Below are 143,700 nucleotides of genomic sequence, written 5' to 3'. Positions count from 1 at the left end.
CTCCTCTCTACCCTCCTCTCTTCCTCTCTCTCCCACCCCCAAAACCCGTCTCCTCAACAACCCTCTCTCAATTCCTCTACGACTCTCTCTCCCTCTCCGCCTGGAAAACCACCAGTTTCTCCACCTGGTCTCTTCGCGTAAACCCTAGCAGTGGAAATCTCCACCCCACAGAATCCTACATCATTTCCCCTTCTATCTCTTCCCTATCAGACTCCCCTTTTGTCGCCCATTACGCCCCCAAACAACACGCTCTCGAGCTCCGAACTCAAATCCCGTCCAATTTCTTTCAATTCTTCCCGGAAAACTCTTTCCTCGTCGGATTCTCATCCATCTTCTGGCGTGAATCCTGGAAGTATGGGGAACGCGCATTCCGCTACTGCAACCATGACATTGGCCACGCGATTGGGGCTGTTTCTTTTGCCGCTGCCACACTTGGTTGGGATGTCAGACTGCTCGATGGGTTAGGGTTTTCAGATTTGCAGAATGCAATGGGGTTAGGGTTTTATCCCCCAATGGAAATCCCTTCTCGCCATGTTCAAGGTCGGTTCCCTGAGCTCGAATTCGAACACCCTGATTGTCTTCTGCTCGTGTTCCCAAACAATTCCCCTCAGTTCTCCATCGATTATACCACGTTAAGATCTGCATTTGGTGAATACTCGTCTTTGGATTGGAAAGGAAAGCCTAATTCTCTTAGCAAAGATCATGTGTGTTGGGATATTATTTATAGAACTGCAGAGGCAGTGAAGAAGCCTATGGCCGTTGAGCCTCGATTCTCTGTCAATGCATTCCGGAGCAGTGCGTTGATTTCGGAGGGGTTGTATAAGGATTTGACAGTTAGGGAGGTAGTTAGGAAGCGGAGGAGTGCGGTTGATATGGATGGAGTTCATGTCATGGAGAGGGAGACATTCTATCAGATTCTTCTACATTGTCTTCCTTCGGGTTCCCAAGACGCGGGAGAGAAGCAGGGGAAGCAATTGGCTTTCCCATATAGGGTTCTTCCGTGGGATTCGGAGATACATGCTGTTCTTTTTGTTCATAGGGTCAAGGAATTGCCAAAGGGTTTGTATTTTTTGGTGAGGAATGATGCTCATTTTGATAGTCTTAAGAAGGCAACAAGGTCGGAGTTCGAGTGGGAGAAGCCAGAGGGTTGCCCTGCTGTTCTACCTCTGTATAGACTGGCAAAAGGCAATCTTCAACGGTTATCTAAGCAACTGTCATGCCATCAGGTAATTCAGTTTCTGATATGATATTCTCTTCAAGAAGTAATATCCGTGGTAGATGAAATCTAGTTTTTCCATTATCTGGATAATCCATTTAGAGGAGATCATTTATTGAACTGGTACTAATTTTTTTTTAGCATCTCAATGTCGGAATTAAAAGCTATGAACATGTACAAATTTGAAGTCTCATTTGATAGATTATCGTAGATCTTTATGTTTCTATTTGCGTTGTCTTTGGATTGTTTAGTTAATGGCAGTCCTATAGTCTATGGGATGTGTTCACACCAAGGGTTGAAGGTCCCAATATATCGGCCATATCGGACCCCCTCTGATATCAATGCATTGACCATATATTGGGAATATTCCCGACATATTGGCATATTGGAAGGGTTCTGATTCTGACTTATATCGATGTTTTGGCCGATATATTACTATATTTAATACCATGATGCACACGATATCATAAAATACTTATGCAAGGTTTCCTTTTGGCTTCAAATGCAGGATATTGCCAGTGATGGCTGCTTCAGCCTAGGCATGGTTGCCCGCTTTGAGCCAACTTTGCATGAAAAGAATGTCTGGATGTATCCTCGGTTGTTTTGGGAGTCTGGCATTCTTGGTCAAGTGTTGTACCTTGAAGCACATGCAGTTGGAATATCTGCAACTGGAATTGGCTGCTACTTTGATGATGCTGGTATGTATTCTTTTTTCTTTTCTAACATACAGTTTTAGTTCAGTTTGTTTTACTGTACTACTATTACTTTACTTCAGTTGGAATATCCAGATGTTGAGATCAGCCAATGAAAAAGCGGATAAGCTAGCAAAAGACAGGTTGGAGAAAGGGGAGGTAGGAATCATCAATACATTTTGAGAAGAAGAAAGTAATGACCAGTAAGCTGGATACAGTGAGGCCACTATCGTGCCGATCATACATATGCAGGATTGCGTTACTGCTAGCATTTTATGCAGATTTGCTTAATCGGTGCTTACCTAGTATAGTCTTTTGAGTTAGGTCTTGCTGTGCTTATAAGGTGTAAAAGGTCTACCGTTACTGTTTGTAAAAGGACTTGCTATCCTGCCTAACAGTCGTATGTTACTGTCTGTTAACATACTCTGTTATCATTGGCGATAAGTTACTGTTAACATGCATGCGTTGGTGCTGGTAGTGAGGGAGAAAATATGTCTTGCCAATGGCAACTGATGTATTATGTGGAAAGAAGTAGAGGAAACCACGAATCATCTTTTCATTCGTTGCAGGGTGGCTGGTCAGATTTCGGGGTTGTTTTTCGGTTTTTCCGTTTGTTCGGAGTTTTCTGAGTCCTCCCTAAGTCATTTAGTGATCTCGTGTCATAGACTTGCCTTCATGTAGGAAGTAAGGATTTTGATCCTTTAGAAGATGATCTTTTTTGTGGTTTGTTGGGTCATATCATTGGACAGAAACATGCACACCTTTGAGGGCAAGGAGTCATGATTGCGAAAGCTCCTGGTGTCAAAAGCAAGCTAGTTGCATGGGCACTGAACAGGAAGAAATTTTAGGGTTTATCAACCCTCGAACCTCGATCTAATGAAAAAGTGGAAGAAGGTGCTCTTCATGCTAAGACCCGTCAAAACGAAGAGATCCGTGAAGTGGTCGCCTCACCCTCTTAACATGACAACACTGAATGTGGATGGTTGTTCGTTTGGCAAACTCGGCCTGGCTGGAATTGGAGGTGTTCCGTAGAAGAGGAGGTTATTGTTTTCTTCTGTTACTATCATGATTATGGATTCAACCAAGGCTGAGGTCATGGCTCTTTTAACTGGGCTTTGTTTTTTTATGAACATGTGTGACACCCTTTGGGTTGAAGGGGATTCATGCAATACGATTTTGTGGGCAAAGAGAAGTAGTGAAAGGCCCTGGAAATTGGCCCGCATTATCAATGAAATCGTTGACTAAGTACAGCAATGTCCATTTGCTTCTTTCATGTTGTAAGAGAGGCAAACGAAGTGGCTGATTCATTGGCCAAGGATGGGGCTGGAAGGTTGCATCTAGTTACTGGACAGTTCCTACCTTTAGGGATGTAGAAAGTTGTTGCGCCTGCTTCTGTTTCTGTTCTTGTTTTTTTCTTCATTAATGAAGAGTGATTGTTTAAAAAAGCTGTTGTTAAAAGGTGTGGCATTACATGAAGCACTTGTTAAACTCATAGTTGCCAGAGTGAGGAGTTGTGAAAAGCGATGCGGAAAGCGAGCCCGGGAAGTGAGGAGCTTAGGAAAGAGAATGCGGAAAACAAAGAGTCCTAAATAAAGTAAAGAGGAAGTTTGTAGGAAGTGCCATTGTAAGCCAACATGAAGCATGTCGATGCCTATTTGGAAGCGAACAAGTGTATAGAAAGAGTGGGGTTATAGTAGGCTTGGGAGGAAGGGTTAATATAGTTAAGGATTACAAGTAATAAAGAAGACTTTGGACTTATTGGAATTACAAGTTTTTAGGGATTTACAGTTTTACATGTTTTATTCATGTAGATTTAATATTAAGTTCTTAGAAAAAGATCCACACAAGGTTCAATTGAAACTTAGGATGAGTTTTTAAGTTTTAAATACATTCTTTTTATATAAAAAAAACACGTCGTCGAGGTTATTAAAAAGGAGAAAACACTATTTTAGGAAAAAATAATCACCTAAATAGGAAGTGTAGTATTAACTAAGAGGAAATACGTAGGAAGCATGCTCCCCCTAAATTTGGAAAGGGAGAAGAACTCAGATTCCAAAGCGAGCTTCCCATCCAATTAGGAAGTTTTTGATAACTATAATTAAACTTGTTGATATTCTCTCATTCAGTAATGATGACTATTTGTATTTTACACAGCAATCAGGTTTGCACATTTGACAGATGCCACAGATGAGAGTAAATATCACAGAGGCATGATCAGTGATCATGTTTCTAGTCAAGTAGTTGTGTTTGAACTTTGAGGAAGATTGTAGAAAAAAAAATGTAGACAATTTCTGGTTGACCCCCTCCATTGTAAACTGTCTTGGATTTTTTGTATTTCTCTGAACCATAACAGCATAAGAATACATTATTAGTAGAAGAGTACCTTGTCACGAATGGTCAAATTTTTTTGCAATAGATGGAGTAGCATTGTGAGGGAAGGGCTATTGTGCAGGGTGAAAACTTTGGTTTTATGGAAAACTGTCACCCTTCAATAGATGTAAATTAGTGCTACAAAAATAAAATTAGTGCTACAAAAATAAGCATTACATTATACACCCATATTATACTGTTAATCTTGACTTGCAAGACCCCTCTACAAGCAATGAGCTCCCAAACATGCCATGCAATTTTCTCAACAAGTTTCCCTCGAAAAAATATTAGCTCGTTTGTCTTCTACATTGGATCTGCATATGAAAGTTCAGGTGCAATATTTGAAAGTGGGTTTTCTTCTATTCATTACTCTGCAATCTCATACTTTCTTTATTTTGTGCAGTTCACGACATTCTCGGGTTGAACGGATCAGAGTTCCAGAGCCTCTATCATTTCACCGTGGGAAGTCCTGTTCTAGACAAGCGGATAATGAGTTTACCTGCATATCCTGGCCCTGATATTGATGCATGACCGCCCTTTGGATACGCCGAAAGTACTGCTGCAATTTCTATTGTAACCCATGTACTATTACCACCTGTACAGACTGATGTTATAGAGAACCAATCACCTTGGGGGCCTTTTCTGAATGGCTAATTGGGGATGGGGCTCTCATATAGCTTAAGCTTGCAGAGTCATTGCTCTTTTGGATGCTTACCATATTTCTACGAACATTACACAATTTAACACTGTTGGTTATAATGCCAATAACCGCTGCTTTGTAATGTACTGAAAACACAAGATCATCTGTTACTGCTGCGAGTGGACAAAGGTGGTTGTAAAGTAAGAATTTCATATTTGGCACTGTTTGTGTTGCACGAAGTCACCTTGTCTTATATGCTTGTGTTGCACGAAGTCACCTTGTCTTATATGCTTAAATAGCTGTTACAATTCTCATCCTTCTTTGACAGCTAGTTAAAGCATATGCCGACTATGAAAACATATTGTACTCAATTGTATAATGATGTAACAGTTACAATTAAGCTTTATTTGTACTCATGAATTTCACAAGTAGGCCCCCCTAGTACCTAGGGGGCTGGTAAGATTGTAAGCCTCATTTGTGCTTTTATATAACCCTGTACGTTACTCACTTGGGACTTTGTTGAAGCCCTGTATGTGCTTTACTTATACTCTCACATATATGGCCACAAGGCCCTGCTTCTACTTTGTTGTGGATACATGTATTTCATTACATGTAATTTGCTGACTCGAGTAACAGAGCTCTACACTATGTCACAAAAGAACGGCATCTCTCTTTCAGACTGCCTTACCCCATTGGTATCCCATTGGCTTACCCCAGTGGTAATTCTATCAGCATCACGCTGTGATAGACTTGCGTGCATATCTTAGTCTTTGGTTTGATACAGATACACTTATGGTCCAGTGACAAGATCGATGTCCTTTATTGGCTTCTCCATCCCTGGAACAGTATCTCCTCTTTTCTGTATGTCTTTTCCGGCGCCATTCTTTCAGAGTTATTTCAGCTTCTTCGTTCTTTAGTTCCGCGATAAGACCTATGTCTTTTATTGGCCTCTCCATCCCTGGAACAATATCTCTTCTTTTCTGTATGTCTCTTCTCGCGCCTCTCTTTCAGAGTTATTTCAGCTTCTTCGTTCTTTAGTGCGGTGATGAACGAACAAAACCAAGAAGAGGGCTCTCTTAGCAAAAGGACCTGCAATAGCAAAGACTGCTAACCTTCTTCTTGTTGCTAGCCATCCGTGGCAAGACCGGGAAGCCTAGAATCATCAATACCAGGGATCACTCAAAGTAGAGGAGGGCGAGCTGGGCTTCAGAAAGAGCATACCCTCCTAGCTTCTGAAGTCAACTTACTCGGGCTTGCGAGGACTAAGAGGATCTAGAGCCATTTTACAATTTTGCACGAGGGTTGTGAGCCTCTTATAATTATATTATATTTTCTTATTTGTTTTACTTGTTCTCACATATTTATGAACATAAACATTAATACTTACAATGTTGGGATTTGTTTGTGGAGATTTTATATGGTGTAAGGCCTTACAACAATACGGTAGGGGTTCCGCCCTTGATATTTGATCCAACAGCAGCTCACTTTTTGAGGATCTCAAATGTCAAGGGTCGTACAAAGGCCTTATTGTTGTAACTTGTAAGGCCTTGCACCATATCATTTCCCTTATTTGTGAACATAAGCATATTATAGTTGTTAATTGAATACTGGTCAGTGCAAATATCTTTATAGCTCTTAAATATCTTCAGTAAGAAACAACTTTATTGAAAGAATCCTTTTAGTATTGTAAATTACATAATAATGCGCTTTAAATGTATGCATATATACAAAATCTGTTAGAAATGAGAAAGCTTGCTTCTCTGATGTGGCCAGAAATCCTAGATGTTCTTTGTTGCGCAGCAGCATAAGCAAAAAGATAAAACAAATAATAAAAGGAGCCTTTTGATCACTGTCGTATGAAATAAAATATTTCTATCACCGTCGAAGGAAATGTGATTTACTTCGATCCCGTGAAAGTCAAGCTTCTCAGAGCAAAACTAAAAAATACCCAAAAGTTCTTAAAGACCTCAAAAGCTAAAGGCCAATTTTCATTCAATAATTCTAAGAAGTCCATTATAATTATGTAATAACATCTATTTATAAAAAATAAAAAAAAATCCTAAAAGCTAACTTAAGGCCTAAATAATAAATCACAAATTCACAACCATCCATCTATAAAGTAAACTAAATAAAACTTAAAACTTGACCTACCATAGAAAAACCGTAATAAACTTGCACCATGCCCTAATCGAAATATCTTTCTAATGATACTAAAATCAAGCCAAATGAGCAAGATTTGATGCCTAAAAATTAGATTCCAATTAAAATGACAAAAATAAAAATTAAATAATAGGAAAATTCTTTCATGCCACATGTTCTCGACAGTTTCCTTTTGTACAAAGAAAAATAAGAATGGAATGTCTTGCCCCCTTTTCTAGCATTTCGACCCTCTTGTGGCAATTTTTTTTTTTGTCTTTGCCTGTCAGCCGGCATGTTTTTCCGGATGCCTACCATGTTACCTATTTTATTCTATTTCTTTTCCTTTTCCTTCTCACCTAAGAGGAAGAGGGGAAAAAAAAACTTATTTTCTTTCTCTCATTGCCCATCATCCTACCTTAAGATTTCCCTCTTTAAATAATCTTATTCAATTTTTACTTAGTGGGAGCTTCGATTTAAGACGATATCCCTCTAAATTAACCATCATAATTTCATTTCCCTCTAATATGGGAAGAACAAATTTTCTCAAAAAAAAAAAAAAAAATCCATCATAAGAGTTTTTCTTGCAATCCAAACAGGGGTAGGCTGTTGTTCTTTATTTAAAGGGGTGATGAGAGAGAGTGATGTCGTTAACTAGACTCATGTGGCTAAACTAACCCTGAATTATTTCCCTCATGAGTCATGTCGTTAACTGGACTCATGCCTTTAACTAACCATGAATTATTTCCCTCCTACCTAATCTTTTAAAAATGGCAAGTCAATTTAACTTGCTTTCTATAAAATCATTTATCATGGCCAAACTTTTAACATCACATTAGATTTATGTACAAATCAATTTAGGGAAATGTTATCATATTAGGCTGTGGCCCATCTAATGGACGGTTTGGATCATCCTATTGTGAGGGCCATACCGTACTTTTAATAAAGTGAGGAGTGCCCTCATCAAAATACAGCAGTGCTGATAACAGTTCCTTCAATGGATCCTCGTATACAGCATACAGAGTTAGGTTGTTTTCCCTTATTATTATATGTTTTTTTCCTGGGTGCTTTTAGGTGTCAGGTGGGGCATGTACCTATATACCCCAAGAGTCCACACATTTCCTTTCTCTCTTCACCAACCCTAAGAAAAGGGACCTAAATCCTCGGCTCCTCCTCATTGTTTCCCCCTTTCTACGGTTTTTTTTTGGGTTTCCCACAAGCAAGAGCAGTGGAGTCGGGTTGAAGAAATCGGACGTTCGGCAAATGAAACGAAACCCTAAAATGGGACGTTCGGCAACTGAAACGAAACCCTAAAACCTCGGTAAACTTTCATCACATCCTCTTTTTCCTTTTTTTGAGATTCCTTTCCTTTCCACCATTGCAACGTTTTTTTTTTTTTTTTTTTTACAATGGGGATTAGTTAGCACACACATCCTACAAATGCCTTTTTTTTGGATTGTTCTTTGTTATTTTTCATCTTTGTTCAATTGCAGGGTTTCTACTTTTGCATTTTTTTTATTTTTTTTTTTTTATTTTTTTTTTTATTTTTTTTTTAAGAACTTTCAACGAATCTTGAAAATTTAATTTTGCTGGATCTCATCCCTTTTGTTGTTTTCACCTCTTGGGAGTTTTCGCATCTTTTTTTTCCCTGATTCCAAATAAGATAGTGTGGGTTTTATGTTATTCAATGCTTTTGGGTGCATAAATCCGTCGTCAGATATTTAGTTTTGCATAATATATGCCTTTGTTTTATTTTTTATAGTTCTTTGGCTGTAGGCTCTCTGTTGTAAGTTTTAGTTCTCTTTTTTTGAAATGGAGTTTTAGTTCTCTTTTTTTGAAATGGAGTTTTAGTTCTCTGTTTTTTGAAATGGAGTTTTAGTTCTCTTATTTATAGCTTACCTTGTATTTTATTTTGCTTACTGTGGTTCATTTGTTTTATTTCTACACGAAGTTTGGTTTTGGTTTCTCTGTTTATTTTGATGAATTAGTTTGGATTTGGAACATTGAGTTGTGATAGAAGAAGCCATGCGTTAGAGTGGCCTAAATAAATGTGGGGAACACAGCCTTGGCTATCATGTAACAATTCGACAAGTATAATGGAGCTCTTAATCTGATTATAAAACCAGTAAGGCACTGTTTGTTTGAGATTGTGACAACTGATTGTCAGCTTTAAACCTATTATTGGACTCAAATTTGAATGTAATTTTGAGTCCTATAATAGGTTTTGGACTTACAATCGTTTGTCATAATCTGATTATACCTACGTCCAGTTATTTAATGAGGCCACGATTAACATTTGAATATCCTTCTACCTTTATCTTTGTGTCTCCACCAAAACAGTCCATGATCTTGAGTGCCCCTGACATATCTCATGCTAATCCTCTCAATCTGTAGATATTCTTCTCTAGGATTATGTAAGAATTGACATGCCTGATTTACCACGACATAATATCAGGTATAGTGAGTGTGAGATACGGTAGGACTCCAACCATACTCCAATATGTTTAAGCATCTTTGACTTTATTCCTTCTTTTCTGTTTGCTTTCTTGTTGTAGATTGCATGTGCCAACAACCAAATGGCTATGGAAGGCCATGAGAGCCGCTCCTTTTGATCGGGTCCCATTTGTCTACTTAATATACATAGAGAGGGTTTTCTGAGAGATTAGTAAAAACGTGAATGTTTAAACATTCATCCCATGAAAATAAAAACATACATCCACAAATTAATCATGCCACATGAAACATCCATAAACCATAAACATCGCATAGTGCAACCTACGCCAAGTGATTTGCAGTTTATCATCTAGAACCTGTCGAGGAGTACAATCTGAGAATTTTGACTATCAGTTGCAGTAAATATCATCAAAGGCGAGTGTCATACGAGGTGATGTATGTCGAATGAACTATGAGTTATCTGCTACACTTCACAGGTACCCCTTTGAAGTGAGGATCGGATTCAGCCTATCAAATCATGCTTGTGAAGCTTTTATTAGCCTGTAAATTGCTTAAGTTCGCAGAAAATTCACTCTACTTGCCTCTTCAAAGTTCTCAAGATATTCCATGTACTTTTCTTTCAATTTTTTTTGCTTCAATGACAAAATTTTATTAAAAGAGAGCCAAAAGCCCCATGACCAAGATGGTCAGAGAACAAAGGTAAACTGATGTAAAAAACACAAAAGAAACAAGAAAAGCAAAAACAAAATGCAATCCAATAGCTCCGCAAGGAGGAATGTGATAGAATGATTCAAAAGTCTGTTAGAAAAACAAAAACAAAATACAATCCAAGTGCTCCTCAAGGAGGAATGTGAAAGAACGGCTCAAAAGTCGTTGTATCCACACCTGTCCGAGCAAGATGGTTTGCCTCACTGTTCACTTACCCCAGGATATGCTTGGAAGCCGTTGAATTATCCCCAACTGTCTAAGATCTCCCCATTGGCATCAACCAACCTACACGAATAACTGGCTCTATCTTTCACCCACCAAATAACATTGAGGGAATTGCCCTCAACAATAAGAGTATCCAACCGAGGCTGGTCACCAAGCTGAACCCATTGAGCAGTGCCTGAACTTCGGCCTCGTTAGAGTCCTTCCCAACAGTAGGCCAAGAGAAAGCCCAACTGACCTTGTGGAGAGAGAGAGAGAGAGAGAGAGAGAGAGAGAGAGAGAGAGAGAGAGAGAGAGAGAGAGAGAGAGAACCCAGGACAAGGACACTCCTCATTGAACTCACTAAATTAAATCTGGCTCAATTAAATCAACTCCCATGATTTAAGGGTGTAGCTCACTTAGATACCACTGACGGTGGGGAGAGTCGTCGCCCATTGATCGATCATATAGAGAAAATATGTTGTTGCATATTGCTAAATCCTCTAGTCACCCCCTTAAACAATCTTGTTCCTTTCCTTCCCGACAAGTAAACGTGTAGTAACTAAAATTAGTCTCTAAAGAGTTCTACATCTGACCGGCCACAGAGCGAAGACCCAAGACTAGGCAACAATATGACCATGGAGCTCTTCAAAAAATGCATTTTCCTATCCATCATCCCATTCTGCCGACCGAATGAAGAGCCCATGCTGACCCGATGTTTGGAAGCAACATTATAGAGCATTGGTATGACCCGTTTTAGGGTGTTGAAGTCACACCAGATGTGTGGGTTCAACCCACACTAGATGTCTCATTTCTAAAATAAAAAAAAACCCACATCAGATGCCAAGCAAATACCAGATTCTGTCTTCCTTTTTTTGAATGGAGAGTTTTTGTTTTCCTTACCCGCTCTAAAGTAAATAGCATCCTAAAAGAAGCCTTAGATTTCAAGATGTCTCACCCATAGTTACCGGAGGCTTCCTAGTTGGGTGAGAAGCTCGATTTGGAAGCCAAATTTTGCTTCCCACATTTAGGGGAAGTGCACTTCCCTCACGCTTCTTAATTAAGAGTACGCTTCCTATTTGGGTAATTATTTTTTCCTAAAAGAGTGTTTTCTCCTTTTGATGGCACTAAAGGATTGTATTTAAAACTTAAAACGCATCCCAATTTTCAAATAAATTTTTTTTGGGTTGTTTTCCCGAAGCTTAGCATACTGAATAAAAACATGTGAAACCATGAATCCGTAAAACTTGTAATTCTAATCAGCTGTGAAGTCCTCTTTATTACTTTTACCCCTAGCCCACATTAACCCCTCCTCCCTAACCTAGTATAACCCAATGTCTATACGCTTTCATTTGCTTCTAATGAGGTTTTTTAAATGCTTCATGTTGACTTTCAATGACACATCATATATGATTTCTCTTTACTGGGAGCTTTTCGCTCCCGCATTTTCTCTTCCCTAGCAACTATGGACTCTCACTTCATAGTAGGGATCTATACTCGTCTGAAGACTCCTAGCCCCCAAAGTTGGGACCATACTTAACATTAACGATCCAGAATCCCCTCACCCCCCCAAAAAAAAAAAAAAAAAAAATAAAAATAAATAAATAAAATAAAATAATAATAATAAGAGGAAAGTGTTTCTGCACGTTATAACGCCTCCCATGGGTCACTTTTGTGGGCCCGCAAAGTGGGACCCGCTGAACGAACCAATGGGGGGCGTTATAAACGCGCTACAGCTCAGGGAACTCCCTGCGCTGCAGCGCAGAAACACTTTTCTCTAATAATAATAATAATAATAATAAAACAAAAAAATGAAAATAAAAAATCTCTAGAGCCATTTCCCAAGCAACGCCTTATTCATCATTCTCAACAATCTTATGCCGAGCCTGAGACCATCCTTGGGATGACTAACTTTTACCCAGCTAACTACATGATATTTTTACTGGCCTCATTGTCATGCCAAAGAAATTGTCTTTGGAGCTACTTAATTCTATCGAGTGCTTTCAACCCCCTAACAAAGAAGACTTTTTTTTCCATGGGGGCAGTCATTTCTCAACTTTAATGTGATCCAACATTCCAGAAGTTCTCTGGAATAACCCTGGGTTCGCCCCAAATAGGAATTGGGGATTCAGCCGGTCCTGCAACACAAAATCATGGCCTCATTGTCATTCCAAAGAAAGTGTCTTTGGAGCTACTTAATTCTATCGAGTGCTTTCTACCCCCTAACGAAGAAGACTTTTTTTTCCATGGGGGCAGTCATTTCTCAACTTTAATGTGATCCAACATTCCAAAAGTTCTCTGGAATAACCCTGGGTTCACCCCAAATAGGAATTGGGGATTCAGCCGGTCCTGCAACACAAAATCATGGAGAAGCTCACATTCTCAACCATGCTACCATGGTTAAGCAAGAACACCCCCCACTGCACACACACACACCAAAAAAAAAACCCATGCCCCACATCACTACTGGCTTAGCAATATTAATTCTTTAGCCAGAGACGACTTCATAGCACCAAGACACTGCTTTCAAAATTTTAATCTTCCAAATCTTAGGGCAGCTAAAAGGGAGAGTATCATTAGCATACTAAAGGTGATTGGCTTCCAGCCCCGTGCCATAGACCGTGACACAAATGGGAAAAAGCAACCATCATAAACTTTGTTAAGAACAACCATCATATCTCCTTTGATCCGCTCCCAACTTTCTTAAAAGAAGGCCATGCAGAACCTATTTGGTCCTTGAGCTCTGTCTGCTTTCATAGAAAACAAGGAATCCCTTGCCTCCTCTGAGAATGGTCTTTCAAGCAAATCTCTGGACTCATGATTCAATTGCTTAAAGGAAACGTCATTAGGCTTAGGAAGAGTCCGACCCTCTGAGGTCTTGGTTCCATGGGGATGATCCTGTGGAATTTGATCCCTTTTGTGCTCTTATGGAAATATTGTGGATTTTTTAAGACAGGAGCTGCCACCACAATTGGTTGGCATGGAAAACCCAGTTTAAAGTGGCTAGTTGGGCAATGCAACACAAGGTTTTTTGAGGTTACTCCTTGGACAATGTTCTTAAAAATTGAGAAACGGTTCTGAAATGAAGAAGTTTCCAAGATGAAGGTGGTAGCTAGATAGGAACCCTCTCCTGTAATGCTCTGAAACTCAAAGTCGAAGTAAATGCTTGCTCCATTGCCAACCCTGGCTTAGTAGGTATCAAGAGGTCTTTTCAGGAACCAGTGGTACCATCATTGACGACTCCCCTGGACTGAGTAGTTATACATACTCGCCTTAGGCTGAGCCGATGAGGTTTGATACTCCTCAAACTCTCGTGTCGTGGGTAATGGGTAGTTAGTGACAGTTCGTGGAGGTTAGCCAAATTCATTGACGATATCAGAGATGTGTAAAGATAAGAACGTTTCTTTTACTCATATCCCTAGAAGTGCTAACTATTTAGTCTATTGTCTAAGCCAAATCGAGTGTTTCTAAGGGCTCCTTGTATTATGGGCATTCTCCGCCCTCTGATGTGCATATGTAATTTTTGGATTTCAGACCTATCTATTTGGTGGGATTTATTTATAAGGTGTTGGCTAAAGTTCTGGAAAATGGGATAAAAAAGGTGTTGTACTCTGTTATTTCCCCTAATCAATTGGCATTTATTATAGATTGTCAAATTCTTGACGGAGCTTTGATTGAATCTTGTACAACTCTGGGGTGCTTTTCTGCTTTCAATTATGATGTGCCAATATGGCAATTTCCATCCTCTTCTTCTTGAATGACATGACCAACTTTCCCAACTGTTTTGGAGGCCATGGATTTTTTTATTGTACGCTTGTTCGTCCATTTCTAGGCTTATTCTTCCGCTTTTCACCTCTTGATTTATGCCAATCAACTATCTTTGAAAAAATTTAAGCAATGACATTGCCAACCTTCAAGGTTACCTCAACCGAGCAAAACCAGCAAATTATCTACCTCGAATTTTCCTTTAAGCTTTACTTTGCCACTCAATAATAAAATTCCATTTCTCGTTGCTTCTCTTCTCCCAATCTTATGAAATGTCTCTCATCATTCTTGAAAAGGGACTGGTTGTTTTATATTTGAGTCCAAAAGAAGATGTTTGAGATTGGGTCCAACACTTTCTCGCAAAAATCAAAATTAATTGAAGACATGAGATTACCTTTCTAAATACTTTTTCTTCAAATTTCGCACTTGATTTGGCAACAATTTTCATCTCAAGAAAGCTATTTTCGGTGATCATACTTAAAATCAAGTTGAACTTCACCCGTTCATCCGTATTTTTTCCATCTTCTATATTTTTCTTATCACTATCATAGACTGTATCACTTGCAATTTCACGGAGCTCATCTTCATATTTTCCATCATTTTTCTTTTACTACTACACATTCTTTAAAAAATGATGTTAGAGGCTTAGGAATGAGTGTTAATTGAGCATCATCCTTGCTAAATGTATACTTGATTTTTTTTGGGAATGTTACTATGTATACTTGATTGTTGATTTTAATTGTTTTCTATGATCTCATGCAAATTAAGAAGTTAGAACCCTATTTCATAAGGGTTCAAATCTCCTTTCATAGGCAAACATGTTATTTTTCTCCATCCTTCACAAAAGAATGGCTTATGTGTTGCATCCCGATCATATTGTTGTGGTCTCTCCAGCAATATGTGACATGTATCCATCGCGACTATATGAAACATACTTCTTCACTTCTTTGTAAATAGAAAACAAAGCAAAGGAGCAGTAACAAGTATCTCTCCTCCCTTTATAGGTCATTGCATCTTGTATGGCAGCGACACTTATCTCCTTTCAATTATGGTGTGCTAATATGGCAGTATCTATTTTTTGTTTTCTTGAATGACAACCTGCCAATATCTACCTTGAGACAACGTTTTCATTGGATCCTCCCGAGGTACACCTTATCCCTAAGATACTAGATAGCTTCATGTCTCTTCCCGAGGTACTGCGATTACTGAGATTACGTAGTTTTCCTCCCGAGGTACACCTTATTCCTAAGATGCTAGATAGCTTCCATGCCTCTTCATTAATGTTTTTTTTTGGAGGCGATAAAATTGTCTCTTGAATCAAAGGTCTTTACTTTTGCTAATTTCATCTACTGGAGATCATCAAGCTCTAAGGAATCAATTTTGCTACTTTGATCTTCCAAAAATCATCTTGTCCAAGATATTCGTATAGAGATACTTCAGCACACAATTGCAAAGGAATTCAGGTGTTACTACCTTTATTCTTGAGTCTCTCGATGCCATTATTGCACTAAAAACAAATCGATTCTCGTCGCAATCCGGATACTTCTAGACCATCGTGGGCAGCCCACAAGGTCCTGCTTCCATACCGAATGGACATCCCATTCATAAGATAATGGATGACAAAAACCAACAGTTTAGGCTTCTTGGTGGTAATTAAATGAAGCTCGACGGATCAAGTGGCTGGTATCATCCGATCTCGATGGGGTCTACAACAATGGACTGGCTTGTGATCGTTGGTCATATTGACGGACCTGAACATGCACATGGGGTACACATGGGGCCCAAAATGTGTGGCTGTTAGAAAAGAGCTTACGCCTCAACCAATTTATTATTTTTCTATCAGTTTATCTATATCATATAAGTTACCATATTATTATATTTTATACCTGAAATAATATATCTTAATGCTATATATCATAGTTTGATATAATTTACATAACATAAATATAAGCAACCTACTATTTATCAATCTCTTAGAAGAAACATAAATACAAGTTACTTTAATGTTATATACTTTAACAGTAGATATAAGTTACCTAACATTCCCATGTTCATCATGTGGGAGCTATGGAAAGGAAGGTGTGCAAGGAGATGGGAAGGAAAAGCTAAGACTGCTAATTACATTATTTGGAAAGTCAAAGAATGGATCACAAGCATATGTAAGAAATTTACATTACATCCCAATAACAGGTTTGAATGTGAAGTTCTATGATGGTTGGACATTACTTCCCAATATCACAAAGGCAATAAAATTAGTCTTATTCAGGGGAGGAGGCCAGAAATAGGAAGGTTCAAGCTAAATATTGATGGAGCATCTAAAGGTAATCCAGGAAACTCGGGCTGAGTGTGGATTATTAGAAATGATAAAGTAAAGATGTGTGTTGGATTCTCACATTTTTATGGTGAAGGATCCAATATACAAGCAGAATGTAGGGCCGTTCTAGATGGATTAAGACTTGCTAAGTCTTTGGGTATAAAACTACTTCAGATTGAATCTGATAGCAAAGTGTGAGTAGACATGGTCCTAAATAAAGCTCAAATTCCTTGGGTCATTCAATACTACTGGTCAGAAATTTCCTGCCTTGCAAGAGCTTACCCCCACTATTTCTCATGAATATCGAGAGGGCAATCAAGTTGCAGGTGCTTTGGCCAATGAAGCCTGCCAAAGTCAGACTAATCAACAATTCTTCTTCTGGAGGGATCTCCCTAAAGAGGCAAAAGGAGCAATGAGATGTGATAGCGTGGGGATCTCTAATCTCCGTCTTAAGGGTTGATCATTTTCTTGCTTTTAAGTAAGCTTTAGACGTACATGTCCTCATTGTTTTGTAAGCCTGTCTGGGCCTTGTTCTTTGGATTTTTCAATCTTCAGGTCTGTCCTGGGACCTCAGTGCAAAATTCAGGGCTTAAAAAACACACACATAAATTTGCCTACTATGAAAATTTAAAGAGGTAGGGTTTCAGGCCTTACGGATCTTGCTTTTTAGACTTTTTATAAGAAACAACTCAGTGGAGGAAAGGGGCAGGCTGGCAACCCTAGCAACTGACTATTGTTGCCAAAAAAAAATGATGATTGTTGACGACGTCAGACAATTGCTCACAAGATCCAGTGGAAGATTGAAGAAAGGGGCAAACTGCAACAAAATAACGACGAAAGCAAATGGGGGAAAGGATGAGAAGGAGGTTCTTTGAGTTTGTTACTTTGTTAGGAAAAACAATGATGCGGACTGCAACTGCGGATGCCAAGTTATAGAGGAAACGAAAAGCGTCCGGTTTAGAGATCAGTTTTTTCAAGACCTGAAATGAGATTTTATGATCTTCTGTTTTTTAAACATGAAAGAGGAATCGATATATGGGCTGCAAAGTGGGGAGATTATTTGCGGAGTCATCATGCCAAATATTGTTTAGACTTTAGATTCATGTTTGACTTGGCAAAAATCGACGACTTTTAGACTAAAAGATCGGTCCGTCCCAATCCACATCGACTTGGCTTAGTTTTGAGCTGAGTTGGCAAGTTTCCAAGCATTGCTGATACCAATTTGATGTAAGTGCTAGGCATTCACCATATGTAGAAAACCTAATAGAGAATTGAATGTGTTAACTTACCAACTTCTCCAAAAGCTTAAGCTTTTGGAGAAATGTATTATTTATCTTTTATACTTTAACACTCCCCCGCACATGTGGCACATGTGGTCCCACTTTGGGACGACCATCACATGTGGATTTTTGATATCCAGGAGGTTTGAACTCGAGACCTTTGGCTCTGATACCATGTTAGAAACTTACCAACTTCTCCAAAAGCTTAAGCGGTTGGAGAAGGGTAGTATTTAATCTTTTATACTTTAACACTCTCCCTCACGTGTGGCCCACTTGGCAAACACGTGGCACATGTGGTCCCACCTTGGGCCGACCATTGCATGTGGATTATTTTTTTTGGACATCGAGGAGGTTTGAACTCGAGACCTTTGGCTCTGATACCATGTTAACTTACCAACTTCTCCAAAAGCTTAAACTTTTGGAGAAAGGCATTATTTATCTTTTATGCTTTAACAGAATGATTACACAAATTGTACATAAAATCTTCATATAAAACCTAAAACCCAACGTGGGAACTCATAAGATCAACCTGAATAAAGCCTAATTCTATTTTAGAGCAGCCCAAAATGCTAGTGCATTACATATTACCCAGGAAAATCTAGAAAACCAACTTCTAAAACCATAAAAATTCTAAAATTACTCTTACAAAATCATTTTGAACTCCTTCCCCTATTACAAATTACTTATAGGTCCATGCTACTTTAAAAGCTCGAATAGTCTCCTTGTAAAGGTTTTTGAGATTTTAAAATTATCCTTTTTAACTTTCCAAAATTTCAGCTTGTTTGGAAGTTCGTTCCGGATTGCTAAGCAAACCTAAAATGGCGCAACATTTTCAGCATTTTACCTGAAGTCTGCAGTTGATTTCTTCTGCATTTTGTTGCAAAATAATGCACGCCCTTCTCTAAAAAATGCCATGGATTGATGATGGTAATATATTTTTGAAAATCTGATTCCGATGGTCATGGTCAGTTCTGTATTTGCAATATCATGTGTGACAGCCATTTTAATATTAGGTAGTTCTTAAAAACTTGATGCTATTATTTTGTTTGAAACCCTCTTCTGAAATAACAGGTGGGATTCATGAATTCATGAGGTCTTCCAGGTTTACATCCACTGGTGTTTTCACTGAAGAAAACCCAAACGAGTACACCACCAGTGAAAGTAGCAATGCCACCCTCAGGATTGAGAGAAATCCAAAACCGTGAGAACAATAACCAGAAGGTCCACCCTCAACCCATGGAAGAGTCCATCACTCAGAATCAGGAAGCCATGGAAAGCATGATATCCAAGATTTTCACAAATATCTCCTCTTTAAAAGCAGCCTATATTCAACTCCAAGCTGCCCACACTCCTTATGACCCTGACAAAATCCAAGCCGCTGATAAACTCGTAATTGAAGAGCTCAAGAACCTCTCAGAACTTAAGCATTCATACAGGGACAGCAACCCAAAACCTCCCTCTGCCTCTCCCGAGGATTCTCGTTTAGCTGCCGAAATCCGGGAACAACAGAGCCTGTTGAAAACCTATGAGGTCATGGTGAAGAAATTTCAGTCTCAAATTCAAATAAAAGATTCTGAGATTCTTGAATTACAGCAACAAATCCAAGAATCAAACCAGAAAAGGGTGAAACTTGAGAGGAAGCTAAAGCAGAGGGGCTTACTAGCCAAAGACTCGGAAGACTCCGAAGAGGAAAATGTTCTCTTTTCCATGGATTTAACACCAAGTCTCTTTTCCGCAGTTGTGGAATCTACTTACAAATCCATCCATGATTTCTCCAAGCCGTTGATCAATCTGATGAAAGCTGCAGGCTGGGATCTTGACGCAGCTGCAAACTCGATCCAACCGTCGGTTCTTTACGCAAAGAGGCCTCATAAGAAATATGCATTTGAATCTCACATCTGTCAAAGAATGTTTAGTGGGTTTGATGAAGAAAGCTTCTCCGTTAAGGCAGAAAATCTGACAGTTTCTAGAGAGAGCTTTTTCCATCAGTTCCTTGCCCTAAGGGCCATGGATCCATTAGACATTTTGAGCCAAAACCCAGATTCCATTTTTGGGAAATTCTGCCGGAGCAAATACTTGTTGGTTGTTCATCCAAAAATGGAGGTTTCTTTCTTTGGGAACTTGGATCAGAGGAACTATGTAATGAGCGGTGGGCATCCTAGGACGCCTTTCTACCAGGCTTTTCTGAAACTGGCAAAATCGATTTGGCTATTGCACAGGCTCGCATTTTCTTTCGAGCCCAAAGTTACTGTCTTTCAGGTGAGAAATGGGAGCGAGTTCTCGGAGGTTTTTATGGAAAGTGTGGTGAAAAATGTGATTGTGGGTGATGGAGATGACAAGCCTAAGGTTGGTTTTATGGTCATGCCTGGTTTTAGGATTGGGGGAAGTGTTTTACAGTGTCTGGTTTACCTCTCAGGTGTAAAATGCACGGAATGACACTGATACTATGAGGAATTTTCTTGGGTGTGTTTGTTTGATCTGTGTTCTCTCGTTTTCTTTCTTTTGTAATGTATAATATATGGACTAGATGGTCTAAGAGGTTGGGAATTTGCTTCTGCGTACGTTCCATATTTGAAGGGAAATCTTCTTACCTCTGTAAATTGTAAGGAATGAAAAGGTGTGGGGTATGTTTGTTCCTGACATTTGTTGTTCCTATTATTGCTATTATATAGATATTGGCTTTTGTCAATTTGGTTTCTTATGTATGAATTGGGCTGTGTGATCTTTTAGGGCCTATTTAGATGCCATCAAAATGTCATTATTTACAAATAGAGTAAGTTAATCTTATTTGCTAATGGGATATTAAGGCCATTTTGGAATCCATTATTTGTATCATTTTTTAAACTATTATAACCATTATTTTCAAATCATCATATGTAACTATCCAAAGAGGGCCTAAACTGCGTATTTCTCTTGGTTTCAAGACTCAGATTGTTCTTCCTACATTGAATGGAGTTGATGGTTTTCATGCCGAACTCGGAATTTTTCTCATGGTTATCTCTTTATCTTATTCTTGTGAGGTTCAGTAGACGTGTATTTCGTTTGTGAACTGATATTTCCATTATCTTGTTCCTTTGGCCTTTTCTCTGTTTGTTCTTCTCTCATCTCCCCTAAAGAATCTTCTAAAACGCCAAGGAGGGATGAATTTCCTGATACGGCAGTGAATAGTATTAAAGGAATCGCCTTCAATGCCATTCATAATGCTAAGCTTAGGATAAGTTTTAACGTCCATTCCACACTCCCATTACTTCTCCCTCAGCTATATCCTTATCATCACATTGACCAACTTAGGACAAAAGATTTCTCCTCGGAAATTCCATATTCCTTTGACGGATAATAGAGTTCATTGAATGGGTGGTGGATTTGATCCACCCAACATTCGGGGTCGACTACCCCATCGGTACGCATGGATTTGGCGTCTTTGTGGTGGATTTCGTGTTTACCATTATATTTTTACACCGATTATTTCCTTAGTTCAAAGTTTATTTTCAACCTTTGAACTCGTACCTAGGGGTGGCCAGAACCGAACCGGAACCGAAGAACCGAACTGTAAAAAAATATTTTTGGTCCGGTTCGGTTCCACTGATGAAGAACCGAAATTATTCGGTTCGGTTCCGGGTCTAATGTTCTCGGTTCGGTTCCGGAACCGAAGAACCGAACTTTATATATATATATATATATATATATATATATATATATATAATATTTTTATATTTCTATTATACATATACTTAATAATATAAATTACTTATAATATTAATAAGTAATAGTTAATACTATTCTTATAATAAGAAAGTAACTTATATTATAACTTTAATTAAAAGTTTTTATAAATTATAATTAATAATTAATAATTAGCCATTAGAACCGAAGAACCGGACCGGACCGAACCGATTATGTTCGGTCCGGTTCGGTTCGGTTCTTACGGTTCATGGAACCGAGAACCGAGAACCGAACCGGTTGGCCACCCCCACTCGTACCCTTCAAACATTTTTATAGACACCTCCCCAGTACGAATTAGCCCCCCTTTTAACGTGATTTGACGCAAAAAAGCATTCAAGTTGCCCACTGTTCTCTTGGTCTTAGCATACGAAGTCCCTATTGTGATTATATCAGGTATCTCTCCTGCACTGTCACAGGAGGATCAGTGTACATCAAATCAAATGAGGCTCCTGGCTTTTACTTGTACACTCTAAGAGGAAAAGAAAAACTTCTAATTAATAAATAAAGTAAATAAATTACAATTTCCCTACTTAACATTATTAATTGCAATTTAGCACTCCTCTCTCCAATTAATTGCCTTAAATGGTGGGGATTTTGTGTGTTTAGAACTCTTTAAGTTCTGATTTAATCATTGCTTAGGGGATAAAATTGGGACCTCATCTAACGACCACCACAGAAAAACAAAGGCATGTTCCAATTAATGGGAATATTATGAGAATAAAGAGTAAAGAGTAGTAGCCGCACCTTCTATCATGTCAGGTTAGCCCCACCATTCTCACTTATTGAAGGACCTCTTACTCTCATCAAAGGAAGAGTGTACGATTCATATTCTTTCCCAAATAAACCTAAAAGGCCTCTCTCACTCAGGTTGGGTAGAGACGGAATTGACATTGATTGTTGGCTTGTTGCTTGTTGCTTGTTGCTTGTTGCTTGTCTAATCAATCATCAATTCCTCCAATCTGACGGTCAGGAATAGTGGTCTGATTGGAGTGATCTGCTTGCCATGTCATCTACATGATAAGGGTAGACCAGGATATGGCCTCTTTCAATTCTCCTATTTTCATTTCCTCAGAAATATCCTAAAAACTCCTCACATTACCCCTCTTTCCAAATTTTCTCGCCAGCCCCTTTAATAGGGTGTAGGTAGCAATATCTAGGTGGCAGTTTGGATCCACAGAAAATGATTTTTTCAGTGTTTGGTAAAGTCATTATCTTGGATTTATGTTTTCAAAATTGAAAATTTTCCATTCTTTGAGGAAAATTACGAATAAAACTTGGCTCCAGACCGGTCTTGAGGAACTTTCGTCCAACCCCTTGCTAATAGTCTAATAGCAAAGGGTGTGAAAATATCAATTTCTCCTCAAAATACAAAGTATGCATGGACTTGATATTTCCACGCCCCTTGCTATTAGAGGGGTTGGAGGAAGTACCTCTGGACCCGTTTGGAGCTAAGTTTTGTTTGAAGATTGCAAACCTACGACCTTGGAGATCTTTTACCCGTAGATAAAAACAACCCCTGAGTCTTTTGCCTTCGGGTGGTGGACTCTTGCATGAGAGAGCAGTCAACTCGGCTGCTCTCTCATGCAACAGCCGCCCACAAAATTGCTTCTGCGATGGTCCCCAGCAAATCCCAACAGTTTATGTTAGTTTTCTATTCCGAAATTCTAGATTAGTAAAGCGGGATACCATGCACCTTTACTAATACGAGGAATGCTAAACTGAAGGGTGCCCTTCCGAAAAACCAGCTACAAGGGCACACACCCATTAGACCATCTCAACAAAGTGCATTTATAATGGCCCTGAAAAACAAAAAATTAAAGGAATAAAGAATGAAATTTGCTAAAATGGTCGAATGGGGATGCCCTCGTAGCTGGTTTTTTGCAAGGGCAGAGATAAAGGGGGAAGCACAGGAATCTGTTTCCAGCCCAAGACAAGACATCGTATTCAGATTCCACCCAGGTCAGGATGATTTTTTTATTGGGTTTTGTTAACCAGTGTCCGGTGCAATGAAAATGTAAATCTGAAACCCTTTTTTATTAGAATTTTTGGGAATTAAATTTGCTATTTTAATTTTTTTTCATTGAGAATCAAAATGGGAGTCTGAATAGTATGCTGCATTTCTATTTTTGTGAGTTAATCCAAACCCAGGACAATAGACACTCTGGATTGGGTAAAGACACCCACGACACCATTCAACCACGGGCTGTGATAAATTCATCTTCATCTCCATCTACAATCTACCATCTACCATCTACCGGTTATGAAGCCACAATAATCATTCTCTAGAACCTTGTTTATTTGTGTTACGGCCAATTAGGCACTTTGGCGTGGCTTAACAAGTGACTAGTTTAAATCATTGAACCAAGTAGGCCCCACCTGTGCTTATTCTCACAAATAATTCTCTATCTTATCTCTTTGAGCACAAACCCTTGGTGGGGCCCAACAAATCAATGGACTAGATCTTTGAAGAAGGTGAACATCATAAAAAGAGACTAATTGGAGGGTTTGGATTATCCTATGGAGTTGACCTATTTCCTTTGGACCCATCAGATAAACAGTTAGGGTACAATGTCACGTGTATTTTCTTATGTTGTATGTGGGGTTAGTTAGTGCATAGTAGTGGATATGTGTTTTAGTGCAATGGCTATTAGTTGTGGCTAATGTGTTTAGGGTAGTGGGAGTTAGTTACTTATGATATGTCTTGTTAGTAGGTGAGTGTGCTTGTGATGTGTCACTCCCTCTTACTTGTATTTATGTAGTAGCAATTCAATGAAAAGAAGAGAAGAATTTTACAGTACAAATGTGACTTTTTTCTAGGAGAGTCATGGTTCATCTTGAATTAAGCTGTTAGGAGGTCCGGTTGCCTCGAATCAACCTCTCTCTCCCTCATTTCTATTTTCTATTTTGTTTATTTGTATTACGGCCGATTAGGCACGTGACATATAGTTTGGAAATTGGAATAAGGGTTGCAATGAATTTTCTAATAAAAAATGCATTATATGGTTAATAAAACGTGAGGAAAACAAGGGTACCTCTGTGCACCTCAGTTCTAATAAATATGCAAACCCCTATAGTCAAGTATTTTTCAAAATGGACTGTACAGGCGTACAGCCCGCACCATAGGATAATCGTCCTATTGTGGGGGCCATACAGTACATTTTGAAAAATATTGCACTAATAAAACTTTATAAGGATACATGGGGTTGGGGGTCAATTTACCCCAGAAGGGGGTGAATTTATTACTGCCCTTCAACCACGCAATCAATAGACCTATGTCAATTGACAGGCGTAGAGCCAGGAATCAGCTTTAAGGGTGGGGGCAAAAATGGTTGTCATGGTATGTTTGGGCCCCCCATTTTGCACTTCATGTATTGCTAGAGGCCCATCATCTTCCCCATAACCCATGCATAAGTTGGAGCCTACAATTTATATGTCATATTGTGACGGGTAGGGCCCACAATTTACACCTCATATTTTGCACTGCATAAATCTTCATAGGATGATCCTGACATTCCAATCTAAGTATCTAACAGTCCAACCTAACGGGCAATCCCATTATAGATTGGAGGGTTATGATCATCCTATGGAAATGATTTACTCAGTGCTACATATTTATGTGGTGGCCAAACAAATGAACAGTTCGAATCATCCTAAGAAGTGGCAATTGCACCCCCCTCGATCCGTCCTTGTCAATTGGCATTGCTTGTTTTCCTCTTCGACGGTCGACATTACTGCTAGTCACCCTTTCCTAACTCTTTCTGAAAATTAAGGGGAATAAATGAAAACCCACTCCTGTTGGATTTATTGCATCATTCTAATTGCCTGATCAATGTCCTACAAAACAATAATTAAGTGGAAATGAGTAATGATCAAGTCCCCCAATCCGACGGTTTGGATTGGTCTGATGGGAGTGATCGGCTTGCCATGTCATCGACAGGGTGGTAACTCAAATGAAATATACTAATAACTCGTAACCCAACGTGGCTTCTTCTAATCCAAACCATTCATGTTCTTACTAAGTGGATGGAAAAAAATTCCATCAAAAATGAATTTTCTAGTGTTTGGTAAACTCATTTTCCATGAATTTTTTCAAAAATCGTAAAATTCCCCTTTTTTTCCAGGGAAATTGCAAAACTACTTATCTTCTGATTTTTTTACATGGAACCCTATTTAAAAAATTTCCAAAATCTTTTCCCTTTTTAGTTTCTTACGACAAAAACAGATATACTATTCTAATCAGATATTTCTTGATCTGACCATGGTGTGAACGATAAAAATATCGCATTTATGATAGGTTAGGCACTTAGGCAGCCACCCTGGTCCCACACCCATAAAAAAAATACACTGTAGTCTCGTAAAACAGGAACCACTCCCCCTCTATTTAAACACTACACCCACCAACTCTCTCTCTCTCTCTCTCTCTCTATGTTTCTCCAAACCCTTCCAACCATCTCAACAGCCATGGACACCCTTTCCTTGCTACTAATTTCCATACTCTGTATCGCCGGCACGGCAGAATCGGCCGCTACAAGAGTTACCCGACCCGGCACAACAGACTTCATAAGGGCTTCATGCAGTGCCACACGCTATCCTGCGCTATGCGTACAGAGTCTCTCAGTCTACGCTGCGGCCATCCAACGTAGCCCACGCCAAATGGCTCAAGTCGCGTTGTCCGTGAGCGTGGCACGGGCTCGATCGGCGACAACTTTCGTGTCGACCCTCTCACGTGCTAAGGGGATGAGGTCACGTGAACTTGGGGCGGTTAAGGACTGTATGGAGACCATGAGTGATAGTGTGGATCGGTTGAGCCGGTCGATTCAAGAGCTGGGTCGAATGGGCCGAGCCGGGGGGGCGAGTTTCCAGTGGCACGTGAGCAACGTTCAGACGTGGGTGAGTGCTGCTCTCACGGATGAGAACACGTGCGTTGATGGCTTTGCAGGACCCACTATGAATGGTCATGTGAAGGCTGCCATTAATGGGAGAATTGTCAACGTGGCGCAGGTTACTAGCAACGCTCTTGCGCTTGTGAACCGGTTCGCGCAGAGATACGCGTAGGCCTAGAGAGAGTATACACTGAATCACAGTGTATGTTTTTTTTTTTAAGTGCCTCCGTTTTGCTACTTGCTTAATGAGTGAGGGTATGTTAAATGGTATCATATGTGTTTTCTTCCACTTGTAATGAACGGTGTGGTTAATGAAGGAGTTCCCTTCTCGTTGTTTGTTTGCTTTTCGATTTTGAGGAAGATTTTTGTAATCTCTTGTTTTGTTAATTACACTCCTATTTTCAAGCGTGTTGTAGTTCCAGTTTTCTTTCCACGAACAAGCCCCCGTAATTGAAGGGGTGTGTTGGACAAAGTGGCCGAAATCTGCGACTTTTATTCTTGTTTTTGTATACGTTTTTCTTTTCTATTACTTTTGGATTATTTCCACGGGCAAAATGTCGACCATGGTTTGTCACTTTTTCAATCGATAGTCACACAATAACAAGAAACTATAAAATATTCACCTCTTATGCATTGATTACCCTCTCAATCTTCGCTTTTTATAGTGAGAACGAGGCTTACTTTTTAACCCGCAAATTTAGGGCAGTCATAAATCGACTCCCAAATGTCTTAAATCGACTCCCATGTGACTACTATCATTGTCACATGGGAGTAGGGGTGGCAATGGCTCGGTTCGACCCCCAAACCGAACCGAACCGAAATTTGAATCAGTTTGGTAAAATCAAACCGAAACCAAATTTTCGGTTCAGTTCCGCCAATTTTGCCACCCCTTACTCATAATCATTAGAAATATCCAGTTTCGGTTCAGTTTGATCCCCAAACAGAACCGAACTGAAATTTGAATCAGTTTGGTTTAACCAAACCGAAACCAAATTTTCGGTTCAGTTTCAGCTCGGTTCGGCCAATTTTGCCACCCCTTACTCATAATCATAGGAAATACCTAGTTTCGGTTCGGTTTGATCCCCAAACCGAACCGAACCGAAATTTGAATCAGTTTGGTTTAACCAAACCGAAACCAAATTTTCGGTTCGGTTCGGCCAATTTTGCCACCCCTATATGGGAGTCGATCTATCACTGTCCAAAATTTATTAATACTTAAAAAGGGTGACACTGGTTCTGAGAAATCCACCTAGGGAAACTCAAAACTAAATTCTAAAACAATTTCACAATAAGGCCCGATCATTTAAGATTGTGACAACCGACGGTGAAGGCCCCAACCGAGGCACAATCTTCACAATCGGTTGTCACAATCTTAAACCAACAGGGCCTAAACAATAGACTGAAGGGTGCCTTGCAAAAATAAAACAAGTGCGCCCTCATTGGTCCATCACTGACAACTATTAAATTAAAGCGACGATAAATGTACTTTGTGGACAAGGACCAATATGAATGCCCTTGTAACTGGTTTTTTGCAAGGGGCCCTCAGTCTACCATTCATCAAAATGAAAATATGATTAAGGAAAAGGGCAATGAATTTCTTGACCCTGTAGGGTTATGCACCCCCATTTTCACGTGATTTGACGTTAAAAAGCGTTAAAGTCCGCCCACAATTCACGTGACAATGAGGGCGCATAATCCTACTGTGTGGGCGGGGAAATCTTCTCCCGAAGCTATTGTCCTTAGATTCGGTTAAGGCCAATCTATCACTCCCTCATCTTGCTACTCTAGGAAGATCCCTCCATCTGTAGTACTGCCTAATATCTTGAATAAAGCCTCCATAGTTACTAAAGCCCAATTATTTAGTTGTGGCATACTAGAAGCCCAATAGTTTAGTCGCGAAATAACATAATTAAGTTTTGTCGTTAGTTATTATTTTTATATTTTTTGTATCTCCAGTATCTAGGGGTTGTCAATCGGTTATAACCGAACCGATATAACCGAAATTTGATAACCAAAACCGAACCAAATTTTACGAAAACCGAACCGAATAGTGATAGAAAAGGACAAAAAAAATATCTATTTGGACAGTTTGATCGGAGGGCTATGATCAATCTATCGAAACGGTTTTTTAGGCACAACTTATTGAAGTTGTGATCAATCAAATGAACGGTTTGGATCATCCTACGGAGTGCCCATACTCCATTTTTTGAAAAAAAATAATCTTTATTTTTGGTTAATTTCGGTTATTCGGTTAACCAAATTTTTTTCCTGAGATAACCAAAACCAAAACCAAATAACCGAATTAACCAAAAATAAAAACCGAAACTGAACCGAATTAGCAAAAAACCAAACTGATCCGACCGAATCAATTCCGTTCGGTTCGGTTATTCGGTTAAAACCGAATAATGAACACCCCTTCCAGTATCATACTTTATGTCACACTGCACACACCATATTATGAATACCTATTACCCTTCGGGAGCCAATAGCGCTCGGACTAGGCCTTGGCTTACAGAAAGTTGCTTGAGTTGGAATAGGAGTCATTATTTGACTAGATTTGTCTTTGCTTTCGCAATATATTAAGCAAGCCAATACCCATTGTGTAGAGTAGAAATAGTAAAGTTCTTTTTCTTTTCTTTTTTTAAATAACAAATGAAAGTACGTAGTAGTACTTTCTTCTTCTACTTCATTTCCAAAGTGTTTTTCTTCTTCGTGATGTTTGCTTTTGAGTTCTTGTTTTTAGACTCTGCTTTCAACCTGTTTACTTCTGTTTTTTTAGAATGAGTTGTCTTAGCAGGCCTCCTTATTTGATAAATGTCGTTTATAGCACTGTTTCAAAATGCGGATGTGGGTCAAAATACCACCAAAGAAAATCCTAGCCAACTCAACATGACACGTTTGAGTACTTGGTTGACAAGGTAATAACTTGAGAGTGCCAAAGGAGTTTGACTGACTTTATAGGGAAATTTTGATTGACTTAGGGCAAAATGCAGACTTGGACAAGAACAAGGCTAATGTAAAAGGTAGTGAATTCAGGGAGTCCATGATGACACTGGAGGAGTTTTGAAACTAAGGTTTATAGGGCTTGATCCTATTTTTTTTTTGTAAGCAAGAATTGAACATAGATACAAAGCTTAAACCATTGAGCTACAAACCACAACCCGCTTTATCCGAATTTACGGAACCATAATCTGCCAACTAGTGACCCCCAAAAGTGAGGTCTGCCAACAAGTGACTCCTTAAAGTGAGATAATTGATGAAATGGATTTTTATGAAAGAAGCTTTAAAAAGAAAAAGAGGCATCATGAGGAGGTCCTTGACCATCACAAAAGTGTCTTTATTCATTTTATTCCCTTAATTTTAGTACTTCTTTAATTTGTAATTCAATCTTTGGATCGGATGCAATGGAATCATCTTGGACGGTGAGCCTTCTCTTTTAGTTTCTTTTTCTCCATTATGAATCGGTTGCTGTTCGCATTAACTTTCTGTCTTTTGCGGATTTTCTCCGGGTAATTTTGAAGTTCTTTGGTTCTTTGAAGGCAGTAAGAAGTGAGTTCCCCTCTTCTTCTCAGTCACTGAAATCGAATCCAAGAGGACGTATTATCCGTACCAAATTTTTGGGGAGCAATAGTATTACGAACATATAATCATATACCCGTATGAACTTCACCAAAAACCAACTTATGATGTTCTTCAGAACAGTGAATTATAGGCGAGAAAGAGTTTAAGAGTATCTCTTTCCAAAAATTTCGGTGCAATGGACTAGGCAATTACAACTGGAATTTAATTATTGTTGAAAGTTTCCATAGACAAGGCAAAAGTGCTTTGTTATACCCATGAGGATGCATTTCTGTAGGAGGCAAAGAAATTGATGGAGCCTGCAGGGAGTCACATGCAGATATTTGACTCTTCTGGCAAGCATGGACCCCTTGTGGACCCACCACATTAACCCTTTGTCTTCTTTTGCAGATTTGGATAGAGATTGAGGCATTCTCATCCATCCAATTTTGTTTTCTACTTTGGGGACTGTTAGTTGATTAGATTTATGTCCCCTATCTGGTTGAAATGGCAGAAGGCCCCACTGAGTGATCGGTTCTGGTCATTGGATGCCTTACACATGTGCGGTAGAGAGGTTGAGTGATACAGTTTGGTGTATCATTGTGTGGCTCAATTCCATCAGGCTATCTCTCTGATTGTGGAGTGTATTATTGGAAGAGAACTCTCGCTTATTAAGCTGCAAGCCTACAACATGAGAGGTAAGGTTGGCCCACCTGGTAGTCCAATCAACAATACGTAGGAGTTGGGAGAATAGAGTTCCATGCCACCTACGCCCAACAAAAGCAGGCGGTTCATTCACATAAGTTAGCCTTTTAGTATATAATATTTGGAAAAAAAAATAAAAAAAAATTGGGCCCACATTTTTTGAAGATCAGAACCATTCATTTGCTAGCGGACTCTGGTGGAAATAGTTAATGTCCCAAAAATTCTCTCCATAGGATGATCCTGATCCTCCGTGTTGGGGTTCCATGCAAAAGAAAAGATCCCACATCGAATGATGTGGATCGGCTTATAAGGGAATGGGCACCCTCCCCTTAACGGCTAGCTTTTTGGGGTGAGTTCTACCCGGGTCCCGGCACTCCGATCTCTAGAGGGATGGCACCATATAAAAATCTCAACAGATTGGAGGGTTATGATCATCCCATGGAGGTGATTCTTGGACCACAGCCTATTTACATTGAGGCCTAACAAATGAAGGGTTTGGATCTTCTAACAAGGTGACTCCCTCCCCAATATTTTTTTTAAAAAATATGGAACTACATGTGGACACCGTATAAAAACTCCTTAGCTACCCAGTACCCACTATACTATTATTTTTAATTATAAGAAGTAAAATCTAAAAACTTAACAAATATCATTTCCCGATTTACCATAGAAAAAAAAAATCATGAAATCAATTTCATGTTTTTTTTTTCTTACTTCTTATGTTATTAAGAGCATGTTCAGCACCTATGAAGAATATTCCATGGAATATTTGTGGGACCAAATGTGAGGAGAGGAGAAGGAGTGGGAGACTTAAAGAGGGGGGTGGGAGGGAAGCATGAAAAGTTATTAAAATTTCACAAAAAAGCTATCTCTAGAAGATAATTTTATTCTTATTTTTCAGCCCACTCGCATACCACAAAAATGTGTCCCCCGTTCACAACTCTTGTATTTTGGTCTCCCCCCATTGGCAATTTTTCGTTAAAAACATAGGTGGGGTTGAATACATCCAAAAACAACTACAGGTGTTGCAGATGTTGTGGCTACAGCTCTCATTCAAGCTCATTTGCGTCTAGGCTTAGCTATTTTCATGTACGGTTGTCGAAAAATAATGATAAAATTTCCCCTCCAGATCTAATGTCGTGTTAGGGAGAAAAAAGAAAGGAAGAAAAAGAACGCTAATGATGTTCGTATAGTGTTATTAGTGTCACAAACATATTGTTTGTTTCCCATTCCAAAATTGACTCGTGGGCCCACACTCCTCATTAATCGACATCTTTTGAGATCAAACCGACCTTTTTCTCTTTTGAGATCAGATCGAAGAGGGATCTCAGTGGGCCCACAATCCCCAAGCCCAGTTGCACCAGGCTGGACTCTTCTTCTCTTTGTTTCCTCCCACAATTAAGAACCGTCGACATCAACTCTCCTAAAGTCTACTTGTGCAAATTAAAGACAATTTACAACTTAAGAGTAGATTGTATTGTAATCTAGGCCGCCTTCTTTTTCCTTTGAATTGGTTTGGACTTTGGAGGAATCGACTTTCCTTACATTGATTTTGTTGGGGTTTCACGCAAAAGCAAATAGTCCCACCCTCCCCTTAATAGCTAGCTTTTACGAGTGAGTTCTACATAGTTAAGTTCCCTAGATTTACCCTTGAATTAATTTCTGTTTTTCTAATATGTAGGATAAAGTAAGAGGGGTATTTGACTTTGTTCGAGAGACCACATTTTGTAGGGGTAAATGTCTAACTTCTTTGAGCCGTCCACTTTACATGAGGCTAGGATCATTTTCTTGAGAAGATTTTTGGGCAACAATCTATCTAGAACCAGGTAAATGATGGGAGTAGGTAAGTCGCATACCCCCTCATGTGAGGTAAGTCGTTCGAAGAACCACTTCGAAGAGAATGTTTTACCCTTTATTTACTCCAACTGAAACAACACTGAACAAAAATGACAATTACTAGTGAGCTTGGAGTACTGAGTGCCCCTCAAAGAAAGTGTTACTTGAAGCGCCCAATTTGGCCAGCCGATCTCCCAAATTGTTGGCACTTCTAGGTTGTAATCTAGGCCTTTTAACACTTTGCATTGAAAGCTAATCTAGAGACAAAGAGCTAGTGGAGTATCCTGCCAAGTTCATTATGTTCTATTTATGGGGGTTCTTTTCACCTTTCCTTCATGGTACTACTTGGTCACCCAAGAGTATTTAGCCTTGCAAGGTGGTCCTTGCTAGAATCCCTTCCCTAGTTTGTAGATTTTTCAGAGAGAAATGATCCCACAAGTTCAACTGATCCTTATGTGAGACCCTACAATCTGCCGCACCATTCACCTAAAGAGTTCCGCTTGGGTGGTCCTTTTAATATTTCGCACAAACCAAACCCAACTCTGAGAACAAAAGAGGAGTCGTGTGAAATCAGGAAATGCTAAAAAGAAATGGGCCGTTAGGCTTCTCCCTAAAAGACACTTATCGGTCCCACTTATATATTTCATGTACGCAATCAGATCCGATGACAAAAAATGATCCCACAACCTTCAATGAGGCCATGAAAACTACTTGTCATTTATAAAAGAAAACAATTAAAAATGAAATTCAATCAATCATATCCATGGTTTCAAATTTCGGTTTCCGAATACGTTTCGGTCCCCACCGAAATTTCGGCCTAAATTTTAGGATAATATTAAATAATGAACAAAATTGAGATTTTTGGGTTAAATTCCGATAATTTCGGACGAAATTTAAGCCGAAATTTTGTACCGTTTTGGGTATACCCGATTTCGATTTCGACCTCAACCGAAACTCAAAATTTCGGATCTCGGTCGAAATTTAAAACCCCGATCATATCTACAACAACACATGAGAATTAATTAATTTGCCCTGATTGTAAACCTATTTAGGTAAACAATAGAAAGAAGACTAGACCAGTAAGTCAGCCCTTTGGCCAAAGGAAATTCTCCACACAAATTTGTCAAAAAAGTGGGCATGTCTATTTGAAATTTTTATATTTGTATTCTACTACTCTGTCAACACAAGAAAGATATACATAAAAGAAGCATGTACACACTCGACATGTCTTCTAACCTTTAGCCACAAATGAAAAACTACAACAACCTTGCTAGAACTTAAATTCTTCTATGGCAATTTTTCATGGGTAGAGGCAAGACTGCTAATGAGAGCCAAAGCATTGCTAGTCAGCTGTGCAACATTCACAATACGTTTCCTCACCAAGTTCTTAACCTTTCCAGCAATGGAACCTTCTTCAAAGCCATCCATGCACGTATTCTCATTTGTAAGAGCAGCACTCACCCATGTCTGTATGTTGCTCATTTGAAGCTCAAGATAGGGGCCTTCAAGATTTCCCATCTCCTCTATTGATTCCCTAAGCTCATCCACAGAGTCACTCATATTTTCAACACAATCCCTTATTGCAGCTGCCTCATTAGCCTTCAAATTGTGCCCTATGGAGAAATTGGAGACCATGGCTGAAGTGGACTTGGCGCCTTTGAAGCTAACTGATAAGGCGGCATGAATCATTTGGTTGGGGCTTGTTTGGATATCATTTGCGTAATCAGAGAGAGATTCAAAGCACAGTTTTGGGTAGGTAGTTTTAACACAGGATGATCTGATGAAGTCTATGCTGGTTTTTGTGTGGGGAAGGGATCTTGAAGCTGAGCATGTTTGGGAGGTCAAGACAAGGAGAGTGAGAAGGGTTCCAAGGACAGAGGAAGAAGAGATGGTAGTCCTAGTATAACCTTCCATCTTTCTAGTGTTATCACACACAAAAGGACTGCTATTTAACAAAGAACAAGGAATTTGGGGCTTTGAAAGTAGTCCTGATGAGTACTGGGAAGGGGATTACTACTCTTTTATAGCATAACTAATGGCTGACATGCATTGAGAGAGAGAGAGAGAGAGAGAGAGAGAGAGAGGGATGTATTACATGACCGACATAAAAGTCCTATGGCCTACAATTCAAGATGGGGTGTTCTCACTTGTACCCATTCTCTTCACGTGAGAGACAGAGTGTAAGGCCACCGATAGAATGGGAGCTTGTTTATTTATTTATTTATTGAACAACGAGGATGAAAGTCATTGTCTGGATCATTGGTAACGAGCAAATTTTTCCGTAACATGCGGGCGTGAATATGAAATCAAGACTGTTGTTCTTAAAGATTACCACTGCAAAACCAAGATGATCTTTGTCTCATTCGTCAGATGAGGAATGTGAGGTCGGCATATTTTGGCATTTTGAATATTGATAGAAGGTTGATGGATCAGACAATTGTTGAGGGAGATTCCTTAAATGTGATTCGTTGGCTGAAAGGTGGGATAGCTCCTCCGTGGAGATTTCTTTCCATTTTTTATGAGATTGAGGACTTAACTGCGGGGTCCGTATCGGCTTTCAACATGTTAGAAGATCGGCAAATGATAAGGCGGATGCGCTAGCTAAGTGTAGTGTCTCCGGTGGTTCTATTATGTGGTTCGACCACCTTCCTCCATGAGAAGGGATTTTCTCTGTGTTTTGTTTTTTCTTCGTTCCTGTTTCTTTCTTGCTTCCTATTGTAGATATGGGTGGTCCATCTCGGCCTCCTAAATTTGCTATATATAATTATTGCCATTTCAAAAAAAAATCTTTGTCCCATTCCAAATGAGTATTATATGCTTAAGATAAACGACTATAAAATTCAACGGTGTTGATTTTCTTGGAGGAAATGTATATAGATTATGGGCCTTGGACCCTTGGTTCATCCGATCAAGGTGTTTTTATTAGTGTATGGCAAAAATTATGGTTGATGTTTGGATTAACGGACCAGATCAATTGACAAGGCACAAGCGGCAACCGGTAAGCAAGCGTCTTGTATGAAGGGGCCGTGTCTCTTTACTATTCCTCAACAGAGAAATGGTGATCATCAAGTTCTTTGCCAACAATTGGTTTTTGGCTCTAAATGTACAATGTATATGTTATCGGCTCCGATGATCCTACTAGGAACACAAGATTGGCCCTTTGCTGTAGGCCCGACCTTAAAGCCTTGTTTGGATGGAAAAGTTTGGAAAGGAAAAATGTTTCCAAAATTACCTACTTTATAAAAGGATAACTTGAACCAATCCTATTCAATTAATACTTAGAGGGAACTTCAATTTACGATGATATCCCTCTAAATTAACCATCATCAAATTATTTACCTCTAAATCGTGAAAGGAAAAAAAATTCCTAAGAAAATATTTTCGTCAGTAATGTTTTTCTTGCAATACAAACCAGGGTTTTGCTAGGGAATTTTGAGGAAAAGAATTTCACGGCGGACTTTTGCATGAGAGAACAGCCACGGGCTCACTTTTTTAGCAGATTTTGTCTAATTTAAATTAACCATCATCAAATTATTTACCTCTAAATCTTGAAATGAAAAAAATTTCCTAAGAAAAAATTTCCGTCAGAAATGTTTTTCTTGCAATACAAATGATGATCATAGCCTTTTAAGGTTTTGCTAGGGAATTTTGAGGAAAAGCATTTCACAACAAACTTTTGCGTGAGAGAACAGCCACGCAGCCTCACTTCTTCAGCAAATTTTGCCGTTCTCCCATGCAAAAGTCAGCCGACGAAATACCTTTCCGCGGAATCCCCTAGCAAAACCCAGCCTATTAATCTATTAGCCCTTGTTTAGGGTTTTGCGAAGAGAAGATGAGGGGTTGAGTTCTGTATGCATTAATCTTTCGGCTGTGCGTTCAATATGGGACAAAGACCATGTGCTTGATGGTCCACCATATCAACGGTTCGAATTACCTATATACCCATTTGGGCCTATGTGAATTATTAGAATCAGGGAAATGATATATTCACCACTTTTTGTTACTTGGAACAGCTTCCTCTAGTATAAAAGAGCAGTCATAAATACACTAGAGGAGGCTGTCCCAAGTTAAAAAAAGGGCTAATAAGAAAAAAATAAAGGAAAAGAGAAAGGGCGTCCTCTAACGGTCCCCATCATATGGTTCATTAAAAAAGCTTAAGCTGTTGGAGAAGGTGTTTTTATTCTTTTATACTCTAACAAACTCAAAATTACATTTAAATTTGAGTCTAATAGTAGGTTTAGGGCTGACAATCGGTTGTCATAATCTAAAACGAACAGGTCCTACATGTGCTGATAAATAGCGATATAAAGATAAAAAGTTATGAGATTGATGTGGAATATTTTCCTAGTGAATGTAAACCGCTGTTATTTTTCTATTTTCTTACCTTCCATTTAGAGTCCAAAACTTAGAGCCTTATAATCTTAGTTGGAGAACATGAATGCATGTCTCCAACCAGGGACACCCATTGTATAACTACTCATGAATTCAGTGTTAAAAGGTCATTTTATAGGCTAGTATAACATGAGTATTTTATTTTTTATTTTTTGGCTTGTGAGTCCGAGTGCTTGCAAGTATAGTTTTTTGACTTTTTTCCTCCACGGGGCTAACGAAGAATGGTTTACATCACTCAAATTGGGCTCTACAGACAGTAAAAATTGGGAAGTGATATTTACGCCCCTTTTCATCACCAGGGACACCCAGCGTGAGTGTATCAATGGCAAAAAGGGGGCTCATGTACTTTATGTCAGAAAAATCGAGAGCCTTTGATTGCAAAGTACACTGGCAAATGGGTGTCCCTGGTGATAAAAGGGGCGTAAATATCATTTCCCTAAAAAATCCTACATCTGCATACTCTCACATTCATCATATAAAAATTCTATATCATAGAGGAAAAACTTTTTGAAATATCATTTCTCTAAGGGTGTGTTTGGCGTACCGTTTGAAATAGCGTTTAAAACGCCGTTTTGTAACACGGTGTTTTGATAAACGGCGTTTTCATGTTTGGTTGGTCAGATCAAAACGGCATATTAAACGGTAAAAGGAGGTATTGTGTGTTTGGTTGCAAATGCTCCAAAACAGAGTTTTAGTGGTAAAATGACCAAAAAGGGCATTGTTTGGTTGGCCTCAATGTAACTCAACTACTCTTTCATTAGGCCCAATATTAAAAGGTCATTAGGATCTCATTCAAACACTACTAAAATTAAACATCATTGCCAAAAAAAAATGACTATACCTTTGGGGTTCTTCTCCTTCTTCTTCTTAACGGCTCAATCTTGAGAATGAGATCACTGTTCAAACAAGCGTATCTTCGTTAAATTCGGGCAGGGGTCATGCCTAACCCCAGCTTGCCCATCGGAAAAAAACAAAAAAAAACAAAACAAATGAGATCTCTGTTCGGCACCAGACCTGGACCCACTAGGTCCCCCTCCTCCGTGGCCATCAAATTAACAGTCTCAATTGCCAAGCACATATGGCACAAGTGCTTTGTGTCGTGGTCGTTTTCGTTAATCAAGACAAGATTGGATTACCAAATATGGGTCCATGGATCAACTTATAGTGATACAACAAGTTACTGATAAACTTGTGATAAACTTTTTTGAGAAATAATATGAAGCCCCGGATGTGAAAACGATACACTTGTACGTGCATATAACAGAGTGGTCCAGAGCTATATGGAGCAAACAAATGGAATGTCGATTTCCTTTCTATGTAAGCTTCTAACCATATCGGTTATCTGTAAAAGTGTTGGAATTCTCTTTGGGTCAGTCCTTATCTCTTACTAAGGATGCCTTGTTATAAGTGATATGACACGCCCAAAATGAACCATGCTGCTATGTGCATTAGCCATGGCATGAAGGGTCCTTTTTGGAAAACATTGGAAAGGAAAAATATTTGTAAAATTTTTCAACTTTTTTAACATAAAAATATAATTTGTACAAACCCTATTCACTTTTTATAATTTGAACAAACCCTATTCAATTTTCACTTAAGAGAGACATTCGATTTATGATCAGATCCCTCTAGACTGACCATAATCATGTCATTTCCCTCTAAATCATGAAAAGGAAAAAAAAACTCTAAGAAAAACTTGTCCATCAGAAATGTCTTTTTTTCTTTTGCAATACCAACAAGGCCTTCATACATTTTTCGCAACTATGAAAAAATAGATAAGAACAATGCTAGTACATGATGTGGCACCCCAAACCGGTGAAAACACCAAGTAAACATCAAAAATTGTGTAACCAAACAGACCCTTAGGGGTTATCATGGTATCTTATATAGAGCTTATCGTGGTATAATTCCCTTCTCTTTCTTCGTTGATGCTTGGAAAATTAGGTGCTTTGGGTCATGTCTTGGCAACCATGATAAAAATATTCCATAGAATATTAGTGGGGCCAATTGTGAGAGATGAGCGGACAGGTAAGATTTGATTGTAGGAATGAGAGGAGCCAATATTGTATTTTTTTCACTGTTTTTAAGGATTTATCATGCTATCCCTATGTTCTCTCCAGTGCACATTCAGGCCCCTCCCTGCTCGGTTCCTGTAAAATCAAAGATTTTCTGTTGATATTGATGCTTACAATTAGTCCTTGATGAGTCTTTATATAAAACACACAAAAGGATAAATATAAAAGATTAAGATGAGAGGGGAAAGCGATATGAATAGAACATTCTAGTCTAGCCTAATATCTAATTCAATCTAGCTGGGTTACCTCACCCATTTACCTAATTTACCACCAAGTTCATCCAACAATGTCATCGATACCCAATCCAACGGTTGGATCTCACATATTCTAACAGCTCCTATCTCGAAATTGGGCTGGCGAATATTCCACTGAGTAATTTTTCATGGTTGCCAAACATTCCCATACTAACATTCATAAACCACATTTAATTTTGAGTCCAGGACTCAAAATTCAAAACTAACGGAGCCTAAGGCCGTACTCCTTTTATGCCATGTTCGTTTGGGATTATGTAATTTTGGGTCCAATAATCTGATTGGGGGTTGACAATTGGTCGCCACAATCTCAACCAAACAGAGCGTTATGGCCTGTTCGTTTGAGATTGCGACAACCGATTGTGAGCCCAAAACCTATTACTCTGGGGCTCACAATTTGTTGTCACAATCCCAAACGAACAGGATCTTGGGAGTCCAATAATAGGTTATGGACTCACAATCAGTTGTCACAATCTTAAATGAAAAGGGTCTAAGAAGTAGAGTAAGGCTTTGCTTTACAGAATAGTATTGATACAGATTAGTCGATGTGGATGATATGGTTTAGGAGGAGGGCCACATACTCGCACCCTTCTGCAGATAGAAACTTAGAAGACGTGGGAGTTTTACAACCGCTTCCTGTCCAACTCTTTTTGAACAGGAAAGTCTAAGAAATGAACGGTTTGGATCATTGATCAAATGGTCCTCACCTTATCTTTAAAGCAGGGTCAGACACCATATAAATCATTTTAAATAAAATCTTTAAAGCAAGGTCACACACCATATAATTCATTTTAAATAAAATCTTAACTCAAAAAAAGCTAGGATCTCAATCCCGATCTCAGCCGTTAAATTGATGGATTGCAAACAAACGGTTAAATGTTGTAGGCTATATAGGATGAGGCACTTGATTAATGGTCCAGATTGAAGGGTCCACCTCAAGTAGTTCTGAAATGGTGTATCATCAAAACAAAATAGAATTTAAAAATATGGGATTTGCTATCGCAGAAGGCAATTCGCGGATGGCCTGCGTTGCATTATAGAATGAAAACAAAATCTGGTGAGAAGTGAGCCTGTGTGGCTGCTCTATTCTGCAAAAGGCCATCCCCATAACGCCTTCTGCGATGGACGCTAGCAAATCCCTAAAAATATAGGACAATTTTGATATTTTCGTCACAAACCGGGGCAAACGTTTAGCGTGTTTTTTCCCCATTTCTTGTATACATTTCTCAATCCTTATTCTAACGAGCGGAGGCCAAAATCCATTTATCCCCAGTAGCGGAAGAGTAGAGAGAGAGAGAGAGAGCAGAGAAAAGAAGTGAAGAAAAAAATGGCGGCAGAATCCGTTAGAATATCGGACTCATCAGGTACCGCGGTTCGTAACTTTGGTGGCTCTCGAAGGCCCTTTCAATTGCCTTCGAATCGGTTCCTAGGATTGAAATGTTTCGGCCCATCTTCCATATCCGATATATTTGGTAATATTCGTCTGAAATCGAAATCGAAAGCTTCGATTTCTCATGAACGAAAAGGAAGGTTTTCTGTAGTCTCCATGGCTGTAGCAGAAGGTTAGCTTTTTATTTAATTTTAGTGGCTAGCTGGTTTTGTAACTTTTAAAATTAATCTAGGGTTTTGTACTTTTGTTTGTTTATGACTTTGAATTTAATTCGAGTTTTATTATCTGGGTTTGTCGAAAATTTTAAGAGTTTTCCTATTAGGAATTGGAAAATTATCGTAAATTATCAAGGATTAACTCTTTGATTTCCGGTGAATGAATTCTGCCTTAAAACACGTTTATTAGTCCGTTCATTGGTAAATTGAAGTTTTTAATACGAAGAACTAAAAGCAAGTTATTCTCATTTGAATAGGCATAGACAAGCCTTCTGTAAGTCGATAAAAGGTAAATAGTAAGAAATAAATCTAAGATTGTAGCCAGGGGGACAAGTAATCGTTGAGATTTTATCAAAAACTGAAATGGGAACAGAGGAGGGGGTGTTTTTTTGGCCAGACCATGCTCCTAATATCAGACATTAGAATATAAATTGCAGGTTGCCCCAATCTTAAATAGCCCAATAACTACTAATTGAATCTATAGTCCATGGTAGCAGTCAAATTTATATAAGCTCCAGCGTTAAAATGTTATATCAACCATGTGACATGTTAATAAGAAGTTAGATACAGCATGATAACCATCATATGTTTCATCAAAAATAGAAGTTGCAAGCATTGTATTGTGCTCAGCTGGAAATCTATCAATTGGGTCAGTCGTCTTGCTATGGGACTTCTCATCGAGCACTGGATTCAAATTCATTATCATTTTCTGTTCAGTTTTTTTCATAGTTTCAAAACTCCCTCTTGTCGTCGTGGACTCCCCCAAGTTCACTCCCGTTTACCTTGGCCACTTTCTGGTCCGAGTCCTCGTTTTACAGTACAAAGTCGGTCAAAACTCCTTTGGCTCTCCCGAGTTATGATCACGTCAACCAAGTACTTGACTGCATCATGCCGAGTCAACTAGGATTTGCTTTGGCCGTGTTTTGACCCGCATCCACATTTCAAAACATTGGTTTTTTTATTCAATGTTCATGAATGATTTGACAAGTTTAATAAGCATATAACAGTAATTGTATTTTTTATTCAATGTTCATGAATGATTTGACAAGTTTAATAAGCATATAACAGTAATTGTATTTTTATCAGGGATGCAGATGCATATTTGTACATCTGCATGTTGCCTTACAGTCTTTTTTCACTAATCTTGCTATGTATGTGAACAACTAATGAAAATCATGTGTATTCAAATGCGATAAAATTACATGTGTATTTAAATGCAATCTCTGAAATATTGGCTAAGTATCTTACACAGCATATACGAATTTCTGCTTCATTTTCTGCCAGAGACAAAGCGGCAGATACCACTGAAGGATTATCGCAATATCGGAATTATGGCCCACATAGATGCAGGAAAGACAACTACAACGGAGCGGATTCTCTACTACACCGGAAGGAATTATAAGATAGGTGAGGTCCATGAAGGAACTGCTACAATGGACTGGATGGAACAGGAACAAGAAAGAGGCATTACTATAACATCTGCTGCCACAACCACCTTTTGGAACAACCATAGGATTAACATTATTGACACTCCTGGCCATGTTGACTTCACACTTGAAGTGGAGCGAGCTCTCAGAGTATTAGATGGTGCTATATGCCTGTTTGATAGTGTGGCTGGGGTTGAACCACAGTCTGAAACTGTTTGGAGACAAGCTGATAAATATGGAGTTCCTAGGATATGCTTTGTTAATAAGATGGATCGTCTTGGGGCAAATTTTTTCAGGACGAGGGATATGATAGTCACAAACTTGGGTGCTAAACCTCTTGTGCTTCAGATACCTGTTGGTGCAGAAGATAATTTTCAAGGTGTTATTGATCTTTTGAAAATGAAAGCTATTATCTGGTCAGGAGAAGAATTAGGTGCAAAATTTGTATACAATGAGATACCGGCTGATCTACAAGATATTGCTCAAGACTACAGAACACAGATGATTGAAACTGTGATTGATTTAGACGATAAAGCCATGGAGGACTACCTGGAAGGAGTGGAACCAGATGAGGATACCATCAAGAAATTAATTAGAAAGGGTACCATTTCAGGAAATTTTGTACCGGTTTTATGTGGCTCGGCATTTAAAAACAAGGGCGTCCAGCCATTGCTTGATGCTGTTGTGGATTATCTTCCTTCGCCACTTGAGTTGCCACCAATGAAAGGAAGTGATCCTGAGAACCCAGAAATAGCCATTGACAGAATTCCAAACGATGATGAACCGTTTGCTGGACTAGCTTTCAAGATTATGAGTGATCCATTTGTGGGTTCTCTTACATTTGTGAGAGTGTATGCGGGTAAATTAACTGCAGGTTCTTATGTACTAAATGCGAACAAAGGGAAGAAAGAGAGAATTGGGAGACTTTTAGAGATGCACGCTAACAGTAGGGAGGATGTAAAGGTAGCTTTAACTGGTGATATAGTTGCTCTTGCCGGTTTAAAAGATACAATAACAGGTGAAACACTGTGTGATCCGGAGAAGCCTATTGTGCTCGAGAGGATGGACTTTCCTGATCCTGTTATTAAGGTCGCAATAGAACCCAAGACAAAAGCCGATGTTGATAAGATGGCTGTTGGATTGATCAAGCTTGCTCAAGAAGACCCATCTTTTCACTTCTCAAGAGATGAGGAGATCAACCAGACAGTTATCGAAGGGATGGGGGAGCTGCATCTTGAGATCATTGTAGATCGACTGAAGAGGGAATTCAAGGTTTAATTTTCTTGACTAAATCCTGGTTTCTTTTGATTATTAATTTATTCTTTAAATTGGCGTTCCTTTTTCCGTTTAGATGGTCTTATAGTGTCCTTTCCCACTGTTAGAGGATTTTTTTTGTGATTTTTGTTTCTTAAAAGATCCAGTTTGTTAGTTCATAAGCAAGGGCAAGAGCACGTATATTATCACATTTCATTTTTTCAGATAATTATTTCATTAATCAGATGAAACAGCTTTGTTTGATCTCAATCGTTCCACTTACATTTTCTTGATCCACAGGTAGAAGCAAATGTGGGTGCTCCGCAAGTGAACTACCGTGAAAGTATCTCTAGAATCTCTGAAGTGAAATACATTCACAAGAAACAGTCAGGGGGACAGGGTCAGTTTGCAGACATCACAGTGAGGTTTGAGCCCATGGAGGCAGGGACTGGATACGAATTCAAGAGTGCCATAAAGGGAGGAGCTGTTCCAAAAGAATATATCCCGGGGGTAATGAAAGGATTGGAAGAATGCATGGGCAATGGTGTGCTTGCTGGCTATCCTGTTGTTGATGTCCGTGCTGTTTTGGTTGATGGTTCCTATCATGATGTCGACTCGAGTGTGTTGGCATTCCAGCTCGCAGCACGTGGTGCTTTCCGGGAGGGTATGAAAAAAGCAGCCCCAAGAATGCTAGAACCCATTATGAAAGTTGAAGTTGTCACGCCCGAAGAACACTTGGGTGATGTTATTGGCGATCTCAACTCCAGAAGAGGCCAGATCAACAACTTTGGCGATAAACCTGGTGGTCTGAAGGTATATAAACTATCTCTTTCATCCCCGTGTCTATGACATTTCTTTTTTTATCATCTTTGCCATAAGAAGTAGAACTACATCAAAAATCAGGATATGGGGGAGTCACAAATCACAATCCATAGTTTTAGGTCCTGAACAAAGCCTCAAAGCAAGGACGATAACAAAACCAGCTCAAGGCAGTCCAAAGTCAAAGTCATAAGTTGATCTTTGTATAAGCAACAACATTGGAATGCAATCAGATCCTACTAATCCTTCAAATGATTAACTAACTTGACTCCATATGATAGGAACACAGGAATTTGAACATTTTTTGGTTGTCTTTTCCATATCTACAGGCATTCCTTACCATCATAGAACTTATTATTAGTATTACAACCTAGCTACTCATAAATCTTGATGATAAATCAACGAACGATACTCATTTTAGGAGTAATGCAGGTGGTCGATGCATTGGTACCGTTGGCGGAAATGTTTCAGTATGTGAGTACACTCCGAGGGATGACAAAAGGGCGTGCATCTTACATCATGCAACTGGCCAAGTTCGATGTTGTCCCGCAACACATTCAGAACCAGCTCGCTGCAAAAGAGGAAGCAGTTGCTGCTTAATTTCGATTCCGATTCCAGCAGCACTGGAGATAGTAGGCTGGGGGATGTTGATGTTTTGAATTTTTTTTTTCCATTGGAGATTGAGGTGCAAGATAGTTACAGTTTGTACTCATTCTATATACTGCAAGTGTAAGTAAAACTTTTTTGAGCGATAAGATTAAGTTGCAATTAGTGACCTGAATTTGAATTTCATGGACTGGGTCGTCTGGAACGCATTTGCATTGGTTTTCAACTACTAATGGACTAATGGTGTTTAAATGAACCAGTTAGGGCGCATGATGGAAATGGCATAAACAGAAAAGGAAATAGGTGTTTATATTGGATAGCAAATTCGCAAATCTAATGGGCGGAGCCTTTCCAGAGTGAGCTTGAAAGTACTTGAATGCCTACGAAATAGAAAGGTAGTTGCAAATTTGCAATCGATGGAGCTATGGAATGGTGAAAATACGACGAAATTGTAATAAGAATCAAGCTGGGTCAAGTGTTGGATGATCAACTGTGTCCTATTATGTTCGTTGTTTAGGCTATTTTTTATAGGAGAAGTTGGAATTAATTAGGAGAAAAGGGACTTACAAGTACACATCAAAAGCAAAGGATGAAATTAGTCACTAATAGTACAAGATGTAGGTCTCAGTAGGGCTGCAACTCGAGCCGGGTTTTACCCGACCCGCATCGACCTGACCCGAAAATAGCCAGGGTTGGGTTCAGGATTCATGGGTTTCGGGTCGAGCCGGGTTGAGCATCCAAAAGCCCGCATGAATCTCGGGTCGAGCCGGGTTTGAAGGGGGCCGACCCGACCCGAGTTACATAAGTTATAGCATGTACTTTTTTTTCTATTGTTAGTTAAAAGTTAAAAGTGAAAACCCACGCACCCACTGTTATAGTATGTGAGCGTAATTTCTGCTTCTATGAGTTTTGATTCAAGTGTTTGATTCAGCATTGTTTGATTGTAATTACAACATTGTTTGATTACAGCATTGTTTGATTCAAGTGTATTGTGAATGTAATTACATCATTGTTTGATTCAAATGTAATGTGAGTGTAATTTCTGCTTCTAAGAGTTGAGTTGCTTTGCCAAACAAGAGTTTTCCTTAAAAAATTGCATCAACGTGAAAAAACTCGACCCGAGATATTTCTCGAGTAGGGTTGGGTTCTCCAAAACCCGACCCGCCCGACCCGAGTTGCAGCCCTAGGTCTCAGTATATGAGAGTGGAGTTAGATGTTTAATCGAGATAAATTATTCGCTAATGATTCAACCCTAATATCAAAAAAAATAAAACAGTTAATTAATAATTAAAGTGTAGAGACTTTCGGAGTAGAGTTATTATAAAAAATCTCCATTTGACTGTGATTAAAAGTTATTTTTTAATAAAATTCTAATTGAGATTAGGAAAAGGTGATTTGTGTTTATAAAAATATATTTAGAGCTTCACTTCTTGCAAGAAAAGAAATAACCTAATTTATTATTCTCTTTCCTAAGCTCTCATATACATCTATCTTCTATTTCACTCATCCATCTTCATCTGGCTTCTTAAGCTTTTATCTTTCAAAAAAAAAAAAAAAAAAAATCTTCATTCGACTTCTTAATAGATGTATAGATATGAATGTCCTAGTGGCGTAGGTACAAAATTCTTTTGATAAATTGATCATCTTTTACTCAGTTAAATCATGGTCTATTAGCGATCATCTACATGTAATCATGTGCCTTATCAATGAAACCTTCTTTTTTTTTTTTTTTTTTTTGAAAAATGGGCTTATGCCAAACAATTAAGTTTTGCAAATAGTAAACATCAACCGATGCATAACATATTGCTATGAACAAGGTTTAAAATTTCGGTTTCGGTACCGGTTTGGACCTTGAAATTTCGAAATTTAAATTTTTGAAATTTCGGTCGAAATCTGGTACAAAAACAGAAATCAATATTTTATTCATTCCGTCGAAATTTCGGTGAAATATTAAATTAATTTTTTTAAAAAAAAACAGATTTTTTGGCTCAAATTTTGGAAAAACCAAAATTTCAACCGAAATCCGAAATTTAAAACCATGGCTACGAAATCCTCTAATATAAATAGCTTGTTTAGATCAATATTTTGAACCCGCCATTAAAAAAAAATCAATATTTTGAACCCCTGGTAATCTTCCTTTACTACGATTCGTCACTACAATTCTCACACACAATTATAATATTCCAAGTTGAATAAGATAGGGGTAAGATTTCATTACAAACAAATGTCGATTTTATTAAAAACAAATGTGAGAACTCTGACTTCAACACGACAACACAAAGATCCTTCTCATATTAAAACTTTTCCACCGGTAAAAAAATAAGAGAAAAAATAGAAGGTTCTATTTATCTAGTGACAGTATCAGACTAACATGTGTTGGTATGAAATTATTTGATTGTACTCTAATCAAGATTCAAAAGATTATGAATGAGATTTGAAGTAGGCCAAGAGGCCGACGAGAGGCGCATTTATGTACGTGGTGGGTTCTGATTCTATAAAGAAAGCTCGGGAATCAGGATAGCCATCGGTGATATTGGGCCCACCAACCACAGCCCCTATCAACAAGTTAGGGTTAGGGTTTGGTGTCAAGTAGTAAGGAGTGCCCTCTTTGCATTCAATGTGGGCGGGGTGTTGAGTGATGGAAGGCAGAGAAGAGCCTCGATGGTGTATTCTTTGGGGAAATTTGGTGCCAAATCCCACCATGTAAGACATACTCAATGGATTGTCACCTAGAATGTAATCCACCTGCACCCAAATTCCAAATCTTCATCTCTATCATTATTTTGGAAGACAGAAACAGTTCAATATATTAAAAAAGGTAGTTCATATGCCAATTATTGATTAACCTTATCAACGTAGAATCACAGTGATACTAAGCGAGCCCATTTGATCAAGTGATCCTTTTGGGATTGTTTGGAATGGGGATAGCTATCTTCGACATGTTAGTCTTTAGTCACACAAGGCCGGGGACCATAGAGAAGAGAAGAGGCAATGATGTGACATTTTCAAAATATACTTGTTTTAGGGCGATGATATTTTCAACCGCCTGCAGTACGCATTCACACCCTTGTTAATGTGATTTGACGTCAAAAAGCGTTAATGTTGGGCACTGTTCATGTTATCAGGGGGCGAATGCGTACTGCAGAGGGGGTGAAAATATCATCTTCCTTGTTTTCTTCTGAAGACAAGATTTTATGAAATGGTGTTTCTATGTGAAAAAGTACATTCATATATTTTAATTTTCTGTAAAAGAAGGCTTAGGTCTCATTTCAAACAATTTGAAGAGGATTAATGATATGGTAACAGAGTTAGGGGTGCAACTCGGGTCGATTGGTAATTCGGGTTGAGCTTTTACCTTAAAATCAGGTCGGGTTCGGGTTGATTCCAATTCATTTTTTACCAAAAGCTCAATCCGACTCGACCCAAGTTGCACCTCTAAACAGAGTTGGGAACCCAGAATGGAACCGAACAAATAGCCTCTTCACACATTAACAACAACTTCTTCCGTTTTTCCCTGTTTTCTCAAAATGGCAAAACTACCCCTCCTAGTACCATGTGGGTCTCCTTAGCAGCACTGGGTTTCAAAAAGGGATGGGGAAAAGAGGAGGAAGTTTTGGTTTCAAGGAGGAAGAGGAGAAGAGAGGAAGGCTGAGATAGAGGTGGCGAAGATGGCTTAGCCATTTGGGTGTAATACAATGGGACTATTCATTTGCATCTTGCATAAGCTAATCCTAGCTAGGATTGGCTATCCTATTTGGATAATTTTAAGATAAAATTATATCATTTGTTCACTAATTTGTACTGTATCTCGTAGTGTTATTTTCTATATACCTGGCCTTTGGCGACCTCAATGAGCCTGGATGGAGTGGCCACTATGTTGCCGCACTGAACGTCTTTATTGGCACGGGCAAGAATACGAGCGTAAACTATAAGGAGAAAGGAAAGAGCTGTAGTGTGCTGCATGTTGCTTCCTCCCGGTTTGAATAGAAGCCCCCCTGAGATATCCATTTACAAATGGCCTTAGTGCCACATTTGCAAGTAAGATAGACTTGAATTGTGCATTGTGACATGTTTGAATCAAGAGGAATGATAGAATGAAAGGTGCCCTTGCAAAAATCAGCTTCAAGGGCTCCCCTATTGGTTAATTTCTGCAATGTGTGGCTCCAAAAAAAGTGGACGGCCCCTAAAAATGTGGAAACCGTGTTGACTTTGCAAAAATCAACCAATAAGGGCGCCCTTGAAGCTGATTTTTGCAAGGGCGCTCCATTCTATTATTCATTTGTTCCTCTCGAATCAATAGAAAGCTGGTTTATTGGTTTGGAGAACCTTGTGAGTAGTTGACAGATTTAGTAGGTGATTCAGGCAGTACAGTGCACACGAATTTGTCTGCATCCGTATGGAAGGGATTGGAGCCATAGGCACCATCCATCATAGGCAATTCCTGCAGTAATGGCGAGAAAATCAGAAAGATATACACCAAACACTCTGTATATGCTGCTATTTTGCCTTTACTGCTTCCATATTTAGAAAATGTGAGCACAATTTTACTGTGAAAATTGAAAGATGCAACATTGGGTTTATGGGCTTACGTTGGAGACGAGGACGTTGAGGCCGGCGTGCTTATCGTCCCACCCGAATTCGCCGAAGTTCTCACCTCCATTAAATTTGGCACTGTGTTTCAGTGTGTAAAGATTCGCCATAAGGTAATTCCAGTAATATTTGTTATTGGTAGCCTTGTGCAACCATGCAGCTGCCCACAACAGTTCATCCTGCCACAACCCACACGAAATTTTCTACTCAATATATAAACATAGAACCATGACTATAAACAAAAAATGGTGCATAGTTGCACACACATTCCCTCAAGTGGGCTCAGATATCTCTTGATACCACAATTTAAAAACTAGAACTCAACTCCACTCGAATGAGTAAATCTGGTGACTCAACTCGAATGTGTATTTCAGGTTTTTTGTTTTTTCATACATGTCGAGTTGCTGCTGAGTCAACTTGTTATATGGTTAAACTCGACGAGTTTTGAGTTGACTCGGTGAGTTATAGTACTATGGTTAATACCTTGTAACCACTGAAGTCGCAATAGAAAGGGCAAACTGCTGTTCCAAGACTCTCGTTATATGATCCCTGGTACCTATCTGCAAAATCAAATACCTGAAATACACAAACGAAGAGAGATATTAGACTAAGAGGTATGAGCAATAAAAATAGACTAAAATTAACAACAATACAGATTTAACTACTAACAAAATGAAGTGAACCTTAAATTTTTTTTCCTTAGTTACGATATCTATTAGCACTTAAGCAGGGCTGTTTTATGATGGATGGGCATGTTTTTGTACTAGTTGGGAAAAATGTATCTAATAATCCAAACATCTCAACCAATGGCCCAGCTATGGATGGGCCATATGTAAACATCCCCTTGATCCAATGATCCTGAACGTCTGAACAGGGAAGACTTTCTTGCTGAATGGTTTATGCTCTATTTGGTTGCTGGGTTTTTTTTGTTCCCAGGATTTATGTGGGTAAAGGTTTAGTGGTCACATCAGCTTTTTCTTGCTGACATCAGCAAAATCTTGTCTTGAAAAGGGTGTTCTCTCTTTCTCTCTCTACCCTCTCTCTCCACTCATCATAATATCTTTCTCTAATTAGGGTTTGGACCATCAAAGGGGTTGCTCATTTTGCTCCCCTGGTATTTCTCTGAATTACCCGCATATCATATAATAGCCTATGCTATCGATTAACAGACATAAAGTTCAAATGTCAAGTGGATGGTCCTCAACTTACAAGAGGTATTTTTGAAATTGATAAGGGCATTTTTGTAAAAATATTCAAAGTACGAAGGTGGTCCCAATCATCTAATAAAGGTATTTGAACAGGAAAGGGGTGTCAACAGATCCACTTCGGGTCGGATCCACATATATCACAGTCACGATCCATTCAAATTCCTTATCGGTCGGGTCGGAGTCAGATTGTTCTTCGGATCCTACTTTTGATCACGATCCATTTTAATTCGGACCGCCCATCGGAGTGTCCTATTATGTCCCATTAAGCTAAGTAAACAATTATTTTTTTAGAAAGAGATAGAATGGCAGTCCACTATTAGTGTGTCTCTATGCATTTTCTTCAACTAAATTAAAAATTAATCTATGTGTATAATAATGCTTGTAAACAATAAAACTAATCAAAATTACATACACAAATATAATGTATAACTATTATCAAAGAATATGACGCATAAAGAACAAAACCCCTCTCTCTTTTTGTTCGTGAAAGTATGAAATGAAACGACTGAAATGAGTGAAATCGCATTCCCATCCGATTCATTAAGTGATAAGAGAGGTTTTGACCACAATACCCTTCATAGACGGTTAGCATTAACAAAATTTGGAGGGTAATTTTGTAAACCATTTCGGATCGTGACTATCCAATGGGTATCTGTGGTGTGCCCATACACAATCCAAATTTTTTCGAATCCCAGATTTGATGATCCGAAATATGCCATGGATCCTATTCATATGTTTAGATCCCGTTCATTAACGTTTGGATTCGGATGATCCATCGGACCGTCTGGATCCATTGACACCCGAAAAATAAAATTTCGCATCAATCCACATTCAATGGACAAAAGTCCCCACCAGATGGTTAGGATCATCCTATCTGCATGTATTTGAACACATCCATGATGGGCCCCACCAGATGAACAATCCAGATCAAATACAAATGTCACATGCAATGGATTAAGAATCACCCTTAAAATTTTACCTCGACGGCCCTTTCAACAAGGATTTGTGAGTAGAGAGGATCTGTGACTCCAAAGATCATCGAAGTGGCAGCAAGAGCAGCAGCGGTCTCGGCCGCAACCTCTGAACCGGGGTGGTCCCTATCAACTGCATAGACTGTTCGAGGGGTGTCCATATCCTCGGCCCTCTCCCAACAGTTATGGTCTGCATATGGGTCACCTACTTGAACAAAAACCTTGTCCGGGACATTTGTGGCCTTGAGAAAGTAGTCGGTGGCCCATCGGACTGCGTCTTTTGCATTTCCTTCTTCCTCACCCATCAAATCTCCAAATTCTATTACGCTCCACGACAACACGGTCGTGGAGAAAGCCATAGGGAAACCGAATTTTATGTTGTCCCCTGCATCGTAGTAGCCTCCCACCAAGTCCACCTGCAAAATTTTGTGGATTGAAAATCAAAATTATAACTTTTTATTTATGTGTAAGCTGGGGATATTTCTATTGGTACAGATTTATCTGTAGGGCCCAACGGTTTGGATGGAATAAGATACTGATTCCAATTCCTGCTTACATTGGAATTGGAATAAGATACTAATTCCAATTCCTAATTCGGGCATTTCCAAACACAAATGACTGAAGAGGTAGGAGAATGGTCATGGAAACAAAAGTTCTAAAAAAATAAAATATGGGAAATGAACGGCACAAAAAATCAACTGCAAGGGATCCATGCCAGCAAATTGCATTTAGAATACCACTGAAAAGTGGGACTTGCTAGGGACCATCGCAGAACATTTCGCAGATGGGCTGTTGCATGTGAGATCAGCCACATAAGCTCAGGTTTTATCTTATTCATCTGAGGTAGCTGGTTTCACATGAAACAGGCCATCTGCGAACTGCCTTATGTGATGGTCCCTAGCAAATCCCTGAAAAAAAAATATATATATATATATATATATATATATATATATATATATATATATATATATATATATATATATAAGTACAGGAGTTATAACTGGACCTTGATGACGTGGATCCAATGAGGTACCCTCCCTTCCGTTTAGCATTCCTAGTAAAATATTAGGGATTTGCTAGGGAACAAAGCAGAAACCACTTACACGGGCAAAATGAGGTTTTGAGTAGTTTTTAAAATATTACAAAATTACCCTCATCAATAGATGTAAATGAACAAAATGTGAAGTGTAATTTCTGTACGAGATTTGCTAGGCAGTGTCACAGGCATTTCGCAGCTGGCTTTTGCATGAAAGAACAGCGAATAAGACAGAATGTACCAAAAAGTCAACCTGTGTGGCTATTCTCACATGCAAAAGCCAGCAGTGAAATGGCTTTCCACAAAATTGCCTACCAAATGGGTCACGAATCCAAAATAATTTCGGACCTTAAGATACACATCCAATGTACACTGTTCGGATCCCACTGTTGAACCCAAATCCTATCCATTAACGTTGATCCTTTTGATCCATCGGACCGGGGGCTAAACTAGGAGACGATCAGAAAACGCCAATTAAGGTGAATGAATGATGCCAATAAAACATAGTCGAGGCATTATTGAAGGGACATATATGTCATTAGAAGAGAGATGGGTATGAATCTAATTGCATGGAAACTGAAACGGCCACCTAAAAAACAAATGATCTTCCTTCTACATCACAAACGAAAAGAGAGGAAAAGAAGCAATCAAGAACTCAAAAATGGAAATGGAAATAGAGAAACAAAAACTCACACCGAGCTGATACCCGTCGGAGAGTCCTGAATCTCTTCTCCAATTCATCCGCTGATTTGAAGGCAATCTTCCCGATCTCTGACCTTCAAAGAACAAAATGCTTTTCATAAGCGCATCACCATAATCATGTTTACTGCTTTCTCCACCTACCAATGCAGAGAAAAGCACTATAACTACTGCCAATAACCTCATCTCCTCTCTTGGGTTTTCTTTTTCAGGAGGTTGCTGTTTGTTTTGTAACGGAGAAACGTTTGGAGTAAGGGACTATTGATTTGAAGGTGGTGTAGAGAGAGACCAAAACGCATGTATCTACTCATATATAGCAAAAGGAATCAGTGGAGTGGGATGTCTCTTCCTCTTCTGGTTTGAGTTACTAAAATGCCATCAAGTGAATGCATTTCCTTTTTTAGAGAAAAGTTACAAAACTAAAACGGTATTTGCTAGGGACCAACCCAGAAGGCATTTCGCAGACCTACTGTTGTATGACAGAGGTGCCACATGGGATGAATTGAATGAATGAGACAAAAAGTGAGCCTATGTAGCTGCTCTCTCACGCAACAGCCAGTCCGCGAAATGCCTTGTGCGACGGTCCCTAGAAGGTCTCAACTAAAAATCAACTAGACCGGAAAGTGAGTCGAGCCGAGTCAACTCGAACAAGTAAACGCTGACTCAATAAGAACTTGAGGACATATTCCTTAGTAAGAAGAATAAAATTAACTATCCAATCCCTTCGCTCCACTCGCCGTAAATAACTCTCTTGAGTCTTAACTATTGTCCATTTATTAATTTATTAATGTAAATAGATTTTGTGCATGTACTTATATTTTTCACACTTAAATGCATAAAAGAAGCAAGCCATAGTCTAGGTTCATTTTACACTAAATAGAAGTTTTGAATCGTGTAGTGGGTTTTTCAATTTTCAGACTTGACAAGTTGCTACTAACGAGTCAAGTGAACTCGGTCGAGTTTAGAGTTTAGTACTATGATCTCAAGTGAGCAATATTCATAATAAAGAACCGGGTATTTTCCCCTTCAGGTGGAGGACAAGGTATGGGGTGTTTTAGTCATTTGCCCACTTGAAAGAGTTTGTTACGTTTGAATTTGGAGAGAGAGAGCATACATGAAGGGCTTGTGTGAAAAACGGCTAGGGAGTCACTGTTCATGGTAGCTACTATTATAGTTAGAATTTGAGTCAATTAATAGAAATTAATTATTGCACTGTCTTCCCTCGTCTGCTCTTTTTTTCTGACGATTACCAGTTATCCAAAATTAGCTCATGGTAATCAATAATACAAAGTATTTTAAGTTGGTAAGCTCAGGGCCGTTGATCTAGTGAGTCACAACGTGGATTGGGCTTAGCCTAAAACTTGTGCCATTCTCAACTGATCTTAACTGTTTGAATTCAGTTGCTTTTGCTTGTTATTTCTCAACATAAACTTTTTATTATTCATTTGTAAGACATTGAGTAGAGAAGATACGATCCGCGGGGCAATGCAAAGCCCCCACAACAGATAAAAGCAACAAACAGAAAATCCTCCATGAGATTGACCTAGTTTCTTCCCCATCCCCTCTTTGTTTTTATGACCCTACCCCATTTTAGGGCTGGAATAATCCCTACCGATCTTCACCATCGCCTCTTAGCCCATTATAAAAGAGTCATAGGCCAATGCTCTGTATAACTGGCTTTCCTCTCTTTTTTCTCGTTAGATGGACATATAGTGAGTGACCTTTTTTTTTGTCTGTAAGCTAGGGTTAGGCGGACCCCTTGCCAGTATATTAATTAAAGAAAGATGATACAATTGAAGAAACAAGACATCTCAATCCTTAGACCAATGTCTGAGGAAAGGGCAGAACTACCAAGGACATGATACCCTTGGTAACGAAACTCGTTAAAATAACATAAACAAGCAAGAGAAAAGAGAACACACGAGATCTCTAGAGGTTTGAGCCCATGGAGACAGGGAGTGGATACGAATTCTAGGTGCAGTGCGGTTTGAGACCATGGAGGCAGGGAGTGGATACGAATTCTAGGTGCAGTGCGGTTTGAGACCATGGAGGCAGGGAGTGGATACGAATTCAAGAGTGCCACAAAGAGAGGAGCTGATCTTTCTATTAGCAACACCATTGGAATGCAATCAGATCCTACTAATCCTTCAAATGATTAACTAACTTGACTCCATATGAACACAGGAATTTGACATTTTTTTGTTGTCTTTTCCATATCTACAGGCGAATCTTACCATCATAGAACTTATTATTAGTATTAAAACCTAGCTACCTGTAAATCTTGATGATAAATCAAAGAACAATACTCAACTTAGGATTAATGCAGGTGGTCGATGCATTGGTACCATTGGCAGAAATGTTCCTGTTTGTGTGTACACTCCGAGGGATGATAAAAGGGCGGGCATCTTACATCATGCAACTGACCAAGTTCGATGTTGTCCCGCAATGGAGATACTAGGCTATGTATGTTGATGTTTTGAATTATTTTTTTTCCATTGGAGATTGAAGTCCAATATAGTTACTGTTTGTGCTCATTCTATATACTGCAAGTGTAAGTAAAACCTTTTGCAGTGATAAGATTAAGCTGCCATTACTGACCTGAATTTGAATTTCATGGACTGGGTCGTCTGGGTTTCAGCTACTAATGGACTAATGGTGTTTAAATGAACCAGTAAGGCACATGATGGGAAATGGTAAAAAAAGGAAATGAAACAGAGCTATGTAGGCTGGTGGCTGGTGAGTAAATTGTATATTTTGGATAGCAAATTTACAATTAACGGATGGAAGTCATGGAACCATTCCAAAATGAACCTGAAAGTACTTAAATGATTCACCCCTTCATTGGCTAGCTAGCCTGGTGGATGAACCGTGCCACAAAACCTCTTGTTTTAATAATGGCACTCCTTGCATCATTTTACTTTTCTCTAACTAAAGGCTGATACAATTTCCAAAAGTCTATCCACAGCCTATCTGAAAAGTATTTAATAAAGTGCAGGGTGCAATTATCAATATAACATGGTGTGAATATTATTTTCTTTGTTTAAGGATTTTTTTTTGGAGGAGAAGATGGAACTAAGCACATCGACAGCAGAGGATGAAATGAGTCACTAATAACACCAACTTTCGTCTCAGTATAAGATACCGGGGTTAGATGTTTAATCAAGAGCTTGTCAAGGTTAGTTTGATGCCTTTATTTGATTACTTTAAGTGAAAAGTAACTCAATAATTAGTGATGTAAATAATGGCATTAATATAAATACATTGAATATAAAGAAGAAATTACTTGCTATTTGTTCAACAGTAACAACTAAAAAAATACAAGGATCAATTACTGTTGCATGCTGGAGAGTTGAAAAAATGACGAGAAAATATTGAGTTTTGAAAAAACACTAACAAATGCTACTTTATTAAAAAAGAACTTTTTAGGACGAAAATGCCCCTAACCTTACTTTATCTTTCTCTTCTTTGTTTTTACACTTTATCTTCTCCGGCGATAAAAGCCTTCTTCTCCGGCGAAACATCTTCATTTCTCCGGCATATGCTCATTTGTCTTGAGAGGTTAGAAGGAGTTCTCTAGAGACGCCCCTTTCTCTTCTTTTTTTTCTTCCTCCAAATATCCAAAATCTCATTATATTTGTAAGTATTTCTCCTTTTCTAGTGGCTGAAGCCAAAATCAGTTGCCCAAAGAGCTTTCACTAGGCAAAAGGGTAGTGGAAGCCAAAATGGTACTCGAAGCAAAACGTAAGTTAGGCAAAAATGATAGTCGAAGCCCAAAAAATGCTAGTTGAAGCCAAAAAAATGTTACTCCAAGCCAAAAATAATAGTCGAAGAAAAAAAAAATGATAGTCAAAGCCAACAAATATTTCTCGAAGCTAAAATATATTAGTTAAAGACGAAAAAAGTTCCAAATGTTACTGGAATTTAAAAGTTTTAGTCGCAACCAAAAGCATGTTAGTCGAAGCAAAAAAACCAGTTATTCAAAGCCTAAAAAACTTTAGTCGAAGCGAAAAACACAACGGCGAATGTTACAGGAAACATATTTTTCACTTCGACCAAGTAATTTTTGGCTTCGACCAAATAAATTTTGGCTTCGAATATCCTGTTTTGGCTTCGGATACCTGTTTTTGCGTTGAGAAGAAGAGGGGGAGATCTCTGAAAATAACTAATCATTTGATGTCCATTGGATAGCACGAAAATGATGAACATATGACTTTGCCATAGCATCTCTTTTACAAGTTTAGAAGTTAAGAGAGGTAGTGGAGTTTTCCATTAGCCACAGTAACACAACAAAAAATTATCAAATGGGGTTTCTCAACATGTCCATAATCCAATTTCTCCTTCTCATCTTCCCATTCTATTTTATTCCTCTGCTCACATGACGATATAAACACTGATAGATCGGTGCTCTTGGCTTTCAAGAAAGGCATAGTTGTTGATCTTCAGAATCCCTCAGGACAAAGGAGCATCTGCTGCCAGATAAATGAGATGTTTCGCCGGAAAAGAAGGCTTCTATCGCCGGAAAATCTCGTCGTTTCACACAAAATGCGTTGGAGTAAAACCTAGAAATGAAAGAGTGTAAAACCTGCAAGTAAAAGAGTAAAATGGTAAAACCAAGAAGAGAAAGATTAAAGTAAGTTGAGGGGTATTTTCGTCCCTAGCAACATTTCTTTTAATAAAGTAGCATTTGTTAGTGTTTTTTTTCAAAACTCAACATTTTCTCGTCATTTTTTCAACTCTCCAGCATGCAACAGTAATTGATCCAAAATACAATAGGTAATTAATAATCATAAAGTGTAAAGATTTCAGGAGTATAGCTGTTATTATTGAAAATCTCAATTTGAGTGTGATTAAAAGTTATTTTCTAATAAAACTCTAATTGAGTTTAGGAAAACAAAGATTTGTGTTTATAAAAATATATCTAGAGCTTCACTTCTTGCTAGAAAAGGGAAAAAATCTAATGTATACATACATCTCTTTCATAAGCTCTCACATAAATCTATCTTTAATTTCAATCATCCATCTTCATTCGGCCTTAAGATCTTATAGGTTTATAGATATCAACATCCTAGTCGTGTAGGCACAAAATTCTTTTGGTAAATTGATCGTCTTTCACTCAGTTCAATCATGGTCTATTATCAATCATCTACATCACTACATGTGATCATGTGCCTAATGCTAATGCCAATGAAACTTCTTTTTTTTTTAAAGTAGGCTTATGCCAAACAATTAGGTGTTGAAAGTAGTAAACATTAGCAGTTGCATAGCATTAGCTAAGAAATCCTCAAATACAGATAGCTTATTGAGATCAATGTATTTTTTTTTAATGGCTATTTAGATCAATGTTTAACTGTTTATAGAAGAAGGGTAACCTTCCTTTCCCACAATTCTCAAACACACTGGCATTCCATGCTCACAAAAAGTAGGAGTAAGATTTCATTACAAACAATGCTATAGTTTATTTTATTAAAAGGAACAATTACCAATAGGGGACAAACATTAGGCAAAATTATCAACAGGACCCATGCTTTTCAAAAATTATCAACGGGGGACAAAAGATGTCTTGTCAGTAAAAGCTGGACAAAAATGCCCTTTGGCATTTACAACACGTTTTGACCTTAGTTTTTCCTTCTTCCCTCTTCCCTCTTCTTTTACTTTTCCATTATCACCTTTTTGATTTTTTAGCCTACCAGTCATCTTCCTCCTTGTTCAGCCACCATTGTTGTTGGCAAATCTTGAAAACTTGAATGTTGAGTTCTTACCATCTATATCTTTCTATTCAGGTTTTGTTTTTTGTTTTTTTTTTTAGGGTTTTGTACTATTTTTCATTCCTTTGTTTCTTATTTATCTTGTTTAGGGTTTAAGCTATTTGTTTTTTAGGGTGAGTTCTGGAGATAATGCATGGATGGCTTCACTCACTTTTTTGGAAGACAAGTGGTTGTATAAGAAAAAGTTGATGTAATACATGAATGGATGGCTACACATTTTTTGATTTACTTAAATTTTTTTTTTGTAATACACAAATTGGGATGTAATACATGAAGCACATTTAATGAAAGCAACATCCATTTCTTTTGTTATTTCTATCATGAGGAGAATTGTAATGTCATTAGAAGAGTTGCTATAGGCAGGGGGTTTTGTAGCAGAAGGGGTTTATCAACTCTCTGGAAGGGGGTTAGTAACTCTCAAAAGTAGGGTTACCAATTTTCGAATGGGCTTATCAAGTGTTTGAAATTAGCCGGCAGTACTGAAGTTTTGGAAGAGGGTTTTCAAGTCTCTAGGAATTTGGTTATCTAGTATAAAAAATGGGGTTACCAATTTTCAAATGGGGTGATCAAGTCCCTGAAAATTGGCCAAGGGTACTAGAGTTTTGGAAGGGGGCTTTCAAGTCTCTGGGATTAGGGTTATCTAGTATAAAAAATAGGGTTACCAATTTTTGAATGGGCTTATCAAGTCCTTGAAAATTGGCTGAGGGTACTGGAGTTTTGGAAAGGGGTTTTCAAGTCTCTAGGATTGGGGTTATCAAGTATCAAAATGGGGTTACCAATTTCCGAATGAGCTTATCAAATCCCTGAAAATTGGCCGAGGGTACTAAAGTTTTGGAAGGGGGTTTTCAAGTATTTGGGATTTGGGTTATCTAGTATCAAAATGGGGTTACTAATTTACGAATGGACTTATCAAGTCCCTTAAAATTTCCCAAGGGTACTGGAGTTTTGGAAGGGGATTTTCAAGTCTCTGGAGTTGAGGTTATCCAGTATCGAAATGGGGTTACCAAATTCCGAATGAGCTTATCAAGTCCCTTATGAACACATTTTTACTTCCTGCTTTTTTTTTCACTCGTTCATTTTCACGTTTTTTTCTTTCTACCGTACGATTCATCTTCCTCATCCTCCATTGAAAGGGAGAAGGAGAAATGCAAAACCCTAAAACAAATGAAAAACAAAACCTAGATATTGATAGATAGATGGGAATGAACTCACGTTTCAAAATTTTCGAGTTTTTCCGCCTCCAATGGTGGCTAAATGATGAAGGAAATGACTGGTAAGGTAAAAAAAAAATAAAGTTGGAAATGAAAAAGTAAAAAAAAAAGAGAGAAAGAAGAGAAAAGAGAAAAAAGTGGAAAAGCAAAATTAAGAAAATGGCATTTTCGTCCAGCTTTTAATGACAATACCTCTTTTGTCCCTTGTTGATAATTTCTAAAAAGCATGGGTCATGTTGATAACTCCACCTAATTTTTGTCCCCCAATGGTAATTGATCCTTATTAAAAACTAAGGTGAAATCCATGGCTACAACTCTAGAACACATAGATCCTTCTTGTATTAATACTCTTACACGTTTACACCGGTCAGAAAATAAGAAAAAAGATAAAAGGTTCTAATAATTTAGTGACAGGGACAGGTGCTGGCATGAAATCATTTGATTGTACTCTAATCAAGAGATTATGAATGAGATTTGAAGTAGGCCAAGAGGCCCACAAGAGGGGCATTTATGTAAGTGGTGGGTTCTGATTCTTCAGCGAAAGGACGGGAATCAGGATAGCCATCGGTGGCATTGGGCCCACCAACCACAGCCCCTATCAACAAGTTAGGGTTAGGGCTTGGGGTTAAGTAGTAGGGAGTGCCCCCTTTGCAGGCAATGTGGGCAGGGTGTTGAGTGAGGGAAGGCAGAGAAGAGCCTCGATGGTGTATTCTTTGAGGAAATTTGGTGCCAAATCCCACCATGTAAGACATACCCAATGGATTGTCTCCTAGAATGTAATCCACCTGCACCCAAATTCCAAATCGTCATCTCTATCATCATTGGAAAACATAAACAGTTCAATGTATTAAAAAAAATGTAGTTCATATGTAGTGGGCCGGTTTGATCAAGTGAGGTTTTTCTATTGGTGAACCTTATCACCGTTAGATCACAATGATAAGAAGTGGGCCCACTCAATCAAGTGTGTCCAGTCCACTTTTGGGAAGAGGATAGCCATCCTCAAATTGTTAGTTTTTAGTCACACAAGGAGGAGTGGGGACCACTGAGAAAAGGAGAGGCAATAATGTTTGAAATGGTGTTTCCATGTGAAAGAGTGCATTCATGTTCCATCCAAGTGTGGGGACTGTTGCTGAGGATAGCTGTCGAGTGATAGAAATCTTTGGATAAGCTGATCCTAGGATTGGCTATCCTATTTGCGTAATTTTAAGATAACATTATATGTTTTTTGTTCTGGTAATACTTTATCCAAGAATAAAGGTTGACACGATCAGAGTATACCAAGTCTATCTAAGGATAAAATAAACCCTGGCTTGCTATCTCTATAGTGAACAACAACATGTGTGTATCTTATATTTGTTATTTTCTATACCTGGCCTTTGGCGACCTCAATGAGCCTGGATTGAGTGGCCACTATGTTGCCGCACTGAACGACTTTACCGGCACCGGCAAGAACACGAGCATAAACAATGAGGAGAAAGGAAAGAGCTGTTGTGTGCTGCATGTTGCTTCCTCCCTGTTTGAATAGAAGCCCACCTGAAATATCCATTTACAAATGTTCTTAGTTAATAGTATCCAAAATGGCCTTAGTGTCACATTTGCAAGAAAGATAGACTTGAAATAATCTTATTTGGACTACTAGTAATTGTTCATTGTGGCATGTTTGAATAAAAAGAAAACTAGTTTATTAGTTTGGACTTTGGACAACCCTGTGAGTAGTTGACGGATCTAGTAGGTGATTCGGGGAGCACAGTGCAGACGAATTTGTCAGCATAGGTATGGAAGGGATTCGAGCCATCATCCGTCATTGGCAATTCCTGCAGAAATAGCAAGAAAATCTTAAAAATACACACCAAACACCACATATATGCTGCAATTTCACCTTTACTGTGAGCACAATTTTAGTATGAAAATTGAAAGATGCAACATTGGGTTTGTATTGGGTTTAGAGGCAAGGTGACATGTCCTCCTCTTGTACTACTTTATTTCTATCAATAAAATTTAAGGTGACGCACTGGGTTCCTATAGATAAATTCCGTGTTTAAAAAAATGCAACATTTGGTTTAGCAAGCTTACGTTTGAGAAGAGAACGTTGAGGCCAGCGTGCTTATTGTCCCACCCGAATTCGCCGAAGCTCTCACCTCCATTAATTCCTCCATGAAATTTGGCATTGGATTTCAGTGTGTGTAGATTGTTCATAAGGTAATTCCAATAATATTTGTTATGGGTAGCCTTATACAACCATGCAGCTGCCCACAACAGTTCATCCTGCCACACATGCCCCCACATGAAATTTTCTACTCAATAAACAGAGAACAATGACTATGCACCAAAAATGCTATAGAGTTACAAATTCCGTCAATGCACTCAGGTATCTCTTGATATCACAATTTAAAAACTAGAACTCAACTCGAGTCCTATGCGGGTCGAGTCGAGTCACCTCGAGTAAATCTGGTGTATTAGATTTTTTGCTTGTTCATACTTGTCGAGTTGTTGCCGAGTCAACTTATTATAATAGCCAACCTGGACGACTTTTGAGTTGACTCAGTGAGTTATAGTACTATGGTTAATACCTCGTAACCATTGAAGTCGCAATAGAAAGGGCAAACTGCTCCTCCAAGACTATCGTTGTATGATCCCTGATACCTATCTGCAAAATCAAATACCTGAAATAAACAAACGGAGAGAGATATCACTAAGAGGTAGGAGTAGGAGAGATAAAAATAGACAAAATTGAACAATATTACAGATTTAACTTCTAAAAAAATGATGTAAACCTTAATTATGTTTTTTTGTTTTCCTTGAGATATATCAAAGGAGGCATTTCTCATCCAAGGTGGGGTCCAGCTGATGAACGGTATTGATCATCAAACAATTAGCCAGAATTGTCCATCCAAGGTGGGGTCCAGCTGAAGAATGGTCTGAATCATCAAACGGGTTGCCCATTTTGCAACGGTATTTTTGTATAAAAAAACAAAATACGAAGGTGATCCTAATCATCTAATCAAGGGAAATTAAAGGACTACAATAAACGGTTTAAAAAAAGAAAAAAGAATAATTGAGCAACAGTTCACATTGAATGGACAAAAGTCCACCATTTAGACGGTTAGGATCCCCCAATCGGCATGTGTTTGAACACATCCATGATGAGGACCACCAGATGAACAATCCAGAGCACAAACACATGTCCTGTATGTGAAAACAACTAATTACTTCAAAATCTTAAGCGTTGGCCATACACATGGCACATGTGGCTCCTCTCATGGGTTGGCCATAGAGGTGAATTTTTTTTTTTAATATCAAGGAGTTGTCGGGTTTTGAACACAACCTACCATGAGGCAATAGCTCTGATACCATGTGAAAACAACCAATTAATCCAAAAGCTTACTATCGCAATTTGGTTCGGGCATTTTTGCTCATATAATCTCACTAAACAAGGCGCCATTTTCATTATTACTCTGCCGGCTGTTAAAATTAGGTCTGCTTGCCTAGGACTCGATCTTGGTACCAGGCCATAATCTGTTAGAGCTGGTGTTATTTAACCGTTTATACTTGAATCACCGGATTCTGTTCCATAAAATTTTACCTTGATAGCCCTTTGTACAAGGATTAGTGCGTAGGGAGGATCAGTGACGTTAAAGATGATTGAAGCAGCGGCAAGGGCAGCGGCGGTCTCAGCCGCAACCTCGGAACCAGGGTGGTCTTTATCAACAATGTAGACCGTTCGTGGGGTGTCCATATCCTCGGGCCTCTCCCAACAGTTATGGTCCGTATCTGGATCACCAACTTGAACAAATACCTTGTCCGACACATTTGTGGCTTTGAGTAAGTAGTCGGTCGCCCACCGGACTGCATCCTTAGCATTTCCTTCTTCCTCACCCATCAAATCTCCAAATTCCAATACGCTCCAGGCCAACACGGTCGTGGAGAAAGCCATAGGGAAACCGAATTTTATGTTGTCCCCTGCATCGTAGTAGCCTCCCACCAAGTCCGCCTGCAAAATTTTGTGAAGTGAACATCAAAATTATAACTGTTGTAATTAATTTGTGTGAACAATCTGATTTGAGACCTCACAGATCTTGAAGTTAGGATCAGGTGGTTAGGCTATTTATATTGGTGCAGTTTGATCTGTAGGGCCCAACGCAGGGGCGGAGCCAGGAATCAGCTTTAGGGGGGGGGGGCGCAAAAAATGGTTGTGATAGCATGTTGGGACCCACCATTTTGAACTTCATGTATGATAGATGGGGCCACCATCTCCCCTAATCCATTCATAAGGTGGAGCCCACAATTTACACCTCATATTTCGATGTAGTAGGGCCCACTATTCACACCTCATGTTCTAATGGGTGGGGCCCACTATTTGCAATACATGTTCTGGACTGTGTAAATCATCTTCATAGGATGTTCCTGACACTCAAATCTAACGGGCAATCCCATTGTAGATCGAAGGGTTAGGATCATCCTATGGAGATGATTTACATGGAGCAACCGTTATGTGTTGGCCCAACAAATGAACATTTTGGATCATCCTACGAAGTGGGCCCATTATTTAATTTAGGTGACATCCATTCCCTCAGCCTCTTATGTAGATTTTTATTCAGAGAGTGAGAGGATTTCAGCCCAAACGGGTGTTGGCTCTTAGACAAAATTAATGAAATCCACGTGTAGGGGTACAAAACTGTATAACCATACCTGTGAACAGCGGGCCGGGGCCGGGTACACACGGGTTTACCCGTGTCATGTCAGAAGCCATCTTCAGGTTGTAATTTTATCTTCTTCTTTTTTGTTCCAAAATTTTATGTTGAAATTTGAGCTTCATTTTCAGAATCCTAGAGAGAGAGAGATATCAAATCTAGGGCTGCAACTCGGGTCGGGCGGGTCGGGTTTTGGAGAACCCAACCCTACCCGAGAAATATCTCGGGTCGGGTTTTTTTTCGGAAAACCCACGATTCCCAAACCCGGCCCTACCCATGATAAATCTCGGGTCGGGTCGGGTTTTTTCACGTTGACACAAATTTTTAAGGAAAATTCTTGTTTGGCAAGGCAACTCAACTCATAGAAGCAGAAATTACACTCATATTACACTTTAATCAAACAATGATGTAATTACACTCACATCACACTTGAATCAAACAATGCTGTAATCAAACAATGTTGTAATTACAATCAAACAATGCTGAATCAAACACTTGAATCAACTCAACTCATAGAAGCAGAAATTAAACTCACATACAGTAACAGTGGGTGCGTAGGTTTTCACTTTTAACTTTGGGATAATTACATTTACACCCCCTCTAGTTTCTGACACATCCACTTCCACCCCTATAGTTTAAAACGTGAGAAATACACCCCTGTAGTTTCAATTTGTTTAAGGTTTGCCCCCTCAGGTGAAGGTTCATCCATAGATTGAAGGGTTAGGATGATCCGATGGAGCTGATTTTTTGGGCACACCATATCTATGTCAGGACCCATCAAATGAACGCTTTGGATCATCCAAATAATGTGGGCCCCTACCCGAATCCAAACACTACCAAAAAATCATCCAAATAATGTGGGCCCACATTGTTTGGATGATCCAAAGCGTTCATTTGATGGGTCCTGACATAGTTAGGGTGTGCCCAAAAAATCAGCTCCATCGGATCATCCTAACCCTTCAATCTATGGACGAACCTTCAGCTGAGGGGGCCTACCTTAAACAAATTGAAACTACAAGGGTGTATTTGTCACGTTTTAAACTATAGGGGTGGAAGTGGATGTGTCAGAAACTAGAGGGGGTGTAAATGTAATTATCCCTTTAACTTTTAACTAACAATAGAAAAAAATGTACATACTATAACTTATGTAACTCGGGTCGGGTCGGGTCGGGTCGGGCCCCTTCAAACCCGGCTCGACCCGAGATTCATGCGGGCTTTTGAATGTTGAACCCGGCTCGACCCGAAACCCATGAAACCTGAACCCGGCCCAGGCTATTTTCGGGTCGGATCGATGCGGGTCGGGTTTTACCCGGCTCGAGTTGCAGCCCTAATCAAATCCCTCCACCTGACGTGGCATGAGAAGGGTAGTTTTGCCATTTTCAGAAAACAAGAAGCCAAAAATAAAGGAAAATATTGCTAATGTGGAAAAAAGCTATTTGTTCGGTTTTCCCCACCGTATCATTACTCGGAAAAGAAAGTAAACTCGGCAGGAATAATCAGGAATATCTTGCTAACTAAACCTATTAACTTGGAAAAAAAATACCAAATTCCAAGGGGGCAAACCTAATATTAAGGAGGGCAACTTTAAGAAAACTTTGCTAACAAGGGAGCAAACCTAATATTAAGGACGGCAACCGATAGACTCGGGAAAATCCAGAAATGGTTAGATTGGTCCAGGTAGTTGTAAACGGGTCTGCTTCGACCCACCGTGATTGAATCCTTTTAAGAATTTCCATGGTGACGATCCATTTCGAATCCAACAGTCAATCGGAGCGGAGTGTTTGGATTTTCAGATTCCACCATCGTCAAAGTTAATTTTTTCCATTACATTTTCATGGGAATAGAATAGATATAAGATACCGAAACCAAGAGATTTTATATGGTGTGAGGGCTTACAACAATACGGTAGGGGCACCGCCCTTGATATTTGATCCAACAGCAGCTCCCTTTTTGAGCTTTTTCAGGAGCTGCTGTTCGATCAAATGTCAAGGGTGGTACTTCCACCGTACAAAGGCCTTATTGTTGTAAGCCCTTACACCATATAATTTCTCCGATTCCTAATTCGGGAAATCCAAGCTCTCATGACGGTTGAGTAAATGAAGTGCAGTGAGGTATGAGAATCATCATGGAAAAATTGTCACAAAAATAAAATATGAGGAATTTTAAACTTAAGGGTGTCTTTGCGAAGACAGCTGATAGGGCACCCTCTTTGGATCCATGTCATCAATTTGCTTTTATAACAGCACGGAAAAATATACAAGTAAAGGACCTTGATTATGATGGAAAAAAGTTGATGGAACCGGACTGTCTGGAGCTATGATTCCGACCCGAGCAAATCGGGTACCACTTGGAGCGAAACGGTCAGGATCTCTGGATGTTGTTCGCAACAAATACCTTTCAACGGAGCTAAAGGTAAAGGGGCTAATCATTCACGAATTCACGAAGCTTGGGATCGAAATCTGGGGAGGAATGCTAGGAAAGATTGGAAATATTTGAAATGCAGATATCTTAACTTCAAATGGAGGATAAATTGTCAATGGTGTGGGCAAAGCCGTATGGAAAAAAATTCATTTCCCGCAGTTCCCACACACTCTGAAAATTCAGCAAAGGAAGAGGGACTCTGGCCGGACTCGGGGGTGACCTTTATAAGCTTGGAGGGTGGAGTTCATACCAGTGGCGATGCCAGAAATTTTGCACAAGGGGGGCAAAAATTATAGTAATTTTTTATCTATCTTAAAATTAAGATAGAAAAAATTTCTATCTGAAATTTTGCACAAGGGGGCAAAAATTATAGTAAATTTTGCACAAAAAAGGGAGATAAAAATGGTAAAATTAAATTTTTAAACTTATTTTCTATCTTAGGGATGATTGGAAAGGGGGGCATATTTTTAAAAAAAGGGGGTAAGTATAAAAAAAATATTAAAAAATAAAGGCATATTTTTTTTTTCCAAAAAATTAAGGGGGGCAATCGCCCCCCTTTCCTCTCATGTGGCATCGCCCCTAGTTCATACAGCAGCTTGATCCTAATCTATCCAAGAAACGCTGTTAGGACAGCATACAGCATACAGCATACAGCAGCTGCTTGATCATGAACCCTCTTTTACACTATTTTCAAATTAAAAATCTGGATTTTAAAATCTGCGTATCCAAACAGCCCCTAAACTAATCATAGGAACGGGAAAACGACAACTCCAGTTGCATGTGCCGAAACTAAAAATGGATAAGAAAGAAAAAGAAGCAGGTAAGGCAAAAACATGAAGAGATTAAAGAACTCAAAAAATGGAAATGGAAATATGGAAATAGAGGATAAGAAACAGTATATCAACTAACTCACACCGAGCTCATGGCCATCAGAAAGCCCTGAATCTCTTCTCCAATTCATCCGCTGGTTAGAAGGCAATCTTCCCGATCTCTGACCTTCAAAGAACAAAATGCTTTTCGAAAGCGCGTCCGCGTAGTCATGTTTACTACCGCTTTCTCCGCCTACCACTGCTGAGCAAAGCAGCAGCACCACCACCACCACCACTGTCGTTAGCCTCATCTCCTAGCTTGGGTTATCGTTTGGAGCAACTGAGTATTGATTTCAAGGTGGTGAAGTAGAGACCAAAACGCATGTATTTACATATATAAATATATAGCAAAAGGTGCTAGTGTGATCACCGTTGGATCATCTTGATAGTAGATTAGGCAAGTCACCCAAATCTTGATTAGAATCCTAGTCAATAAAATTTTGATTATAATCCGAATCTATCTTACTTGACTAATTTAGCACACTTGCTTAATCTACTATCAAGATTATCCAACGGTGATCACACTATAACAAAAGGAATAGTGAATCAGTGATGTACTGATGTCTCTTCTTCTTCTGGTTTGAGTTACTAAAATGCCCTTGAGTGAATCCTAGTCTACAAAATCTTGATTAATATCGGAGTCTATCCTACAGTCCTACTTACCTCATCTAGTAGTACCCTTGCCTAATCTACTATCAACAAGATGATCCAACGGTGATCACACTATATCAAGAGGAATCAGTGATGTCTCTTCATCTTCTGGTTGGAGTTACTAAAATGCCCTTGAGTGTGTCTGGTTTTCTAGTGAAAAGTCAGAAAACTAACACCAGTTTGGGGAGTAATTAGAAGACTAACCCAGTCTCATAATCTGTAAGATGACCATTTTGCCCATCGCTTTTCTTCACCCTTATTGCTAGTCATTCATTAGATGACTAACCCAGTCTCATTTTATGTCAAGCTATGAACACCAAAACTCAACTAGACTGGAAAGTGAGTCAGCTGAGTCAACTCGAACAAGCAAACGCTGACTCGATAAGAACTTGAGGTCATATTCCTTAGCAAGAAGAATAAAATTTACCATCAAACCCCTTCGCTCCACTCGCCTTAAGTAACTCTCTTAAGTCTTAACTTTTTGTCGATTTATTAATGTTTACAGATTTTATGCTTAGACCTATAGTTTTCACATTTTAATGCATAAATGAATCAAGTCATAGCGGCCACATAGGTTCATTTTACACTAAATATAAGGTTTGAATATTGTAGTGAGTTTTACAAATTTTCATACTTGACAAGTTGCTACTCAACTCAGGACGAGTTTCGAGTTGAGTAGCTAGGTTTGAATAGCTCGCTAGTCAACTCAGACGAGTTTCGAGTTTTATTATTATGTTCTCGAGTGAGCAATATCCCCAAAGATCGCGTATTTTCGTCAACAAGACTAACCCTTTAGTAGGAGGGAGTTGAATGGGTGTTTTCGTGATTTGCCCACTTGGATGAGTTTGTTACGTTTGGATTTGATTTTCATTGTTTAGGGTTTTTTTCGTAGGAGAAGATGGAATTAATTCGGAGAACAGAGGATTACAAATGCACATTGAAAACAGAGGATGAAATGAGTCACTAATAATATCACCAAATTTAGGTCTCAGTATAAGATATCGGAGTTAGATGTTTCATCAAGAGCTTGTCAAGGCACAGAGTACTCATCTAAAGAAGAGTCGGAAATGGAAGCTGATGAAGAAGAACACCCCCATCTGAAGAAAAAAGAAACCCTCCATCAAAGGAAAACTAAATCTTCTAAGGTTCAGAAGAAGCTGAGGAAGAGCCAGAGACCAAGGTATTTTAGCCAGAAGATGAAAGACGCCTTGGATCATTAGTGCCTTAATCATGAGGACCGGCTCTAGAGTTCACATGTTTTATCTATTCTCTTTCTTGTTTTGTTATCAAAGGTATTATTATCTTTGTTGTTTCCCCCTCCCTTAGTCATTGTTCTGAGGATTGGGGAGTGGTCTTGTTTCTTTCATTGTAATATCTTTCTTTAATTAATATACTGGTAGGGGTCCGCCTAACCCTAGCTTACCGATCAAAAAAAAAAAAAGTTTAGTTGCATGCCTTTATTTGATTAATTTAAGCGAAAAGTAGCTTAATAATTAGTGATGTAAATAATGGCATTATTATGAAGAGAAAAGCATTCCTGCGCTGCAGCGCAGGGAGCTTAACTGCGCTTTAGTTGTTTATAAAGCCTCCCATTGGTTCCTTCTCTCCTCCTCCACACACACCCCACCCCACCCCACACACACACACAATAATGGGAACAGTGATGCTTTTGGACGTCAAATCACGTTAAAAGGAGGCGAATGCACACTGCAGGGGCGTGGGGTCGGGTGGGGCGTGAAAATATCATTGCCCTAAAAATACAATAGGTAATTAATAATCATTAGTGTAGAGATTTCAGGAGTACAGTGGTTGTTATTGAAAATCTCAATTTGAGTGTGATTAAAAGTTATTTTCAAATAAAACTCTAATTGAGATTAGGAAACAATATTTGTGTTTATAAAAATTGGATTTGCCAGCCACCTCGTGAATGAAGACAAAATCTGCTAAAAAGTGAGCCCATGTGGCTGCTCTTATATGAAACAGGCTATCTGTGAAATGCCTTCTGCGTTGGACGCTAGCAAATCTATATATATATATATATATATATATATATATATATATATATATATATATATATATATATATATATATATAGAGAGAGAGAGAGAGAGAGAGAGAGAGAGAGAGAGAGAGAGAGAGAGCTTCCTTCTTGCTAGAAAAGGGAGGGAAATCTAATGTATTCATCGCTTTCCTAAGCTCACATATTAATTTCAATCATCCATCTTCATTCCGCCTTAAGATCAAACAGATTTATAGATATGAATGCCGTAGTGGTGAGGGTAAAAAATTCTTTTGGTAAATTGATGGTCTTTCACTCAGTTCAATCATGGTCTATTAGCAATCATCTACATGTAATCATGTGCCTAATTCTAATCTCCATAAAACTTTTATTTTAAAGTTGGCTTTTGCCAAACAATTAAGTTTTGCAAGTAGTAAACATTAGCAGATGCATAACATTAGCTAAGAAATCCTCAAATACAAATAGCTTATTTAGATCGATGTTTTTTTTTTTTTTTTGGAATGGCTATTTAGATCAATGTTTATCAATTCTCAAACGCAAAGGCATTCCAAGCTCAAAAAAGTAGGAGTAAGATTTCATTTCAAACATATATTTTATTCAAAACTAAAAGGGAATTTCATTACAAACATATTTTTTATTCAAAACTAATTTGAAATCCACGGCTAACACTCTAGAGATTATGGAAGAGATTTGAAGTAGGCCAAGAGGCCCACGAGAGGGGCATTTATGTAAGTGGTGGGTTCTGATTCTTCAGCGAAAGGACGGGAATCAGGATAGCCATCGGTGGCATTGGGCCCACCAACCACAGCCCCTATCAACAAGTTAGGGTTAGGGCTTGGGGTTAAGTAGTAAGGAGTGCCCCCTTTGCAGGCAATGTGGGCAGGGTGTTGAGTGAGGGAAGGCAGAGAAGAGCCTCGATGGTGTATTCTTTGGGGAAATTTAGTGCCAAATCCCACCATGTAAGACATACCCAATGGATTGTCTCCTAGAATGTAATCCACCTGCACCCAAATTCCAAATCGTCATCTCTATCATCCTTGGAAAACATAAATAGTTGAATATATTAAGAAAAAATAGCAATTCATATGCCAATTATTGATGAACCTCAACGGATCACAGTGATACAAAGCGGCCCGCTTGATCAAGTGAGCCGCCCTGTTTGGGCAATTTTGCTTCTGGTTGAGTTTTACCAACCCTGGTTGAGTTCGGATTGGCTTTGGGTTGAGGGTTTGGGCTACCCAACCCGAGTGAAACCCGACAATTTTTATGAAAAATCTTTTTGTAAGCTACGCAACTCAGGTTGGGTCGGGTTAAACTCGGGTCTGATCAGGTTCGGGATGGAAAAGAAAAAAGGTTTGGGGGGGGGGGTTTGGTTGTTCCTCAAGTCAAGTTGAAACTCGTCAGGTTAGAAATCGGTTTGGTTCGGGTTGGAAAAAGGGATCCTCAGGTCGGATTCGTATTGAGGGCCTCAACCCGACCCAAGTTGCACTCCTAAATTCTCAGTGTTATTTTTTATACCTGGCCTTGGGCGAATTTGATGAGCCTGGATGGAGTGGCCACTATGTTGCCGCAATGAACGGTTGTATTGTCACGGGCAAGAACACGAGCGTAAACTATAAGGAGAAAGGAAAGAGCTGTCGTGTGCTGCATGTTGCTTCCTCCCGGCTTGAATAGAAGCCCCCCTGAGATATCCAATTGGCTTTAATGTCACATTTGTAAGAAAGACTTAATAATCTTATTTGGATAACTAGTAATTGTGCATTGTGACATGTTTGAATCAAAAGAAAACTCTCTTATTAGTTAATTTGTAGAACCTGGTGAGTATTGGACAGATTTAGTAGGTGATTCTGGCAGCACAGAGCACACGAATCTATCCGCATTCGTACGGGAAGGATGGGAGCCATAGGCGCCATCCATCATCTTCAATTCCTGCAGTAATGGCGAGAAAATCAGAAACATAAGTTAACATATTAAAGATTGAATAACACCAACTCTAACCGCTAAAGCTTTTGGAGTAATTGGTTGTTTCACATGGTGCTCCCACGTTTAGAAAATGTGAGCACCATTTTACTATGAAAATTGAAACATGGAACATTGGATTTACGAGCTTACTTTGGAGAGGAGAACGTTGAGGCCAGCGTCCTTAGTGTCCCACCCGAATTCGCCAAAGTTCTCATCTCCATTGACTTTGGCACTGTGTTTCAGTGTGTAAAGATTCGCCATAAGATAATTCCAGTAATATTTGTTGTTGGTAGCCTTGTACAACCATAAAGCTCCCCACAACAGTTCATCCTGCCACACATGCCCCCACATGAATTTTTCTACTCAATAAACAAGGAACCATGACTATACACACACATTCACTCAACTTCGCTCAGATATCTCTTGATACCACAATTTGAAAACTAGAACTCAACTCGACTCGAATGTGGGTAAGTTGTCACTTCGAATGAGTACAGCAGGTGACTCAACTCGAATGTGTATAAGGTTTTTTGCTTTTTCATACCTGTCCGAGTTGTTGCTGAGTCAACTTTTTATAATCAATGAGTTTTGAGTTGACTCAGTGAGTTATAGTACTATGGTTAATACCTGGTAACCACCAAAGTCGCAATAGAAAGGGCAAACTGCTCTTCCAATACTCGCCTCATATGATCCCCGGTACCTATCTGCAAAATCAAATACCTGAAATACACAAACGCAGAGAGATATTACAAAGAGTTAGGAGAGATAAAAATAGAGTAAAATGACCAATACTACAGGAGGAATTCTAGACTGAAGGGAGCCTTGCAAAAAAGAGGTGAAAGAGGGATTCTAGAATGAAGGGAGCCCTTGCAAAAAAGAGGTGAAAGGGCTCCCCCATTGGCTGCACATCACCATCATGTTTGACTTTTCAGCCGTTACTAATGCAAGATGGTGATGCGTAGCCAATAGGAGAGCCCTTTCACCTCTTTTTTGCAAGGGCTCCCTTCAGTCTAGACTTCCCCATATTACAGATTAAATTTTTAACAAAGTGAGTAAGCCCTTAGATTTTCTTTCCCCTTAAGACATATGTTAGAACTTAAGCAAAGTTGTTTTATGATGGGTGGGCATATTTTTACACTAGTGGGGCCACGCTATGGATGGGCCATGCCGAAACATCTCCTGGATGGGATGATCCTGACCGTCTGAACAGCGGAGACTTTCTTGCTTAAAGCAAACTGCTGCCTTTTTTATACTTAAACCTCCATTTGCATGCCAAAAATTCAAAGGAAAAATTAGCCATCCAAGGCGGGTTCCAGCTGATCGATGAACGAAATGGATCATCAAATAGGTGTCCAGAATTGTCCATAGAAGGCGCGGTGCAGCTGATGAAATTGAAAATGGGCATTTTTGTAAAAAAATCCAACATACGAAGGTGATCCTAATCATCTAATCAAGGTATTTGAACAGAAAAAATAAAATTGAGCAACAATCCACATTAAATGGACAAAAGTCCCCAATTCAGACAGGTAGGATCATCCTATCAGTATGTATTTGAACACATCCGGCCCACCAGATGAACAGTCCAGATCACATACAAATGTCCAATGTGTGAAAACAACTAATTACTCCAAAATTTTAAGCTGTTGAGAGTTGGTTTTATTTCATCATTTGAGGAAGGCTAGACTAAAGGGAGCCCTTGCAAAATTGAGATGAAAGGGTGACGTGCAGCCAATGGGCTCCCTTTCATCTCATTTTTGAGAGAGCATCCTTCAGTTTAGCACTCCTCTAATCATTTATACTTGAACACCACCCCTCATGTGTGGCCCTCTTTTTGGGGTGGCTGTACATATGGCGCAAGTAGCCCCTCTAGTGAGTTAGCCCTACAGGTGGATTTTTTTTTTTTTAAATATCAAGGAGTTAGGTTTTATACCATGTGAAAACAACTAATTATTCCAAAAGCTTAATCTATTAAAGTTGGGGTTATTTGACCATTTATACTTGAATCACCGGATTCTGTTCCATAAAGTTTTACCTTGATAGCCCTTTGTTCAAGGATTTGTGAGTAGGGAGGATCACTGACGCGGAAGATGATTGAAGCAACGGCAAGGGCTGCGGCGGTCTCAGCCGCAACCTCGGAACCAGGGTGGTCTCTATCAACTGCGTAGACCATTCGAGGGGTGTCCATATCCTCGGGCCTCTCCCAACAGTTATGGTCCGTATCTGGATGACCCACTTGAGCAAATACCTTGTCCGGGACATTTGTGGCTTTGAGCAAGTAGTCGGTGGCCCACCGGACTGCGTTCTTAGCATTTCCTTCTTCCTCACCCATCAAATCTCCAAATTCCAACACGCTCCACGCCAACACTGTGGTGGAGAAAGCCATAGGGAAACCGAATTTTATGTTGTCCCCTGCGTCGTAGTAGCCTCCCACCAAGTCTACCTGCAAAATTTTATCAAGACCATCAAAATTAGGACTGTTATAATTTGTGTGAACAATCTGATTTAAGACCACATTGATCTTGAAGTTAGGATCGCTAGGATATATTCTATTGGTGCAGCAGGTTGGTTGGTCCATTTAGTTGTAAACAGATCCGCTTCGGATCGGACCCACCTTCATTGACATGAAACCTTTTTAGAATGCATTTTTAAGAAATTACTTCGTAAAGTCCATGGCGACGATCCATTTCAAATCCGACAGTCAATCGGAGCGGAGTGTTTGGATTTTAGAATCAAGGTCTGGAATCGGCATTCTATTTGGATTCTGGTGTTTGATTCAAAAAATGAACGATACCGGAGCTGAACTAAGTGGAGAGAAAATGTCAGAATCTGTTTCCCACCCCAAGAGGTGGTATTCCGATTCCACCATCGTTGGAATTAAAAAAAAATTATTTTAATTTTTTCCACTCCATTTCCAAGGTAATCGACATAAGATATGGAAACCAATTCCTAATTCGGGCGATCCAAACTCTGAAGACACGAGAGGAAAGAAAGTATAGTGAGGTAGGAGAATCGTGATGGAAGCAAAAGGCATAAAAATAAAGGGAAATGATTTCTGCGCTCCAATGTTTTGATAAGTATGCCCTCCACATGTTTATCATGTAGTATTTAAAGGGCTTTAATAACTTTTTGAGAACCGAAATATTCCTCTGACAACCCTTTAAATACTACATGACAAAAATGGGAGCGCATATTTATCAAAACATTGGAGCCCAGAAATCATCCCCCTAAATAAAATATGAGAAATTCTAAACTTAAGGGTGTCTTTGCGAAAACAGCTGCAAGGGCGCCCTCTTTGGATCCATGTCATCAATTTGCATTTATAACTGCACGGAAAAATATATGTTAGTAAAGGAATGATAAATGGACCTTGATGACGTCGGATCCAATGGGTTACCTCAGTCCTTCAGTTTAGCATTTAAGATGTTACAAAATTACGCTACGTCGGACTTTATCACATGCAAATAATTTTGGATCCAGTAACCAAATCCTATCCATTAACCTTCGGATACTTTGATCTATGGGGACCACAGGGCACCATTCCATGAGGGACTAAACTAATCATAGGAACGAGAAAAGCCAATAAGTAAAATGAAAGATGTAAGGGCATAAAAGGCAAAAACATGAAGGGAGTAAAGAAGTCAAAAAATGGAAATACAGGGAAAGAAACAATATATCAACTAACTCACACCGAGCTGTTTGCCGTCAGAAAGCCCTGAATCTCTTCTCCAATTCATCCGCTGGTTTGAAGGCAACTTTCCCGATCTCATACCTTCATAGAACAAAATGCTTTTTGAAAGCGCGTCACCGTAGTCATGTTTACTGCCGCTTGCTCCCCCTACCACTGCTGAGAAAAGCATCACCACCACCATCACCACCATTAGCCTCATCTTCTCGCTTGGGTTATTGTTTGGAGCAACTAAGTATGATTTGAAGGTGGTGAAGTAGAGACCAAAACGCTATGTATTTATAGCAAAAGGTGTTAGCATTATCACTGTTGGATCATCTTGGTAGTAGATTAGGCAAGTGCGCTAGCTAAGGTAAGTAGAGTTAGTCTATCCTACTTATTCCTACTTATCTTTTCTAGCACACTTGCCTAATCTACTATCAAGATGATCCAACGGTGATCACACTATAACAAAAGGAATCAGTGATCTCTCTTCTTCTGGTTTGAGTTAATTACTAAAATGCGCTTGAGTGAGTCTGCTTTCATAGTGAAAAGTTAGAAAACTAATACCAGTTTGGGGAGTAATTAGATGACTAACCCATGCAGTCTCATAATTTGTAAGATGACCATTTTGCCCATCGCTTTCCTTCACCCTTATTGCTAGCCATTCATTAAAGGTAAATAGTGGTAATGAAAAGACTGAACAAAAATGTATGGGGGCATTCATTTCTTTTCAAGCCATGAACACCAAAACTCAACTAGACTGGAAAGTAGGTCAGCCGAGTCAACCTGAGCAAGCAAACTCTGACTCGATAAGAACTTGAGGACATTTTCCTTAATTAGCAAGAAGATTAAAATTTACCATCGAACCCCTTCGCTCCACTCGCCTTAAGTAACTCTCTTACGTCTTAACTTTTTGTCTATTTATTAATGTTTACAGATTTTGTTCATAGACCTATAGTTTTCACATTTAATCCATAAAAGAAACTGTTAGAATATGTGAGATCTCATATGTTAGAATATGTGAGATCTCATTGGTGGATTGTACGTGTCGAGATCACACCGTTGGATCATCTTATTATACTAGGCAAGTTGGCTAGTAGAGGTTAGAATATTCTACACATATCTCCTTCCATAGTTATCTTAATTTATTTCTATGTTTATCATGTAAGTGCTCTTTATAAGCACACCTTGATATTATTGTATTGATATTATTGTAGTGTATCCAAGAATAATAGAAAATCTCAGATTTTATCAGAAACAAACCATAGTAGCTATATAGGTTCATTTTACACTAACTATAAGGTTTGAATCGTCTAGCGGGTTTTACAACTTTTCATGATTGACAAGTTGCTACTGGCGAGCGAGTCAACTCAGACAAGTTTCGAGTTTTACTATTATGATCTCAAGTGAGCAATATCCCTAAAGAGCGGGGTATTTTCGTCAACAAGACTAACCCTTCAGGAGGAGGAAGATGTAGGGATATTTTCATGATTTGCACACTTGGATGAGTTTGTTATGTTTGGATTTGGGGGGGCTTGAGTGATAAACGGCCCCTCTCTTGCACTGTCTTCCTTCGTCTCCTCTTTTTTTCTGACGATTACCACTATTTCAAAATTAGCACACGGTAATCAAGAATACAAACTATTTTTTAAATTGGTAAGCTCGAGGCCGTTGATCACTTGTGCCGTTCTCAAGTGATCCTATCTGTTTGATTCCCCTTAATTCTGCTTGTTCACCATAATCCTTTTACCATTCATTCATTTGCAGGACATTGAGTAGATAGGTAAGATAATTTGATCACTGGTTCTTAAACTGTGGCATATCCATACAAGTTAGCGACACATGTACAGCAACAATGTGAGGTGGCTGTTCTCTCCGGCAAAAGTGAACCGCGAAAGGGCTTCACTCAAATTGCCTTAGCAAATCCCATTTAGTCTAGGGGTTTTTTTTAGACGATTTCAGGAAAAGACATTTCACGGCCCACATTTGCAAGAGAGGAGCCACTCGGTCACTTTTTTGCAGATTTTGTCTTATTCATTCAATTCATGTGAGATGGTTGTTCTCTCCTGCAAAAGTGAGCACTAAATGGCTTTCCGCGAAATTGCCTAGCAATTCCCAAATAAGTTGTTAGGATCGCAAGTCATTGGTATGAGATTTTGTTACGTGCCTAATTGGATGTAACGGAAATAAACAAATGGAAAATAGAAAAAGAGGGGGAGTGAGGTTGATTCGAGGCAACCGGACCTCCTAGTGGTTCAAATCGAGAGTAACCATGACCCTCCAAGAACAAAATTTCCTTTGTGCTGTAAAATTTCTCTTCCCTTCTCTTCTCTTTTCATTGAAATACATAAACTTAAATACAAGTACAATGAGAATGCCACACCATCAACCCGCTTACCACTAACATGACACATAATAAAAACTAACACCCATAACTCTAAACCACATACCCACAAGACCTAAAATGCAAATCCCTACAATAACTACCTTGCAACTCCTTTCATACACAGTAACGTATACCTATCAGATTTGGATGAGTTTACTACTTTTCCGTTTCAGGGTCGATCCAGGAACGAACTCAACAACACGTACATTTTGCTTGTTAAAGTGCCCCTATTGTGAGTCAATGACGTAAAGATGCAAACAAGGAGTAGTTTACATCAACGGTGACTAGAACCACCTCCGTACTAGTTTTTCATATTCTGCTTTTCATCCGAATGAAAACTGTCATGCGTGAGATTGACGTAATTTCTCACGAATTGGAAGGTAATGTGTACCTGAATCCTTGGATGCCACTATAATCTTATATATGCATATTGTTTTAGGGATTTGCTAGCGACCATCGCACAAGGCATTTCTCCTACCGGCTGCCGCATGAGAGAGCAGCCACATAGGCTCAGATTTTGGCTTATATTCATTTAATTTAATTCATCTGAACCTATGTGGCAGCTCTCTCATGCAACAGCCAAATCTGAGAAAAGCATTCTGTGATGGTCCCTAGCAAATCCCATTGTTTTAACGTTTAAATATAGTTATTTGCTTATTGTTATTAATTTTTACATGTCGCTTTGGACACCATCTTAGCATTAATATTGTTATAATGAAAACTTGCTCTTATTACACTAACACATATAAGTGTAAAAGAACCATAATAATCATCCATCACTTCCACGTTTACAAGAACAAAAATCAGACAGAATGAAGAGTCTGATATTGTTCCAGCTAGTACTCTCAAAGTTGATTAGCTCTAAAATTTACAAGATAAACGGACAAAAAAAGTAAGAGAAATCAATATCGACTTAGGCATTTCATCAAATAGTTGGTAAGCAGGACAGTTACTGACCTTATCTCTCCTTTTGCTTGGAAAAACAACAAAAGGTGACGGAAAGTATAAAATGTTGCAAAATGGCAAAAAAGAAAAAAAGCACGTACCATGGTACCCAGAGGCCCAAACCCTCTCCTCTTGCGGCCAGCCATTGCATTTGCAAATATTTACTAGACCCACTCTTCAAGCGGGCATCCAAAGAGGCCAAACATCACATTTGCAAATAAAGCAATGAGATTATTTGCAAACAAGGACCAACTTTGGTTGCATCCAGAGACCCCTATCAAAGATGCAGCTAGAGAAGAGATTTACACTAACACCCAACTCACCTTCCACACACCCATATGAGAGGGGACGGGAGAGTAAAGAAACAAAAAAGTTCAATTAATTGGCAGAAGATTCCCCACAAATCAAGACAAGGAAAGTAAGGTTTAAGATTACAGCAAAATTTCCAAAATAAGTTCATTCAGTCCAACCAAAACATTCACTGGGGGTGTGGGTAGCAAAATCACAAATAGTTGGTATGTTTGTTCTTCATTTGATCTGGACTATCCCTGCGCTGACCAGCTTCTGAATCTTGTGCATCACCTGAGGATTCTTAAGATGATCCTGTGCTGACTTTGGGTTCTCTTGGAAATCAACCAACACCTGTACAACGCCACCGCATCATTCAACCCATGATTGCATATTTAGTCAACTCTATGAAGAGCCAAATGAAACGACTCAATACAACACATGCGTGTGAACAAGTGCATATATACACACTTGTTTTTTTTTTTTTTTAATGGGGAGTGCATATACAATGTGAAGCGCTTCGTTATGTAGAAACTGGCAGCAATTTATATGCAATTTTAGACTTCAAACTAGGTACAAACTGCAATTATGAGAACCGATTGCGAGTCCAAAACTGATTATTGGACACAAATCTGCATTTAATCTTCTAATAATCGACAATCGGTTCTAAAAATCCAATACAAACAAGGCCTAACATGATACCGAATACGCCTTCGCCATGCATATCGAATATGAGATCCCATCAATCCCAACAATGGAAATTTGATGACATTGTGTATAAAGCAGCTGATACCAAGATTCTTAATGCATACCTGTCTCATGATGGGATCAGAAAGAATATTCTGGATTTCTGGATCCTGCATTCCTTTTGCCTGCAAAGTAATAGTGAGTCAGCACCAAGAATGGTTAAGTATACATAAGAATGAAGACAAGCCGGAAAAAACAAAATCAACTGACCTGTCTCTCCTTCAAATCCTCGGGGCTAATATCACCACGGTTGGCTTTATTAATTTGTTCGACACATCTGCAATGCGATTGAAAAGAAGAGTTAATTCTCTTAGCATAATGAATGAGACAGCCACTCACGAGTAGCTTTGCATCAATACCTTCGCACCCCATCCAACAATTCCTGGTTGTTTGGGTCGTGTTTTAGCCCCTCCTGATATGTCTCCAGTGCTTTGTCATATTCCTTCATAAAGAACTGGACCGCACCTTTCCTCGTATATCCTTTCGAAAAGGTTGGATCGAGTTCTATGCATTTCTCAGCATCCTTCAATCCCTCAGGCAGGGCACCCAGCTTTGTGTAGCATGCCGCCCTGTTACTGTATACCTGAAAGGCAACAATTGGTCCAGCATTCCAACAATGTACATAAGCTATTATCAAAGAAAACAAATCAAGATGGACTGATAAAATAGGATATTGGGGTGTGGGTTGCTCTTTAACACAAAATAAATGATGCTATGCTTGCCTTGGAATATGGGGGAACAACACAACTCAACATAACAAAGCCTTTGTCCCAAACTAGTTGGGGTCGGCTAAATGAATCCTTTAGAAAAATTTCCTAAAGAAGGGGAAAGGAATCTACCCGGCTCTAATCCCGGCTCTAGTTGGGTTCTTCAACGTGGATCATTTTCTTCCATTCTATCCTATCCAAGGTCATGTTCTATGCTATGTTGCTAGCTATCAAATCTTTCCTCATTGTTTCTACCCAAGTTGTTTTCAGTCTGCCCCTACCTCTTCTACTCCATCAATTTGGCACGAATCGCCTTTTCTCACCGGAGCATCCAAAGGCCTACGTTGGATATGTCCAAACCATGTTAAGCGGTGCTCTCTCATCTTCTCCTCAATTGGTGCCACCCCCACCTTTTTACGAATGTCTTCATTTTTAATTACATCTAACCTTGTGTGGCCGCACATCCATCTAAGCATGCACATGCTGCTTCTTGGTGGCCCAACATTCTGAGCCGTACAGCATGGGTGGCCTCACAGCTATCTTATAAAACTTTCCCTTCAACTTGGTAAGGATTTTACGGTCGCACAGAACTCTTGAGGCAAGCTTCCACTTCAACCAACCTGCTCTTATTCTATGGTTAACATCCTCCTCAATCTCTCCTTCCTTATGGGGTAACAAGAGCCTTGGAAATAGGGCAATAGAAGATAAAAACAAGATATGGAATTGGTGTACTGCTGCAAAGGAGGGCTGGTCTGACGTTTATTAACAGAAAGAGTAACTTGAAAATCATTAGTAGTTCCATAGGATTATCTGATCAACTTCTGAAAGAAGATGACTTAACATTCCACTCCCACGGCCGCTTTCATTCAAGTTTTGCTATAATAAAAAGGGGGCATGTGATTCTCAACATGGAACATGTAAATGCACAAGTTGTTCCAGTGCCAAAATAATGGGAGTCAAGTTCTACAGATTAATAATGTGTCTGTGCGTTAAACAAACAAATAGGTAAGAGTAGATTGTTACCTTTGGATCTTCTGGGTTCCTCCTCAGGGCTTCTGTGTAATGTTTCACAGCTTCTGGATATTTTTGTTGTTTGAACATCTCATTGCCTGTACAATTACAGTAAGTTAAATAAGGCAATTTGTACTTCCAAGCGCCAAAGCAAAATATAAACCACGGGCAAACTATGACAAAGTTGACCCATGATGGAGGTCTAGTAAATAAAAATAAGTAACAAGGAAATTATAATCGCAGTCACTTGCTTTAATAAGGCCATGCCCCTCTTTATATACTCTTCTCTAATTCGCTATTAAAGGATAGTTACAATTCCCAAAAAGTTGTGAATTGCAGACGCACTAAATAAAGAGAAGATCGCTGTTATTAAAACAAGGCAGTGTAGATATCATTTCCCTAAAACTGGTGCAAGAGAAACAAGACGTAATTCCTTGAAGACCAAGCAGCCAAAATGCACCATTTTAACAAAACTACACATTGAGAAAATCTTCAGTGAAGAAATTAATCAAATTATGCAAAAACTTGGGAAACTTTTGTGTGGTTTTGAAAATTGACAAGCAGATTGAACCACTCGTTGTCTTCGTGAAAGGCACCAATCAGCTTCCAAATAGGTTGAGAATGTTATGGGCTACTACCGAGAATAGGGAGTTCAGCTCCCACACAGATTTTGAGCCTCACTAGAATTTGAAGTAAATGACTTAACACAGTCATCTGACCGTGGGTATTTATCCGCAAAAAAATGACAGTGGATAAATACCCCACTGATTGGGTATTTTTCCCTTTGTACTAACAAGTTCAGGTTTTTTCAAATAACTTATTGGACTTCATGAGGATACTGAAGTCCTTCAGTTGCTTTAAAGCAACAGAAGCAACAGAGGAGGACACTTCTCTCATTAGCTTTAGTTTGGTTGGCTCCCTTTTGGAGTTGACATCCAGAAGTTTTTTTTTTTTTTTTTTAAAGAAAAGACAGGAATATTAAAACAAGAAAGAAAAGGGGAGACCCGAGAAATAAAAACTCCGTCATGGAGAAAGCCAGTCAAACAGCTCAATATTGGTCCTCTCCACCCCAGAACGGACCAACAGATCTGCATCACCATTTGCCAACAGCCAAACATGCTGGAACGTCACTTGGTGTCCCCCCTCAACACGATCCAACAACTCACTAATTGCTTCAGCAGGCCTCCACAGGATCATACCTGTTTGATAAACCATCTAATCGCATTCACAGAATCACCTTCCAAAATTTGGCAATCAACATCTCGCCTTCCCACTTGTCGGATCCCGTGAAATATTGTGCGCACTTCTGCTTCACTTGAATCTCTTGTAAGACCTCCCACCTCTGTTGGGCCCAGGTTTCCCAAGGTAGAAGCATCAAACTCAGTTTTAGTTGACACCCATCAGTTTTGAACAGCTCAAATGAGAAGGAGAGCTGGATCCCCTGACCTCAGGGGTATAGATGCTCTTGTTAGGCAATGGTGAAAGCAATGGTCCTACTACTAAACTGGGTATAACAGAGAGGGATGATTTCAAAAAACAATTTGAAGTTGGATTTAATCCCAAGAGAGGTTTTACATGACTGTTTGTTAAAACAGAAATATGAAAAATGCCATCTCAGTGTGGTTGTTTTCCACAAATATGGATGGCTTAACCCTCAACCTGCAATGTGGCTGCTTGGTTATGTTGAGAAAAGACCGAATCCAAGAGGGGTATCCCCTCTATCATGTTTTAGGGAGATTTGATCCCAAGAGGAGGCCTAGGGGACACCACACAGTGCGAGCATAGACTGCTTTAAACAGTCATTTTAATGTAGAGTGAACTTGCACAGAGAGTTGATTTGATTACACTCTTCCATAGAGCTTTTTAACTCCATTTCTTCGTATTGAAATTCACATGGCACATGGGTGCCAAGGGTGCATGCCCATAAGCAGAGAAACCCTCTCACCGTCAATGGTTGGTGGATAGAAACCCACATGCAGCTTTCTGTATGAAGAGTGAAAAGCTCGTGTAATATCAGTCTCAAGCCACAATTCAAAAGGTATCTTGGCTCAATGTGGAGATTATAATCTCTCTGTGAACCCAAAAAGAAAAGAGAGAGTTCAAACGACAAAATGAACATGAAATACAATGTGAATAACAGGAGTTTCCACATTGACAGGCCAAAGCTTGTGGTAAGAGAAAGAACACTCTACTCATGAGGGGTTTGTCCATGAAAGGAAAATCTGGTCCTCTAGCCAAAATATACTGTTGTACAACAATAAATGGGCTTGATGTGAGGATAACTGAAATTCTTAACTTCTGTTCTGTAGCAGACAGTGGCACCCACAAATGTCAAGAGAATGCAATCCCTTGGGCCCTTTTGAGGGCAAAGAGGTTTGAACTCCACATTCTAACGGTTATATGATTTAATGAATACATTCCAAGTGTTGGAAATTTGGAATACAAAGAAAAATCATGAATATCCAAGAACTTGTGAATATTTTTTACTTTTTAATCATTTCGTAGCTGTACATTCATATAGAAAGAACACATTTGCAAGCTAATTGGATCTTCAGTCTAGGACCTTCCTCAAGATCCTATTCCTTCCCCAACAAATGCTTAGAGGTGCCGGATTGAGAGAAAAAAGTACCAAACAAGATCATCCTTGTTTTTATTACTCTTTCTATAACCAGTAACCACTTGTACTAAGAATTCCTTTCCTTTTGTACTAAGAATTCCTTTCCTTTTCTACGCAAAATTTTCTTGATCTTTAAATCCTCCGACTCGTCCTTTTCAACAAAGGATATTCCAAAAGTGTATCTCTAGAAGTAAAGGAGAATTTACCAGTGTGATCAGCTAGAAACTAATAGATGTTACTCAAAAAGCAAGTACAGGAGCAACACTAGATCGCTCATGATTCTGCACCTTACCCTTTCAAATAACTGTAATCAATAAATCAAAGCTTAGGCATTTACAGTATTTGCCCACTATTAAAATATCAATTGAGGCAATTGTGCCCAGATTTCATGTCTACAGGAAAGGATAAGTAGAACAGAAACAAAAAACAACATGAGTGATCACATACTAACGTAGAAACTGCTACAGAGAATCAGTTGGACTGAATCATCAGATTAACCCAAATTTTAATGAACAGGGGTTAAAATCTCAAAGAAAAGAAGTACTGATGTTTTATGCTTAGTCAACGGCATTGGTGTCAAAATGACGAGAAGCGGGATTGATTGACGTACACTCAAAAGTAAGTATCTGTCTGAATGAGCAACCATACCAATCCAATTTATAGAAATAGGTTGACGGAGATTAACAAATTATTTTTATTTTTATTTTGAAAATGAGAGTTTAACAAATTATCATTAGTCAGTGTGAGAGGGGAAACCGGACAAAAAAAATAGACTGAGAGACAAGATGGTGAAACAAGGACTTGCCCTTGGATCAGCGAGATAAAGAGGCAAGAAAGATAACCACCCAAACCCAATCAAATCGAAATGCAATAAAATAGTAAAATACATCCAAAACACTACAGCTCTGTTCACTTGTTTTCCCGGGCAAGGAAAAGAAAAGGTTTCCCGGGAATCTGACGTGGCATTAGTAAAAGAAATCCAGGGAAACTGTGAAAGAAAAGGTTTCCCGCGCCTGTTCACTTGCGCAGGAACTGTGCAGGAAAAGGTTTCCCGAGAAACTGCTTGCCCAACTTTTTTCACTAGTTTTCCTAGGAAAGCAAATCCAACCAAAATAAAGGGAAAAGGAATCTCACACTTGTGAGAAAAGACTCATTTCCACATCATTTTCCCCAATTTCCATGTCAGATGTGACATTTTCCACCTAGGCTCCTTCAAAATCCCGTGAAGACAAGTGAACATGCGAATTTTAGCTTTCTCGGGAAAAAAGGGGGTGTTTTCCCTGGATTTGGTCTCCCGGGAATGCGAGTGAACAGAGCCTACATGCAATCAAACATAATACTTACAAGGGAAGTGCACCGAAAACAAATGAATAACCACTGATGACAGATATATGATCTGAAACTATCGAGTGAAAAAAGAAAAAGACAGTTAAACTAAAAATATAGCACCAACAAATAAAAGCACGATTGATGTACTAAAGCCAAACATGAGTGCAAACAATTCAGTCTGAAGGAAGAACAGTGTACCTTTCTCACGCTCCTCATCTGCTATTTTTGGATCAAAATACTCTTGTTGTTCTAGTTCTTTCTTTGCTTTTTCTGCATCATTAAGTTTCTTCAGAGTCTCGGGGTTGCGATGCTCAGTTAGGGCCTTCTGGAAAGCCTCAATTGCTGGTTCATAGTCCTTGGAGCATTTTGCAAGCTTTGCAAGAGCAGTTCCCTTCCTTGTCAATGCCCTTGCAATCATCTTAAAGTCCGAACGAAGCTCTCTCCCCCTCTCCACGGCTTTGTCACAATCCTTGATACAGTCCTCATACTGAAAATAAGCGACCACAACTACTATTAGTCACACAAAAAATGCATGCAAAAATATACAGATACACAGTGCCTATAACAACAAGTAACTGCTCGTAGAGATACATTTGAAAGAAAAAAGGATGAATAACAACATAAAACAAATGGGAGGTGGATGAACCTAAGATGACGATAAAATAATTCACTAAATAACTGCTAGCATACAGCCAAGTACATAATGTCACATTGTCCGTACAAAAACAACTAAGAGACACCACATATTTATTTATTTTCTAATGGCAATGATTTATAAATAAGAACAAAGCCAAAGGAGGAGTTGGGACTGTAGCTCATTGGTTGAGGCTTTGTATCTCAACCTTGAGGTGACAAGTTCGATCCCAGCTTACCTATCAAGAGAGAGAGAGAGAACAAAACCCAAAGACCATCGTCAAATACAAGACAAAGAAAGAAAAGTACAAAGCGAATAAAAAAGGGGGGTAGAGGTTAGACAACTCTAGAGTGGGTCTGTCAACAATGGCCCGAGCTAACCAAACAAAAGATCCCCTGACAGACAAGAAACTCTCGAGAACTTTACAGAATATTTTGAGGGCGCTAAATGAACTCTTAAGGGATATGGCTAAGGGAGACACGCTCAGTACTTTTAATAAACACCTAGAGGGCTTAAATTGAAAGAAGTATATTAGGATCTAAAATCAGAGTCCTGATACCAATTTGATGCAAACCTAGTGTTTGCAAGTCAGATCATGGAAATTTTGAAGCATTAAATGGGTTACTAATTCGATAGGTCAGTAAACAATGTTGGGAATCTTTCATAGATAGAGAATTCATAGAAAATTCACAGCTATTGAGTTCAGACATCAATGAGAATATAATCTATCAAAGCAATGTTCCATACATTTTTATTTTTTTATTTTTTGAATGGCAAGTGAAAATTCATTGAAAGCGAGACCAAGGAGGTCCCAGAGAAAACAAAATAAAGAAAGGAACAAGATCCATAAAAAATTACAGAAAACAAAACGACTAGGGAGGAAGAAAATCAAAAAGTTCAATACCATCCCTAAAGACACCCTCTCTAGCTAGCTTGTCAACCTCTCCACTCGTTGACCGCTCCTTTATGTCCCATACATTATATCCATGAAAGAAAATCAAAATAACTAGGAAAGAAAATTCAGACCACAAACATATGTAGCATAAATAACATATCAAAAAATAAATATAAAGAAAAGGCTCATATCAATACCCAAAGGTGGAAAAGGGGATGACAATAAAGGCGATCCAGGTAAGGTGGTGTGATGGGAAAGGTTGGAAAAAGAGTGTAAACGAATTGAGGGGAAGGGTTAAAGAAATAAAAGAGAGGAAAAGAAAGGAAATGGATGTCAAGGGAGAAAGAAATAGAAAGAGAAAGGAGAGTAGGAGAAAGCTTAATTGGAAAAAAGTGTGTTGAGGAGCCAAGGTTTTCATTTTCAGTTTCGGTCAGCAAGGAAATGGAAACATTTTGGTTTCGGTAGAAATTTTGATGGAAATCATGTAAAATCACGAAAATGTATGGAAACATATGCAAATAATGAAATTTTAAAAGTCAGTATATGTCGAAAAGGACATTTTCAAAATAATAATAATAATAATAATAATATATGTTGAAGAGGTAGAAAGAGAGCGATGTATATGGCATCTCCTAACATGTCTCCCAATCATGTCTCATTATTTATAGGGCTTCTCCTGTAACCTAGTACCCAAACCAAAGGCCCACCTTCCCCTCTCTCAACACATATATGAGTGCAAACAAATCCATTACTATTACAACATGATTAGTACATCAAAGTCTCATAAACTATGATGTGGACATCAACGAAGGAGGAGGACTCAAAGTTTACAAGCGAAGAAAGAATCGTGGGATGGAGAAGGACTGATTTTTGCATGAGAAATGGACGTTCACACATGCTACATATACCACATGTGTTGTGCCACATGACATGCGTAGTGGGCGTCCACTCTATGTTGATGTTTTTCTTTTAGTTGTTTTTTTTTCTATTTTCGTCATTTTATTCGTAGCCTACTTTTTAGGCATCAAATCTCATATGTTTGGTGTTTTTTGGTATTAATATAAAGGTTTTTCAATTACCTATCTAATGGGCCCAAGATCACATGATTTGGATGTGATTTGAGCAAGTTATGAGTATTTTTAGGAAGTTTTATATTACGAAATTACTATTTTAGGTAAATTTTTAACTTTATTTAGTTTGCTTTGGATTAGACAAATGGTTGAGATTAGTTACTTAGGTCTTAGGTTATCTTCTAGGATTTCTTTTCTTATAAATACATCTTATGAAAGCAATGTAAGGGACTTTTGAATATTGAATAAGGAATTAACGTTTTTGCAAAAGGAATTAACGTTCTTATCTTAAGTTTGTAGCTTTTGACCATCTCCGTCCTTTTTCTTATGCAATTTTTTACCATTAAAAAAAAAAGAAACGCAGATTCAATAAAAAGGAAGATTATAGGAAATATATAGCTTAAGAACCACAAAAGATAAATATAGTGGATATCACTATAATATGTTTTAGACTTCACCCCAAGAGACAAGACATCACACCTGAGAAGGCTTCACACCTTCAACTACAAGTTATTGCATAAACTAACATTAATTCTATCATTCTTTAAAAAACGTACACAACTTTCTCTTTTAAGAGATGAGAGATTCCGGTAGTTGCATAACTTTTTTTTAGAATGGGGTGGTTACATAACTACCTTTGTCTCTCTCATTAAAAGAGAGAATAGCAAATGGCATTGGGTGGTTTTGGTAGGACATAACTAAAGACTCTTTTTAAAAGGGAGAATAACATATGACAATTGGTGGTTTTGGTAGGACAGCTACAGGGGAACTCTCTTTAAAAGAGAAAACGACACATAGCAACCCCATAACTATCTCAATACAATTTTATTTTTTTTTCGGTTGGTAAGTTGGGATTGAACCTCCAACCTGAAGATTGAAGAACAATGCCTTGACCAATTGAGCTAGAGGCTCAAACCCTATTATCACGATACAATATTACAAACTTATAACATAAAGAAGCACAATAAAATAAAAATGAATATAAAAGCACCTAAGATGTACCTAAGATGAATCATGAATTTTTCTTTTCTATGATGTTCAATTTTAGAAGAGTCTAGTATGAGGTTAATTTTTTCTTTAATAATGAAATTTGATCGTTTTTGGAGTTTCTATTTACTTTGGTCTCAGCTATAATTTGTTTCAATTTAAGGATTGAGCTTCACTTAGAATGGGAGTTTACCTTCGAGTCTATTTGGTATTAAAAGGGTTCTCTCTCGCACACATTTGTGCTTGGGGGGGTTCTGTGATGTATCCTCTGAGTGCAAACAGCTAGCACCTTATCTTATTCTTACTTATATCTCCCTCTGCCTATTACTCACTTACTTGTAGGAAAATCATACAGCTAAGCACCTTACCTTATTCTTTGTTATTTCTCCCTCTGCCTATTACTCATTTACTTGTTGGAAAATCATTTTATTACCTGCTGAACTGCATCACATAGCTGAACGAAATTAAACAGCAGCATGATAATTTTCTCGAGTAAATGAGTTCCCTTAAAACCGTGATGCGGGTCAAAACGTGACCAGAGCAAATCCCAGTCAACTCAACATGACATGGTAGAGTACTCAGTTGACACGGTAATAACTCGGGAGAGTCAAAGTAGTTTTGATTGACTTTATAAGGCAAAAAGCGGACTCGGACAAGAACACGGCCAAGGTAAAAGGGAGTGGACTCAGGGGAGTCCATGATGACACAGAGGGGGTTTTGAAACTATGGTAAGTACAGCAATAATGATCATTGAATAAGTACTTCCATCATATCTAGCTTGGTTTAAGAAATCATGTCTTCCTGCCCAACTTCTAAAACAATAACCCAACTTCTAAACAATAACGTTTTGCTTGATACCTAAATGATTCATATTAAGTTCTTGAGTGTAGTATTATAAAAATGGTTTATCATGTAGCAGGGGAAAAAAGACACTGATGTAATCAGTGAACATTGATTGCTTCAGTTTTGCAATCTTTCCTGCACCTTTTATCAAATTCACAGCATTGCTATTACAACTTACTCAAGCAATAAGCATCCTACAACTCACAATATCTTCGATTTCAAATATGTAGAATAAGTGTATTGCGCCTCTTAAAAGCATTACAAGATCTACATTTTGTCCCCTTTGACTAGACAAATGAAGTGGTTTACTACTATAACGATGCCTCATTCCATATTTTTTTCTCAGCTTTCTAACAAATGCAGGAGAAAAATAGCAAATTTCAGCAAGAAGCTACTTATTACCAAAATTAAGAACCTAAAGAGGTTGTTGAAACGTATCACCAAACATTCAAATTGTAACTTAATGGATTCAAAAAGAACATACAAACTACATGAAATTCACTAAGGTCAGAGAAAATAATGTAACAAGAGAAACATTTTCAATCAATTTATCCTAAAAGAGCATAAAAGATGAAGAAGATCATACCTTTCCCATCTCCATATAAACTGCAGCCCTGTTAGTGAGGAACGAGATATCCGCATCGTCCAACTCAATTGCCTTGCTATAATGCTGAATCGCAGTCTCAAACTCTTTCTTCTTATACGCCGCATTCCCAGCTTCCTTCTCTTTCTGTGCCTCTGCCTTTCTCTGCCTCATCTCCTTCTCCTCGTCCGGAATCTCCATAGGCTCCCGCTCAGCCTCCTTCACAGGCTCCGGCTCCGGCCTCTTCTTCGACTCCGGCGGCACCACCTCCGACATCGGCACCTCCCTCTCCATCTCCTCCCCCGTCCCCGTCCTCGCCTTTATATTAAGCAAAACCCCTAACACCTGCATCATCCTCTGATCCATCAAATACATATTTATATTGTTAGGGTTTCTCTGCACGTCTTGCAACATCCTCAAAAAATCCGGCTGTTGTAAATAAGCCCTAGTCGTCGGATCTGCGGTCAGTTTCGCCCACACATCAGGCCCCTGGAATATATTCCCAAACGGAGAGGAGGCCGGCCCAGATCTAGATCGGGCCGCGGACTGAGCATCTAAGAGTCCGGTTTTTAGGGCTTCGTTGTTGGGGTCGAACTCGAGTCCTTTTTTGTATGCGGCTATAGCGTCTTCGAGGTTGCCGAGGCCTACGTGGGCCGCACCGAGGCGGCTGTAACCCTTGGACCAGTCGGGTTTTAGGTCGACGGTTTTTTGTGCGTCGGTTAGGGCTTCAGAGTAGCGGAGGAGGGAGGCGTAGGCAGCGGATCGGTTGGAGTAGAGGACATGGTTGGTAGGGGAGAGATCGATGGCGTCCGAGAAGAATCCGGCGGCTTCTTCGAATCGGCCGGCGGAGAAGGCCGCGTTTCCTTTGGCTTTTGCCTCCTCAGCCATTTGGGAACAATGATTCGGTATGAAGCAGGAGAGTTTCTGAGTATGGTATACTTTCTAAACTACGGAGCACAGAGAGAGAGAGAGAGAGAGAGTGGTTTTGAAGGACCGGCTTAAAAGAAAGATATCGCCAGAGAGTTCTAGCAGCCAATGTATTTCTGGAAACTTCCAGGGGTTGTAGGTTACTAGGTTATCGGCATTCAGCGATGCCTCTCTCTCGCTCTCAATTTAGGATGTTTTGCAAAAGAAGTCCTCTACTTTGCTTTATTTGCAAAAACACCCTTCTGAAAAACACAGGGAAATAAATATGAAGAAAAAACATTTAATAAAGGCCTTGTGGTTGCAAAAAAATTTGTGACAATTTCACTGTGGGTCTATTTTTCACGAACAACAAATTTAAGTAAGAGGTCCAATGTGTGTTAACATTGTTTGTTATGAAAAGAATGGGCTCAGAATCGTATTCATGTCGAAAGTTGAGTATAACCATAGTATATTCTATTAGGTCAAACAAATGATCCAATGGCTAATCTTTTGAAAAGGTGTCATGGTAAAGCAGACACTATCAGTCACTTGAGGGTGTTATGGTTATGTGAAACTTAAAATATCTGTGTGGTCGATTAGGAGAATGTTGGTGTGATCTTGAATGCAAGGTGGCCCATGAAAAGATCCACCAATTGGAACTTGTAAAAGCCTTTCTATCTTAGCAAATCCCCTACAATAAAAAGGGAGGGGTTAATGATACTCCGACACCCATTTGTATCTAATGTGAAGTGAGTAGAGATCAACAAGCCATTACCCACCTTTGGGCGATGCGATTTCAACGAGAAAAAAGTAGATGGCATTGGGAGGGAACTAACTACAAAGGTTTCTGTTGAAATCGATTCCCTTCGCAAAACAAATTATGAAAACACTAATCATATCCTTTATATATATATATATATATATATATATATATATATATATATATATATATATATATATATATATAAGTAAAGCGGAATCCTCTAAGCCTTGGTGGTGCCACGTGTCAGCCCCTCTCTATCACCACTGATGTGGCGGCCCCTCCCTATTGGCATTTCCAAAACTTAAATTGAAATTCCAACTAAAATCCCGTAATAGCAGTTTTTGCCCAAAACGTTTGCAATAATTCCAAAAGTAGTTTTGCATGATAATAAGATGGATATTAATGTAGATTCAATTCCAAATCCGGGTATGCCACGTAGCACCCCTTCTTTTTCATCCATTGTTTGTTGCTTCATTTCCTAATTTTTCTCCATAAATCAGGTTTTAAAATCTCCATTATTTCAAAACGCCATTTCCTATTCCCACAAGAAGACAATATTTCAAACGGCATTTCCTATTCCTTCATTCAGACTAACTTGCCAAGTAAGTATATAACGTTTCCCATTATTAACTTTTGAACGCTTCCAATAATTCCAAATCAGCCCCATTAAAGCCTCTTCTCTCTATATATAGGACTTTTACATGGCCAAAGAGTGACGCTGCCTTCTCCGCTGCGCCACCAATCATGTCCTCTACACCAGCTTCTTACGCCTCCATCCACCGCTAGGCTGAAGCCTCCAACCACGCCCGGAAGACCAGCGGTGCAGGGTTGAATCATGGACCGCCCAATGATTCTCTCAATTCCAGATTTATTTAGTTGTTGCTGGAAATTTTGAATTTCTTTTTCTTTATTTTAGTTTTTTTTCCTTATGTTGATTGGTTTTTACAGAGCAGGTAGAACCCAATTGCTGTTACATTATTCATGATGCTGTCACCATCCAACCAGAATTAGTGGTACCATTATCAAAATTTGGTATAGGAGGATGGGCGATGATTTCTTAGTTATTATTTACGACTCAGTTGTCTGTGGTTGTTGGTTTCTGGAGAGGAACAATGTTACCATATGTGTTTGATTTCTAAGAGGGTTGAAATATTAAAACCCTCATTTTCCATTTCTTTTATTAGTGACAACCATTTTTTTTTTCTTCTACTGTGGGACTGTTGGAGTTCTGGGTCATATGATGGGCTTTCCTATATGATGTTGTCCAAAACATGTGCCCACAAAATCAAAGGGTTAGGATCATCCTATGGCACTCATTTGTGCACTGCCTATCTACATTGGGACTCAAAATGAATGGTTTATATCATCCGTTCATATAGCCTATTATGTACATTTTATACTGGACACACGTACATCATATAAAAACTCCCACTTAATTGCCATATTTTAGAAGATTTTAGTCATCCAATAGAGGCAGATTTTGGTGCACAACATGTAACTGGTTATATCAAAAGCAACTTTCAGAACGATAGTATTCCAAGTCATTAAAACAAAATGAATTAGTAATCCAAGAATGATTGTCAATTCCTTCTCCGGGCTTCTTCACACGATAATTATTTATGGCAAAGGGGTTTACCCTCCCCAGCTGTTCGAATTCACCCGACTTCTAGCATCTTTCCACAATAAATATAAGGAATTTACCTTTTTCATTGAATAATGGATCATGGAGCATTTTTAGGGCAGATAATCAACTGCAAATTCTCCATCGTTGAGATTTTTCATCACATCTGTTTGTCTTTTCCTGAATATGCAAACGTATGGGAGTACACATGCAATCTTTTTTATAAATTTTTAAGCAAACGGGAGTTGAATATGATTTCCTTAAACTTATATACAACTGTTTTGAAGTTAAACAAAAGACTTAATTACAATGTTCTTATATGCGGTGCCAAAAAAAGGTCCTAAGATGTTAGTTATGTTTTCTCGACAAATACTTAAAAAGGTGCCTTCTTAATCACTCTAGGAAGGGACTACTATTAATTACCCGATGATTATGGGCCTCCTGCTCAATGGTCGAGGGTTTGTATCTTAAACTTGATGTCGCAGGTTCAATCCCAACTTACCTACCAAAAAAATGATGGGGCCAGTGAGGGGTTTGTATCTTAAACTTGAGGTCGCAGGTTCAATCCCAGCTTACCTACCAAAAAAGTGAGGGGGCCAGTGAGGGGGCAAACACATGTTGCACCATAATACCAAGATTCAAGGGATTTCAATTTTCAACTACAAATATTTAAATTGAATAGAACTTTCTTCCATAATGTATGGAAGATCTTGGAAAGAAACGTTATTGCACTTGAATTGTTACATACCATCTCAAGTACATCTTACTTTAGTTAAATTTCATTTTTCCAGATAAAAACACTATGACAACCAACATGGATGAATGACGTATGTTCTTTGAATGTAAATTTAGAGGTTTATGACTGCATTCCCCTTCAAAATTTCAAGAAGTACTAAAATGAAACTTTATTGCTGTGATTCATAGTTTTGTTCCAGCCATTTTTTTATTTATTGATTTTTCTGTTTTGTGACTTCCATTATGTAGCAAGAATTATACCGTTGAATCGTTGATACATTATATTATTTGTTTCCTTAGGATCAGCGATTACTTATACAATACTTATCATTTTTCTTCATGCTCTTGCTAACTTTTAGATGGTAGAAGTCTATTTTGTTCTTTATCATTCTCTCTCTCTCTCTATATATATATATATATATAAAGCTGAATGTGGTAAGCTAGGGTGGCGCCACGTGGCACCCACTGCATTCCGAAATTTAAAAACGCTTGAAGGGGATGCTGCACACCGTTTTACACTTTTGGAATTCCAAAAGTTCTTTCTAGAAAAATAAATCGCTCTATATTCCATGTTGCAACCCCTCTTTACCGTACTCTATTCTTTATTAAAGAGAAAATAAATGCTAAAATATCTCATCTGTATCTATAAACGGAATTCTACACTAATATCGCATTCTACACCTATAAAAAAGGAATTCTACACCGTAACGTTTGGCATTCTATTTTGGACTGTTTTGCTCTTAAATTATAATAAAAATATTTCAAGAACATAATTTTTGGTCGCCCCGTGCATCGCACGGGACTGCAACTAGTTGACCCCAATGCACAAATTGATATTTATTGTACAAATTGACCAGTGCGGGAGCTATTCAGACAAAGAATGTAATGCATGGAGAGACATGCGCAGGTAGACTGTAAAGATGACGCAAAAAAGCTTTCGAACATGGGGGCCCACCACGTAAACCATCAGGAGCAAGTAGCGCCGCACGCCATGTGAGACCATCACCTGAAGTTCACGCACAGAGTACAAAGTGAAAGGAGTGAAAGACATTCGAGAGATGCTACAACTCCCCGGTAAGCATATATGAATATAGCACTTTCGATTGGTTGCAAGTGCTCAACAACATACCTTTTTTTTAATCTAAGCAGGCCCCCACTCAAGACCGTAACATGCAGCTTGTATTTACCTCATACATCAATGGTGTAAGTAGTCAGCACGGAGGACACATGCATTGGATTTACCTAGAACTCGCCAATAGTGGTAAGTAATGTTTGGTCACCAACCTTGTAGAGCAGTAGTATTGGGTGTCATTACTAGTATAGAGAGAGAAAAGAAAGAAAGGTAGAGAGACTAGGGTGACACACCGGGAGGTATGCAGTGATTAACCAGGACAGGAGACATCTCTAGTAGTCTCGTCGGATGTCAATGCTACATTGTCAACCAAATAAAGGGCTCTGCTGGCATGGCACCCAAAGAACAATGAAAACCTAACTCTTGGCTTGTCTATGACGTAGTAAAGGAAGATAGCTTTTTCGCCCTCTGTAGTATTATGCGACCTACTTGTAAGTTGTAACGTGATTTAATGCCAAAAAGCGCCAAGTCTGCCCGCAATTCACTTTAACAGGGGCGCATAATCCTACAGTGGGGCGAAAAAATCATCTCCCCGCAGGAAATTGAATTATCACTTTCTCCTCAATTCTGTTTCCCTTTGAAATCGATTCCTCCTCGAAAGGATTTACATGCAGTTTCAGTGTATTACTGGATGGTAGCTCTCGCCTCTCGAGGAATAAATAAATAAATACCAGCAGGCGGGAACAGGGCGTCTCTCTATCTCTCACTCTGTGAATTGCTTCGTCTTGCCCTTTTGCCCTTCTTCCTCCACCTAGGTCCGATGGCCGACGGAACCTTTACGCAAACAGAGATTGATGAAGACGATGAGCACGGTTCGAAAGAGAGAGTCATTCTCAAATACTTCCTCAAGGAATGGAAACTCGTCAAATCCATCCTCGACGGCATTGTTGCCAACGGCGGCATCGTAGATCCCTCCAATGTCAGCAAGATCCGCTCCGTCGTAAGCATCCTCCTCTAATTCTACTCCCCAATTTCATCTCCATTTTTTTCTTCTTTCAGACCATCCATCAGTATCCTATGTAATTGCATTACCACTTTAATCCATCCTCACGATACCAATTCTGGTGTGAAGATTGAAGATTTGGGGTAGATTTACGGCGGTTTTCGTTGGATTGTGTTTGATTGTCGCTGCCTGAAAATGGCTTTTGTAAGGTATTTTTATGGGTTAGGGTTTAAAAGGGCTGATTGGTCATCATTCGTAATTATTATTATATTTTTTTGGCTATTTGGGTTTTACTAGGTAAAGAATGCACTTGTAAATATTGCTCGAATTTGGTCTTTTTTTTTTGTGCGTGTGTTTTGAAAGAGGAAGATGTGAAGCTCGTAAATAAAGGTTGAAGTTGAACTATTTCTTTTTTTAAAGTAAAGGGACATTTCTGTAAAAAAATGGTTGATTTCTGGGTGCTTTTGAAAACTTTTTAGAAGTAGAAAGACAAGATAGGTGTTTACAGTTACACTAAATCTAATGAGGAATGCCAGGTTGATTCTTCACTGACACTAATTCTCATTAAAGTATTAAAACCATTCAATTGCCTTTCACTATAAATAGAATGTTGACATGTGGAAGAGCGTTCTCTTTTCTTCTGAACACCTCAATTTTCTTACTTGTTAATCGAGTAATGCAGGGTTCATGGTCTGCCATCCAAGGCACAAACTTTCATACCAGACATTTTATCTTAAGATGCTCGATAGTTTTTGGAGTAAACAGAAAATATGTTCTATAGGACTAATCCACAATTACAAGGTTAGAATTAGTTTATTTTGGAACAGGTGTTTGATAGAAAGGGAGTTTAATTTGGTGTGGCATAGAGGGTAGACTAATCCACAATTACATGGCTAGAACTTGTTTATTTTGGAGCAGGTGTTTGATAGAAGGGGAGTTTAATTTGGTGCGGCAAAATCATAGAGGGTCTCCTTACTGTTCATAAATCTTCAATGAACAACCCAGCTCACCATTACTCATCAATTCTCATCAATTAATGTAAACACTGGTAGTTATTCTTGAGAGCACATAAGCCAGTTTGCATAATGCGCTAAATCTGAGTGGTTCCACAAACTGTTAATTTGGCCAGGGGGTGGGGCTTGTGCCTTTTATTGTGTCTACTTCTACTTTCAATGATGATTCTATACTTTTACCTGATGAGAAATATAGATGACCATTTTCAAAAGGCCTTACTCTTCTGCTGATTTCAATGAATGTAAAAGACTCTTGTATAAAGTTAGAAATCTGCGTTAAAATTCTTAATTTGTGATTCACTGCTGTCATCTGGTTTTCTTGGCTGGGCCATCAGAATTGGATTTTGGTTACACTTTAGAGAATGCCTTGGGAGGATGGATATCATCCAGCTATTTGTTATAGATGGCTATATTACCTGGTAATGGTATTGTGCAAGCTGCTGCAACTCCCATGGGATGCAGGCACTATGAGATCATTTTTGCTAGCTATATCCCATCCTGGGATATTCATTAATGGTTGTTGAATGGGTTAAAAGTGGTAATATCTTTCCACTCCTAGGTCACTATGCAGGAAGTATCTTACATATTGCAGTGATTGGGAGTCAAGCACTGTGGACTAGCAGTATGGATTTCAGCCCTTAAGCTTCGAGTTGGAGTTTCCAGTTAAATACAATTAAAAGAAAATCAGCTTGAAATATTCTATTGGGATTTGAGAGGGAGGACATTAGCCTGTTGATGCCCAAAAGTCCTAATTGTAGAAAACTGGCAAGGCCATAAAGCTGTACTCTTATTATATGCTTCTTATCTGATCCCTTGCTTTTGACTGGAAGAAAAAGGGAAAAAAGAAGAAGAGAAGAACATATGCTGGCCGGCTGTGCCACAGGCTCATTAGGCTGGCTATAATGGTTATAGTTTAAGCTATTCAGCTCAGGATTACAATATTAGTATGCTTTATTTAATCTGGTTTTGGTTTGTAATTTCATGTTCTATGTATATATTTATTCAGAGAAATGCTAGGTGCCGACACAAGGTCTGCAGACACATCCCTGACAGAAAGACAGACATGCATACAAAGTTCCTGTTTTTTTTTTTTTTTTTTTTTTTGGTTCAATTTTAAAAGCAATTTAAAACAAATTTACTGCTTTTCAGTTAAAACGTAGTGGCGTGTTTAGGATGCCTCTGCAGACCTTCACATTCACCTAACATTCCTCATTTATTCAACCTGTTTATTTATTTTGTTTTTTTCTCTTTATATTTGATATGTAAAAGGAATCCGTGTTATTCTGAGAATACCCTTTTATTTGTTTTACAGATGGATATGTATCAAGAACAGGGTCAACTGCTCGAGCCTTACCTGGAGAGCATTATTACTCCTTTAATGCTCATAGTCCGCTCCAAAACAATTGAACTAGGGGCTACCTCTGATGAAATTCTTGAAGTAGTCAAGCCGTTGTGCATTATTATTTATTCAGTGGTTACAGTTTGTGGGTATAAGACAGTTACTAAATTCTTCCCACATCAAGTTTCTGATCTAGAACTTGCAGTTTCTCTTTTGGAAAAATGCCATCATGCAACTGCAATGTCATCATTGCGGCAAGAAAGTACCGGGGAGATGGAGACAAAATGTGTAATACTTCTCTGGCTTTCTATACTAGTTTTGATTCCCTTTGATATCTCTTCTGTGGATACTAGTATTGCAAATTGTAACCATCATGATGTACTAGAGCCCTCCCCATTGGTATCAACGTTAGTCGGGTTTTCCAAGGATTACCTTTCAAGTGCTGGCCCTATGCGCAGAATAGCTGGGTTGTTGCTTTCGAGGCTTCTGACACGCCCAGATATGCCAAAGGCTTTTAGCAGGTTTCCACTACTGTACAGACATGTATATTTATTTATATGAATATACATATATATTTTGGGTTAGAGTTTTTTTTCTTTTAAAATGAGTCTGTAAATGCAATTTTGCAACCTTCATACTTTGTCTGAATGCTAAAATTCATTACTTCACCAGTAGGAAAGGAAAACTGAGTTCAAGACTAATTGTTTGTAAATGCTCATGTCGCTGTCGTACTATTGTAGTTATTTATATCGGTGAATTTCTAATGCTTAGCTAAAATGAGGTTACACAAGCCAGATAAATTTGTACTACTATCATCTATTTTTTTTATTTGTGTATCTACATTGCAATTAAGGTTACTGCATTGTTTATGCCTCCAGTCCATGACTGAATCCAAGTGTCTTTCAGAGCTTCATAAAGGATTTGCAAATAAAAAATGAGTGGATTGGTTTAAGGAGGCTGGTTTTGTAGATTTAATCCCCACTTCCTATAGAAGAATGTTGTTTTACTAGTCTGATGTCTTGAGAGAATTCTCCTTCTTGGATTTTGTTAAGCTTTTAACAATCCAACCACACCCAATTTATATGGAATAAGGAGAAGAAAAGTAAGCAGTTCTCGCAGAGGATGAAATCCAACACCACGACCTGCAGCCTTTATATGAAGATCACTTAAACTCAATTACAATTGTTGCTACTAGGGCCATATAGTCAATGAATTAGGCTAGGAAGTAGGAATTAAGAAATTAGGAAAATTCACAAAAAGAAATGAAACAGAATAACATAAAAAGGAAGAAATTGAAGATAACGAGGAAATGGTTGAAGTGAAGAAAAAAACCTGAAGAGACGAGGAAAAAATGGTTCAGACGTACTTTTAAAACAAAAACTGGCTATTAATGGTATTCTATGGAACAACACTTGTTGACTCCTGAAATATTATGCTCAATATTCTAAATACATTCTCACTTGCTAGTCACCTAAATGCCTGATCGAATCACCTTAGTCAAGCTTTTGTTGATCCTGTGTTGGACATCCATTTCAAAAACCATTGAAATGGCTATTGGAGGAAAACTCAATTTATCTATTTTTTCTCAATTTTTGTTATGATTTATGCTCTGCTGAAGTTTTTTTCCTTAGTCTTGCACCATTTCTGTTTGTATCGATTCATTTCTCTATATCTTATGCTTTATGAATTCATATTCATTATGTAATATATCGTTCATTATTATCGCATATCCGAGTTTAAAAGCTCATACTCGGTCAAGAATCCGGCCAAGGCAAACCTGGATTAGTTTGGGATGATTGACTCAATGAGTATCTCATTGACTCGGACAATTCAAACAAGTTTTTTATTTACTGTGTAGGACTAAAATGTGTCATGTAAGGCGAGCTGATGGATGTGTTAGCAGATTGGGTTTCCCAAGGTTGCTACGCCACATTTGTCCTTGTCTAAGTGGTGTTTAATTAACCAAAATAATGTTGCTGAAATTTTCTTATATCCCATTCTTAAGACTTCGTACTTTATTTTATTTATGAAACCTAAAGTGATTGCCTTATTTGTTGAAAGTTCAGAGCTTGCTACTTATAGCTTTAGGTTGCCTCTGCCTAGCATTTTGTACACAATAGTGTTCAATTCTTTCATGCAAACCATTTCTTTGTATACAGGTTTTTTTTCCATTTGCGTATTTCAAGGCTTTGATTTCCTGGAACTTGAAGCTTTGACATTGATGCTTAAGCTCATACGTTACTGTTTTTTGGATTGCTATTCAGCTTCATTGAATGGACACACGAAGTCCTATCCTCTGTCATAGATGACGTTTTGTATCACTTTCGACTACTTGGTGTTGTCGAAGCGTTAGCAGCAATTTTCAAGGTTTGTTATTCGATATACATCATATCTTATTCCTTTTCATTTATCAAACTCTGAATTTTATCTCAAATTCAGAGCAATGAATTCACAAATCGAAGTTGGAGAATCTAAAGAAGTTAAATTAACATATGTAGCCAATAGTAAGCAATTAAACTAGATTAAACTAGAAGTAAATTAACATATGTATCCAATAGTAAGCAATTAAACTAGAAGCAGCTAGTGGTAAGTGTGCAAATAATAACAAATCCTCAGCAAAGTGTGATGAGGCAAATATTGATGTAATGTGAATTTGAAGGGACAAATTTGGTACGGGTTTGATATTTAAATTTGTCAAATTTACAGTCATAGTTTTAAATTTCAGCCTAAATTTCGGCCTAAATATTTCGGTTTCGGAAAGGACATTGAATCGTTTTTTATAGGATTTCGGCGAAATTTACAAGATTTCCACAATTCCATCGAAAATTTAAAAATTTCCACCGAAATTACCTAAAAATATACCGATTTTTTGCCGAAATTTCGTCCGAAACCGACATTTAAACCCTTGTTTACGGCCATATAGCAAACTGCTTGCCAATTGACACTAGCCATAAATAGTGACTAAAGTACCCTTTGGCAATACTATAACTTCATACCTCTAACCTTTTTCTTTTGTTTATGAAACATGTAACTCTGACATGCTCTTTATTTAATAAACCGTCCTCATCAAAAACCTATGTGAACGGAGGAGATTTTAGACTGAGCGACGGGACTTCATGTTCCCTTTGAACATGTCAGGAGATCGGCCAACAACGAGGCGGATAGACTTGCTCAAGCGGGTGTTGGGAGGGTCCAGGCGATTTTTTATTTTCTTTCCTCCTGTATGGTTTGGCCTGTTGTTTATCATGGTGTTATTTTTTCTTCTCTTGTGTATTTTTCCTTGTATTGACCAATGACCATCTCGGTCGCTGAGTTCGCCCCCATTTTTATCTAATAAAAAACATATTAAATAGTCCTAAAAGTATCTATCATTTATACAACTAGTTTTTTGTGATGAATTCTATTTTTCACAGAAAAATGCTTGTCTCATGCTGGTAGAAGCGGAAATGGGGATTAGTTTAATTTATTTTATGTATTGCTTGCAACAACATGATGATGAGGGCAAGCCTTGGCGCAACGGTAAGGTTGCTCCATTGTGACCTGGTGGTCACGGGTTCGAGTCACGAAAACAGCGTCTCTGAAGAGCAGGGGTAAGGCTGCGTACATCTAGCCGTCTCCAAACCCCGCAATGGCGGGAGCCTCGTGCACTGGGCCGTCCTGTTGCAACAACATGATGATGTTAAACTTGCTGTAGGAAGCATTTCCTGCCCATAATTTGCTAATAATTCTTGTAGGCAAATTTGTGGTTGATTTTATACCTTGTGTGATTATCTTCCTCCACTTTGTTCTTGATCACTGTTTTTTATTGTAATTATGTCTTGTCTTTTTTAATATTAGGTGGATATTTGGTTTTTGAGGGAAAAAATGCATCTTTGGCACAGGATATTATGAATTTTTTTGAACAGTGTCTGATATTATGATATTTCTCTTTTCTAACTCTTCTATCATAATATTTTCCTAAATTGACATGCAAAATTATTGGATTCCGGAAGTTTGATCAATATCTCATGCTTTCCTTTGCTGTGTATCTCATATTTGGCTATATATACAAATATCAATAATATATGCTAAACGTGTTGCTTTCCTTTGTCATTATTTTCTTTCCATGGGAAATTTTTATTGCAAAACTTTTTCCATAGAATTTTTTATTGGAAGTTGATAAGGTGTGGCCCATCATTTTATGGCCATGCATAGCATGGGTGGGACCCACCGTATTACACCTCATGTTTTGATATGGTAGGGCCACACCATCTCTACCCAAACCCATGCACATGGTAACAGTGGGGCCCATTTTACACCCATGAGTGGGCCCAACATTTCCAAACACATATATTATATATATATATATATATATATATATATATATATATATATTGTGATCCATGTTACACAGATTCTTTTGAATAGGCGAGGTGTTGGATTCTAGTACTTCGTAATTCATTGCGACACTTTTGTATGTCTTTTATCTCTTTTCTCTCTCAATACTACTAGTCTACTTCCACAACTTTAAATAACTAAAATATTATATTTATTTTACTCATTAAGTTCTTAATATATTATTTATTATGACCTTGTTATTATGTAAAAAAATTAAAATTTGATAATTGATTAAAATATTTTGGCGAATCCACGAATCTTTCTTTTTTAAGTTTGTTGAATCCGGCACTTGATACTAGTGTCAGATCGATTAAAATATTTTGGCAAATCCACTCATCTTTCTTTTTAAGTTTGTTGAATTTCTGACAATGGTATCCTACTGATGCGACATAGATTGTGATGTTTAGTATTTATATCATTTTCCTTTTCCTTGCAGGTGTGGTGCCTATGTATTTTATTTGCTTTATTTTTACTTCATAATGCAGGCCGGTAGCCGAAAAGTACTACTTGATGTGGTTCTTACCACTTGGAACGACATCTCTGTATTGATCAAGTCCACAGCTGCAGCTCGGAGTCCTTTACTTCGCAAAATTTTGATGAAATTAACTCAGCGAATAGGGCTTACTTGCTTGCCTCATCGCCCCCCGTCGTGGCACTATGTGGTTAGACAATTTTTAATTATTGGTTACTTGTTTTAAAGTTTTTCTTACTTCTTTATATGATTTTCTTTGTCTATTTCTTGTGTTGAATCTTATGCCCCTTAAACTCGTGTTATTCTGACCTATTTTTATTTTGTACTCTTTATTTCTGCTATTTTGAACTTATTCGCTTCACTTTTGTACTGTACTGTTAGAAATTATTGTAAGAGAAAGTGGCAAAAGTTGCTGCAGTGTTATTGAACTCGCAAATTAACACAATCATATTTATCAATACCAAAATCCAACTGATGAATTCTGTTCATATGAAGTGCAAAAGGATGTTCTTGATGGCTTGGTTGCTTGCCCAATTATTCTCTCTTTAAAGGTTAATCAGTTCCTTGGCTGCATATCATGCATTTGAATAAGTCTCAGCCTTGCATGCAATAAGATAACCTTCTTTCTTTGGGATGATGAGAATGCCTGCAGATTCCTCTAAATTTGATGATTAATAACGATATTGTTCCCTGAAAATCATGAAGATGTAGCTCTGAACAGATATTGGAAATTTGAGCCCAACCTCTCTGGATACAGTTTCCTTGGCATTGCTCTGTAAGAGGTTTCAGGCTTTCAGCATATTGTTGGGTGTGCATTAGGTGTTTTTTTTCAAGAACTTGGTACCTGAGCACAAGGTTCTTCATAGTAGTGTAGCAATTTATAGTATCTGTATATGCTGCTCTCACATTTTCCATGGCTACGCAGCTCTTCTCTGAGTTGCTCTCCAGTTCTCTCCTCAATTTCAAAGAAAAGTCATCATTGACATCATCATCATCCCAATGCTGCATGGCTTCTTTCCCTTCTTCCTTATCATCACACTCTTCATTGATTTCAATCTCTTCAAACCCATCGTCAGTTTCGAAGAGATCATTCTTGGCATCTTCAGCTGTTGCCAATTTAACACCTCTTTGAAACTGACGACGGGTTTGAAGATATTGAAATCGATGAAGACTGTGATGATCCCAGTCATCTTTCCCTTCATCATCATCCCAGTCATCTTCCCACTGCCGCATGGCTTCTTTCCCTTCTTCCTTATCATGACACTCTTCATCAATTTCAATCTCTTCAAACCCGTCGTTGGTTTCGAAGAGATCATTCTTGGCATCTTCGGCTGTTGCCAATTTAACACCTCTGAATTGTGGTTTGCTCTCCCTTCTTATGTTGGGCAGGCATTATTCATTTCTGTTTGAAAAATAGCTTAGGACGGATTTTTCACAAGTAACAAAACAGTTTATAACGGGTGGAAACAATTCAGTACGAAGAATTTTTGCATGATAGTGGCGATTAATAGAATCATATAGAATTCTAGTTGAGGATTAACAATTTATCTTTCGGTTATTTTATAGCTTCTACACTGATCAATTTGATCAGTGTTTCAGTTTTGTTTTCTTTCAATAAAGATACCATTTTCAGAAAAAACCTAGAGTTCTGATTGTTAGTATGGGAAGAAATGGGAGACGGCCGGTCTAGTTTGGCATGGGTGGAGAGTATAGTTTGGAATCACTTAAGAAAGGTTGAGGTAATTAATAGAGAGCAGTTTCTAAAGTCATTTTCGACTTAATGAATAAGTTGATCTAGTCCTGTTTCATATCTATAGAGAAGCCAGCTTGCTTGCTAATGCATTAGTTGTTGGAAATGGGTTTGATATATTGCCCTGAGAGTTCATTCCCGTGTGAGTTGGTTTCAACATTATTGTTTTATTTAGTTTTTTGCTTCTCTGCACAAAGCATTTTTGCTGAATTATATTGCACATTTCATGGCGTGTTCTCTCTTTATTGTTATCTTTGCTGAAACTGGAGAATCCATAATGTCATATCTATATATTGTGATTTTGGGGTTCTAACGTCAGAGGCTGTTATAGTCCTGGTTTTGTCAGATTTCCCTCATTTATACATTTTCCCATCTTGAAATCGATGGGCACATTGTTACATTTTTTCGACCTCTTCTGTTGGGCTAGGGTTTCATACTTTAGAAAATACACTAGTTGTCATAGTGATTCATTGAGTACTGATAAACCATTTTGATAGCCTTTTCTGACTGACCTATTTTTCATTTATGCAGGGAAGAAAAATATCACTAGGAGAAAATGTTCCAACGAATATTTCAGTAAAAAATGATTCGTGCAATAATGGTCAAGATGGAGATACATGTACTGATATACAGAGATGCTCAGAAGAAGAAGATGATATGGATGTCCCAGAAATCATCGAGGAAATAATTGAGCTTCTCTTGTCTGGATTGAGAGATACGGTATGTACGGATTGGCTAAGTTTTGTATCCTCATGAAGAACTAAGCAGTATTGCTTAACATATCAAACATCTTTAGTTCTGTTTTTTTTCTTCTTTTGTCATTTTCATTTATTTTTGTGCCTGCTTGCTTCTTAAAAGTATCAGTTATTCTACACAGCCTCTTGTTCCTGGCATTACAAGAGAAGGATCTCAACATCATAAATCTGTCCTTTTGTCACCATGTTTCTATATATTAGGAAAGACACACATTTCTTGCTCAATACTTATATTAAAGTGTGAAATATTGATTTAGTGTTCGCTTGCAATGAATGGTGTTTTCATAATCAATTGACTGATCTTCCATATTGGCTGTTGACCTTTATTTTTTTTTCAATTCCGAAATAAATGGAGAGAATTATCATGAGACATTTGTCTACAAGCTTGCTTTTGTATGTCTGCTAGTTAATTCCAAAATAAATGGTTGAAGTAAATGGGTTTTGAACTACAGAGAATTATCATGAGAAATTTATCTAGAAGTTGTTTTTAATATGTCTTCCTGTATAATATACGTCATCATATCTGAAGTGGATTTATATAGTTTTTATTAGTCAACAACCAAAAACTATGTGGGTGTCCATGTACGAGTGTGCTGTGTGAAAGTAACTTTTATTCTCCTTCCAGTCTTTTTTCCTTCCATACAGAATTTCACATAATGCCTGGTAAAGGTGTATAAATCTTCTCAATAACACTTCTTATTCCAAATTTCGGTACTTTTTGGCACTTACCTGGCTTTGATGAGACTGCCTTCAAAAGTTCAAAGAACCAAAGTTTCATAAAAATGCATTAAATTATGCAAAGATGATATTACAGCCAGGGGTTTCTATGATATCATAACTATGCCTCTAATCTAAATAACAGTAAGGACCATGGGGCCCTGAAAAATGGTAAATCTGTATAAGAGTAGTTTTGGACATCCGATCGAAGCCCTTCGAAAGCAAATCAACAGTGAAGAACTAATTGTGCAAGTCATGTGGCTAACCTTGCTTATGTGCCCGTGTTCCTTCAAAGGTCACGATGTGTAGGAAAATATACAGTAAGCCTGGGTTGATACTTAATTTGTTTTTTGAATGGTAGGTTTATACTTAATTTTTCTCTTATAATATTGGTACTAGTATAAAGTATAAACACCCATACAATGATGCATGCCACCCGCTATTTCCAAACTGCAGTTCTGATGCATCAATACATCTCTACCAAAATTAGCCAATTGGGTCGATATATTAGCCACGCCTGAATGCAAGGAGCTTCAAATACCATTATTCTTGATCTTTAGATTTTTGTATTTAATCGAAACTAGCTTGAATTCGAATGTGACTCATAAAGTCCAACAAATACAAGTAAAGAGTAGAATATCATTGCAGATTTCAAGAGAAAATGTAAGTTATATTCATATGGCAAGTTTACAACAATTGACAAAGTTCTGGCTTGGGCTGCCTTATCTCTAATTCTACTTGTGCTCTCATACAATCATACTATCTCTACTTTCGTAATTTCATACATGTCATGATTATTTGATAGCACAGGACACAGTTGTCAGATGGTCTGCTGCAAAAGGTATTGGACGCATAACAGCACGTCTAACAGCCTCCCTGTCAGATGAAATCTTGTCATCTTTATTGGAGCTTTTTTCACCAGGCGAGGTTTGCTGCCAATTATTTAACTTCTTTCACTGTCTTCCATTTAAGAATTGGCCATTTTAGCAATTTAATGCTATAATTCATATAGTTTATATGCAGTAAGGGGTGCCAGAACTGTCAGAGTGATTATATGCCTTTTGAGTTTATTTCAGTGTGGGTTCAATTTTGGAGTTTAGGTATTGATGGAAATATTTCATGGTTTTATAGGGAGATGGTTCATGGCACGGGGGTTGCTTAGCTTTAGCAGAGCTGGCTCGCAGAGGCTTGCTATTACCTAATAGTCTTCCTAAAGTAGTTCCTGTTATTGTAAAGGTAAGCCATTTTTTTTCTCTCATTAACTCTTTACTTAGACCTCATAAATTTGTTAAATATAAGCAAATTCACATCCGTTTTTTTCTGCTAACATCTCTGTTATTTTATTTTATTTAAAAAAAAAAATCCCCTCATGTTGCTTTTATGTGATTCATTATGCCACATAGTTCTTGTCGTCTAAACAATATCTTTACAGCTAATACACTATTTCGCTGGACTGTTTGCATGCCATGTTGGCATCATTTAGTGGGTTTTCTGGAAGAACATAGAAACTATCAATCATAGCATCATTTAGTGAGCAATACACCAAGGTATCAAATTACTTCAAAATGAAGACATGAATAGGGTGGTGATAGAAGGGGACTCTCAATTTTATTACGTGGCTTAAAGGACCACACATTGCACTGTGGAGATTGGCTGCTTTATTTGATGAGATCTAGGATAGAATTGGGTCCTCCTCAATATCCTTCAACCACATAAGGCAGTCAGCAAATGGAGAGGCTGCCATACTTGTAAGAGAGGGTGTACATAGGGCGAAGATGGAGCTTTTCGACTTCCTCCCGCCTTAGCTGTTTTACTTTTGTTTTGAGCTATTCTTCAGGTTCTTATCTTCGTTTCCTTTTTGTAACCTTTGGGTCCTCCTCGGTCCCAGTTTGGTTTTAATGAAGTCACTCTTACCATTAAAAAAAAAAACATAGAAACTATCAATCAACAGTCCAATTTGTTCTTAATCATCAGCAATTTGGTACTATTTGTCATCTCCTTTTCGTTGGGCATCTCCTAAAACTTCTTCACTACAATTATTGAAACCGTTGTGGACTTCAGATCGATTCTGCATATCCTCTATACATGGATAAAGTTCCTTGATGATTCACATCAAGAAATCTGATATTTTGAATGTTTTGCCAATTTTGAGAATGTTTCCCATTATTTTCTGTCCCTACTTTGTTGAATTTATGAACTTTAGGGCATGTCTTGGAGAGTAAGTCATTAAATTTCTGACATTTTCCTTCAAATGAAGTTAATTATTTTAATGATTTGCAATTTTGCATGACTATTTTCTCCAGTCTCCAGTTCATTGAATTAGTTTGCTTGCAGTCTGCTTCTGCACACACACACACACACACACACACACAGAGAGAGAGAGAGAGAGAGAGAGAGAGAGAGAGAGAGAGAGAGAGAGAGAGAGAGAGAGAGAGAGAGAGAGAATTTTATGATGTTCGTACATACATTCAAGTATTGGGGGTACAACAAAAGTACCGCTCTTGATGTTTATGCTGCACATATTGCTTAAAGCTCTGTAGTAGTACTTACTAAAACCATGTTTTTGTACAGGCATTACATTATGACGTACGAAGAGGTCCACATAGTGTTGGATCTCATGTCCGTGATGCCGCCGCATATGTGTGTTGGGCATTTGGTCGTGCATACTCTCATTCCGATATGAAGGGCATTTTGGAACAGCTTACTCCTCATCTTTTAACAGTTGCATGTTATGACCGTGAGGTTGTCAAATTTTAACTCTCATAATCAATATATGAATTTCTTTATCAGATACTCTGCGGAAGTTGCATTATAATTATTTCCTTTGGCTTTACTGGGAATTTGACCAGAACTCTTAATTATATGATTCTTAGGTTAATTGTAGACGAGCGGCTGCAGCTGCTTTTCAAGAGAATGTTGGAAGGCAGGGTAGTTTCCCACATGGCATTGACATAGTGAACACAGCAGATTATTTTTCTCTCTCCTCACGCGTAAACTCTTATCTTCATGTTGCCGTTACCATTGCACAATACAAGGAATACCTCCACCCTTTTGTGGAGGAACTCCTTTCCAACAAAATTTCTCATTGGGTATGCTAATTTTTCTCGTCACTGGTTTCTATTGCTTCCATTTTTGGTTCTCATGTTTCTTTGTAGATTCTTTCTCTTGGAAAGTGGACATAATTTAGTGCCCGGATTAGTTTTTGTATGTATTTCCCTTGTTTATCGTGGATGTGACTTCTCAAAGTATTTCATTTACCCTTCCGTTTTTTTTAAGTGCGAAGAAACACTTTCATTTTTTATGATTTTGCACTATTGTCTTTCTCCTGCATGATCTGACACCATTTTTTCTGAAAGATAACAATAAAAACTTTATTGATGAAAAATCCACTAAAAAAAATAAAAAGACTTTATTGGTGAGAAAGATATAGGTCCAGGGTCAAGATGATCCCATTGAAATAGATGCAGTCACAGCCACACTCTACTCACACAGTCATGATATGAGACACTCATGTAATACAAATTACAGTCTTCTATAAAAGTGAAAACGCTTCTCATACGTACAACTCCTATAAAATGACTTCTCTTTTGCCAAAGTATCTGCTATGTCATTTGCACCTCTAGGAATACCCCTATAGGAGGGTTCGATTAAATTCCTCACTAAATTGCTGATGTAGGACAGCATTAGCTAGTTTCCACAGGCCCATGTTCGGTCATCTTGTCCATGCAATGGAATTATTAGAGACTTAAGAGTCACCTTCCACCATCAATTTTCCTGTTAGATGCTCTTTAAAGTTGTGTTGAATGGAGAGGAGGTTCCATCACTCCGCCTAGTTAGTCTTTGACAAAAATTGCGTCGCAAAGGCCTCAATCATCTTCCCACATGGTTCCTAACCACCACGCTATGGATGATCCTGGGTTGTCTTGGGATCTTCATAATTAAGGCAATCAACTTCCAATCCCTAAATACATCTCCATAACCTCTTGGTGCTGTATTCCTTAGTTTACTGATTCCAAGTCCCTTGTTCCTCTGCAGTTGTGGATTTTCTTCTCCTTTTCTTTGGTTTTTTATTGGAACACGGTTTTCCACTTTTTTATTTTATTTCTTCTTTCTGCACGGTTTTTTTTTCAATGCCTCATTCATTCTATATTCATTTGTGTATAAAAATGCTATGTTGTTTTTCTTATGTTTGAGAATATCAGAATTCGAATGTTCAATTTTTTTCTTTCTGTGCTGTATTAAAAGTAAATGGAAAATGATCAGCCATTGTTATATACCAAGATTATCTGATTGAATTTCATCTTCTTTCGGCTTTTATATGAACATCCAACTTACACATTTTCTGCATCTTAGGATAAAGGCTTGAGAGAATTGGCTGCACAGGCTCTTTCTGCTCTTGCGAAATATGAGCTTGAATATTTTGCTGATGTTGTTCTTGAGAGATTAATACCCTGCACTCTCTCATCTGATTTGTGCATGCGTCATGGTGCAACCTTAGCAGCAGGGGAAGTTGTTTTATCTCTACATAAATGTGGCTTTCTGCTTCCTATTGGTCAGTATTTTAGCTATTGCAGAAAGTCATGTATGCGATTGTTAAGTGAAAGTTCCATTGGTTGCCTTAATGCTGTGATGCAAGTTATGGATTAATTTTTTTATAATCATATTCAACTTTCATCATTCTTGTAGCATTAGAGCAATATATCTAAATGTGAAATTCTAAATCCTCTGTCCATAGGGGAAATCAATAAACATGATTAGATGGGCAATATGCAGCTAATGGAAATTAGTTGTTTTTCTGCAATATCATAATTACATTTTAATTCCATTTTTCATGCAAGAACTATGCATATCAATGTTGGCAGTAATTCTTTCACCCAATGGCGCTTGTTAGTGTTTTTTAACACCTCATATTGTTCTTTCTTATAATTCTATTTGTTTTCCCTTCATAGGCCTGTGCAGAATGCTAGTTAATTTGTCTTACGTTTGTTTATGATATGAGGAGTGGTAGACTGTAGGGTGCCCCTTGCAAAAATCAGTTACAAGGGCGCCCCCATTAGTCTATCTCAAGAAAGTGCACACAGAAAAACAGGAAATGACGTTGACAACTATAAAATTAAAGCCACAATAAATGCAGTTTGTTGACAAGGGCCAATAGGTGTGCCCTTGAGTCTATCATTCCTCTTATGATATTTGCCTAATCGATAAATTAACCTCCGTTTTGTCTCAGCGAACATGCAATATCTTATTTTTATATTCTGTTTCTATGTTGGAAACATTTAAACCTCATCCCATCGTATGTATGACTATTTTTATTTTTGAACAAGAGCTATAAACATACCTATCATAATGGGTGCAATTTTTAGTGTTATTGCCTTCTTTCATATTAGGCCTTACCTTTGTTCCACTATGAAATATCCCATTTTGCTGATTGATTCTGATTGAACTTTATTTTAATTTTTATTTGGGCAATGAAATTTTCACCTTTCCAGAATATTTTTCTACTCTCTCTCTCTCTCTCTCTCTCTCTCTCCAAGCTAAAAATATCTTTGTACTGGATCTCTGTCCACAATAACGGATTGAAGACACTGCTCGATATTATTATTATCCATTTCTAGGCTTGGCTTTCATAGACTGTCACAACCATTAACCAATCATCTCCGAAATCTGTTAAACTTGTATTTATTTTTTCATGGCCTCGAGAGTTACTGTTATTTACTTGTCAGTATTCCTGTGAAATTTGTTTCTAGTTTACTCCAACTCACAGTCAAAGATAACCTTGTAGATAGTTTGACTTTAATAGACTGTCGCAACCAATCATCTCTGAAATGTGTTAAAACTCTTTTCTTATCCCCAGAGAAACAGAAATCTGTTTCGGGTATAGTTCCTGCAATTGAGAAAGCGCGCCTTTATCGTGGAAAGGGGGGAGAGATAATGCGCTCTTCTGTTTCACGACTTATCGAGTGTACCTCTCTCGCCCATATTTTCTTACCAGCGAAGATAAAACGGAGTTTGCTTGATACCCTTAATGAGAATGTCAAACATCCCAATGCTCAGATACAGGTACATGGTTTTAAGAAATTTAACTAGCACTAGTTGAGAATGAATTGTCTTCTGCTTGGTCGGTGCCTTTGATTCTACATGCTATTTCTCTGTAAATTTTTTCCTTAGTAAATTATATTCTGACCATTTACAGGGTTCTGCTGTGGAAGCATTAAAACACTTTGTTCCAGCATACGTATCTGCTACAGATGAAGTTGCGAATGAGATAATGTCGAAGTACCTGGACCTCTTGGACGATCCTAATGTGGCTGCTAGGCGAGGATCGGCACTGGCAATAGGTATCTTGCCCTTTGAATTTTTGGCGACAAGATGGAGGGCTGTGTTGAGGAAACTTTGTAGCTCGTGTATGGTTCAGGTAGTGGGATGCTACTGCTATTTACATTGTATATTTACCCCCTGTTTGGATACGTGGATTTCAGAATCCGGGTTTTAGTTGTTCTGGATTTTACAATGGAAGTAGGTTGCAGATGTGTGGGAAGTAGGTTGCAGATGGAGGGTTTAAGTAAGAAATCCAGGTTTTAGAAACTCTCCCCCATCCTGAGATTTCTAAAACCTGAAAACAGGGGCGATCTCCTACTCTCTCGCTCGACCGAAAGAAGGGCGAGAAATCAGAAAACGACGGGCGAGAAATCAGAAAACGACGGGCGGTCTCCTTCTTCTCTCATCTTCCATCCACAATTTTGAGGAAATCCAAGATTCTAAAATCTGCGTATCCAAACGGCCCCTTGAGGTTTTTGAATTTTCAAGCAAGTATATGGTTGATTTAGTAAACTGAATTCTTTTATAAGCAGGATAATCCTGATGACCGCGATGCCGAAGCACGTGTGAATGCTGTCCGTGGACTTCTATCAGTGTGCGGAACATTAACGGCAGCAAGAGAACATTCTGTTTTCCATAATATGGAAGAAGACATGTCACTCTATCTTTCGATCAAGAACGAAGTTATGCGAACTTTATTTAAAGCTCTTGATGATTATTGTGTAGACAACAGAGGTGATGTCGGCTCTTGGGTCCGTGAGGCTGCCATTGATGGACTGGAAAAATGTACATATATCCTCTGCGAGAGAGAATCTGTTGGACTCACAAGAATAATACCTGGAGTTGAATATTTATCAAAGGCGTCTGATGGTGACTTGGTCACAACATATCAGACACTCTCATTGTTTGATGAAAGCATTGCAACTGATTTAATTGGAGGCCTTTTGAAACAAGCTGTTGAGAAGATAGATAAAATAAGAGAAATGGCTGGGAAGATTCTTCAAAGGATTCTGTACAACTGCAATATATTTGTTCCATGCATACCTCATAGGGAAAAGCTGGTAGAAATTGTTCCCAATGATGCAGATTTAAACTGGGCAGTAAGTTTTTCTTGACTCAGCGTTGAATAGTGGATTTTTTTTAATGACATAGGGTGTCCCTACCCCATTTTAGGGCGGGACTAATCCCTGTGGATGCACACAATCACCCGTAAACCACGTGCATCGGGTAACTCCGAGGGGACTCGAACTCGTGTCTGTGGGGAGCAAACCCACGACGCTAGCTGACGTGCCAACCTCGTCCGGGTTGAATAGTGGAAATTATCAACCAGGTTTTATCTCCAATTTGCTTAGCAAGCTCTCTGACCTAGTTTTCAATACTTGGGCAATGTTTCATCAAGATTTATTTGTGGCACTGAAACCAGAAAAGTTATATTTTAGCTATTTGACCTTGTCACTTCACATTGCACGAGATTTTATTCCATATCCTGTTTTGAGCACATCCCTAAGTACTATCTCAAGCATCTCTGTCAACTTGTCTCGTAGAAATCCCTGCATTATATCTATTCATTTATATGGCCTACTTTTGTACATGCGCATGTGATATAGACAATTCCTACTTTATATTTGATATGCTTTCTACCAGTTGAAATAAAATTGACATCCGACTACTTGAAATTGTAGCTCAATACTACAAAGAATTCCACAAAGTTTATGGCATATGTGATCATACTTGGGAAAAATTATCCATCACAGAAAATATCATGCACTCAGTTTACCATTAAAAAAAAAATCATGCACTCAGTTTGTTCTTGCCATTTTTGTCGGATTTTGTGGACCACAAAATTCCAAGCCTATCTTGGTTTTATTCTTATAATTCTTATAATATATTTTGAGAAATGATATCAGCACAACCATGTTTTTATAATTGCGCAAACTAAGCTTTTCTTTTCTTTTCTTTTTTAGTTGGCTTGTGAGAGCTTTTTGGGAACTGTAATAACCTTTGACAGCTCTTTAAATAATAAAAAACAAGACGAGTTAGTGCAATTATTAAAACATGGCAGTGCAGATATCATTTCCCTATATTTTTTTCCAAACAAGGAAATCCAGTGTTTGTCTGACAATCAAAGAGTATTAAATGTTTGTCTCCTATTTATTTTCCCAAGGCTGTTCCTGGGGAACATTTTATTTTATTATTATTATTATTATTATTCGAAGGGCGATGATAGATTCGCACCCCTGTAGAGGAGAATATGTGGCATACTTTAATGCTTTTTGACATTAAAGGGGTGCGAATTATCCTACAGGGGGTGCGAATTTATCATCACCTTTTTTTGAAAGGCTATACTGCTGACTTCAAACTGTCTGACTAGGAATTCTATTCTACACTATCTGTAGGTACCCAGTTTCTCGTATCCACGTTTTGTCTATCTACTTCAATTTGGTTGTTATAGCAAATTTGTGCTTTCGGGGCTAGTTATTTCCATTGGTGGATTACAAGATTCCCTGCGAAAGGTGTCGGTTGCAGCTTTGTTAGATTATCTTCAAATCTCAGAAACTGACAAATGCGAAATAAGAAGTGCCAGAGAGTATATGCTAAGCACTGACCTCCTTTGGGTATTCCACCAGTATAAAAAATGTGACAGAGTTGTTATACCCTCTTTGAAGGTACACATTCTCTTATCACGGGTGTTTTTTTTTTGCCTTGCACAGGAATTCAAAATTTTAAATGTGTTCTGAAAGATAAATCCGATCTTTTTTTGAATGATCTGAAAGATAAATCCAATCTTCCATTCAGAAGTGTAATTTGCATGTAGCCATGTACTTTACTGCCAGTGGATATGGCAAAATAATAGGACTTTCATGTGATCATATTACTCTAGAGCCCTGCTAGGAAAACACATGTATTCTTGATGCAAACATCCTCCCCAATGTGTGTCATGTCCCACTTAGCAACTAAAATATACCCCTTAGGTCACATTTGGATACCTCATGTTTTTGTATTTGTATTTGGATTTGAGTTTTGGATACAAAATATATCAATCATCCTCATGCTCATGTTGTACGAGAGGGAGGGAGGGAGGGTCTCACTGCTGCCGCAGCAAGCAAGGGTGAAGGTAACTGCCACAAATACTGATTTCCAAATAATGGCTTGCAGAACAGATTTGAAAAGAGGGAGGGAGGGTGGGTCTCGCTGCTGCTGCAGAAAGCGAGGGTGGAGGTAACTGCCACATATATTGATTTCCAAATAATGGCTTGCAGAACAGATTTGAAAATTGGATTTTTTGCACTGTTGTAACTCATTTGGAAATCTAAGGATCTGATCCAGTTCCAAATCTCAACTGCGAATGTGAGAAATCCAAATCTAAATCTTGTGGGTATCCAAACGTGGCCTTAAGGTACTTTTCTAGTCTATCAATATAATACAAGATCATAATTTTTCATTAAAATTGCAGCTTGACCATCGTGTGCTTAGAAATCAGTGCTCATGACCATAATGCCCTCCCAAGTAGGGTTTATCATGTCGCTCGTCTGGATGCCAGATCAGGCGCAGCCAGACTGGATCTTTCTCCAAAACGGCACCGGAGGTGAGTCTGGCTGGTGAAAAGTGGCCCGTCAGCGGCCGGAAAATAATACCTGGAAAAAGCTGAACCATAAACCCTTACAACTATAAACCTAAACCTCAAACTTCCTAAAACCATACCCCATACTTTAAAGACCCCAAAACTAAACCCTAAAGATCTAAACCGAAACCCTAAAAGGGTAAATTTAATCTTAAAACTAAAATCTACCATCTCTCTCTCTCTCTCTCTCTCTCTCTCTCCAACATAGACGGTTCATTCTCTTGTTTTCTTTTCCTAGACAGGTGTTGTGCTGTCTGTGTAGACATGATAGTGTCCTCATATCATTATTTGTTACTCTAATCATAGTAATGTTATAATTGGATTAATTTAAGTGAAATGGCTATGACTTATATGTTCAGCAAGAATACTTACTTTTCTTTTGAAAAGTTATCGTACCGGACAGCATGTTGGACACATATCGACATTTAGAACAATAACGTTCAGACAGATCCATTAGGTGACCCATTGTTCATCAACTGAACTATTCGAAATTTCAAGGGCCATGCACCTGTGAGTTAAATTTTGTTTATTCTTTGTATTTATAATCTCTTGGTCTCCTTCATTTTTATTCTGATTACATTAGAAATTGTATTAATTATGTCACTCCTAACTCTACTTCCAATATGAATATTATAATCTGTAATGTTCTGCAGTTTTATGTTCTTTTCTTTTATTTTTTAATGTTCTTGTCTATATCATCAATGGGTCATTTTCTTTTGTACGATTTATCTTCTGGTTTTTTTGTATTGCACTTGATTGATGTTTTAGCTTTTTTTCACCTTTCAGACCATTGAGATTCTGTTCAGCAAAAAGATCTTCTTGAGCATGGAGGTTAGTTACATTTTGTTGTGTAGTTGTTGTGTTGTTAAAGGTCATTGTGGCAATTAGTCAGTGGTATTATTAATGTCTCTGTTAATGACTCATTCATTTGGCAAAAACGTCAGAATTATACAGCCATATTGCTTCCGGATAGTTTAGATGCATTGCCTTCAATTTACCTTAATTCTTTTTTACGAGTTTTTGTTGACAAGCAATAACGGTTTTGTTATGAATAATGAAAAATAGGCCCACATTCAGGACTTCGGTAGTGGCATTTTGGATTCTCTGGCAGTTGAGTTGAAGGGATCAAAGGATTTTTCTAAGTTATATACTGGTATTTCAGTTCTTGGATACATTACTTCCGTTCAGGAACCTATCAACTCACGGGCCTTCTCTCAGCTTCTATCTTTCCTAGGCCATCGTTACCCAAAGGTATGTGGTAACTGGATTGTGAAATCGAACTTTCTTTTCGGTGTCTAGCCCATAGCTCCATCGGATGGTGAGCTCTGTATTGCAACCTTGAGGTTCATGTAAAGGATGGTATTAATTTTAGCTCTCCACATATTAAGAGTAGATTTGTCATATGTTTTCCTTCAGATACGAAAGGCTTGTGCCGATCAGGTTTACCTTGTCCTTCTCCAAAATGAAAATCTTGTTGCAGAGGAAAAAATGGACAAGGCGCTCGAAATCCTTGCTGAGACTTGCTGGGATGGGGATCTTGAAGAAGCAAAGCATCAAAGAGTGCAATTATATGAGATGGCTTGTTTAGAGACTGGAGTTCTTGGCAAGATTAGTAACAGAGAATCAGACAAAAGGGATGGTGAAAAGAGAGTTCCAGCTGATGAAAACGAGTCCTACTCCTCACTAGTTGATTCCACTGGTTTTTGAATAATATGGAGGTTCTCACGGATATTCTTGAATTTGTTGGAGGGTCTTGGGCAAGTTTTTACCTTTCCTGCATAGAATCACTGCCATCGGCAAAATCCCAGAACCCTCGTGTATTGAAGAGTTCTCATGTATGATTTTTTTTTGTTTGGGAATGTCATGTATGATTTATTTGTTGATTATTATATCATGTATGTGCTAATGAATTTATAGTTGGTGCTCTAATAATTAATGGGTTATTTTTCCTATTATTTATTTGCATACTTCTTATCGCTCAGACAATGAACCAGTACTCTTCTGATGCTGATAATTTTTACTCTCTTATTTCTAATCACCTAATAAAAAAAATCTATTGATACTAGTTTTTTTTTTTTTTTTGAGATTTGCTAGCGTCCATCACCGAAGGCATTTCACGGATGGGCTGTTGCATGTGAGAGCAGCCGCATCATGAATGAAGACAATCTGTTGGAAAGTGAGCCCATGTGGCAAATGCTGCCCCTTCTTTGTCCTCTTGCACACGTGTCACGACGGAGGCATCTTTTTCTTTTTTTTTCCAAAACGGGATTCCTGTTTTGCTAGCAATCCTCAATAAAAGTTTAGAACTTCTTAGCCATTTGGATTCAATCATCCCTGAAGATACGAGGGTCAGTTTGGTTGAACATGGTTACCTCAGAGTAGTGGTGAATTTAAAACTTCAAATAGTCATGAATAGAAGACAAAGTAGTCTCCTCGTAGTTACTTCTTAGAGGGCTTGCTCAGCCTTGGATCTTCAACAACCAGAAAACCTTGCTCATTGATTCTAGACCATTCCATACACATTTTTTGGCCGTCCATTTGCAAGCCCTTTATCAGGCATCAGAGATCCCATAGTAAGAATTTTGGATCATTAGATATCCAAGGTAGAGCCCAACAAATGAATAGTCCAGATAAGGCATATTTATGGCTCCTACAATAAAGTCGCATCTCATTAGATCATTTTTGGTTTTCAAATTACTGGGAAGTTTGAGAAACGTGTTACCATACTAAGCATATTCAAGTCTGCATACTAGAGAGAGCCCAGCATACAAAGAGGATTTAGTGGAAACTGAATCCAAATTAAATGTAATTCCTAAGGTCATGTTGGTTTTAGATTTTGTTAATCAGTCCAAAACTGATTATCGGACTCAATCAGCAGGATTTTTTATGGGAAATATTTGTGAAATGGAACAAGCTAAGGTGTACCACGTTATTCAATTTTTGTCAGAAGATCACACGCACTTTTCTGATCTATCCAACAGAGAAGTTCCAGAAGTGCTGCCAATTCGACCCAGAAAATTGTCAAGTCTCCAACTCGGTTATTTGGTCACGCATAGCTTTAGATAAGTGTTTCAAATAAAATCTACTATAAGAAGATAATGGAGATGGTACCCATAATCAACTGTGCTTTCAAATCCCAAGCTGTTTTGTCTACCAATTCATAGAATTGAATCATCTCTACAAGTTGGCAAAAATAAAAATGCTACAAACAAGCAACTTAAACCCGATCAAAAGGTCAGCGACAGCAGATAATTTATTGCATATCTCACTAAATTATCGATACATGACTGCCGGAAAGATACAATGAAAAGGCATAATCATGGCTTGGAGTAACATCGATATAAATTAGGCACAGGGAAATGGCTCGGAGTGTCATCGATATAAATTAGGCACAGGGAAATGCGTCCACACATTCTAATGAAACATAATAACGTAATAGATGGGCAGTTTGTATCAATCAAATAGTCTATACCAATTTAAACTTTGGCAATGGTTACGGATTCAACCAAGGGAACACATTTGGTGAGGTGGGCAACCTTGATGTCAGAACCTCTACTCCTGAATCCGTCACCTGCATGAAAATGTTTCATCCTAAGACAAAATGTGGATTGCAAAGGAAGAGTTTAAGCTGCCAAAATGCATAAGGTATTCAGAATTTGTGCTCATCTATTTCCATGCTGAATAGATTCATAGTATATATGTATTTGTAGGTGGCATCACATGATTGATGGAAATTAATTCGGAAAATATTATGCTGCCCATACAATGTCTACATACTGTTTACACTAAAAAATCTGTCCCAAATATTGCATGGTATTCCTACAGGAAGGATTAGGAAACACCATAATCACTGAAACCAGTTCAGACTCCAATGATCAAGAAGCCCTCACTCATACCCCGAAATCAATGAAAATGAGTTAGTGCTTGGAGCAGTTGAAAGAGTATGGTCAAGAAACCTCCTTTTAAGAATGAGAGAGCGTCAGGATGGAATACACCATAAATCCCAATATATTTCACCCTAAGGTGCTCAAATCGGAAAACACATCAAAAATAATTTGTGGAAATAATTCACTGAATCAGGTACTGTAATCAGAATAGGCAGGTGTTCTGTTTTTTAATTTAAAGGTAATGAAGATTACAAATTTACAATAATAAAACAAGTACATGAAAAGATGCAGGGTACAAGACGGCTATGCAACAAAGGCAAAAAGAACAAGCAAACCGATGGGAAACAAAAATTAAATATACTAGGCAAAACAAAGACTGTGCCATGTTGTTTGAACGTCTTGGTATATGTTCATAAGAGATTCATTAATTCTCTACCAAGGTCCACCACCTCCAAATGGCCTGAGCTAATCTCCTAAGACCCTGGACAAGACCTTGATGCACATGCTAATATGCTATTGCATTACATGAGTTGCCTTCCACCCATAAATTACACTGCAGTTAAGTTGTGAAGGACTGTTAGGAGTACCAAAAGCTCCATCACATTCGAATATTTGATACCAATGGGAGCAGAGAACATTTGCAATAGGCTACCCCTTAGGATTACTAACGACTCAAAAGACTTCAAACCTGTTGACCTTGGATTACCACTGGAAATTTGGTCAAAATAAATCTGTGCCTAAAGAGGAAAATATAGCAACCACCCGTTCTAAAGGGGAAAAGCTAATAGGGATGACATTTTCCAAATTTGAAGCACATCCCCCACCAACAAAGCCTTAAAAAAAATTTCTAGCCAATAATGCACAATCAATGATGGTTAGTTTAATCTCCACAAACAATTTTCATGTGGGTTGAATTCTCTCTCCAAGATTCTCTTATTCCTGTCATCCCCATGACACCATAACACCACATACAAGGTTATCTGCAACAGAATTCTCATCCTTTCTCCCCAATTTTTATAGACTTAGGGCCATATCTCAGTTGGATCGTGATTTGTGTTGCAACTATGAGATTGCAGCAGCAGCCATCTCCTCCCATTTCATTCCTCCTCCCCCCCTTTCTCTTCTCTCCCTCCTCTATTTCCTACCCAAATGCACCTCTCAGCTGGAGGGCTTGGAGCCGCCACCCTCCCTTCCCCTTTCTTCTCCTTCTTACCCTTCCCTCTCTTCTCGGCTGTTGCTGCACCCACCCCCACCTTCCTCCTTTCTTTGTTTACCCCCTTTCCCCTCCTATCTTTATCTCCATTCTTCTTTCTTACCCCCACAGCTGAGAGCCGTTACAACAGTCTCTCTTTTCCCCTTTCCCCTTCTCTACTCTTCTCTATCTCAGCCTAGCTCATAGTTCTGAGCCCTCCCTTCTAATCCTATATTTCCCTTCTCCTTCGATTTCTTTCTCCTTTCAATTATTTCCTCATATATTCTCCCAATATTTCACCACATTCTTTACACCCCTTTACAGAACTTTTTCCCATACCCACTACGCTATTATCACATTACCCAAAATCTCTTACCACTCCCTAGCCACTACAAGAGTTTGTTGAGCCACAGATATGTTTATTTCCTAGATTTGATATTTGTGATGCATTATTTGAGGTCTAATTTATTTCCATTAGCTAGTTGTTTTGTTTATGGACTTGATGCATGAAACCTGCTTGGAATGATTTAAATTCTATTTGATAAATGAATTCAATGATTATGATTTCCTACAAAACCTTAGCTGTAATTGGTCCTTATGTGATAGTTAATCTGTCTTTGTAATATAAGTTGCTTGAACTAGACACCCTATTATGCTCCAAAGTTCCCAGAAATTAACCAGCGAACCTTGGGTTTGCATCATTGCACCTTGCCCATCTTTATGGTGCTGAGGGGATATCTTCCTCACGTTGCGCTGAAGGGGGGGGAGGGGGGGAGAGCATCACCATCAGAATAGGTGTTGTAATGTGCAAGCAGGTTGAGAAATCAATGGATCGCCTACTATTCATTGTCCAATTTCAAGAAGGGTTTGGAACCATTTTTTGAATCTCTTTGGCATAATCTGAAAATTATCCTACGAAATTGGCAGAATTAGGACAAGGTTGGTCGTTAAAGTCATTTGGTATTGGAGGGCATATCTTATGAAGGATCAGTCCGTTAGATTGCTTTATGCCAGAATTATTTTGGTTCTTGGGACTTTTGTGGAACAAAAAACTTCCTGGGAGATTGATGGGAAAAAAAACTCCCTAGAAGTATCATGGTAAAATAAAATCCCATGTTTGGTTGACCGGACTATGGTGGGAAAAAAAAATCCAGGTAAAATAAAAATCCCATGCTTTGTTTGGTTGCTTGAACTGTTGGGAAGAAAAAAGTTCTTCTTTTGGTTATTTTGGTTCCTCAGATTTCATGCATGATTATTTTGGTTCCTGGGATTTTTTTTTCCAGCATTGGGTTTCGTGCGGGATTATTTTGGTTTGTGGGATTCTTTTTTGCCCACTATATAACTAGCAACCAAACGTGGGTTTCCTGCGGAAATTCCACAAAAGTCCCAGGAACCAAAAAAATTCTGGCATCCAAACGGAGCAGGGAATTTGAAGGAAAATTATGAGATTAAGAAAATGGTTGAAGGAAAGAAGGGAGGAAAAGAAAAAAGACAAGAAATGGTGATAAAAAAAAAAGATGAGAAAGAAGAAGATGGGTTCTAGAAGAGAGAAAAGTCGTGAGGTCAGAAAAAGAAAGTGCATAGAATGCTTCACAACTTATCCCCTCATATTAACAACCACAATAAATACAATGAAAATAAACTTCACAAAAATAATAGGATTTTTAGAGACGAGGTTGCTTTGAATAGAAAGATTATGAAAATTGAAAAACGATTTTATCATTCATAATAAACTTCACAAAAACAATAGGATTTTTAGAGACAAGGTTGCTTTGAATAGAAAGATTATGAAAATTGAAAAACGATTTTATCATTCAGTGGCCGTACTTTAGGAAAGAGCTTTTAGGCATTGTAAAGTGAATGAGGATTGGAATATGGGGGTCAAGAATGAGTGGAAAGAGAAGCCATAGGTGAAGTTGAAAAGCCTCTTAAAGGTGTCAATTTTGGTAACACTTTGCGTGGAAACTCGGAGCCTTCATATATAGATGTAATCAGTGGCTTTCCTTATGCAAATGGCATAAAAGTCGTAACAAAAAGAATGCAAGAACTTTGTTGCAAAATAAGAAACCTTTTTCTTTGACTTTGGCAAGCACTCTTATTTCAGAGTGGAATTTTCGTGGAAACATCTAATTACTTGAAGAAAAACCTTCATCAATTAGAGTGAATCAAGTGCCTAAGTTGAATTACTAAATCATACAAGAAGCATTCTAATGCATATCAAGATTCCATGAAATCAACTGTGTTTCACTCCTTGTTGTACTGAACAAGATGAGAGGCTGCAAATCCAAGATAATCTGTACAAGAGTTCATGGCAGGAAATTTATTTTAATATGCTATATTAAGATAACAATAACATTGAAATCTCAAAACACAATTTAAGCCATATTGGCGACTGTTAACACCATGGCTCTAGGTCGGTTCATATTTTGAACCTGATCTCATGTACAATACCATAAAACAGTTTTACATTCAATACAACCAAGAACAATCGTAACAAGTAAACCATGATATCCCTGGGATCCCAACAACCAAGTAAACAAAATAATCATGCTGTGAATGCCAGGGCTTGGTATCAAGCGGATGAGGGTATGAAATTACAAAGTGGCATGCTCAACAACCACGCAGGTTATAAGCTTATTTCTGGCAAAATACGGTAGATCATCAGGCATATATGAATTTGACCTGGATCTCATTATACTTTTCTCAGAAAAATTGTTTTGCTTCCAAAATTCTGTTTCCTAGAGAATGTTTTGTTTTTTTTGAATGATTTTTCTTTTCATCAGAGCGAGGTTTTGATCCCTCGAGAATGTTGGAAAGTAGCACTAAGTTATATCGTAAAATTAATTGGCTGAACCTACAAGTTAAGAATAATTTATTTGGCATTCATCTATAACGAGATAGAAAATTGGAATAGCTACTATTATTAAAGAATATCTATCAAATTGACAGGTCAGACAAATAAAACTAAGTCGAGTGAATATGTAAACTTACAAGAAGAGTGTGCTCAAACTGAGCACTTCGTTTACCATCTGCCGTAACAGCTGTCCATCCATCAGGCCACGACCGATCTCGCCAAACTCCTACAAAAAAAGTTTTTTTTAGTATGCAAGTAGAAATTATCGGAATCTTTAACCATGAGATGCTTGGCTTCACATTAGCAAAAATTTCAAAAGAATAACCTGCATTGATCATTGGTTCAATCGTGAATGTCTGTCCAGCTTTCATCACACCAACTGCTTTATTTCCTGCTATGGGTTAAGGAGAAAGCAACCCACACCTAATCGCAAACAGTCAAATGTGATTGAAAAGTCATTCTGAAATATGTTAAACCGTGTATGAGACTATGATTCAGTTGAACTCACCATTGATAGATTTCCAAAGTTATGGTTTTTTTTTGTTTTTTTGAATGGCATGTTGTCTGATTGTTCCACAACAGAACTATGAAATGAGAAGTCACATCTCAGAAAAATAAGAAACTATTTTTTTTAATGACAAAAATAAGAATCTATTTTAGCAAGGATAATTGCATAATACTGATAACAAGGAAAGGATACTGCCATAATGGGGAATGTTTGGGGCACAATGAAACAACTCTCCAATGCCATGACCACAAATTGATTTGACCTGATTTTACAAGATCACTGGTAAGGATGTATTATAAAATGAAGAGTACTTGAATACTAAATTATGATTTGCAATGAGAAGATATAAAAATTACCACAGAGAATCCCGACATTGATGCATGCCGGTTAATAACCTCCCCTACTTCACGAAATCGCACTCCAGGTTTAACTAAGCTCGAGAAAGAACAGAATAAAATAATACGATTAATAATTCTCAGTGCCGAATAAGATTAACTGAATGTATGCTCCTTGTAGATGTCAATGCCATGCACTATCAGTAAAATAAAGACAATAGGTCTTAAAGAATATATTAAATAATAATATAATTTGTTTAAGAAATAAAAGGTGTTCCTGCCAAAGCCTGCTGTTTTACATATTTTTTCTCTAATTGGGGAGCTGGTATATGGTAGGTGCACAAATAATTCCTTGGAAATGCATTAGTAGGAAGTACAAAAAGGGGCCAACAAAACAAAAATCTAATGAACTTAGAATGCACCAGATGTTCAAAATCTAACTAGTACCTATAGCTATAGCTTTCTCCAAGCATTCATATGTACATTGTATCAGCTGTTGAGATGCCTCGTCAACATTTCCCACAAAATATGTTTCATTAAGATCACCTGCACATTTGTTCAATAGAGTCAGGTAAAGAATTCCCTGCATATACCAAGAGAAATGTGTGGATGTTGTGTTTCCTACCATGGACACCTTTGTAGTAGACCGTCACATCAACATTGACAATGTCACCATCTTCCAATCTCCTATAACAGACACGAACAGTTGGACATGGAATAGGAAGAGCTAGCATCCAGCTATAATACTAAAAGACAACCAAATACTGTATAGGCATGCCTTAATTTTTACACACTTAAAAAGTGCTATGCTGCGAAGGAGATGTGCAGCATTTACTATGCACATAGTGAGGAGACTCGTATTGACCCAAGAAGAACAATTTTATAAACAATAAACAAAGTTAACAGAAGAGCATTCACTTATCTTACTTAGACATTTCTTTGTCGTAGTTTTACATTATTACTAATCACCACATAATATAATTTCTGCAACCGTCTCAATTGTACACATGCATGTCATTTAATCCCTTTTATTTAATGAGGATTATCATTTCTGTGTAGCGAATCTTAGAAGGCACAATGGGAGAAATAAATATTTTGGAACTGCAAATCAAATGTTTTCAGGAAGGCCCGTAACAAAGGAACATATACTTCTTCATTGGTAAATATTGACAATGTGTAGCCCTATTATATATACATTTTTTTGCCCAAATTATTCCAATCACAGCATAAGGGATTAAACCGGTTTATTGCACATGTTGTAGTTAATATGAATCAAAGAAAATATTGTGACACTGGATCCTCGCCAAATGAATCAAAGAAACATACGATGATGTCAAATACTCATCAAAAGGAGAGAGAGAGAGAGAGAGAGAGAGAGAGAGAGAGAGAGAGAGAGAGAGAGAGAGAGAGAGAGAGAGAGAGAGAGAGATTTGATGGCCTCGATGGGCCCCTGACATGTTAGATCAAATCAGTTCTGGCAGAAAATTTCATGGTTTTCCTACTTTACTAGTATCAGGCAGTTTTGGGGGGTTTAGGAGCCATAAGTTATGGCTTAATTTTAGTGGGGCTTCTTCAATGTTTAGTGGCAAAACAATTTTTTTTTTCAGTTTTAGGTGTTCTTAATGATTTTACAAAGTCATTTTAAGTGGGTTTTGGGCAGGGCAATATGTTTTTTTACTTATGATTAAGGCTCTTAATGATGTGTTTCAGTTCAGGTCTTACAACAAGGGGTGAGATTTAATTAGGCCTTAGATAATCTTTTCGCTGGGAATGTTAGTTTTTGCTGGAATTTTCATGTGGAGCTTTGAAGCCCCTAATACTTCGGCCCCTTTCGTCCGTCCTGCCCATCTGTGTTCCGCGCAGCAGCTGTAAGACCGGAGTTTTTATTCCTGTTGTTTGAGAACAACCCTTAAGTATGCCTCAACAAGCCCTCCAGCCCAAAAGGGTTCCAATTCCCGCGTATGTCAGCTCGACCTGTAATTCACTTGTTGGCTCTGCCAGATGATAATTAGATTAAATTGTGTATAATCATCTCCATCCCGCGATTAAAAAAAAACAGATCATCTTCATCCTTGATCTCTATCTATTTTTTGTATCTTACAAACAATTTTATCAAATTTCCTAGTGTTCTTTCATTTGGGTGCATGAATTTTGGTATCAAAGCAAGTCTGTAATCCTAAGGCCTTAGCCAATTTCTATTGCACCATGCTACTTGCGTCATAACTCTTGAGAAATCAAACAAATGAGATTCTCAACAATCTTACATTTGCGAACGACAAATAGGTGTGGATATGCCATGACTGTTCTCACCCAAAGCCAAAGAGACCAGATGGTGTTTGATTTACAGCGTGGAAGAGGCACGGATAGATTAACCTTACAATGAATTAACCAATTTTAGGATGGTTCCAATGAAAACTATGGTCTGGAGAATCAATATAATCCATACGAATATTGTGCCTGGTCAATTCATGAAAATTAGGAAATATTTTTATCCATACCATTTTATTAACATCAAGAACTGAAGAGATGGTGATCCTTGGCTACATGATATTTCACGGGAGGTTAACAAGAGGCACAAAGGGATTGACCTTGCATTAGATGAGATAAATTAAGTGTGGCTCCTATGAAAGTTGGGGCCTAAAGAGCCATTCAAGGCCTATATAATTGTGGTGCTGGGTCATTCCATTAAAGTACAAAGCACACTTCTCCAATCATATCTGTTTAATAACTTCAAGGGTAACCAGAAGGGAGGTATCCTAGACAAAAAAAATATTTCTCACATAAGGCTGAAAAGAAACACAGAGACTGATCTTACAATAAGTGGGGAATATTAATATGGTTTCACTGAACACTATGATCAGAAGGCCCCCCCTTATAAGCATGTGCCTTGAGTTCATTCCATAAATATGAGAAGATAAACTTCCTTACAGTATCAGTTTAAATATCAGAAGTGAACAAAAGAGAGAGTGGCTGTTGACTAAACATACATTTCTCTTAGGCTGGCTGGACACCAAAGGAATTTCTTACAATAATGAGCTAATTTTAGTGTAGTCCGATGAAAACAACACAGGATAGATTCTCTGTAGTCGTTCCAAGTCCAAAATTAAAAAACACTAGTTATGTAATCAGTTTGACAATCCCGCAATGTGGCACAAACAAGACACATAACTAGATTATCACAGTAGTATTCTAATACTCCACTCAAAAGTAAATAGCTACCTTAATTGCTTCTCATTTATGAGAGAGAGAGAGAGAGTAATATTCTCCACAAATTATTTAACATGTTCATTTCTTGGCAAGCCTAATTGGGCATAATTCCATAATTGAAGAAATCACAGAAATCAGCTTACAATTACTGGATAACAATGAATGACAATTAAATTTGAAAAAAATGAACTGAATATGAAAATTAAATATATAACTGAAAAGAATATACACCTGGCATCTGGAATTCCATGGCAGATGACCTCATTCACTGATCTGGAATCAACAGAAAAAGCAGGGAAACACTCCTTTCAATAATAAAACAACATCTCTCTGTTTTTTTTCCTGACACGTTTCTCTCTTTAGTACAGAAACAATGTTAAATAAGATATTGAAGTACCTACGTGCAGCAAGACTTTGGGAAGAAATGATAATTTAGTGGAGATGGATATCCTCCTACAAAATGACCAGAGATCCAATAAATGACCTAGTAACAGGCCAATGATGACCATTAGTAACTACTGAGTGCAGCCTATGTTCTACAATAGCCATAATAGTTGAAAAAATGACTTTTGTCAGTTTTCAAAAATTAAGATTTTGAGATTGAAAATAGAAGAAGATTGGTTAAAGGTTGCCCCACAAATAGGATAAACAACAGGAGTCAAGAAAATGAACCTAACAAATCACAAAACAGAGATGTCTAATTTATATCCTTCATACAAATTTAGAATAGAGATAGTTGCCGCAGTAGGCCATAGTCTTTAATGATGTGATTGAAAACATAAAATCAAACATCTGTTCCCTGCCAATATTTGCTATGCATGATGCCATATCATATAAATAACAAATTAATCACAAGAAAATGAGAATTTAATCACATGAGAACCCTTGTCAATAAAATGAGGAATTGAGGCAGAATTTAATCACATGAGAACTCTTGTCACCATATGAAGAAATAACAATGCTACTATCAAATGTTATATACATCTCAAAAAAGTAACAACTCGGAACTCTTCGGAAAAAGCAACCTCCTGCTTCTCCCTCATTTTCGGCATCTCACTTTCCACATCTTTATGAATTACTTGTTCCTGGATCATATGTATCCTTTCCCAGCAGCGGTATACTCAACTCCACTCAACTAAGCCTTTGTCCCAAACTAGTTGGGGTCAGCTAATGAATCTTTAGAAAATTTTCATGAAGAAGGTGAAAGGATTTTCCCAGCAGCGGTTTAAAATGTATAAATCCATTCCCACTTGATACCCTTTCCTTTTGGCCTAGAGCAAGGAACCATGCCCTTCCCCTCCCACCCATGCAAATGCCATCCCCAGGAGGAAACATGTACGAAGCGAGCAATCGGCATTTTCATAACCTCAAATCACAAGAAAGCAAAAAGGTACAGGAAAAATGTGGAAAATGTTGAAATTTTTGAGGTGGTATCATGATTTACAGGTGGACTAATAATTTTTGGCAGATAAAAAACCCTTCCAACCCGATATCCTTTCTACTGTTGTATGGTTTTTTTTCTTCTTTGCTTCCACAAGTGTCATCCTTCCTTGAGAAAGAAAATTTTATAACCCAAACTCCCATTTTTCAGCAGAAATCTCTGAGGCTCAAGTGTTAAGACTCGGAAAAAATCAGAAGAAAAAGAAATAAGAAAACCAAATCATCTAGTCTCTTTCCAAGTCGAGCAATGTTAAAAAATTCACTAAGTTAATCATTAACTGGCTCGAGTTCTCATTTTTGGCCCTACCAAGTCAATAAAGAAAATGGCTAGCCATGCCTGAGTATATATTAAAAGCAAGTTGGGTCTCTGATTGACACGGCCGAGTTCACACATGGTTACTTAGGAGATTTCTTGACCGGGTTGGAGTTTTTGATTAAATTTACAATCTGCAAGTTGAGGCATAGAAGAACATTGCAAGCCTCATAGTTCATGAGTTTGTGAAACTTCATGTACCAACTCAATAAACCATACGCTTCCACTGTCATGTATTTGTGGGAAATGGAGAACCACTACTCAGATTTTAACCATTGTTTCAAACGTTAGCATCACATGAAAGCATAAGACCTGTATCTACCAATCCAAATAGTGTACAGGATATTTCATAAATCCAACGCCAAGAAAAGTCCAAAAAATAGTCTCTTCAACAATGTAAAACTAGTAGATGAAGAAAACCTACCAGCAGCTATTGTAGCCTCATGGACCACTTCATCAATTTCATCAGTTGTCACTCCAGGTCGAATTGCACGAGCAGCCGCATCTAAAACTTCCCTTGCAATCTAAAGATAAATTTAACAAGACAAATTAAAACAAATCCAAGAAGAAAACCATTTAGAAATTCACATATCAAGCTAAGTAATGCTTCCCATCATTAAAATAGGCAACTCCATTACACTCAAGGGACCAATATATATCAGAAGGTCATAGATTCGGGGATCCAACAATTTAATATTAAGGTAAAAGTTGGGGAGGGGTGCTAATAGTGACTGGCGTTGAAACTTTTTAGGGATGAAAAGGGTGGAATTTTAAAGCTTACTTAGGGTCTATTAGTAAGTGGGAGATTTAGCGACATTTTTTGTTGGTTTGTTTTTGTGTGTGTGTGTGTAAGGGGGGGGGGGGGGGGGGGGGGGGGGGGGGTCGACGTGATCAAGTGGGTGTCAGTTCCGGGACCAAGAAATTGTACGCTTGGCTACATTATAGATGATAATAGTGACCTACGCAGAGTTGAATGTTTCTTTTGTTTAGATTTTAAGAGAAGTGAATGATATAAAGGTGCGTTAGAGGTAGAGGGCGTAAATAGATCTTCCTTACATGTGGCGCTTTCGCTACTGCTAATGTAATATTTTCTGTCACTTCGGGGGGGGGGGATGGTGATTATGACCATGTTGGACTTTGGACATTGCGGTACCATGGTGTTGCTGGCACAAATTCTCTTTCTTAAACAGACTCGTCAACTGTAAAGGTGGATGCTATTTTTAAGTAGAGCATACATGTTCAATTCAATTTTGCATGTCACCGATCGTGTTTGGACTTTGAACATCAAGAAGCAATTGCAGCATCTAGATATGATGAGAGGCTTCTAAGGTGATCCCAAAGTGCTTTGCATCTGAGCTCTCATTAATTGCTCTAACATAGCTGTACTAGTTACTTTGTTAAAAAGGACACCTAAGCTCTAACTGATTTGGGAAAAAAATTATCTCCTAATTGGGCTGCCAGAGATTTTTTTTTTTTTTTGAGAAAACTGCCAAAGATATATATATATATATATATATATATATATGAATATTAAAATTCCCAAAGATATTATTAATATGTCATTACAGAAATTATGACATGTCTACTTTACCCATACAAGGATAGTAAAACTAAGTGTCAAAGTTAAAAATAATTTACGAACAGTCATTTATGAAGAAAAGTATCTAAACATCATGACAGGTAATGGGAGCTGGTTGCCACCCATCAGAATGAACAGACAGCAAAACAGACTTCTACTCAATCTTTTGTTTTTTTTTTTGAAAATGAGACTTCTACTCAATCTTAAAAGTGAACTTTGTTTGATAATATTAAAAAAAATAAATCATAGGAACCCACCATGAAACTCAAAACTTCAAAAAAGGAACTATTTAGAAGGAAAGAAAATAACGAAGAAGGGACAACGAATGATGCCCTAGTCTGAGTGATGTCTTTAGAGATGGAGGATTGGTACACTGGTTCTGATCACCACTTGAGCTCAAAAGAAATAATCCATGAGCTTCACGACACCCACTAATCATCCTCTTGTTCTCATAGGTCCTGGAAAAACAATAGGAAGAAGAGAAGGTGTATCTGCGATAAAGATTCTTAGATTACAAATAGAAAGTTCAAGGAAAAGCAAGTGCCGTTAATACAGAAAATACGAAAACAGAAGGTGCCCATTAAAAAAAATGAAAACAGAAGGGGGCATTTACAAAGGCCCCACTCTTCTGATAAAGAGTATGGGAGCAATTAGCAAGTTAAGATTCTCTGTTACTGGAAAGGGAACAGAAGAAAGTAAACAAGATTCATCAGTCACAGATCAATCTCACTGGGATGAAACAACCTAGAACACTGAGCTCAGTACCCGACGTAGAAAGTTAAGCTTCTTTGTCAGGAGTTCTATTAAGAGGGTCGAAGAAGAAGGGAGAAGGGGGTCGATGTTTGAGGGTGGAGGGGCGTGGCGCTAGTGTTTTTATTAAGAGGGGACAAGCTGTGCTTTTAAAAAACAAAGTTATGAAGAAAACATGTTTAAGAGCAAACTTTTCTTGCCATGCATGGCCGATCGAGGCGATAACAAGGCGGGGGGCTTTTATTAAAAAGTTAAGAAGCAAATCCGTTTAAAGAGAAAATATTTAGGATTCACATTTTAAAAGAGAACGATATGTGGATTCGCCTGAAAAAACAGAATTCGTGAGGAACAGCGCTACGACAAAAAATCCGGATGGGTCCCACGCGGAACCATGTCCAATTCATTTGTCGACACGAATTCGGCATAGGGATCAAAGAATCCATGCAACAGAGCTCATTTTCAATTGAAAACAGCTCAATGACTTCAAACAGATTCTGACACAGAGAAGTGGATGTCAGAAATACTATATAACCAAATCTAAAATAGAGCTATGCAAAAGCTCTACAAATGTACGTTAGAGGCACAACAATTTTAGTAAGAGTTATGGGATACATCCACACATATAGCTACAACTTAATTTCATGGTATTATTGGAGGTATACTTACAAAAGCCACCAAACTTAGCACCCCCGAAGAGTATCATATGTAAGCAACGAAGAAAGTTTCAAGACTAAATTACGCAAGTTCAATTTAGTTGTAAAAGAAGGATGGAATATCACAGAACACATCTTAGATTGATAAACATTGACAGAAAATAGTTTTGCACCAGAAAATACCAAACTGTAAACTATACACTTACTCGAGAAGTTTCTCTCATCCTTTCAATCTGCTCCGGCGTTTTGATCTTTGAAGATAACCATGGCATTAGAAAAGAAAAAAATATCTCAAACGTCTAATGCAAACTGAATTTACAAGGATATCAGGCTTGAAGAACCCTTGAAGAGCAGTTCCCAGTCCAAGCTTACCTCAACAACATTCTGCAGGTCACTACTCGGTTCAATCTTTGGGATTCCCTGCCAGTTGAGAAAGTAACCAGATACATAACTAACAAATTGAACAGGAAAGACAATTCCTAATCATTATCTATTAGAAAGAAACATATGTGGAAAATGTATATAATAGTAGAGAGAGAAAGAGAGCATAGTTAGCAAAATGTGATACGGCAAAGATACGGGACAGGAAAAATTCGGGTTTAATACGGCATTGGTTCAAAAAAACGTAGTAAAAAAGTCGGTCAAAAAAACGGAAATGCCAAAAAAACGTTCAATGAATAAAACGAGTTTAATACGTTTTGATTTAAAAAAACGGGTTTGTGTGCATATATGCGTGGTGTTGCATATGAATAAGTAGAAAACAAATCCTTCAAAGATGATGTCTAATCAAAACAAATCCCTTGTAAAGCATTAAAATTCCTGGCAAGAAATAAGGTAAACAAAAAATTTCCCTATAAGCATATAGATAGAGGAAAAAAATAACCAATTAACATTAGAATAGCAAAACAATAGAAGCATATCATCCACAGCATTCATTTTGAAAAATCTGACAATCATCAAATTTCTCATAATCTCCTATGATACTGGACTTGACAAACAACTTCTCAGGTCCAATTTCCTTTGCACTTGTTGAATCAAGAAAGCTAATCCGTTTCCAGCTCGGACATAACCTCTTGAGTGGAAACATATATTCCATCCAAACTCAACCAACATACCGATCTCAACCTTCTGTATTTATCATCCAACAACCTTACATCCAAAGTACCACTCGAACTCTCAAACTGTAAGAAATTGGTCCGAAATGATGATGGGATTTCGGAGCATGATGATGGCGATGATTGGAAATGGTGATAAAAGAAAACCAAAATCGGAAGAGAAGGGGAAGATAGAATTGGGTTGTGAGAGGATGAGAGAAATGGGAGAGATGGGAAAGGGAGAGAGTTGCAGAGAGATGATCTACCTCTCTCCTCTTCTTTTTCACAGAGATGGTCGATGGAGGAGGGAGGCAAATGGGCGGAGTGAGGGCGACGACAACTAGAGAGACGAAGAAAAGAGAATCGATTTAGGGTTTCGGTTTATTTTGTTATTTTGAAAGGGAACATGGGTAAAATTGGAAAAAGGTGAAAAAAAAACGTGAAAAATGTCTTTTACGCATTTGATTCGCGTTTTATACGATTTCGCATAAAATCTGCCATTTTAAACGGCAACAACGTTTTAAACGCCGTTTTGTACGATATCTCACTAAAACGAGTTTTTTTCAAAAAAAAAAACACCGTTTTAAACAGCGTCTTGCTAACTATGTGAGAGAGAGAGAGAGAGAGAGAGAGAGGTCCTTATCATTATCATCTATTAAATTCAACATTTATACGTGTGTAGACACACACACAACAAAGTGTTTCTAGTCGGCCGACTAGATAACATTATCTAGTGGGCCCGCATTATTCGGATGATCCAAAGCATTCATTTGATAGGCCCTGACATAGATAGGGTGTGCCCAAAAGAATCAGCTCCATAGGATCATCCTGTCCCTTCGATTTGTGGAGGTTTAAACCCATCCATTCTAACCTCCATAAATAGAAGGGTTGGGATGATCCTATGGAGCTGATTTTGTGTACACACTCTATCCATGTAATGGCCTATGAAATGAATGCTTAGAATGATCCTATGGAGCTGATTTTTTGGGCACACCCTATCTATGTCAGGGCCCATCAAATGAATGGTTTGCATCACTCAAACAATGTGGGCCCCCACTGTATTTGTGGCCGACTGAGAAGATAAGTTATCTGCTCGACCCAGCAGAATCACTTTTCCGATATATATAGAGAGAGGGGTTCCTGCGCTCGAGTGCTGGAAACAGGAGTGGGGCCACATTGGGGGGGTGTACCAAAAATCAGCTCCATTGGACCCTCTTAGGGTGTCCATTTGTGGGGGAGAAAATGGACAGATACTGTTTGTCCACAAATCTGTCCATTTGTTGCCCCACAAATGGACACCCTAAGGTGATCCATTGTGGGGCCAAAAATGGGCAGATTTGTGGACAAAACAGTATCTGTCCATTTTTGGCCCTTAAAATGGACAGATAGGGCTAATTGTTTTTGCGCTCAAGCGCAGATAAGCTTATCTGCGTTGACCCTTAAAAAACCATTTGGGCCCATATTTTTGAAAGATCCAAAGCATTCATTTGATAGGCCCTTACATGGATAGGTGTGTACAAAAAATAGCCTCATAGGATCATCCCAACCCTGCCATTTGTGGAGGTTAAAAATGGACAGATTTGTGGGAGGTTTATATCTGTCCATTTTAAACTCCACAAATGGAAGCGTTAGGATGATCCTATGGGGCTGATTTTTTGTACACACCCTATCCATGTAAGGGCCATCCAAATGGATGCTTTGGATCATCCAAAAAATGTGGGCCCACATGGTTTTTTGAGGCTTGAGCGCAGAAAGACTTTTCTGATATATATTATATAATCATGCATACGTAGCCAACGAGCATAGCCTTGTGGTTTATCACTTTTGGCCCCCCTGAAAGGCTCTAAGCTGGGGGGCCATGAGCAATTGTCTCCTTCTCCTTGTACAGTTTTTTCGCTCATTTTATCCATGACCTGCTTGGTTGCATTTTTCTATTCATTCATTTATAAAATCCTGCCATTTCAAAATAAAAAAAATGTAGCCAATGGGCATGTATGATGTGTGGCCAATGCAGCCAGACACTGAACTTCACTTGAATGGACAAAATAGAAGGAATACATGCATGCTTAAATTAACATGTTTAATGCATGAAGTTTGAACACACGGACAACAAGTCCAACATCACATTCATTTTCATGTTGACCTCTCCAGTTCCCTGCCAAAACATCAAATCACAAGGCAAGCAATAAGGCCCAAGTGAAAAGGACTCACATCAATGGCCCAGTCAGGTCTCTCAATGCTTGCAGGTACCATACGCCGACCTGATATTGGATATGGTCTGAGTGATCTGCACATGGACATGAAAGAAAACTGGGTAAAAGAACATGATAGGAGAAAATTTTAATGCCAATTAGACACATGATGAACAAAAATAGATAGATGAGAAAAAAGACAAGAGTAAAACAGAACAAGAAGACAGAAAAATGAAGGCTACCACCTCATAATATTGTACATGCAATAATAAGCGATGTAAAATGAGCAAGGTAGATTGGTAAACATATATCTACAAACAATAACAACATTTTGAAGGAGATCGCATACAAGGAGAAACAGTATCGAGCTAAAAGTAATGCTAGTCCTATAATTATTTCTGATATTCTTGCAGTGTGTAAGGTTGGCGCAACGGTAAGGTTGCTCCATTGTGACCTGGTGGTCACGGGTTTGAGTCTCTTTGCAAAGCAGGGGTAAGGCTGCATACATCTAGCCCTCCCCAGACCCCGCAATGGCGGGAGCCTCGTACACTGGGCCGCCCTTTTTATTCTTGCAGTGTGTAGATGCCCCCTAATTATGGGCAAACTATAAAAGAGACTACGAATATCATTGAGACAGAAAATTTTGGCATTATTGTCTGAAATGATCATATTTCTACTTTACATATATCTCTTATATCTTCATAATGACAATAATTAAATAGGTCATGATTTACAAATAAACATTGTATGTTTATAAAGCATTTCTTAGTCATATACTAACCCACTTTTTTCACACATTCAGATGCAAAAGGTCGGACAACCTTACCAGGAAACACCAGAGTGGACAACCCTGTAGCAAGACTTTTGGATTGGTGGCACGATTGTGTCGTATAACAGCCACTGAAACTTTTTTCAAGCAGAATCCTATATAAACACTGGATTTATACCAGTAATCTATTGCATCATGTCAGAATTATAATGGAGAATCTAGTGTTCACAGCCAATCAACGGTGGCATAACAGAATTAATTTGTTGGACATTATGCATTACAATAAAAAGCCCTCATGTAATAAAAGATGTAGATTGTATAAGAGTTTTGTATGCAACATGTTGAACCAAGTAATTCCCAGGGACTATGGACAAGGTAAACAAAGTAATTCCAAGGGATTATGGACAAGGTAAGGACTGTATTTCAATTGCTGAAGAAAGGTATAACGTCTAGCCGAACTGCAATGCCAGAAACATCAGAACTATCATTATGTATAGGAATGCATCGACATTTACGAGCTTCTTAAAAATGAAAAATACCCTGCCCAATCAAAATGAGGAAGTATGGGTGTTCCAGCCTGGCCCTTTTTTAAGCAATAAAGCCAACCCTCGTTAAGTGCGGCTGAAATTTGTTCATCTGGAGTACTTGCCGTAAGTCCCGACACCTTTGACTTCAAGTGTACCGACTTATGGGAGCTCCACGATGCCTTGAAACAATCCTGGGTGCTGCAATCCCATTATTAGCCAATAATTAAATATTGAGAATAAACGGAAAAAAATATAACATAAGTTGGTACATGTGGAGAACCAAAAAGGCAAAGAACAATAAAAGAAAAAATAAATGGAAGTGCAATCCGAGATGAATGAGCCGGTTACAAGAAGAGAAAAAAACCTTCTAAAAAAAGGATGAACAGGCCTCCTCGATCACAAATAAAGTCGCAGCTTCAAGGTAACTTAAATTACCAATTGTTATGTGAAAAGGCCAGAAATTTCTTACACACTGAAAAGCTTTCTACAAATGTAAGAATAGACATAAATGATACAGTGCTAAATCCAAGCCGTGCTATGACCAGACATCCTGACGTCCCAGAGGGCAAAACTTTGTGCCTAAGTTTTTAAAGCAATTTATATATTGTTTTGAAGATCACATCAAGAACTACAATTTCCATTTCTTCGTATTTTTCAAGATTCGATCCTCTCGGGCCTCCAAAAGTAACTAAAAACTCAGAGATGGGATCTGGATTAATGATGAATTAGAGTTTTGGTTGTTTTAATTTCTAATTTTAGTTTTAGAAGCACTTATGCCTTAAAAAAGGTTAATTTCTAATTTTAGTTTTAGAAGTAACTTTACAATTTTAGTTTTAGAAGCACTTCTTCTTCTCATTCACTAAATGCTTCCATCACCATGTCATGGTGGAACTAAGTGTGTTCGTAGAGTATTGAATATTGAACAGATAGAAAACAATCGATGCTTCACAATGCAGATAAATGCTACAAACCAGAATGCAGCACTTTCTCGGGGTAGTCTCAACTGCAAACACTTGGGACATCTGCATATAAGAAAAAGATAGGTGAGAACAGTGAAGAAGCATAAAAACCAACAAATTATAATCTCAGTAAAATGGGATCATATGCCTAAGATATGAAGTTAGCCTTATAGGAACGTCTGTAACCTTGGTCAATATTTAACAAGATGTTACTTTCATTTGTTTGAGGAAGAAGTTGGGAACTCAATATTAGCAAAAGCTTATCTTTAAGCTCGAGTGTATGATGTGAAAGTTTTCAGCAAGGCATTTCTCATTTTTTTAATAAGCCAAAGGATTTACCAAAGATTACAAGCCTGAAAATTACGAGTTGGAGTAATAATCATAGGTCAATAAAGAGCTAAAATTATTGACAACTGGATAATTATCAAAATAGTAACTGGATATAACACGATTGGCATATGCTTCACAGTTAGATTTGAACACGAGAATAATAAAAAAAGGAATAGAAGGGCATACTGAAGATGAGCAGGCTTGCCACAACGAGAACAGGACAGAGACGAATCTGCCTGAAGATTTGAATCAGCGTCCATTGAACTAATTTATTTTAAAATTCACAGCTGCTAAGAAAAGTATAAACGACAATTAGAGAAAACATGCAACCGAAAACTAATTTCTTTGAATAGATTGTTATGTTATTATGTGATAAACAGAAGAACGAAAGGGATGTTCTGCCATTCGAGTAAATAAGAAACAAGTTTAACGCCCTGAAATTTTAGGGTTTCCTTTGAAAAGGTTTTATAAAGAAAAGAATTTTTTAATGTAGAATATGTTTGCTTTATTGGAAGAGGTGAAAAGTGGAAGATACACATAGTCCCTAAGGGGAAAGTTGAAAAGTTAGGAGAGGGGTTAATATACCGCTTCACAACTCTGTCCATTTTTGCGTTCACATATTGTAGGGTTGGGATGATCTATGAAGCTGATTTTTGGAGCACACCCTATCTATGTGAGAGCCAATCAAAAGAATGCTTTGGATCACCCAAAGAATGTGGCCCCTACTGTATTTTAAGCTAGTGTGTAGATAACTTATCTACACTAGTGTGTAGAAACTCTTCTCTCTCTCTCTCTCTCTCTCTCTCTCTCTCACACACACACACACTGGATGCAAAATGTGTGACGATGCATCTCATTAGGTGTTTGATATTTTTAAACAATGATGGATGGTAGTCTTGCTTATATCATGGTTTCCAAGTGTGTATTTGTGCTTATTCTAGCATTTCCTGAAGTTTCATCTTTAAGTTTTATCATTTGCATATATTTCCTTGATTTTACATGATTTCCACCGAAATCGAAATATCTCCATTTCTGTAGTGACTGAAACTGAAATTTAAAACCTTGCACTAGTTTAGGTATTATAAAAGACTTTCAAGTTGGAACTCTTATTGAATGTACGACTATACCCTTGTAGAATTGAAGGAAAGGCCTCTTTGGCACCCACAACTTTCCTTACACATGAATACTAGTTTGGGCCATTGCTCACTTTGGCATCCACTAATTACATGGCTCATTTCTTTCTGCCGTCTCACCTACATCGTGACAAAGGCGAAATCGCTTCATCACCAATACAATGAAGGGAAACAGAGTATTGGAATTATCTGTAGCTCAGTTTGAAGAACAAAAAAAAAAAAAAAAGACAATCATTGCCTTAATTATCTAAGAAACTGAAGATCATGTGTTAGGCCTAAAATCGGTAACAGATACGGCAGTGACGTAAGAGCTGAGCTGGAGGACCCAAGGAGCCGAAGTGAAGGAGCTGAGTCCTGCACAAAAGCACACGAGGTCACAAAGACCAATCCGGAGTCGTTGCTCCGGACGGGCCCTTCGACACTCAAGTCAGTATGAGCAGGAGTGCAGAGCCAAAAATTTAGGAGTGGTAGCTTAGAAGTTATTACCGCTTACTTTGAGCCTTGATAGGCCTTTTATAGAGGGAGGCCTGGGGTGGTTGAATTACCTACCCCAGGACAGGTGCGGCCCTTCTGTGGGTTTAGGTTTACCTACTCTTAGGTAATTACCGGATTACCCCTGGGCAGGTGTCGATTTCGTGGTGGGCCCTTCCGGGGCCACGTGTTGACAACTCATTAATTGTTGTTTTTCATACCCCATCAGTTGCCCCCCAGTTCTCCAGGTCATTGTGATGATTTGGGGAAGTATGAGGCCGTAGTCTGGAGCGGCTGGAAAAATGAAGCGAAAGGATCTGTCCAGGCAAGCCATCTGGGCGGCCTGGGACGGGCAGAAACTTGGAGTGAAATCTGTCCGGTTAAGCCTTCTGGGCGTCCTGGGACGGGCAGAAACTTGGAGTGAAATCTGTCCGTTTAAGCCTTCTGGGCGGCCTGGGACGGGCATAAACTTGGAGTGAAATCTGTCCGGCCAAGCCTTCTGGGTGGCCTGGGATGACCATAATTTTGCCCTGTAGCGAATCACGCCGAGTCCTGGTCGGCTTCAGATGACCAGAGTTTTGTCCTGTAACGCATTGCGCTATATCCTGGTCGGCTTGAGGAACGGATGAACTGGAAACTGATTCAGGTCAGCCATTTCAGGTCGTCCATCTCAAGTCGGCTGAAAAACAGATGAGCTACAACTTACCCTTCTTCAAGTTAGGTTTTACCCACGCGTTATATCCAGTCTGGCTGGACATGTTCTGAACGGCTTAGGACGACCAGGATTTTGAAGTAAAATATCATGTCCGGCCATGTATGCTCTGAACGGCTTTGGATGACCAAATTTTATTGAACTTGGGTTTTTGCAAGGGTTTGGTTTTCTGCCCGGGCCCGTTCCTGACTAGAAGTGCGCTTTCGATCTTTGTGGAGACGAGTCGGGGTTAACCAAGCAGCGAGTACCCAAATTTTGGCGAACTGGGTTTCTGAGCAGGTTTTGTTTTTCTGCCCGGTCCTGTTCCTGACTAGGAGTGCGTTTTCGGTCTTTGTAGGGACGAGCCGAGGCGAACCAAGCAGCGAGTACCCAAGTTTTAGTGAACTGGGTTTCCGAGCAGGTTTGGTTTTTCTACCCAGGCCCGTTCCTGACCAGGAGTGCGCTCCCGGTCTTTGTGGAGACGAGCCGAGGCGAACCAACCAGAGAGTACCCAAGTTTTAGTGAACTGGGTTTCTGAGACGGTTTGGTTTTTCTGCGCGGGCCCGTTCCCGACCAGGAGTGCGCTCCCGGTCTTTGTAGAGACGAGCCGGGGCGAACCAAGCAGCGAGTACCCAAGTTT

General features: G+C 38.5%; 9 protein-coding genes and 2 pseudogenes across 13 annotated transcripts in view; 5 read left to right on the top strand and 6 right to left on the bottom strand.

Annotated features, from left to right (window-relative positions):
* Positions 1-5,140, top strand: part of LOC143877360 (nitroreductase family protein) — a 5,809-nt gene extending 669 nt beyond the window's left edge. Inside the window, exons 1-3 of the mRNA XM_077379365.1 lie at positions 1-1,226; positions 1,725-1,914; positions 4,682-5,140. The exon at positions 1-1,226 is cut by the window's left edge and continues 669 nt beyond it. Of these exons, the coding sequence (XP_077235480.1) occupies positions 1-1,226; positions 1,725-1,914; positions 4,682-4,809 (1,544 nt within the window). The 3' untranslated portion in view covers positions 4,810-5,140. The remainder of the gene's footprint in view (positions 1,227-1,724; positions 1,915-4,681) is intronic.
* Positions 5,141-8,128: 2,988 nt separating this feature from the next.
* Positions 8,129-20,465, top strand: LOC143877359 (protein GRAVITROPIC IN THE LIGHT 1-like). Its single transcript, XM_077379363.1, has 2 exons — positions 8,129-8,375; positions 18,848-20,465. The coding sequence occupies exon 2, from the start codon at positions 18,944-18,946 to the stop codon at positions 20,210-20,212; it is 1,269 nt and encodes a 422-aa protein (XP_077235478.1). The 5' UTR covers positions 8,129-8,375; positions 18,848-18,943; the 3' UTR covers positions 20,213-20,465.
* A 5,455-nt stretch (positions 20,466-25,920) lies between these two features.
* Positions 25,921-26,787, top strand: LOC143876567 (21 kDa protein pseudogene; annotated as a pseudogene).
* A 6,820-nt stretch (positions 26,788-33,607) lies between these two features.
* On the bottom strand, positions 33,608-34,524 carry LOC143876566 (21 kDa protein pseudogene; annotated as a pseudogene).
* Positions 34,525-40,428: 5,904 nt separating this feature from the next.
* SCO1 (Translation elongation factor EFG/EF2 protein) lies at positions 40,429-45,081 on the top strand. Its single transcript, XM_077379362.1, has 4 exons — positions 40,429-40,761; positions 42,089-43,503; positions 43,786-44,298; positions 44,737-45,081. Exons 1-4 carry the CDS (start codon positions 40,527-40,529, stop codon positions 44,902-44,904), a joined length of 2,331 nt encoding a protein of 776 aa, XP_077235477.1. The 5' UTR covers positions 40,429-40,526; the 3' UTR covers positions 44,905-45,081.
* A 2,017-nt stretch (positions 45,082-47,098) lies between these two features.
* Positions 47,099-53,682, bottom strand: LOC143876565 (endoglucanase 8-like). Its single transcript, XM_077378276.1, has 7 exons — positions 53,409-53,682; positions 51,688-52,095; positions 49,984-50,076; positions 49,500-49,679; positions 49,237-49,351; positions 48,742-48,905; positions 47,099-47,655 (listed from the first exon to the last, which is right to left on the bottom strand). The coding sequence occupies exons 1-7, from the start codon at positions 53,598-53,600 to the stop codon at positions 47,332-47,334; spliced, it is 1,476 nt and encodes a 491-aa protein (XP_077234391.1). The 5' UTR covers positions 53,601-53,682; the 3' UTR covers positions 47,099-47,331.
* A 7,169-nt stretch (positions 53,683-60,851) lies between these two features.
* Positions 60,852-68,622, bottom strand: LOC143876564 (endoglucanase 8-like). Of its 4 annotated transcripts, none has more exons than XM_077378275.1 (7): positions 68,416-68,622; positions 63,974-64,381; positions 62,961-63,053; positions 62,424-62,655; positions 62,096-62,161; positions 61,760-61,923; positions 60,852-61,175 (listed from the first exon to the last, which is right to left on the bottom strand). In XM_077378275.1, exons 1-7 carry the CDS (start codon positions 68,620-68,622, stop codon positions 60,852-60,854), a joined length of 1,494 nt encoding a protein of 497 aa, XP_077234390.1. The 4 variants fall into 4 exon arrangements, with proteins under 4 accessions (XP_077234390.1, XP_077234388.1, XP_077234387.1 ...); XM_077378273.1 differs by having other exon boundaries at positions 62,096-62,177; positions 62,434-62,655; XM_077378272.1 differs by having other exon boundaries at positions 62,096-62,225; positions 62,464-62,655.
* A 3,002-nt stretch (positions 68,623-71,624) lies between these two features.
* On the bottom strand, positions 71,625-76,896 carry LOC143876563 (endoglucanase 8-like). The gene is made up of 7 exons (XM_077378271.1): positions 76,691-76,896; positions 75,037-75,444; positions 73,632-73,724; positions 73,155-73,334; positions 72,857-72,971; positions 72,561-72,724; positions 71,625-72,043 (listed from the first exon to the last, which is right to left on the bottom strand). The coding sequence occupies exons 1-7, from the start codon at positions 76,889-76,891 to the stop codon at positions 71,720-71,722; spliced, it is 1,485 nt and encodes a 494-aa protein (XP_077234386.1). The 5' UTR covers positions 76,892-76,896; the 3' UTR covers positions 71,625-71,719.
* A 3,463-nt stretch (positions 76,897-80,359) lies between these two features.
* HOP2 (stress-inducible protein) lies at positions 80,360-92,774 on the bottom strand. Its single transcript, XM_077379361.1, has 7 exons — positions 91,717-92,774; positions 86,900-87,188; positions 82,768-82,853; positions 81,397-81,620; positions 81,248-81,314; positions 81,103-81,162; positions 80,360-80,644 (listed from the first exon to the last, which is right to left on the bottom strand). The coding sequence occupies exons 1-7, from the start codon at positions 92,599-92,601 to the stop codon at positions 80,531-80,533; spliced, it is 1,725 nt and encodes a 574-aa protein (XP_077235476.1). The 5' UTR covers positions 92,602-92,774; the 3' UTR covers positions 80,360-80,530.
* A 4,688-nt stretch (positions 92,775-97,462) lies between these two features.
* TTN1 (ARM repeat superfamily protein) lies at positions 97,463-120,137 on the top strand. 2 transcript variants are annotated; one of them, XR_013250604.1, is made up of 17 exons: positions 97,463-97,810; positions 100,139-100,686; positions 102,430-102,532; positions 105,028-105,204; positions 107,296-107,484; positions 109,047-109,163; positions 109,368-109,472; positions 110,808-110,978; positions 111,110-111,325; positions 112,590-112,788; positions 114,091-114,296; positions 114,430-114,651; positions 115,088-115,654; positions 116,951-117,220; positions 118,564-118,686; positions 118,963-119,007; positions 119,242-119,335. XR_013250604.1 is itself a non-coding variant. In XM_077379360.1 (17 exons), the coding sequence occupies exons 1-17, from the start codon at positions 97,631-97,633 to the stop codon at positions 119,881-119,883; spliced, it is 3,792 nt and encodes a 1,263-aa protein (XP_077235475.1). In that variant the 5' UTR covers positions 97,467-97,630; the 3' UTR covers positions 119,884-120,137. The 2 variants fall into 2 exon arrangements, 1 of the variants encoding a protein (XP_077235475.1); XM_077379360.1 differs by lacking the exon at positions 118,564-118,686 and adding an exon at positions 119,593-120,137 and having other exon boundaries at positions 97,467-97,810; positions 119,242-119,427.
* Positions 120,138-121,409: 1,272 nt separating this feature from the next.
* LOC143877354 (methionine aminopeptidase 1A-like) lies at positions 121,410-141,294 on the bottom strand. The gene is made up of 16 exons (XM_077379359.1): positions 140,952-141,294; positions 140,448-140,498; positions 139,489-139,674; positions 138,200-138,275; positions 135,267-135,314; positions 135,101-135,145; positions 132,337-132,436; positions 130,561-130,612; positions 130,391-130,432; positions 127,578-127,639; positions 127,400-127,498; positions 126,974-127,047; positions 126,810-126,879; positions 126,435-126,500; positions 126,247-126,335; positions 121,410-121,747 (listed from the first exon to the last, which is right to left on the bottom strand). Exons 1-16 carry the CDS (start codon positions 141,023-141,025, stop codon positions 121,670-121,672), a joined length of 1,212 nt encoding a protein of 403 aa, XP_077235474.1. The 5' UTR covers positions 141,026-141,294; the 3' UTR covers positions 121,410-121,669.
* Between the last annotated feature and the right edge of the window lie 2,406 nt (positions 141,295-143,700).

The sequence above is a fragment of the Tasmannia lanceolata genome, unplaced genomic scaffold (genome assembly GCF_043159265.1).
Source record: "Tasmannia lanceolata isolate RefF3 unplaced genomic scaffold, GAP_Taslan_0.1 ptg000005l, whole genome shotgun sequence".
NCBI lineage: Eukaryota > Viridiplantae > Streptophyta > Magnoliopsida > Canellales > Winteraceae > Tasmannia > Tasmannia lanceolata.
Note: the sequence above shows the minus strand (reverse complement) of the source record. Positions and strands in the feature narration are given on the sequence as shown.

Coding starts and splice junctions, on each gene's coding strand:
- LOC143877359 (XM_077379363.1), top strand. CDS start 18,944: ATGCCACCCTCAGGATTGAGAGAAATCCAAAACCGTGAGAACAATAAC.
- SCO1 (XM_077379362.1), top strand. CDS start 40,527: ATGGCGGCAGAATCCGTTAGAATATCGGACTCATCAGGTACCGCGGTT. Junction 43,504..43,785: donor GACTGAAGAGGGAATTCAAG/GTTTAATTTTCT, acceptor CTTGATCCACAG/GTAGAAGCAAATGTGGGTGC. Junction 44,299..44,736: donor ATAAACCTGGTGGTCTGAAG/GTATATAAACTA, acceptor GGAGTAATGCAG/GTGGTCGATGCATTGGTACC.
- LOC143876565 (XM_077378276.1), bottom strand. CDS start 53,600: ATGAGGTTATTGGCAGTAGTTATAGTGCTTTTCTCTGCATTGGTAGGT. Junction 52,096..53,408: donor CCGACGGGTATCAGCTCGGT/GTGAGTTTTTGT, acceptor AAAATTTTGCAG/GTGGACTTGGTGGGAGGCTA. Junction 49,352..49,499: donor TCAACGTCCTCGTCTCCAAC/GTAAGCCCATAA, acceptor CCATTACTGCAG/GAATTGCCTATGATGGATGG.
- LOC143876564 (XM_077378272.1), bottom strand. CDS start 68,622: ATGAGGCTAACGACAGTGGTGGTGGTGGTGGTGCTGCTGCTTTGCTCA. Junction 63,054..63,973: donor TTGTACAAAGGGCTATCAAG/GTAAAATTTTAT, acceptor TGTTTATTTCAG/GTATTTGATTTTGCAGATAG. Junction 62,656..62,960: donor GCGACTTCAATGGTTACGAG/GTATTAACCATA, acceptor CATGTGTGGCAG/GATGAACTGTTGTGGGCAGC.
- LOC143876563 (XM_077378271.1), bottom strand. CDS start 76,891: ATGAGGCTAATGGTGGTGATGGTGGTGGTGATGCTTTTCTCAGCAGTG. Junction 72,972..73,154: donor TCAACGTTCTCCTCTCCAAA/GTAAGCTCGTAA, acceptor CCATTACTGCAG/GAATTGAAGATGATGGATGG. Junction 72,044..72,560: donor TCAAATTCGCCCAAGGCCAG/GTATAAAAAATA, acceptor ATTTGGGTGCAG/GTGGATTACATTCTAGGAGA.
- HOP2 (XM_077379361.1), bottom strand. CDS start 92,601: ATGGCTGAGGAGGCAAAAGCCAAAGGAAACGCGGCCTTCTCCGCCGGC. Junction 87,189..91,716: donor TTTATATGGAGATGGGAAAG/GTATGATCTTCT, acceptor GCTTATTTTCAG/TATGAGGACTGTATCAAGGA. Junction 80,645..81,102: donor CTGATCCCATCATGAGACAG/GTATGCATTAAG, acceptor GGCGTTGTACAG/GTGTTGGTTGATTTCCAAGA.
- TTN1 (XM_077379360.1), top strand. CDS start 97,631: ATGGCCGACGGAACCTTTACGCAAACAGAGATTGATGAAGACGATGAG. Junction 105,205..107,295: donor CCCCGTCGTGGCACTATGTG/GTTAGACAATTT, acceptor TCATTTATGCAG/GGAAGAAAAATATCACTAGG. Junction 109,164..109,367: donor AGCTTTTTTCACCAGGCGAG/GTTTGCTGCCAA, acceptor ATGGTTTTATAG/GGAGATGGTTCATGGCACGG.
- LOC143877354 (XM_077379359.1), bottom strand. CDS start 141,025: ATGGACGCTGATTCAAATCTTCAGGCAGATTCGTCTCTGTCCTGTTCT. Junction 138,276..139,488: donor CCTCATTTTGATTGGGCAGG/GTATTTTTCATT, acceptor GTCCATGTGCAG/ATCACTCAGACCATATCCAA. Junction 132,437..135,100: donor GGATGAGAGAAACTTCTCGA/GTAAGTGTATAG, acceptor ATTTATCTTTAG/ATTGCAAGGGAAGTTTTAGA.